The following is a 144179-nucleotide window of genomic DNA, read 5'->3' as shown; positions in this document are numbered from 1 at the left end:
GAAAAAAAATCACGTTTTTTATTCTCCCATATAGCAATATTCTTATGAGAAAATAACTTGTCATGATGTGCTATACCCCGTCGTGTGAACATACAATTGGATAAGGAAAGAAGTATACCCGTCTTCAATTTTTTTCCAAAAAATTACCATTGTAGATCTAACCCCTTTTGCAAGCAAACAGAAATAGATCCAATCCCTTTTGAATAAAAAATGATTTCTCCTCTCCTACTTTTATTCACGTTTTAATTGGAATTTCAAATTTTCTTTGATATAACATTTTAGGAAAGATGGATCTAACCCCTTTTGAAAAAAAAAAAATTCCTGTGTCATTTTGGTTAACTTTTTTAATGGGAAATTTAAATTTTCCTTGGTATCATCTTTAGAGCTTCTAAAAGTCTATACATTGGGACACAAAATAACATTTGATGAAAAAATGGATCTAATCCTGTTTGCAATTGAGCAAACGTATGTACGATAATGGACAAGTAATTTCCCCATGCCAGATGTCTATTCTGCAATATGATAGGCCCGCCTGATGCAAAGACAACAATATTTTACACTATGTCCTAGAGGGTGTGCCAAAGTGTATAACAATATGTGAATAATACTAATAATGCTCAATTCTTGTATAGCGCATCACACATAGCATAGCATGTCCCTAATAATTCTCCAAATAATTCTCCAAACTGTCAATTTGAACAATTTAATAGCTTGATTCACCTTTGCACACTGGCCCGTATTCTGATAGCAGGTTTAAAGTTGTGGTTTAAGTATGGATAGCAATTTGTTACATAAATCACTATACTTTTGGCTTCCCATACTTAAACCACAACTTTAAACCTGAGTTTAAGTTAAACCTGCTATTCACTAGCGATTTAGCGTACCTATACGGAGGGGGGGGGGGGGGTCAGTCTCTCCCCTGACGAGTCACAACCCATGCAAAGGACGTATCCCTGCCCCCTGACGAGCTTGAAAACTTTTTTGACCCCCCTGACGATTTTTTTTCTGGTACTATTGAAGAACTTTTTCACTCGAAGACCTTTTTTTTTGCTTGTCAATTTTTCGGCGGGCGGTTTTGCCCCCAACCCCTGTGGAAAATCCTAGGAACGCCACTGGTGACATATTAAGACTGAAGTGGGAGAAGTAGGATGATGGAATAAGGATCAACAGAACATTTAGCCCCCCCCCCCTCCCTCTCTTCAACCCTCCCCTCATGTTAAGAGACTGATTGATATTATCATGTACGCGTTAAGTCCAGAGCAGGATTTTGATTTAATGAGAAATTCTGAATTGGGGCATCAACTTTTTCCCATCAATCATTTAGTCATCAATTTATCAATAAATCGATTCATTCATGTGCAAAGTGATCAATTGAACATTCATTTTTTTAAATAAATTATTTCATGAATCATCATAATCAGTAAATTTCTTGGTAATTAATCAATGAAAAAAATAACTGACCACCATACCCTTTGTTTCAGTGGGCATTGCTCGCTCAAGCACGAATAGTTTTCTAACTTTCAACTTTTTGGTTTCATTTGAAAGTTTACTTTATTGGTTTTCCATATATATATATATATATATATATATCTTTCCCCCAAAAGTGATATATTCTTTTATTTGGCAGCCATTTCAAAAGTGTATAGTTTTTTTTGGGGGGACGCACTGTAGTATAGTAGTAGTAGTAGTAGAAATAGCAGTTATATTATTGTTGTTTTTATCACCGTCATTATTATTATTACTAAGATATATCATTTAACATGTTTAAGTCGTTACACTCTAAATTACAGGGATATAAAATAAGTCCACATGGACTGTAGTTAGGGACCAATCGAATTCCGGATTTAGTTAAGGCTTAAGATTCATTTTTAAATGTCGAAAGATTTAAATTTAAATCATTTGAGATTTAAATTTAAGTCCTAAGGATTAAAACCAAATCCAGAAATCGATTGGTCCCTAACTACAGTCCATGTGGACTTATTTTAAATCCCTGTAATTTACAATAATAATGGTGATAAAACAGCAATAATAACATAACTACTATTGCTGCTACGACTACGACTACTACAACAACTACTATTATAGTAGTTGTTGTAGTAGCTGTAGTAGTCGTAGTCGTAGCAGTAATAGTAGTTATGTTATTATTGCTGTTTTATCACCATTATTATTGTTATTACTATCATAATAAGCAGGGACCTGGGAACGATTTTTTTCAGTGGGGGTGCTGAAAGCTCTCCTCGACGGTGGGGGGGGGGGCACAATTGAGTTTTCCATAACTACACACACACACACACCCATATATATATATAGATTGAATAGATTGAATACTATATATATGTATATGACAATGACAGTTACTTCTTAGCTTTCTACTAATAAAAGAACATAGATATATAATTAGAGAACTCGAGCGCGAAGCGCGAGCTTTTTTTTTTTTGGGGGGGGGATTTATGTATTTTATTGTATTGTATTTTATTTAGGTGTTATAAGGACTGTTTGCAGTTACCCATTAAGAAGATACATATATCAACGATCAAATAATGCAAGCGCGAGCTGAAAATTTTGACATTCCGTCCTAAATACTGGACATTTTAAGCACTTTTTGTAATCATGATCAGGATAGGTATATAACTATGCATTTGATGCGAGCGCGAAGCACAAGCGGAAACAAAATTGAGATTTCAGACCAAAAAACCTCGAGACATTCTAAGCACTTTTCTAATAATGAAGAGGATAGGTATATGACTATACAACTGATGCGAGCGCGAAGCGTGAGCAGAAATAAAAATGAGATTTCAGACCTATGAAAGGGACATCTTAAGCACGTTTCTAATCATGAACAGGATAGGTATACAAGTATACAATTGATGCGAAGTGCGAGCGGAAACAAAATTTAGATTTCTGACCAAAAAAGAGACATTCTAAGCACTTTCCTAATCATTAAGAAGATAGGAATATAACTATACAATTGATGCGAGCGTGAAGCGCGAGCGGAAACAAAATTGAGATTTCAGACCAAAATCGAGACATTCTAAGCACTTTTCTATTATTTTTTTTTTGCAGGAGTTTCTGCATTTTATTCATAAATCAACAAATGAAAATAGAATGATACAATAACAATGACATAAATGAGTACATTTTTGTGTGACAATCGAAAATATAAATAACGATTAAGGTTGAAAAATACATAAATGAAGCACGTAGAATAGTAAAGTGGGTAAAAAATGCAGGGGCAGCTATAATAAGCAGGTAACTGCTTGAAACAATAGCAGCCATTAGATGAAGAGGATAGGTACATAACTATACAATTGATGCGAGCGCGAAGCGCGAGCGGAAATAAAATGGGATTTCAAACCTAAAAACAGGACATCTTAAGCACTTTTCTAATCATGAACACAGTGGCGTACCGTGGGTCACGGCATTGGGGGGCACCAGCAAAAATTTTGAGTCACTTAGTGAGCGCGCGAAACGCCTCAATTGTCAGGTATACTTACCTAATAGAGACATTTTAAGGAAGTCATTGTAATCATAAATAAAAATACGCATCTCAGCATTCAAATAATGCGAGCGCGAAGCGCGAGCTTAAAAATTTGTGATATTCAGACCTAAAAGGGACATTATAATCGATTTTGTAATCATAATACGTACCTGTTTGCTAAACAATGCGAGCGCGAAGCGCGAGCCGAAATTTTTGTATATATTGACCCCAAACTTAAGGACTATATTTTAGGAATCACTATAGTCATCTAATGCGAGTGCCAAGCGCTTGCTAATTTTGTTAGAATTACATCTGAACACATGAAGCACTTTGTGTAGTCATTGTAATCATGATTACCATACGCATCTCACAAATCAAATATTGCGAGCGCGAAGCGCGAGCTGAAAATTTAGATAATTCAGACCTGAAGCGGGACGCGTATTTTTTTTTTACACCACTGCTCCGCCAAAATCCCCAGAAATACGAAAGAAACGACTCGCGGGCAAGTCTAATGTGTGCGCTCTATGAAAACAAAGCTCTCGGAATTCCCGCGTGAGATGTGTATAAACCCGGTGTATTAAGTTGAATAAATTATCCAAAACCACCTGAAATCATCCCGTTACCACATTAAGGTTATGTTGATATTACGGAAAAAGGTGATCTAAAAACCATTTTAGTTTGTAACTGAGCTGATTTTGTATTGAAAATGAAGATGATGTAAAAGATATCGTCTATTTAAAGTCTTGTGGCGAATTGAATTTACTGAAAGAAAGTGTGAGGGCACTTTATAGTATTTTTCCTACTAGTATATAGGCCTCACTAGCGCCCTACGGGGGGGGGGCAGACTGCCCCCTGCCCCCCCCCCCCTGACGAGTCACAACCCATGCAAGGGACGTATCCCTGCCCCCCCCCCCCTGACGAGCTTGAAGCGCCGTTTTTTTTTTGCTTGTCAATATTTCTCTGGTACGAAATCCTATATTATTTTGTGGTTGAAGACCTTTTTATTTTTTTTATTTTTGCTTGTCAAATTTTGTGGCGGACGAATTTGCCCCCCCCCCATGTGAAAAATCCAAGTTACGCCACTGATATAGGCCTTCTAGTATTGACTTGTTCTGAGGTTTTCCCAACCTTAAATACTTTTCAGAATGACGTACAGAATATTCATTTGCAGCAATTTGTATACGTAGTGCACCTGTTGGACAAAGTTCAGTAGTAGCTGTGATCTGAAAGAGATGAAAAGAGCCCGAAAAGAGAGAAGAAGCTATAGGGGTGGGGAGTGCGATATAAATATATAAATAAAGAGTGAGAGCTAGGAGATTTGGAAAAAAATTATATCGTGAAAAAAAATCAAAAGAAATGGGCCTTAAGCAAGAGGGATGGGGAAATAAAAGAAGAGTCTACCCAAGCAGACTAAAATCAGATGAACAAAACTAAAACGTTCATTGGACAACTAAATAATTTTTGAAATTTTAATCACATGAAAATATGGGGAAATCACATCGGACAAATTGCCGATTTCATGAAGTCATCCATGGATGCACCACTTTTTTCAGAACTCAAATCAAGCCTTACATAAATGTTATGTAGGCCTTCTTAAAATATAAAGAACTCAAAATATTGAGCTTGACTATATTTTTATACCTTTAATCACTCAATTATTATAAATATTAAATCATAAATTCATATTTTCAAGGTTGTTATATAGAACTATAAAGTCTGTAATAATGGAAACATGAAAAGCATATCTATCATCTAGATATCCTTGAAATGTATTGAGGAAATCAAAATTTCGGAAAAAATAAATTTTGTAGTAATGATTAATGAACTATGGTTAGTCGTGCACCGTAGATGTCAGCAAGTTGGTAATCGCCAAAGTGATATTCATTTCATTAAAATTCATAACATTCTTATTAGTTGTCAGATTTCTCTCAAATTTTTATGTCTTTTCTGTCAATCTGATTTTTCTTGTCCCGTCGAAAAAAAAGTTATTTTGGCGTAGACTTTCCTTTAAAAAAATTGAGAAAGAAAGAATTAACAGGTAGATAGAGAGAAGATCTTATCTGCCAAATAAAAATAATAATAATAATGATTATAATAAGTAATGATCAAAATAATAATATAAAATCATATTTCTAGAGCGCATATCACTGCAGAAGCAGTCCCTATGTGCTTTGTAATTAACTAGAGAAAAGTATCAATGTGGACCAAATTCATCGACAAAGTGATTGTGCCTAATTTAATGACAACAAAATAAAATGTGCAAAAAGCAAGAGGGCAATGCAGAGACCACTGTCGCCCAAATACAGAACGGAGAATGCTGGAGAGAGAGAGGGTGGGTGCTGAAGATAAGAGAGGTGAAAATTTTAGTCGACGAAGAAAAGAAATCTAGTCTATCTGCAGCTAAGAACCCTCGCTAGTCCTTTGTTTCATGCATCTGAATGTCTGGAGGTGCCATAACTGCGATTAGGTCCCTACAAACTAAACGCTTTTAAAAAGCTTTATATCTATATTGAAATCATAAGGGTTGTTTTGTATGCCGGTTTGTATATGACTATTGAACGAAATCAAGATGTGCACGAAGAATTGTGTGGTCAACGTGTTAGACTCTCGCGCGAGCCGTTTCTGTGGGGTTTTTCAATATTTTGGCGGAGCAGTGGTGTAAAAAAAAAATACGCTAGCGGGGCGCGCGTTTCCGTTTTACACCCTGGCGAAGGCATTTTCCGGAAAAGTAGCCAAAAAGCGACTAGTGAAGAGTCTACGTCTACGTTTGTTTACATTATCAGCTGGGCGCGCGATCCAAAGTCCGCACCGAAGTTATCCGCAGAACATACCGTACTTGCAAATGCAGCTGAGCTTATACTTTCCAGGTTCAATACGAATGTTTGCCTTGATCATTTGCCTTGCCGATTTGCTGATGTCTGTCTTTCTCTCTATCTGTCTATATATCTATCTCTCAAATTCTATCTCTATCTATCTATGTAACTGCAGTATCTATCTATCTAATAATCTTCTCTGTCTCTCTCATTCTTTATCTAACATCTATCTATCTCAAATTCTCTATCTATCCATCCATCTGTCTGTCTTTCTCTATTTCTCTCTCTCTCTCTACCTACCTATGTAACTACAGTATCTATCTGTTAATTTGTCGCTCTTCTCTCTCATTCTTGATCTATCTGACATCTATCTATCTCTCAAATTCTCCAGCTCTCTCTCTCTATCCATCTGTCTGTCTTTCTTCCATCTATTTATCTATCTATCTATGAAACTACAGTATCGGTTAATTTCTTCTGTTTCTCTCATTCTTTATCTATCTAACATCTATTTATCTCTCAAATTCTCTATCTCCCTCCCTCTATCTTTCCATCTGTCTGTCTTTCTATATTTCTCTCTATCTATGTATCTATCTGTTAATTTGTCTATATCCTGTCTCTCTCATTCTTTATCTTTCTATCTATCTAACATCTATCTATCTGTCTCTCAAATTCTCTATCTCCATCTCTCCCTCTTTCTCTCTCTTTCTATCTATCTATCCACCTCTCTCTCTCTCTCTATTTCTATCTATCTGTATATCTTGTCTCTATCTATTTATCAGTCTTCTATATCTATCTTTCGGCAGCTTCTAAGACGTGTATCAATCCATCAAACTTCACTTTGTCTTTCCATTATAAGTATCTGTTTATTTTGATTTTGTCTGTCATTCTATTTAGTTTAATTTATTTTTAGAAAAAAAAACTATCATAAACAACGCGACTGCAAAAGCATGTTCGGATTTCACTCATAGAGATGTATATTGATTTCACTCCTGACTGCCGCTCTCTCTGTACATGAAGTGCCGAGGAACTCTGTGCTCTGATCAGTAACTGTGCAAATTGCATGCGGTGGTGGACTCGCCTGTGTCGCACGCTGCATGCAACCAGCGACGTGTGTAGACTCTTCACTAGTCGCTTTTTGGCTACTTTTCCGGAAAATGCCTTCGCCAGGGTGTAAAACGGAAACGCGCGAGCGGGGAGGGGGGGGGGTTAGAGTCCTAGCTCTATGCTCGTACAAATTGTCGTTAGTCCATGCGCCTGCGCACTTCAGATTTTTAGCTCAATTTATGAATAATTCATGCGCCATCGCGATTTTTTCCATATACCGGTACGGTACGGTATACAGAAAAATATGGACTAGTAATAATGGTGCTTGAACTTCGTGACAGTGGGGGAAACTTTTCGACAGCAAATTCAGGTAATCAGAACTGTTATTATTAAAAACAAAGTGATAGTTTTTAAATGAAATTTCATGTGCTTTATTTTGATATGATTGATTTGCAATAATTTATAATGTTAACATGCTCTTTTACTAATTTACAATAGTCTCAAAATGAATTTCGATCCGTAAAACATGACAGTAAAAATACGGTATGGGACTGGCAACCGTAGACGGCAATAAATTGCGGTCGGCTCAGAAGCTCGGCCCGATGACGATGTACCGGTACCCAGTTTGGATACCCTGTGGCAAGTATGGTAGTAGTCTAGTAGACAGGAATAACCGTCGTTTCTGGGGATTTATTCAACAATTTCTGACATTTTACTATCATCCCCATTCACCGACGGTAAATTGTCTGTGTGGGCTCCCATTTGTTATATGATGGTGGGCCCCAAGCCCACTCCTAGTAGTAGTACCAATGAGGTCCAAACATTACATGTATGGACCTCATAGGCGACATCAGTGCTAAAATTGGGTTAGAGATTTATGTGGATCTAAATTTATTGTAATTTTAACAAAAGTACTAGCTAAATTTGAGGCTTTTGTTGAAATTTTGCTTTAATGAGACATTTATTTTCTAATAAGTAACAAAAAATTGAAAGAAATGAAGGGGAACTTACATTTTGACGACTTTTTCCTGATTTTCTTGGCAGTTGCCCTTCACTTCTGACTCGCGATCGGACCTGATATGCAGATCACGTAGTACGCGTTCTCGTCAGGTGATCGGTCGGTTATTCTTTTCGCCAGATGTTGATAATTATATATTTCATAACGCAGCGTTCATCGCAAATTTAGCTGAAAGAGATTGAAGTTGAACAGCGCAAGCTTTAATTTATTTCAGAAATAACGTTTGATTGCACAAGTTTCGCCTCGGACATGTAGGATCATTTGGTCCCATATTGGCGTAACTACGGGGGGGAGGGGGTGTCCCTACCACCGTCCACACCGGGCGTCCACAAGCCAGCAATTATCTTTTTTCTCTCTCTTTTTTTAACCAAAATGCTTCCCCCCAGAAAAAAAAAGAACCAGGGTTAAAGAGAAAGACAATTATGATAGAGGAACACAAAATACTTTATTTTTTCAGCTTTTACTGCATCGACTTATAATCAAATATTAAATGGGGCTTAGAACATTTTTTTAAAAAGTCAATTAATAAAAATATTCCGCTCCTCGGGATTTGAGCTTTCATGAAATATCAATCTTTTTCATGATTACCGAAAATACTTCAAATGTCCAAAAAAAAATTATCGGTGTATTAGCTGATACCTTGCGCCCGCCTTAATTATTTTAATGTTGAGATACTTTGCTTTAATTTAATAAATTCCTAAAAACATTAATTCTCAGATCATTTGTCGCAATCGAATGATTCGATTGGTAAGCTAATTGTATAATTATTATGATTCATGAATTGTTTAAAATGTGTCTCTCTATCAGTTTTGAATATTTAAAAAATGTCAGCTCGTGCTTTTTGCTCGCAATATTTTGATTAGTAAGAAATTCTTGTGTATGCGAGTTTGATACATAAATAACTAGAGAGAGAGAGGGGGGGGGGGGGGGTGTCCCTCAGCTACTTGTCCTTGCTTATTCCATATTTTTTTATTATGCTCGTGTTGTGAGTATTTCAAAGTCTTTTCTTTTTCTCACCCTTTTTATTGTCTCGGAGCTTCCCTCTATTTCTTTGCTACTATGTATAGCCCATCTTACTTGTTTCAATTTTTTTATGTTCTCATTTCATTGAAAACATAATTATTAAACTGACGTAGAAGACTTTACAACAAAATTTTGATATTGTTTTTTCTTGTTTAATTGTTTGGCTTTCTTTTTTCTTCTCCTCAGTCCTTTTTCTAATTAGTTTCCCTTTCCTTATTTTATCTTATTTAATTTCATTTCATGAGGCATCCGCCAACTTATATACAACAACAAAGGTTAGAGGCGGATATCCAGTGAGGGGGCGTGGTGGTGTGCCCCTCTAAAAAGAGGAAAATAGGAAGGAAAAAAAGCAGGAAGGAGAAAAAATAAGAAAAAAAGACGATGATGGCAATGATGATAATGATGATGAAAATTATCTTGGTGAAGATGATAGTGGTGGTGATGGTGGCGGTGATGATGATGATGATGATGATAATGATGGTGGTAGTGGTGATAAAGATGAGAATTAAGTTGGTGACGATGATATGATGATGATGACTAGATGTAATTTTGTTATTTTGTCTTTAAAATAATAATAGTGCAAAGGCGAAATCATTTAAAGTTTATTATGAAAATAGCAGAAAAAAATAATTTGAAAAATTGTACGTATGCGTATGGAAAATCCATCCCCCACCAAAAAAGAAAAAAGTGAGATTTTGTTTTGTTATTTGTGACGGCGTATATGCGAGCAGCTATGTGATATAATTATGGTAAAAAAGTAAATGAAATGCCAAGAAATACATGATAATGACTTTTATTGTACATTCAGTATATCAGTAGATAAATTCATACTCGTTCCAAAAAAGAAAAAAGTGGGTATATTATGGACCATTAAAAATGGGCAGTTGCTCTATATATTATATTACATAGAATATATAGAGCAACTGCTCGTGTGTAGCGGTAAGTTATTCACCTGATCTACATAATTCATGCGGCGCACGGCGCGTGCGCAATGTTTAATAATTATTGCTGTGAATACAATGAATGTCATCAAAAACATAATCTCACAGATCAAATAGTGCCAGCTCGACGCGCAAAATCAGAAAAAAAATGTTTCTGCCCTGATAATTTGATAACCCTAACCTAACCCAATTTCTAAGTATTTTTATCATAAACAGGATAACTATAGACAATGATTGAAATTAACTTTATATTCTTTTGCGAACAAAATGAATATGAAAGACAGCTTTTTGATAAAGAACACAGTTTTAGAGCGTTAGAGCGCGATTTATACCTACAACAGCTAACATAGGCGGATCCAGGGGGGCCGAGGGGCCCGGGCCCCCCTATTGGCGGAGCAAAAAAAGAAAAAAAAAGAAAGGAAAAAAGAAAAGGAAGGGAAAAGAGAGGAAAAAAGAAGAAAGGCAAACATAAGAGGAGGAACATGATTAAATGAAATAACATTAGGGGAAGACTTTGAAAATAATTTTTTTTTTTAATCTATTTGTTAGGATACAAAATTTTCGCTCGCGCTTCGCGCCTTATTGTCTTTTAGGGTATTTGCATATCTTGCTCAATATGGAGCTTGAAATATCAAACTTTAAAGTCATTATACAAAACATATTTCAGCTGGGAAATTGAAATTTCATTATTTTGTTTCATTTACAAATTGATTTTAAAAAAGTGCTCTGTAAAAATGTCCGTGTTATGGTCTGAACATTATCATTTTCTGCTTGCGCTGCGCGCTCGCAAAATTTGAATTTTCAGGTACCTATTATTTTCCTGTATTCCATAAAGTTCTCAAAAAGTTCCCTATTCAAGTCAGATTGTTAAAACGTATCAGCTAGCGCCGCACGCTATAGCATTTGGATTAGTCGGTTATGTATATCCCAATATTAATTCTAAATCAAACTAATTTGATGACAGTTTATCAAAAAATTCGACTCGCGATTTCTGCTCGCATTGATAGATATAATGCCTCTTATGCATAATTACAAAGTGCTTTAAATGTCCAGTTTTCAGGCCATAATATTAACACATTTCGCGCTCCCATGCTTAGAAAGAGAAATAGGAAGATGGTCATCATTTTCATATGATGACATAATGCCCTCATAGAATGTTCCGGTCCTATGTAAAAACTCAAAGTAATAAAAATAAAATACATCAGCTCTTTTTTAACTGTGATCCATCACAATTCACAATTTTCCCACAAAGTGTTTGCATTACAGAGCTTAAATTCACCCTTTGTTATATCATATATTTTTAGCTCGCGCTTTGCGCTCTCTTTATTGATTTTCATGATAAGAAAGTTACTTAGAATACCCAAATTCTAGGTCGAAATCTAAAACACACGTTAATTCAGATACGCAGATTGTTCTCTATTTAAATCATTATCCAGTTTCAGATCACAATATCAAAAAGTGTCTGCTCGCGGATAAATAACTTATCCTTTTCATGATAAAACATGAATAGTGTGTCCAGAATTTTTCCGCTCGCGCTTCGCGCTCACATCAATAAAATACTTAGAGTCATTCCAAGATTACAAAAAGTGCTTAGCATTTCATTATTCAGGTAAAAAAGGTCAAAATTTTTCAGCTCGCGCTTCGCGCTCGCAATATTTGAATGTTGAAATATGTAAATTCTTCATGGCTAAATGCAAGCAGTCCATAACAGGTACAATTTTGAGCAGTTCAAAACGTATACACAAAATTTCTGCTCACGCTCTGCGCTCGCATTATTAATGTAAGGAAGATCCCCACTTACTCATCCTTTTCATGATTTACAATACTACCGGTAATTTAATAGAGTGTCTTGTTCAGCAGGTCTAAATATCGATTTTTTTGCTTACGCTTCGTGCTCGCATGTTTAATTATATACCTATTCAGTTAAGTTACAAAACGTCTAAGAATTTCCATTCCTTAGGTAAAAATGTCAAAAAATTTCGGCTCGCGCTTCGCGCTCGCATTATTTGATTTTTTAAAATGTGTAACGTCTTCATGGCTAACTGCAAGCAAGTATCTAACAATACTTTTTCCATCACTTCATTTCTGCTCACTCTTTACGTTCGTAGTAATTATTAACTTGCATACACATCTTTTTTTTCAGGAAAACAAACATTTCCCAGAATGTTCAAAATTTTAGGAAAAAGTACATAAAATTTCCAAAAAAATTTAGCTCTCGCTTTCCGCTCGCATTATACAAATAAGGGTTATGGTATTATACATTTATGTTTCATAAGAATAAATCTAAAAAGTGACCATTTAGGACTACCCCTTCAAAGAAACAAAAAATCCCGGCAAAAATCATATTCGAGCGGCCGATCGGGGGAAATATGGCTGAAAAAATTTCCGCCCCCCCCCCCCTATTGGCGAAGGCTGGATCCGCCCCTGGCTAAATCCTGTCACTGTCGGTATACATGAAGCAGTGATTCCATCAGCTTACGGTAATAATTTTTGCAACACGAGCGCCAGTCCGAGAAATAGACAGGCATTTGCCCAAACGGACAACATGTCAACCTCTGCTCATTTCTTTTTGCACGGGCACATGAAATCTCGACGTAACCCATCACATTTCTCCCTATTTTCTCCTCCCTTTTATTTTCCATTAATTTTTCTTTCGTTCACTTTTTTTCTGTCCTCTTTTCCCATAATTTATTTTACCCATCACATTTCTCCCTATTTTCTCTTCCCTTTTATTTTCCATTAATTTTTCTTTCGTTCACTTTTTTCTGTTGCCTTTTCCCTTCTATTTTTTTTTCTCGTCTCACCGCTTTTCCTCATCCCCAGCCCTCGACGCCCGTGCAGATTCGCAAACAATATCAAGAGTAGTGGGAGGCAAGGGTGGAAATCTAAGGTAGGGGACCAGGGGCTGGAAAACAGGCAAAAAAAAACAAAAACAAACTAACAAAAAAAAACAAAAAGGAAGGTTTATCACCCCCAAAAGAAGGTCGTCTCGTCCAAAATACATGTTTTACTTCGATTTAAATGATGTAGGCCTATTTCTTTCCATCATATATAAAAGAACAAAAATAGTAGGGGGACATTTGATAATGTGCCCCTACTATTTTGGGTTAGGGGGAAGTGTCCCCCTGGGATTTGCGCCCATGTGGGTGGGGGGTGTTGCACCTCCTTTCGGAATCATTATGGAACAGTGTGAATAGTCGCTGTGATTTCGATCTCATACCTATAAAAAAAATAGAACAGAAGAACGCCTTGACCACAGGCCAAAATGCCTAACAATTTTTCCGCGGCATTAGCGACTCTCGTAAGGGGCGCTCCATTTATAAATAAAGTTGCATGTGTAGCTGTCTATGGCGACAGAATTTATAGCAGAATTGAAGCCAGAAGCGTGGGAATTTTCAAGAAAATTCAAGAAAAGAACCGGTGAGTACCGATTTAACAGTACTAATCTAATTAGTTACATGTATTGAATTATAAGAATATTCAATTTTTCGTGAAACAAAGCTTAGTTCTAAGCTAGGGCGGCCCAAATGCGCGTGAGTGGAGTCCCAGTTTCTTAACACAGGTAAGTATTGCGTTGTCGCCTAGAGTGCCCAAGCCCAAGTCTGCGCACCTTTTAAAGGGGAATCCAACCCAAATAAAATCTTGTTTTTATAAGAAAAAGAAAAATCAGACAAGTTGATAGGTGAAAGTATGAACAATATTGGAGAAATAACAAGAAAGTTATGAATTTTTAAAAATTGTAAATATTGGTAATCACTATACCTATGGAGACTTCAAATTGGCCACTTATGTGATGTCATAGTGATGTAAGGCAAGGACTACTCTTCCATGTACTTCAATACATATTATGGCTAAAATGTCATTTTCCCCAAAAGTTTTATTTCAAATTGTATTTTTCTTTCATGAGGACATTTAACAATATACTACCTGGGTTATATTTAGATTACTGTCCCAGGGGAATGGGTAATTAGGAGAAAACCACAAATCCCTGATAATAAAGTACATGGCCTATGGGAAAGTTGTCCTTGCCCCTTGTCATAATTTACTTACCCAGTTGCCAATTTGATATCTACATGGTATTAGTGATCTCAATTTTAAAGCAGCTATAACTTTCTTATTGCTTGTCCGATTTCTTTCAAACTTTCACCATTCTGTTTAATTCATTTTTCTCCTTCCCAACACAACATTCTATGGCCAAGGCTGGATTCCCCTTTAAGGTTTAAGTATGAATTTCTTCTTATTTCACGAAATCTTTCAGTTAATAATGTTCCTTATATTATTATGAGTAAGTGTACCAAATTTCTCATTAAAAAGTGAAAGAAAATGTAGGATTTTCTTGAAAAAGCCTCGGGCAGTCATTTTCAGATTGAAAAAAAAATTGGTAGGCCTACCCCATTACTGCGCACTCATTCACTTTGCACACGATTCGGGGATTTTGTTGAGAAAGACAGCATTTTGAGGCCGTTACATGAAATGCCCTGAATTCATTATTTTCCTTCATTTTGAGTCGGATTTTTTTATGAATACCTGTCTTTGTATTGCATGGTAAAGTTTGTGCTCGTTGCGTATCTTCTTTTACTAGAATCGCGCAGATACGCGGGTGCGCAGACTTGGGAGACCGCGCAGACATGGGGGAACTGACCACCAGCACTTTATTTGTCAATCCAGAGTCCAAACTTAGTTTGAGGCTAGGGGCTAGCACTCATTCAATGAACAAGGTTATAATATAACCTTGTTCTCAGTTATATCTCCATGTGTGGCAAAAGAAGGGTGGCAATGTTTGGCTTATTTTCTCTTTTTCTTTGGGGCAAATGCTTGATTTTTTTACACTGACAGTTTTCATTACACCTATTATTCATACTACTTGGCTCTTATTTCAATTTGATTCTTTAAATCATTTTTTTCTTAATTAAAAATAGAGATCAAAAAATGAAAATTTTCTTGCCATATTACTTTCCACCAATAGAGGGCGTACACAAAAATATGCCCAAAATTCAAGTTTTTGAGCGCTCTGGTGAATACAAAAATTATTCCCAAGTTACTAATGAAAAATAAATTGCAACTGTATGAAAATTAGTAATTTTGGTCACAAAAGTGATATTTTAATGATTTTTTGAAGTGTGTGCTCTGTACAACATTGGCATACCATAGTCCTACCTGTAGATTCACCACAGGCAGGGTGGTAGCAGACTAGCAGTGAACAAGTGGGGGCTAGGCTAGGCCACTCCTACTACCAATGAGGTCCAAACATTACATGTATGGACCTCATAGGCGACATCAGTACTATTTTGGGGTTAGAAAAGTTTGAGCACAGGATATTTCTATATTTATATCACAAGTACAAGTTATATATTTTTTTTTTTAATGCTTGATTTTCGAGTGTAAAAGCATTGTTAGCAACAACAAAAAATGAAAGAAAATAAAGGAAACTTACATTTTGACGACTTTTTTCCTGATTTTCTTGGCAGTTGCCCTTCACTTCTGACTCGCGATCGAAGCTGATCACGTGATACGCGTTCTCGTCAGGTGATCGGATGGTTATTCTTTTCGCCAGATGTTGATAATTATATATTTCATAACGCAGCGTTCATCGCAAATTTAGGTGAAAGAGATTAAAGTTAAACAGCGCAAGCTTTAATTTTTTTCAATAATAACGTTTAATTGCTTGCACAAGTTTCGCCTCGGACATGTAGGATCATTTGGTCCCATATTGGCGTAACTACGGGGGGGGGGGGGTGTCCCTACCACTACCGTCCACAAGCCAGCAATTATCTTTTTTCTCTCTTTTTTAACCAAAATGCTCCCCCCCAGAAAAAAGGAACCAGGGTTAAAGAGAAAGAGAATTATGATAGAGGAACACAAAATACTTTATTTTTTCAGCTTTTACTGCATCAACTTATAATCAAATATTAAATGGGGCTTAGAACATTTTTTTTTAATGTCAATTAATAAAAATATTCCTCCTTGAAATCGCGCTGGTGTTGGGATTGACCTCTGAAAATATGACGTATTTCCGGCAGTTTGTGTTGAGCTCTGGTGTTGAATGTCGTCTGCTGAACAGAGCATTACAGCTGGTGTTGACGATCTATGTGCACTTTCCCTATTTACCAACACCAACCCCCAGGGATTCGGGAAATCGTGATTTCAAGTTCGGTGTTGGTGTTGTTGATGAACTCTAGTTCACAAACAGGAGGCAAACACGATGAAAAATCCCCGTAAAATTATCCATCACAGTTAAGATGAGCGCAAATCATTAGAGTTTTACATATTTTAATGAAAAATAATATTTATGCTTTCTGATTATTGTAGTGATTTTAACCTGTGCATTCTGTACGATAAGATTTTACTGCAATTCCTTCCCGATTTCACTTTCGTCGTTGAGAATTTCATGCGTAAAGTTGAGATGATCAGCGGCCCACCGCAGAGGCGTGACGTCATAGGATATCGATAACGCGATCGGTATCGCTCCTTTGATGTTCATCAATATATATTCATTTTGATGTTCGGCAATATATATCATATATATTCATGGTAGTAAAGTCTTCACTTTTATCATCAAAATATATACATGTATATATATGTATATGATATATATTGCTGAATCATAAAAGGCCTAAACAGATACCTATTCATGAGCATAAAGGTTTAATCTTTTATTTGTAAACTGATTAAGCTTAATTTCTTTTCATGTGTTTGCATGCTGTAACTTAAGATTGGAAGAAATCATGTAACTGGTGAACACTGTCTTTACTAACATGAATATCAGTGTGTGGGACTAGAGTGAAATTTCATGGTATCTTTGGAAGAGTTTTTAAAGGTGAAGAAATAAAATATCATCATTGATTTTAACACATTTTGTCAATATCATACCAATAATTAACATACACGAAAATCAAGTTAAAAAATTATTTGTCCGGGGGTCAAGCTCAAGGTCAAAGTTAAGGTCAAAGGTCATGACCTTATAAATTGCTCCAATACATTATTCGATGCATGTTTTGGATTCCTCTCTGAATTTCCTATCAAATGGTACCAGTTTCATGAAAATTGGTCAACACGTAACAATGCAGTGGCCATTGAAACTTGAAGGTCACACCCATTTTTGTCAAAACAAGGAGAAAAGGACGGGCCGTAGCGCGAGAACCGACGGATTGGACTAATTTTTTGTCTCACCTGCGAAGCAAAGTGAGACTATAGGCGCCGCTTTTCCGACGGCGACGGCGACGGCGGCGGCGGCGGCGTCAACATCAAATCTTAACCTGAGGTTAAGTTTTTGAAATGACATCATAACTTAGAAAGTATATGGACCTAGTTAATAAAACTTGGCCATAAGGTTAATCAAGTATTACTGAACATCCTATTAGAGTTTCATGTCACATGACCAAGGTCAAAGGTCATTTAGGGTCAATGAACTTAGACCATGTTGGAGGAATCAACATCGAAATCTTAACCTGAGGTTAAGTTTTTGAAATGTCATCATAACTTAGAAAATATATGGACCTAGTTCATGAAACTTGGACATAAGGTTAATCAAGTATCAATGAACATCCTGCATGAGTTTCACGTCACATGACCAAGGTCAAAGGTCATTTAGGGTCAATGAACTTTGGACGAATTGGGGATATCTGTTGAATTCCCATCATAACTTTGAAAGTTTATGGATCTGATTCATGAAACTTGGACATAATAGTAATCAAGCATGACTGAACATTTTGTGCAAGTTTCAGGTCACATGATCAAGGTCAAAGGTCATTTAGGGTCAATGAACTTTGGCCGAATTGGGGATATCTGTTGAATTCCCATCATAACTTTGAAAGTTTATGGATCTGATTCATGAAACTTGGACATAATAGTAATCAAGCATCACTGAACATTTTGTGCAAGTTTCAGGTCTCATGATTAAGGTCAAAGGTCATTTAGGGTCAATGAACTTTGGCCGAATCGGGGGTATCTGTTGAATTACCATCATAACTTTGAAAGTTTATTGGTCTAGTTCGTTAAACTTGGACATTAGAGTAACCAAGTATCACTGAACATCCTGTGCGTGTTTCAGGTCACATGTCCAAGGTCAAAGGTCAATGAACTTTAGCCGAATTGGGTGTATCTGTTGAATTACCATCATAACTTTGAAAGTTTATGGATCTGATTCATGAAACTTGTACATAAGAGTAATCAAGTATCACTGAACATCCTGTTCCAGTTTCAGGTCACATGATCAAGGTCAAAGGTCATGTATGGTCAATGAACTTTGGCCATGTTGGGGTTTTTTGTTGAATAACCATCATATCTCTGTAAGTTTATTGGTCTAGTTCATAAAAAGAGGACATAAGAGTAACCATGTATCACTGAACATCTTGTGCGAGTTAGAGTAGTATGCAAAGTCAGCACTGCTGCTATATTGAACCGTGTGATGCAGGTGAGACGGCCAGAGGCATTCCACTTGTTTTGTTTTGTGCTTGGGCCATGGTGAATTTTATGTATACCAAATTACAACGAATTCTGAGACGGTCGGGTGCAAAATTGCACATTCATTGGGTGAATTGGCATGGAATGACCCTCTTATGACAAGTGTTATTCCGTTATACTGTTACACTACGCTCCACCTACCTGAACTTCGAGACCATGAACTTGATCTGGTATTCTGAGTCACAAAGGTGGGATTTTATGGGGGGAAAATATAAAATTCATGCAACATCATGATCTTTGAAGATAAATTCCAGTTTTGGTAACAATCTCAAAATGACTTTTTACAGAATCTAATATAATGACCACCCAAGTGTCTGTATGTATGAATAAAAAATATGTGCCAAAGGATTCTGGGAGAAATTGTGTAATTGCTGAGAAATAAGCAAAATAAGCGCGGATTCGGTCATTTCCGTCGGGTCTTTTTTCCATCATTAATGATACACTGTCCCATGTGTGCCTATCTATGTTATTGATCTTCAATGTGAACGTTTTCAGCGAAGATTTCAAGATTTCACAAAGTTCAGTTTATGTAACTGTACCAGATCTAAAAAAAGTAGTATTGTAATTAATCATCATCAGTCATCACCACTAACAGCATTATTATAATTATTGTTATTATTTGCTATATTTTTCATGTTTTAGAATCCCACATTTATTGATGAGCCTGATTAACATCACCCTCTGAATTTGAGTGTAGCTGGCAACACTCATCATGGATACAGACAGGCGGTATTCCAGCAATGGGTTACTCTTATCAGTGCGGACAGTAGGTCGTGTCACAGCTGGGATAATGTGTGTGGGATTTTTACTAAGTGTTGCCTGTGCTATCATCTTCAACTTTGAAATCACAACAAGGACACATTGTGGGGTAAGTAGAATGATAGAGTATTCAGAAAGTATTCTATCCCAATAGTGTGCTCAAATCAATTGTGATATTCCGGTTGGAGGAATGTTGAGAGCTTTTAAATTTGTTTCTCAATATGTCAAAAGAGTACAGATAATGTCCACTGCAAAGGATTCTCATGAAATTCTGAATAATAGGCAAAATGTATTTATTGCCTAAAGAGCTGAGGGATACAAATTGAAAATGTGATTCTTTAGGTGGAATGGATGATGATATAAAATCAAATTCCTGTATGTTGAATATCGGCCTGGCAACTTAGTGATTTAAAGTAACGAACATATGTTTCTTGGGAACTTCGTAATGATCATTTGTCCTGTTAGTGTTAGTAATAAAGAAACTACAATCCTTAAAATCAAATTTGCAAACATCATTTTTTGCTATACCTGGTAACCTCTGGCACATTTCTTGTTAAGAACAACTTTTGCATAAAATTTCAATATGTTAGTAAATAGGCCTGTCATGCACCTGTTTGTGTCAAAGGATTCCATTTTTTGTCCAATAAGCTTTTTTGAACAGTCCATGATGAATAGTATACAATTAATTAATGTTTACGTGTGATGCGTGCAATGGACGAAATACTTTAGGAGGTGAAAGATAGATCATTCATTTCATCTTTCACCTCATGAAGTATAGGCCTATTAATTCCATGGCACGAATGAAAGAAACATTCATTATTTTAATTATATGACACCTAAAAATAGATCATTGTCATTTGACATTTACGAATTTGAACAAAAGTGCATTGTTGCATAGATTCAACATGCACACTTCGGAGAGCTGGTGGTCTTGGTGTAAAATGGGCTGAAAGAATCATATGACGAGAATCTACATGTATCTAGGTGTTATATATATTTCAATCACTCAAAAAATATTTTAACAAGAAGAAATAATGTTTATGTTCACCCAGGTCTCCAACTATCTACCCTCCATCAGCGCTGCCATTGCCGAGCCACCATCTTGTTATTTGTGGAGATTAGCGGTTACACTCTGCTCTGCTCAACGTGTGTTTTTCACTTTAGTCCATTACAACATGTACTCATCTATCTTGGTCAATAAGGCCCAGTATCAATGGCTGTGCAAGCTTTGTTTCTTCTTGGAGCTGACAGAGAATCTGGGTCTTATTGGGTTGACATGTGTCTCCTCTGTTGAGAATCATAGTAAGTAACTGGAGGTCACTGTGCCAAGGTCAAACTTCATTTGGGTCAATATGCTATGATTTTTTTTGTTCCATGTTCTGGCAATAATTGCTCCACTCTAAATTCCACACAGAAATTGATTGACCAATTTCCACCCCGGTTTTAACACTATATCCTACCCTAAACCTAACATATATCAAATTGCAACCCTAACCTTACATCCTAGACGAAATTAGGCCCGGAGCAATTGTCGTGTCACCCTTTTTTAAAATCAGAATTAGAAATGTATGTAATCAAATTCAATGAAACTTGCATGGTAGTTTTCAAATATTACAAATCTCATGACATGAATAACATGGGACAGAGTTAAGGTTGAAGATAATTTGAGGTGATTAAACATACATGTGCAAGTAATGGCACAGTCATATTTACCCCATGGCTGCTGTACGGCGAGTGGAAAACAGCCATCTAAACTTTTTTTGTACCAGCTCCATATAGGTGGCTTGAATGAAAATGAATAAAATGGCTGGTTCAGCTGCTGCAGGGGAAATGTGACTGTGCCATAACACTTCCAGGGGCATACCACCCTGGGTGTCCGGCATACCACAAATGATAAATGGTGATATGCTTTAAACTTGTTAATTTTAATAGTGGATTCACCAACATCACTCTGAAATACCGGTGTATTTTTTTTTTTCTCATTTTATGTGATTGTTTTACATGATTCATAAATTGTTTGGAATAATTGTAATATATACTGTATGTCTTTCTTTTTACTTTTCATTTTATAGAGGCCCATGAGTATTTCTTCATAGTGTTTCAGACTTGTGCTTTGTTGTATATGATGATCCTGTGTATGATTCATAGACTGGCTATCACTCAAGGACCTGTACCAACCAGTCAGGTATGTAAAACAATTCTTTTTCTTCTGGAGTAAGTGCTGCACTTCAAGAAGATGAAGGTAAATGCCTAAATGCATTTGTAAGCCAATTCATTTATAAGAATTCTCCTCTGGTATTAGCTATTGGCAGAAAGATGAAATGAATTATGACTGTTTGTATACCATAGACCTATAAAGAGATGGACGATTGCCTTCCTTTGATGCAATGATGGTCACCTTCACCTGATTATGTGCATCTTAATGACAACATAAAGGTGTTTGACAATAACCAAGGTGTATCTGATCATTTACAATGAACAGTTCTTGACTTTTGTTGGCTGATATCCTGTTTCAGAATATGTCTTAAAATCAATATACTTCAGCTCTGGAGCAGCAAAATTGAGAAGCAGAGGATTTTTGCGATATACAATGTGTATCATTTGAAACGCAAACTTCTGCATACACACAACGACCTTAATAACACTGAGAAACACATCTAACAAATCTGTGCATTCTATGTGCCATGTATCTCAGGAATGTTAGGAGGAAACTTGGAAAATATCGGATTATAAATGATGAAAAATAAATCGCAAAGGATCACACAAAAACACTCAGATTGAACAACCCATCCCATTTAGCTGTAGCAGAACATGCCCTTAATTATACAGGCTACGATATTGGATGAAATGATGCCAACTTTGAAAGTGACTTCTCAAAAGAAAGGTGAAAGAATCACTGTGGATCAAAAGGATTAACCCAGTACTTAATAGAGACTCTGTTTATATACAATGTCACCCATCTTTGTTCCAGTGATTAACAGACACAGAATCTCAGACCTCAGGCAGGAGTTGATGAAAGCTTGTGAAAAATATTATGGTTGGTAGAAGCTTAAAGTTTAGATATTATTTTATTTGATCGTCCCAAACCGATGAAAGTTTTTTTTTATCAATCACATCACAGGCTCTGTCTTGATATATGCATACATTTTCCCAAATAAAACACATGAAACTAAGATGACTAATTGTAAACCAGAACTGCAGATTGATATTCCAGGATTTAAGTGATGATTATTATTATCTTCTGCTTATAATCAATTTCTTATGAGGGGCTACTTCTTTCAACCCATGTCCTTATTGATGGTGACCATCATAGAATCAAAGTAGACAAATATGAAGAGAATGTTCAGATGTCAATGAGAGTCACAGGATAGTGAATTCATCACTAACCGATGAATGTCCATTTCTTTGTAGGTCCATGATATGATGGAGAAAGCTGCAAATGTATCCTGAATATCTTTACAGTACTGTCATGCATTTACATAAAACAAGCAAATTTTATCAAATCCTTTATTTGATTGTGACAACAAGGGTTTTGCCTGTCTATTATGTATGTACTGTATATGCTTTCTTTTGAGAGCATATTTTGAATCTGCCAGTTGATAGATTTTAAAAAACTTTATATGAAGGTAGAACAATAAAGCAACATTATCTAGTGTCCAGATGATTTCTTATATTGTCAAATCTGTTTGGTATCTAGTTTTAAGATTTTTGCAATCTTTCACTTGCTAAATATTAAAAACAGTACATTAATTTTTAGGATGAATGAAGAAGCATTTTGTTTGTTGGTTTATTTTATCTGTACAGTATCATGTTGTCTTTAAATGTTTGTTATTTCTCTTTCTTCAGGAGTATAAGACTTTCATGAGGAAATTCACTCTGTTCATCACAAATCTTGTTGCCTTTATATCAGCCTTGTATTTTTTCTACCGTCATAACCGTTACTGTGAGCCTGGTGGTGAGTATTCACTCTGGCAGAGGGTCCATAGGTTTATTATTGTGAACTTAAAAGCTTTTGAAGCAGAGCTCTAAGAGATAATAAATACATGAGCAGAAAAAACAATTTATTCTAAAATACTGGGCCCTTTTTATTAAAAGTGAATGTCATTTGTGTTGCAAAGGTCAAAATCATGCATTCCCCATGCAATTCGGCAACATTTGAACTTTTTAACAAACTTTCTATCTATTCATATTTGTTCAAGATTGACCTTTCAAAAACTCAGCTTTGAAATAGATAAACTGGTGTTGAAAATTTTAAGAAGCTGAATGAATAAAGCCAAAGCACAAAACCAATTTTCATTTTGAATGGGTTAAAGTTGATTTTTTAAAGAAGCAGAAATGTGACAGGAAGAGATCAGTGGAAGTACCTACTGGGACTAGACAGTGAAGGATATAGAATAGAATAGAAATTTAGAATAGAATAGAACAGTAATAGTTTATTGGCAATACATGATTGGCAGCCAGTGGCTGAAATATAAATGTTTACTAAGTATAAGAACATACAAAGATATACAAATTGTAGATAAATAAAAAAAAATGCATTCAATATATAAATTACACAGAAAGAAAGATTACTCAAAGATATTTATTATGATAGATTACATTACAAAATAAAATCATTATAACGGATCTTAAGGAGTTCTGAGTGTAAGTGAAAATATAAATCGCATTAAATCAAATATTGCATAAATAGACATGAAGAACGCATAATGAAATCAACTGGTGAAACAAAATTCAGGAGGTCAACAAAAATCTAATTATAGATCAAGTATTAGATGATTCATTTATGATCAATGAGTACGGCTATTTGATGTTGCATTGTATCAAATAAATAAAAAGAAATCAATGTAATGGTAAATACAAAGGAAATACGTAAATAAGGAAATCCTCTGGTGAAATGGCCATTGAATTCCATGCTGCATTACAATTGTGGTACAAGACTTTACAAATTTTAAAAAGCAGAAAAGTGAAAAGTATGCACGTACAGTAAATCAAGGGCTCGTACTCCACGAAACCAAGAGTCAGTTATTTTCCCTGGCTATTGTCATTAGCTACTGAAATCCTTGCATCTGGTTGGCTCAGAGCAACTTAGTCGGTGAAAATCACATTTTGTTTTGTGAAACTGTCCCCTATTTGAATTTTACCAGAAGCTTACAATTTTTATATAATATGTGTTTTCCTCCACAGTGTATACCATCTTTGCCTTCTTGGAGTATGTAGTTGTGATGAGTAACATTCTCTTTCATTTTATGGTGACAAATAACTTCAAAGAGAGAGAGATGAAGGTGGGCTCTCGTGCTGGGAGTAGACTAAAAATGGTAAGTTCAATAAGTGATGATTTCTTTCATGAGCTTAGCTGCTAAAGTGCGATTCTGTGTCAAGTTGAGCTATTTGCAATATTTCATCTAAAAAAAGCTTTAAGGAAAAGCGTACTAAACCCTTTAACTTGCTCACAGCTTCTTTTGATTGAGACATTTTTCTATTAATGTTGGTTAAAAATTTTCAGCTTTACAAGCAACTTATGTTGACTGAGAGAGATAGTGCGCACCTTTGTACTAATTTGGTGACTTTCCCTTAATACTGGCTTGTATAATTATCTTCTGATTGTCAGCCAGAGCAATAGGTTTTTCTCTTACTTCCTTTTATTTCTATTTCATTTTCGTTTACTTCCGCCTTTCTGGTCATTCTTGTATTTTACTCTGATGAGAGCAAATAAAATAAGATGCATATATTTACTCATAGTTATTATAGTTCGTAGTACAGAACATCTTTCCAAATTCTCATGCTTGAAAAACCAAATCTAGTTATGAATCCACCCATTGATCATACATGTACATATATTTCCGAATGCCAAATGAATGAAATGATATTAGAAGTCCTTGAATGTGATATCTGGAAATGCTGTTTAAGTACGTGTATGAGGCTGAACTCTTCTACAGCAAGTGGCTTTAGTGTTATATTTTCCATGAAATTTTCCGGTCCTTTATGGTATTTATTATTTGAGACTTGTTGAGGAGTGTGAATTACCTCCATTAGATTCCAGTTACAATCATGCCTTGATAGTCTGGCTTATGTTAACATCTTTTAAGTATTAACCCTATCTAGGCCGGGGTATTTTGGGAGTTCATATGGCCGGGGGGGTCCTCCCAGGCCCCCCCCTAAGATCTCGGTCGTCGACCGCGCGATCGCGCCGAAAATTGGGACATAATCTACAAGATTGTATAGTAATTTATTTCATGCGAATCGCTATTAAGTGATTATGCTAATTTATGCGTAATTAGTATGCGAAATCATACTTTTTCCTCTAACTCCCTAAATAAAGCTCCAAATGTACAAATTTTTGGTATAGAAACTCTTTGTGGTGTCCTTAGCAAGTGTACATGAAAAAAATTGTGATATCAAATCATTTTCTTATGTATTATATTGTTTTTCGCAATTTCTTATGTATTTCTTTGTTTTTTGACCTTTCATTTTTCATTGTTTTTTCAATGAAATTTGTTGGGGACTCTTCTGTGATCATAAAAAGCATAAAATGAATACATTTAGACTAGCAAAACTAAAAATAATCATGCATTTATGAATTTTGGTTGAAAACACAATTTGCATTGACTTTGTACACGAAATCACGTTTTTGAGCCATTTTCGGTCTGACATGCACTTACTCAATGTTGCGTAATTTCGGAACCACGTACCCGGGTGACGCAAAATTGGTCTCAAAAGGTCAGCGAGCGGCGCGGTCAAAAAATTTCGCGCGGCGAAAATATTGCGCGATTCGTTGAGGGGGGGGCCCTAGATAGGGTTAATTTATGTTTCTTTTGTGATAATTTATGTTTCTTTTGTGATCTTACAAAGAATTTGAGATGATTTATTATCAGACCACCCCCCCTAAAAAAATGTTACCTCTAAAACCTGACATTTTAATGATGATGATGTGCTACAAAAATGTATGGTTATCATGTTTGCTTTCTTTCCCTCTCCTCCTTTAGTATTTCAATATAGCATGCAAATATTTGCAACTGGCAATCAAGTGGATAAATTTGGATGAAGCTCTGATCATGTGGGATTCCTTCAGTAGCAAGTTGTAAATGGAATTGTCTTCTGCTATTTATTTCACGTGTATTCATTCCTTTAATAATTGGGAGCCTATTGGTTTTACTAGTAGTGTGATTCTTATTGATGTCAAAGCACATGTCACTTGGTGGTAACTAACCTTGAAACTGCTTAAAAATAGTGTCAAATTATGTTTGAAACTGCAAGATTATATAATCATGATTACCAGAGACTTTCGTCTATCTGTATTAAACTGCCACTTTTGTAACTGCAAATTTTGACATCCACTTGGAAAATATTCCCTGGCTCAACGGAGGTGAAATGATAGCAAGTCCTAAATGTGAAGATGCAGCATATATTCATCTCTCACTTTTTATTCATCTTGCTTTGGGGAAAAAAACGCAGAATCTTGGGATTTCTTTTTGCTTTGTTAAGGTATTGGCATGCTAAATTAGAAAGTAACGAATCAGGGAGATTATAATTTGACTTGATGATTTAGGGTGTAGGTTCTGTAATGTGCTAAGGGTTTGTAGTACTGTGACGATTATTGAATTTGTCTGATTGTTGCTTGATGTGATTTTATGAAATGTTTGCAATATTTGGTGTGGTTTGAAGCACTTTTCGAGTATATTCAGGGTTTACTGTATGTACAGTATTTCCTTGTTTTGTTATTATGCTGTTTTGTTTTGTTGACGAAAAATACTTATGGTTGTTATTTGTTTTGATCTTCGTTATTCTCATTTCATTCACCTTTTCTTCATATTTTTTTTTTCTTTCTTCCATGCTTTATTCTTTCTCCTTTATTTAGTATCATATTCTTTATCTTTTTTTTGTGCTTTAAATTTGTATTTACAGAAATAAGACTGCACAATAAGATATACAGGATGAGCACTAGAGTGTAGATGTATGCTCACAATAAATATGCAAGACTTTCTGTCAATGGGTCTTTTCACTGAGGTATAATGTAACACCGGTGCTTTATCATGATGGCGATTTTCAGTGTTTTTTCAGTATTCCTTTTTTAAAAAGCTATGTTATATTATTGCACAGTGTTTTGCTTACTTCAACCCAGAACTTCAAATAACTGTCACCTACGTATCAAATACTTCCTTGCTCTTATGATTAGTTGAATTTGGCTTGGAGGTTTCTTTTTAAAACAAAGAAACTTTCCTTCATGTGATAATGGTTGTCATGAATCGTGTTCTACACTTTTCATTTTAAGTACTTAGCTATATTATTATTCTTTGCTGTTAGCTGATAGGATGATGTGAGGAGTTAAGGTAAGTGTGGTGATAGGAGTTTATGACTAAGATAGTAGGCGCGTGAGCAAGCAATATTAAAATAAAATCTGTAGCGGAAATTTCATCTCCTTGCAGTTGCCAATAGCGATGTAGGAAGTGGTAGGAATTTCTGGTCAGATTTGTTGCATCTTCATTGGATTTTACCTGTAGAATAGTCATAGATATTATGGACTATCTCATCCTCCATTTTCGACGCAAATATTGCATGCATGTAAAGGTGAAGTTCACTGTGGCATGAAGTTTTAATACAATAAGAAAATTTAAAAAAGTTTAAATTACAAAAAAAAAATCTGATGAGAGTTCCCAAATAATCCCAGTACAGCAAGGACAAAATATGATTATTTGATTTATTTCAAATGCTATGTACATTGTACATATATACTTCTCTTTGCAAATGATATTAAGTTGAAGTTAAAGAAATATGAAATTGATGAATAAGTACATAAAATGAGTAACGATATCAGATGTATATATTAATGAATTTGTCAGTTTTAGAAAGCATCACATGGGTTGATATGCTACAAAATCCTAACTAGAAAATTTTAGAACTTATATGGTAGTCACTACTTTGTCTATTTCCCCCCTAAGTTTGAAAGAAGATCTTTTTTGTTCAATTTGACCTTCTTTAATGCAAAAATAAAATCATACTGTTATCACTGGAAGGAAAATTTTACATTATTGAAGGACGTTCCTTAGTTATTTTTGTGCTCATCCCTGTCAGAGCATATTTTATGCCATATGTGCTGACGTCACAACAAGGAAACCGTTGGGTGATCAGCTACCCTAACAGCAAATCTTGATTTGTTATATCAAACATATATTACCTAAAGATCATATGTAAACCAAATTTTCGAATGCCTCTACCTCTTCAGAATACTTTCCTATGGAGTGCTGCGAAGTATGACGAATATGACCTTGAGTTTGATTAAATGGGATAGTGGTATAGAATTTTCCTGTATAGATATAAGCCTTGGCTTTTGACACATTTTTTTGTGTTTTTAAAAGCACATTTGCTCCAACAAAATCACCGATAGTTTGAAACAGCACATGAACCCCCAATTTTTAATGTTCACACCTCTTTAGTATACCTTTCTCTACAACCATGCAAATTTGGGGAAAATGACATGGATTTTTAATAAAGCGCAGCATTTATTATACTTTTCATTATTTGTCATGTAAAGTTTGATGTCGTCCTTCACACCTTATTTCCAAACTTAAAGGTGAAGATACTCGTTAAAGAGCTATAGAATAGCAATATAAGTGGATAATGTAAAATTTGGTGAAATTTTGATGGATCGTGACAGAGTTAGAGGTATAAACTCAACATTGTGATCTCGTGTTGGGTTTAAAAATGTAAAATTATTTTTATTGTGTATTTCACTAGACCTTTCAAATGGGTGAACTTCAAAGCTTGATAGCAAAAAAATCAAGCACATGAACCCATGTTAATCTTTGCACATTGGGAATATTTAGCTGCTAAAGTAAGTCTGTGCAAAGTTTGGTGAAAACGACATGGATTTCATTTTAACTGTGGAATGTCCTTTATTGATTGTTGAGGCATCTCTATTTTTTAATTTCATTTACAAATAACCTGCATTGTACTAACATTCATGTTCAGGTAACTAATCCAAATCCTCAAAATTGTAAATTTGTAAGTATGTTAAAAGAAATTTGTACCCAATGTTGTTTAATGTTAGTTTACATCTCAAGTATTCTCCTAAGCTTTATTTCTTGAGTAAGAAATACTTAAAAACTTCAAATTAAATGGCTTTGATTTTAATTACTTTAATAAGTCATTTAATGTAATTGTAGATATTACCTTTACTCATGCAATCTGACTATTTATTTAAGATGTTGAGAAGATAAATTATATCAAATCTATACAATAGTTGTCTAATTATATTTTTATTTTTCCATGATTGTATTATTTCTTATATATTGTATATAATGGGAGGTTGGTTTCAAGTGCCATACATACAGTATTTATGTGTAATACATGTATGAAATATATGTACAGGTGTATTTATGTTTTATTCATGCTAGTGTGAACAGAATGAGTTTGATTTTTTTTTTCATTATGAAAAAAAAAACCTTTGTTGGTACTGATTTTTTTTAATCACAATGAAATCATATTTGTACTATTTTATAGGCATATCATCTGTGTACTATTTGGAAGGGTATCATATTTGTTTATTTTAGAGGTGTATGTATATAATTGCTCAAATGGAAAATGAACTTTGCTATCAACAAGATAGAGTTGATATGTAATAATCTTGAAATTAATTTTTGTACCAGGATATTAAAGGGGAATCCAGCCTTGGCCATAGATTGTTGTGTTGGGAAGGAGAATAATGAATTAAACAGAATGGTGAAAGTTTGAAAGAAATCAGACAAGCAATAAGAAAGTTATAGCTGCTTTAAAATTTAGATCACTAGTACCATGTAGATTTCAAATTGGCAACTGGGTGAGTAAATTATGACAAGAGGCAAGGACAACTCTCCCATAGGCCATGTACTTTATTATCAGGGATTTGTGGTTTTCTCCTAGAAGTACCCATTCCCCAGGGGCAGTAATCTAATTATAACTCAGATAGTAGTTGTTTAATGTCCTCATGAAAGAAAAATATCATTTGAAATAAAACTTTTGGGGAAAATGACATTTTAGCCAGAATATGTATTGGAGTACATAGGAGAGTAGTCCTTGCCTTACATCACTATGACATCACATAAGCGGCCAATTTGAAGTCTCCATGGGTATAGTGATTACCAATATTTACAACTTTTAAAAATTCATAACTTTCTTGTTATTTGTCCAATATATTTCAAACTTTCACCTATCAACTTGTCTGATTCAAGTTTTTATTTGGGTGGGATTCCCCTTTAACCATAAAAGGACTGGGCTATTGAGGAAGGGAGGGGGGGCATGATGGCTCCCCTCCTTTCTGATCTCGGCCGCCATTTGCACGATTGCTCTGAAATTTGGCACGCACATTCTTTACCACTTAAACTGCAATCTAATATAAAAAAGAATTTTGAAAACAATTATGTATGCAAATTTATTTTTGAAAAAACATTATTTGCATATTTAACACCCATTTTCACTTCAAATTTTCTTTTTTTCCAGATGTCATATTTGTAATCTAATGTAAAGGTTTCCACAAAGAAAAATTTCTTTGTTTTTAGAATTTTTTGTGTTTCTTTGTTTTTACATCTTTTGTTTTTCTATGGAAATTATAACAGACCATTTAACATCAAGATTAAACATTAAATGAATTCAGCAGATCAATTAGAACAAAAAATATTCACCATTTTATGAATTTCATCTCCCATAGACTTTGTACACAAAGTATAAAAATGAGCCATTTTCGGCATGACATTGTCTCGTAAAAATATATGTAGTGTTGCGATGCTATGCCCGTATGTCACAAGTTTGGTCTCAAAATTTGCGTGAGGCTTCAAAGAAATGTCATAAAATTTTGCGGCACCATCTTGTATTTAGAAAACATCATGCAAAGCGTCAAGGGGGGAGGGGCATCATGGCCCCCAGTCTTTTTAGGATTATTTGAGACATTTGTGACTTTGTATAAGATTTTTAAAATTAATTAAGTTTGACATAAGTACTTTATGAATAGAAAATAAAAGTTATACAAATAGCGAATGGGCATGAGTGCGATGGTGCGAGATTTCGCTTGAGGTGAAAGAAAGATGCTCTATTCAACGAGGTGTTAGCCGAGTTGAATAGAGCGTTTCTTTCACCGAATGCGAAATCTCACACCATTGCACGAATAAGAATATTCGCTATTTGTGTTGTACAACGCCTCGGAATCTAGCGAAAATATGAAAGAAAAAAAAGAGTTTTTCCCTCCAGTAATTTATGAAAAGGGAGCAAAAATATTGAAAGCGAAAAGCAAAATCCCACAAGCACCAAGCCTAGGGTTACCATTTTTGCATTTGTTGTTCATTTCAGCTTCCTTTTTGCTTTGTTTAATTAAGTCTTCCATTTATTAATGTGTTCACCCTTGATAAATGCAAGACAAAAATTTAGAGCATGTTTATTCAGCATTATTTACAAATTAGGTGTTTTCAAGCAGCTGTCACTTATTTAATTTATTTCATTTCATTTTTGTCATCAGTTGTAAATCAGATTTATTTTTATAATTGCTATTGCACTTCAGGGTCTTTGCTATACTGTATATTATATATATCACATTCCAGTTCATTAATGCATTTGTATTTAGTAGCCTTGCCTAAGTTTCTGAAGATAAGTGCCATAATTACATGTACCTTAGTACTTTATAAATGTGGATGTATTGAACATTCAAGACTTGTATATCATGTTGTTGGTATCATGTTGGTATCATGTCACCATGTTGTATCTCTTGGTGTCATGTTGTTTCTCTATGTCCATAAGACTGATATTGTAGGGCTACACATTCGGTCTCAAAGGCTGTGCATGTGGCTAATTTCATCCACAGACTAAATGCCCAGCAAAAATTGGAAATGTAATTTTAGGAATTGACAGTAAATGCTAATGATGTTGCTTTATTATTTAAAGTATACTTGTGAGATGAGTAACATACTTCTCTAGAATATCTTTTTGTTTTCTTTACTCTACATTTGTTCTCTACAATGAAAATTTGAATAAATGTTTGTTCTTAAGACCTTCCAATCTTCTCAACTGAAAAATGGGAGCACACTAAGAGAGATGTATTATTTTGATGGTACTTGATTAAAATGGGAGCACACTAAGAGAGATGTATTATTTTGATGGTACTTGATTAAAATGGGAGCACACTAAGAGAGATTTTGATGGTACTTGATTAAAATGATAAATTTCAATTATGGATAGCCATTATAGCCATGAAACAAGTATTGGAAACAAAATGGTACACTTGACAAGTATTCCCTGAATTGACCCCCTGAACAAGTACATTGATATTGTGATGTCATGGACGTCGGCTTACCCTTTAATTACATTGGGTTTAAAGTACAAGCCCACCTCCCAAACCTTGCGCAAATCGCCCTTAACTTGTAATGTTGGGCAAAAAGTACATTGTTTATAAATTTTAGTTTTTTAATACCCTTGCAAATTTGACCGTAAACAGGTAGCTTTCCTAGCGAACTAAATACCCCTTTTTTAAAAAGTATTTTAGTGTTTTTGACACCTTATTACGTTACGTGCACAATTTTGAAGACGAGATCCTTTTAATCCGTTTCTTTGGTTGCGCCTGGTATCCACTTGTCCCTCACCCCTGGGCATTTTAGTTGTGTTCTTTTATGTGTAAACAAATTATGTTTACATATATTTATGATAATTTAAGTTACGTTCATTTAATGAATCTTGCAAAAGTATAGTTAGCATTTGTGTATCTTGACATATACTAATGCAGGCTTCATCTTTATCTCTACATTAAAGAAGAGATCTGTTAACTATATTCTTCTAATGCATTGAATGTGTGAAAGTTGTCCAAAATAAATTGTCTTGTAAATCAGAGTATGGCTTTTTTGTCTAGAAAGTTTGGGAAAGGTTTTTTTCTTACAGGTATCTAGAGTTCCTTTTGATTTCATAAAACATTCAGAGTCAAATATGATTCACAGTATAATGAAACATTTGATTATTGTCAATATGCCTTGAATCCATACTATACCAATCTTTCATCATGTATATGCATCTGTGTGTATACAGTGCGATAGCAGTTCCATGGAAAATTGTATTTTTCATACATTTTATTGTGCCTTTGATATTGTACTTTTTTACAAATCGCCAATTCCACCGCTTGAATTAAGAAAAAGAGTCATTCCGTCTTTTCATTGTTGATGTATGTACATGGATTTACTATTCTATGAAGAGGAGACTATAGGAAACTTAAGAATATTTTATAAATCATGTTGACTTTCTGAAAATATATAGCCATTGTGATGTTTATAACATTGCAATGTAAATGTACAGGTATTCAAAAGTGAGAATTTTGCACTGATATTTTGTGCACATATCGCAATCTGCAATCAATATATGCAATGTATGCATTTTTAAATATCTTCATTAGCTTCAAATACTTGATGTCATAGCCCTGATGGTCTCATTTTAGGGTGGATCATGTAAATGGTGTATGTACATGTAAAAGATGGTGTCAGATGTATAATGATTTCCACTTTCATTGTGAATATTGTGTTGATTAAATAAAACAAATGTATGTGAACAAGTATTAAAGTTTTTTCTTGTTTTTGTAGCATATGTTGCAGCAAGTGTAAAATATGTGCCAAAGGCTGGGAATCTAGAAATGGATGAATCTAAATCACTCCCCCATTTATTAAAAATCCAGGCCATATTGATCATACTTTATGGAAATTGCAAAGAAAGTTAGAAAATATACTAAAACTAGAGAAACATCTACAAGTGGATCCATACATCTATTTTTACTCATCAAGAAATTATTATCTAGACTGGTGATAACAATTCCACCCCAAACAAAAATTTGATTTTAATTAAAAAAAAAAATCAAACAAGCATAACAGTGAAAAGTTCATGAAAGTCGGATGACTTTTTAAAGTTTCGCTTAATTTCACAAAACAGTCAAATTCACATCCTGGTCAGTATGCAAAATGAGGGGACTAATGGCATCACTCACTATTTCTTATGTATTTTATTATATGAAATATTCAAATTTTCTGTGTTGTCTTGTGAAAAAGTTTTATTCCTCCCTGAACATGCAGTATTACCATTGTTTTAACATTTATGGTTCAGTCAAGTGTGTCCTTATTGTCATATCTGTAAAAATTAATAATTGTATAAATCAAACAATAACAGACAAAAGAAATAGTGAGTGAAGGACATCATCAACTCTCTCATTTGCATGTCACTGAGTTGTGCTTAGTTCTGTTTTGTGAAAAATAAGCCGCAACTTTAAAATGTCGTAACTTTCTTATTTAAATACAATTTTGTGAAATTTTCATTGTTATGCTTGTTTGTTTTTTCCCTATTTATCCAAGTCAACATTTTTGTGGAGTGGACTTGACCTTTAGATTAGAATCAATAAATAATAAAATTGGGTATTCATTCTGATCAAGAAGCAGCGACTTTGAATTCAGTTCTATAAACCCCTCAAAATAAGTTTGGAAATCTTGTGTTTGGCAATTAATCTCCCAGTTTTACACAATGCATATTTTACATCATTCAAAAGATCATTTAATTCTCTTTAAAATGATACTATACTTGTTATGATCATGCCATCACAAAAAGAGCAGGATTCAAAAGTGTTGGATGAGGTCTGAACTGAAAAGCTGCAAAAGTTTTGCAGCTTTTCTTGCTCGACACGAGCAAGAAAAGTTTGGAAATCTGAGTTGGCCATTAATTTCTCCTAACTCCCAATTTTATGCGATGCATATGAGATCATTCAAAAGATAATTTAATTTTCTTTAAAATGATACCATGCATGATATAATCATGCTATCACGAAAAGAGCAGGATTCAAATGTTGGATGAGGTCTGAATTGAAAAGCGGCAAAATGAGCAGAAATAGTCATGAAGGGTCAATACAGATCATGATTCTTTTGTCTGTGTCAATAGACATGAAAATCCATTGAAATCAAGCCCCTGCTTCTGGTGATGGTTCTGTGAGAAAACATGGTTTGAGTCGTGGTTTGATTCATTTTAAAGAATATTAAATGCTCTATTCATTGATATTAATTACACATTGATATTTACTTAAGGTGAGGAGGGATTGTCAAAGTCAGATTTCCAAACCTTTTTTTTTGTTGAGTTTAGTTTTCTTTGGCTTTATAGAACATAGTTTAATATATCCTGTATCAAGAATTGTGCCATAAGATGGAGAGATCATAACACTGCCCCTATTAGAAATTGAATACTTCAAAAGCAAGGCCACTTTTGTGTATGCAAAAGAGCAATTATATCCCAAGGCTAATGGGACGAGAGTTTAGGCCAGTAAAATGGGTAAATTGCTAATTGGTTCTGAATATAACCACTGCCTGTTTGTGCTCCTCCCACATGGTCTTATCCCATATGATCGTCTACCAATTTGTCTAATAACCTTTCCAATTAGGCTCTACCATGTGGTCTACTCTCCATTTGGTCTACTATCCATTTGGTCTACTATCCGCTTGGTCTACTGTCCATTTGGTATAATATCCATTTGGTCTAACATCCATCTGGTCTACTGTCCATTAGGTCTAGTATCCATTTGGTCTATTATCCCTATGGTCTAACATCCATTTGGTCTACTATCCATTTGGTCACTTAGTATGTATGGTTAGATGAACTGTAAATAAATCAAACTTCATTTGACAAAAGTGAACATTAATAAACAAACAAAATGGATATTAGACCAACTGGGCACTGGACTAAATGAGATCTAGACGAAGTGCAGATCAAGTTGTAGTGTAAACCATACATTACATGTAGACCAAATTTATATTAGACATGTGCCGGACCCATTTGGTATTAGACGAACTGCTTGTATACCAAGTGAAGATAAACCATAAAAGGGCATCCACTACCAATGCCTTGACTCATATCACTGTGACAGGATTTCAGGTTTGTTCAAATAAAACTCACTTTCCACAAAAGTTCCTTTAGACAAAGATTTATTTGCTTTGCATTGCAACTGACATAGAAATGCCCATGGCATGAATAATATTCATATTCATCATCATGTAGATCATAGTCATCATTTGCTTGGAATATATAGATTTGAAATTTCATCATTCCACCATCATCATCATCACATGCAAGAAATATCAATCTTAACCAAGCATCAATTCTTCACATCTCTTTTCTTTCTCTTCATTCAAAGATATCATGACTCTGTTCCACCAACCCTTGACTAAACTTAGACCAATGACCTATCAGTGTTAATCTACCTGGGCCCAGTAACACAAAATGTTAGCAATTAATCAACATACCATGAAACGGAAACAGAAACCAATCACATATGTTCTTTCATATTAATAATGATTAATTGCTAATTTTTGTGTTACAGAGCTCTGGACCATGAAGTGATAACATCAATTGTAATTTTTGCTCAGTGTTGTAAATGACTTACAGTTACAATCAACTCTACCATTAAATATTATCTTTTATGTTTGTGAAAGGCCCCTGATTTTCTACAAGTTTCCAGAGTCAAAGTGGGTGTGAGTACAGACCAGAGTTGGTAAATATGCAACATTGGAGTCTGTTTCACAAAGATGGAAATCAACCGAAATCCAACCAACTGTAGAAGCCAATCATGCCACCGCTTGTTTTCACTATCTGTCATAACAAAATGTGAACATCTGCCTATGAGCCTGATTGTGAAAGCAAACTGGCCTGTCATAGTTGGTTGCAATTTCTTTGCAAAAACACATCACTGGAGCATGTTTATGTCTACAACGAAAACATAAATTAATTCATATACCCGATTCTCATAAACATAGTATACTCACAGAATGAGAAGAATTAAGAAAATATCTCTCTTTTGACAAAAGTCATTATCCCTTGAAGATATTTGTGTAAGTAACATTTTTGAAATGTAATCTTCAAGTTTTTGTAGTGAAAGGAAGTTTAAATTATAGTCTACTTAGTATAATTGCCACTATCTCTAATTATAATGCAATAATCTCTTTAGTTAAACTAAAAGTTTGTCATTTTAATATACACATTCATGCACAATAACAAATGAGAGAATTAAAGGGAGAAAAATAAATAAATTTGATAGGAGAAAAAGTCTAAATTGAAAATAGACATTCGTACTACTACTTATTAATATTTTGAACCTTCAGGAATGACATGTCAACATAACAATGCACACAAAAATTGCCATCTTTAGTCTCTCATATCAGACTCATAAATTGGAGATCTTATAAGCTAGTACAACACGTAGCTCATAATGAAACAATAATAATAAATTTGATACAGAAAAAAAGTCCAAATCAAATACACAAATATGGCAATCATGTCATTAAAACTTCCATTCAATCAATGATTCATTAAAATAGATTTTCCACACAACCAGAATAGTCTACTCGGAAGGTGCCAATCTGGATTTACTGAAACCGGTTGGAGGGACTGGAAAATAAAGAGAAATCTGATTGTCAATCTAAGCAGAAACAGAATATGTGTGTACATGTATATTTGGGTTTTCATAATCTACAAATCTCATACCTTCTCAACTGATGGAATTTACAAAGATTGAGAATTTGATAGTACCCAAGTACAAGATCTAGCCATGAGTACAGTTATGAGTAAAGCTTTTAAGATAAATGCCAGTTGTGGTAACGATCTCAAAATAACTTTTTACAGAATCCAATATAATGACCACCCAAGTGTCTGTTTGTATGAATAAAAAATATGTGCCAAAGGATTCTGGAAGAAATTGTGTTATTGTTGAGAAATAAGCGGCGGATTCGGGCACTTCCGTCGGGTCTTTATTCCAGCAATAATAATACACTGTCTCACATGTGCCTATCTGTGTTGGCGATCTTCAGTGTGATCGTTTTTCAGCTAAGATTTATGATTTCACAAAGTTCAGTTTATGTAACTGTACCAGATCTAGATCCACGATGATATAGTAATACTTGACCTTGGTTTTACAGACTTTCTCACGAAATCAGTGTTTTACTGCAACTACTTTGATTTAGCTTTATTGATCAATCCCTATGACCGTATTGTAAGAGTTTACTGACCACTCATTTGAACATATTTCCCCATACAACATCAATCTGGATTGTCATAGCCATTTTGAGATTGATGACAAACCTTTGTGTAACTTTGCCATGGTCTCTTATAAGCACTAAGTCACGAGCTTCCATGGAAGTTGTGAATTTTCATTAGCAAACACCAGACCTTGTGAAAATCACGATGGAGCTACATCTCTGGGACAAAGCTCAAGAAGAAGCTTTGCCACAGCAGAAATTGGTGATGCATTTTGGGCCAGGGAAATTGAGATTACAATGAGGCAATGGGGGGGGAATATAGAGAACATCTGTCAGTCATAAGACTAGGTACCTCTCTAGATGATGGACAAACTGGGTAAACACCAAGGACAGTATCATAAAAACTTTTCATAATAAAAAGATTTGAATGACAGTTTAGGGTTACTGAAACCATTTGATATGATTGGCTGAGAGTGAAATTTCTATAGAAATTGTGCATTTGTTATTTATTTTGTCTTCATGAAGCAAATCTAGAATGGTGTCGAATTCCCATGAAGGCGGACGCTCGAGTCTTTCAGGAAATGGAATTTCAATTTGCTTTTTTATTTCTCGACTGTTACTGATTTATTTTTCTTACTGTTACTGATTTCACAAGATGGTAGCATACATCCCAATGTAGAGTCTTGGCATCCAAGATGTTTGATAATAGATCCATGGTCAAGAAATTAATTGATCCAATACCTCATTGATCCCACATGATTATCTTTCATTCAAATTAGAATAGCAAACTTACTGTCTTGCACGCAACAGACAGAAGGGCTTCACTATTCTTTTTTTCAGTGCTAGTCTAAGGCTTGGTAGCACACAACATCTTTTCATCCACAATGTTCCATATCTCTCACGGCAACAAACCCGTTCTGATGTATCTCAATGAATCATGCACAGCCTTTCCATTCAACCAATGCTGTTAGGAGGTCCTGTCGAAGGACTTGTAGTAGAGTTCTGAACTGTCAAAGGTTTGTAGTGATCTCACAATATTCCTAGCATCTTCTTGAGTTCAATCATCACATGCCAATCAGGTTTTTCTAATTCATCCCTGAAGTAGGTCTTGACAGCGTCTATCGATTCTCTGCTGATCTGTAGAGGACAATAAGAAACATCCATGAAGCAAATGCAATTATCACCTACAGACCTTATGCATTGACATCATCATGCTGCCGTCTTAGAGGCTGAAGTCATTGCCTTACATGCGTTTGATGATCTGCAGCCGACACATCTCTGACAACTCTGTTACACTTCTACCTATATCCTCTGAGGGAGGGCGCTTTGAAATTATGACTTCATGTGCATAAGGTCTATACAAGGCAAACTTACCTGTACACCAATGTATATGGCATGGTATTCTTAAGGCTTTACAGGAAGTGAGCCTTATTGCAGTATTACCTATCAAATGTTTCCATACACACAACTGAACTAAGAAAGAGGGCATCATTCATATACTCCCCTGTACCATACATTCATATTCATGTTTGTTTTTTTCAAATCAAACTACTTTGCAGTGAAGTATTTACATGATATTTCTCACAGATTTTAACTGAATTTTTTTAAAGGAGGTTCAATCAGCCACAACTATAAATGAAATCAAATACATGTACAAATTTCTTAAACAAAAATACAGTAAACTATACCGTCCAAACTAGTTCACCATATACTGACAATTATACTTAACAAAATATAAAATTACTGTGGAAAAATTGATGCTGAACATATTCTCCTTATTTCAACTTGGATCGAATGAATTTTTATCAGGGCAGCCTGATTCTGCCCTGATAAAAAAGTGTGAATATGAATATGACTTTGACTTTTTTACATGTAGGTCCTCGTAATCCATCCTATGTGCAAATAAAAAAACACTTATGAGAATATATGTTATTACCTTGCTAACGAGGAGATCGTTGTGATCAAAGTGTCTTCCGTACATCTTTGGGGCGTCACCAGAAACATTTTCTATCTTAACGCAGACCTCTTGTCCCTTGCGAGCTGTATCAACCATCTTATGATTCAGTTCCAGGCTGCTTATAACACCAATGTCACAGTTCTACAAATAAAAATTTAATAATGTAAGAAGCATTGATAATAACCAGGGAGACCCAATTTGCTTGTTTTGACATTGCAACAGATGACATGAGAAAACATTGCAGTTACAATCAAGTAACTTTACCCTTTCAACTGAATAAATTTAAGCAACAAAGTTCAGTAGTAGACTTCAGCAACATTTTGAGGACCAAGTTAAAGTGATATGAGGGAATAAAAGTATTTAAGTTGCAAAAGTTGCCTTCATTTTCTCCAAAGATAATGATTACCTTCTTTTTAAAATAAAAGTGCAATAATATGTCCAGAGTTGAGCAGACAAACTCACATGACATCACAACAGAATCAATGTAACTGCATGATTCATCCTATCACAATGAAACCATGTTCATGTTCTTCCACTTAACTTGAATATTTTTTCAAGACTAAAAGTGTACAATGTTAACTGAGCCGATTTGTTTCACCATTTTTCATAATGAAGCTATTACATTGCAGATCAATTGGTCCAAATAATAGATGATGGCTGGATTAATTATTGACATCCATTCTATATTCCAGCTCTGCAGAGCCAGAGATCTTTCTAACATTGTCCTGAATCATTTCAATTAACCAATTCTATCCAAACAAATTTCGAATATGAAATTCATTTTTTTTTATTCAATCATTATACATGTATACAAAATCATACAAGAATGCACGATATAGTTTAAATCATTCGGGTGCCCCTAAAAGTAAATACCTGATGAGTGGGACACCCAATACATATATATAAACGTACATATAAGTGAAAAGTGAAATCCAAAAGCTACTTCATACAAAATTTTCATGAAATTTATCGGATATATATTACAATTTTTTTTTCTTTACTGATAAGTAGGTGGCAAAGGATAACACAGACTTTGTCAAATAAAGCATCTGACAAGTCCTTTCACGAAACGCTCCCCAGAGTATCCATCTGATCAATACTTACTTCTCTTGAAGGAACAATGATCGGAGTGCCTTGCTTGACAATACCGCCCTCAACAGACACACCAATGACAATGGGATTCCTTGCATTGAAGATGTGTTGAGGAAGGACTCGCAACTTGCAGGGGAAGACGGCTATATGTTTGTATTGCTCCTTATTCCTCTTCTTTATTTCTTCACGGTAAGCCATGAATCGATCAAAGAGATGGTAGATGATATCGGCTTGGAAGATTTTGATGTTCTCGCGGTCGGCCAGCTCCTGGGCATCGCGTTCTACTTTGATGTCAAAGGCCAGGATGACGGCGTACCTGGAGGGAGTGTCAGATATAGAAGATTGCATTCACAATTATGAAAAGCAAGTAAAGTTGACATTACTCAGTTTTTAGCAGCACTTATCATATCCATTGTATGACTCATGTCCTTGACAAGACATTTATCTATTTTCCACTTTCCACCTAGATGTAGTATGAATGGGTAAACAGAAGGAAGGAATCCCTTGAATGCTCAAGCACACCATCAGGGTAGCCATGCTAAAGCCGGGGTAATAGCATACACACTTTAATAGAAATACTGTATTTAAAGTGCTATGTAAATGTTGCATATTATCAACATTATATTTTAGCAGCAAATATCAAATGGTAACCAATATCTTTTTCAGAGCATAGCAAACTGGAGGCATCTAGAGCACAATAGGTTCACAACATTCAAAGTGAAGAATCTTATATTAATATTGCCTCTGATTAATGACCCATATGTCCAAAGGACAGAATGTTTTCCACTCAATACAGTCTGTGTCTATGAAATAGGGGAAGATAAAACATTAACAATACACCTTAGGTTTTGGTAATTCAGCTTGGGGAGATTCTTAAGACTGTTTTCAACATTGCTTGTGAGCAACAGTGAAGAAGCAAATGCTAATTAAATGATGGTAGTGTTGTATGCAATCAAATTGACAAATTTTCAAGTGACTCATAAAATTATTACAATGCAGACATGACTCTTGATTGAATTTTGAAACATAACTTCACTGCCACATTCAAGTTCAATTGCATAGATGTTACTATTATGGTATATTAACAATGAGAAAACAGCCAGTCAAAATCAAGGATTTTGTGAAAGTTAACTTTTATGCATCAGGGCCCTGACGTAGTGCACTTACTGACTGTCATGTTCCAGCATGACCGATGCCTTCATGACGTCTTTCTTGTGAACTGGACCAATGTTGATACCAGAGTACTGAAAAAGAACACAGTCAAGAGGTGAAAATAAGAGACTAATCATCTTTTATCGGGTAGGATTTCAACTTATTAACAACAGCTCTTGTGAAAACAGGGCAAAGGCATGTACAAGAACTACATCTCTGAGAACAGTTAGTTTTCCCAGCATAGACACCATCCTTGTGCTGGCTTTGGGCATTGTGGCTATGGAAATAAAGTTGACTTTACCATGTATTAAGGCAATGACGGGAATACAATCAGAATTACATAGGGTCTGATGGAAAAATTACATTGCATTCATCAGTGTGCACCAGATATAAACTACATGTAATGGATGCCAATGTGATCAAAGTTAAACATAATTTCACAGAAGACTTAAATATGGCAATATAAAAGAAGCTAATACCATGCTTCATTCCAGAATATTCCTTATCATAATTTTATAGGTTATATACGAAATACAGTTAACCTTTGGGAAAATAACCTTTAAATGGCATACTACAAGGGGGTATGTATTCCATTGTATAGTAATTCTTCATGAAAAAACTCCCAACTCTACATAAAATGGTCGATCAGTGTATGGTACTTGAGCAATGACCCAGTAGGGACATGGTAAAATAAACTTACTGGAATTTTGGAAGTCCTGAGGAATTCAAGAAGAGCTTCAAGGGAGCCAAGTGTTGAAGCTTGAACATAGACTCCCCTCTCAGAGAGCTTGATGCTTGTCAGTGCAGCTTTCAGGAGACGTGATACTTCTTCCTGTAAGGTAAAGATATATTAACATCGTTCCATGGTGTCGTCTGTGACAAACTGGGAGGTGAAAGCAAGAGTCGCTAAGGTCTCTTCTTCCAGTAATAATGGTGATAACAGCAATTTCCCCCTATACTTATAACAATAAATGCAGTGGGCTATAAAGAACAAAAAAATTCTAAAAACACTTACCATAAGTTTTTTGAAAAGATTCTGCATCAATACATTGTATTACATGGAATAAGCATTGAAAATTAGAAAACATAAATCTTAATTTAACTTATCATAATAATTAAAGAAAGATTTGGGTTGCAATAGCCCTCCGTAATGAGCTTTTCATCCAACAAATTTGAGTCAACTTGTCAACTTGACCTTATAAGACTAAGATCTGAAAGGGATAGGTACAAGTTGTGTAAAGCTAGCCTAGTCTATTACACTGGTAACAAACTTACTGGTCATTCAATCGAGGGGGGGGGCAATTGACCATTAAACAAGTTAGAATAAGAGCCCAGTAATGTTACACCATCTGAAAAGGAGGCAGAATGGCTATTAAGTATTAAACAATTACAATAGAGTTTAGAAAGAAATGCATAGCTTCATATCCTAGCCTGCACTCAGTCTTCAGTCACAGTATAGATTCTATGATAACATTACCTTATGGATCTCTATTTCATCTGGTTGTTGAGCTACTAACATAGGAAGTCCAGCCAAAGCTTTCTCTAGATCCTTGGCTAATACCTTCACTCCTTGGGCTCCCTTGATCTCTTTGTGTTTCACATACTGATTCTAAAAATACAAAATTAATGATGTTAAGCAAGATAATAATAATAATAATAGCCAATTTTTATTATTAAGCACTTTTCCCAGAATGGCCCAAAGCACATTACAGCATATTATTACCCCGGTCATTGGATTCATTTCAATCAAGCACGAAAAGTGCACAATTTCCACTCCCTGGGGAGCATTCCTTGCATTCGTCGCAGCCACATTGTGGCGCTGGCAAAATCAAACATACAATATCTTTCGCATCCTAGCGGGTACCCATTTAGCACCTGGGTCGAGAGTGGCAAAGTGTGCATTAACGCCTTGCCAAAGGACGCCAGACCGCGGTGGGATTCGAACACACGACCCTCTGATTACAAGGCGAGAGTCAGAACCACTACACCACGGCTTTACAATTGTATCTTAATTGTACTTTTACTGGGCTTCATTCAGCCCCATCCTGGCTAGAGGCAGCCCATCCCCTGCCCTTGCACCATGATCTATTTCATGGACATGCATAATGCATTGGTGTGTGTTACAATTGTATTGATTCTTTGTTAAAAAATAAAAATGATGTATCTGTATCTGTCCGTTGATGTACAATCACCAACATCTGGTTGTCGCGTACGTTTGGGTTTAGGGAGTCAAGCGCTAAACACAGTTAATTTTGGTAGTGTGCTTTGGAGACAAGGGTGTTAAAGTCCAAACTTTCAAGTTTGAGTTTGAATACTCCTACGTCTTTAGAATTTCTGACATCCTCAGAGAGAAGGTTCCATTCTGGGATGGTCAATTCGTAATGCATTGGCTTGCATTACGAATTGCACTTTTGATTAAAAAAAAAAAAATTTTGTTGAATATTTTGTATCAATAATTATCAAATAAAGCTATAATCATGCAACCTTTAGTCCATTGTACTCTTTGCAATGCTCTCTGTACATGTAGGTCCTTCTACATTTAATGAAAAAAAAATATATTGTTCTTTATGCAGCCATATCTACTGTAAACATTTAACTACATCAACATGAGTTGTAAATTTTGTAATGATTGATTGTGGAAAACTAAATGAGAGGAAATAACATGAAAACGCTTTTGGCAAATACACTAAAAAAGCTTCCAAAGAAACTTGAGAATATTTACCTTGACTCTGAGTTCCTTGAGAGGCTGAGGCATTAACAACCCTCTGACCTGGGATACAATAGGACCTTCCTGACCAGCTACTACTATCGTATCTCCTTCTCTTAGTGTTCCATTCACCAGAACTACATCTATCGTTGTACCAAGACCCGGTAATGATTTCACCTAGCAAATAATAAATACATACTAAATGTAATCAAAATAACTATGAGGATCATTTTTTTCTAGAGTTACAGGTTTGAGAGTTCAAAATTGAATCTAGTAATCAACCATGAGTTTAGATACCTACTGCAAAATTCATAAATCGGTTTGTGGTGATTTACCAGGGAAAAAAAATCACTTCGCAGAAAGGAAACTTGGTTGAATGTACAAAAAGGCTGATATTTAATGAAATTGAACAGATAGAGTTGAATTAAAAAAAATTCATATACAATGGAATTATCAAGGACAGCTGGAGCATTGGTAGACTAGCATGATATACAATACCAAGAAGGACACTCACCTCTAATGTAGTAACTTGCAGCATCTCTGAGAAGGCTAGTCTCTTTGCTAGTAACGTCTGGCTGAGAGTGACGATGAGTGAGATAAGGTTTCCCATACCGTCTCCAGAATGAGCAGATGTAGGAACGAGGGAGATGTACGTCTTAGGATCTGGGTTGTCATTGAAGAGGGCAGCATTCAAACCCTGGAATAAACAAAATCATTTCATTTATCTTTAATCAATTACTGAATTTACTTAGATATTGGAGAATCAGCTTATGAATAAGCCCATTGTGACAATCACCATACTATACTTTTGTTGATAAGAGGTATATTTGACAGGATTGTGATGCCAAGGCAATTCAAATTCAGATTCAAAATTATCAACACGTGGATGGGCTTAGACTGCTAATGGGCAGCCTATTCCACTTGTTAATGGACCTTAAAGCATGGGACCTCTTCCAGATGCCTGGTGCCTTTTTTTAAATATTTTCCATAAAACCAATTTAATGTCAAATTGTGAAGAAGTTCTTTCAATGAAAACACTAACACCAAACAAATTGCAAGGGTGAAAACAACACCAACACCTTGCTGCTCAACACTCTGCATCTTCTGACCCACAGTACACAGCGAACACTGTAATGAAATTATTTCACAAAAAATACCAACACCATGTTATCAATCACTTGACATCATCTCACCCACAAGGCAATCACAGATGACATTCTTTAAAAAAAAAACACACCACCAAACAGATAACACCAACATCACTTTACATCTTACCTGCTCAGCAAATTCTGTGATGATATTTCTAGTTCTTTCTTCAAACTCATCCCTAGTTGCAGGACAGTCTATTTCTCTTCTGTTTCTTGATGGTGTTAGTCACATCTGTATGGGGGCTGGTCTTCCATTCAAATAACCTATCAATCTGTATTAGTTTTAAGCAAAGGGTAAGTCATGAGCTGGGCTAATTTCAATGAAGGTGAATCAACGTTTCAGCTGAGATAAATGTCTGATTGGCATTCTCATTGCATTGGTTATGACCTAGGTCAACTTCATGGGGCACAAAATGCCATCTCATTCACTTTGAGAACAAAATATTTCAATTCTGCTGTGAAAAGTTGTCAAAATATCAATTTTGTAAAATTATGAGGAAAGGACAGTATATGGGTATAAAATGAATGTCTATAAATTATTTTGGTACATTATTTCTGTCATAATCATTATTAATATGATTACAATATATCAACCCTAACTCAGCTGGGCTTTTTTGTTTGTTCTGTGGCAGGGGAGGGGTTGATTAAACCTCCCCGAGATATCGGCCGCCGATCGCGCGAGCGCCGCAAAAATTTGCACGCTGGTAGTGTGCTATGTAATCTACAAGGCTGTATGGTAAAATTTTCCAAAATAATGAGATTTTATTTTATATGAATTAATTATGCTAATTTATGCATAAATCATACTTTTTGCTCTAATACACTAAATAAAGCTCATAGAATGCTAATTTTTGGTGAAAATATTCTTTGTAGCATTCTTAACAATCAAAATTGAAAAAAACTTTGTTTTGGAAATCAATTTCTTATATATTTTATTGTTAAATGAATTTCTCATGTATTTCTTTGTTTTTCAACCTTTTGTTTTTCTTTGTTTTTTTCACCAGATTTATTGCACAACCTTTTTGAAGCATAATTATGCTAAAATCAATTGATTTCAGCTGTTTAAAGTAAAAATAATCATATCTTTATGAATAAGATGAGAAAACTCAACAAATTTTGGTCTCAAAAAGATGCGCGAGACTTAAAAGTATAAACTCTGTGAGTGGCGCGGTCAAAAAATTTTGCGCGGCGGAATGATCGCAGAAAATGTTGAGGGGGGGGGGTTTGATTCAACCCCCCCCCCGGTCATTTTAGGGTTAAGAAGTATGGGCTATTTTTAGACATGAGTTGTAGCCAAATTTAAATACCAGAATACCACTTACTGGTAATAAATAACCCAAGAGAAGTGGAGAATAGACTAAGGCATTGGAACACAAAAATATATGATTGATTGCAAATGTAAAACAAAGGCCAAACCTTTGACAAATAATAAACTTTACATTCAGTAAAATTAAAATCACTTGACAAAGACAACATAGCAGCTATAGCTGATGAAAGTAAGAAAGGGTTTATGAAATATCCCAAGATCATTTCATGATTCTAATAAATGCCAAGCCCAAAATGTGAAATGACTCACTTTATTAAGGGCTACTATGAAAGGTGTCTTGCGTTGCTTCAAGAGGTTTATTGATTCTATCGTCTGAGGTTCCAGACCGTGCATGATATCAACGACTAGGATAGCGATGTCACATAGCGATGACCCCCTCGATCTGAGATTGCTGAAGGACTCGTGACCAGGTGTGTCGATGATAAGAAGACCAGGAATCTTCATTTCTTCTTTGGCAAACTACATTGGAATAAAGAATTAATTCTCAATCTAGTGTAGAGTCTCAGATATAATAAAATTATGCATTCTTCACTGTGGAAACTGAAAAAAAGAGCGTGCATCAAGAGTCATTTCGTTTCTCTTGTTAGCTGGCTAATTAAAGAGCCTGATCTGATGAACATTTCATCAACATTTCTGTCTCATAAGTTATAAGATCTGACAACTTTCCTTAATTTTGATTGGCTGAGAAGCCTGTGTCTGACTGTCTTTACAGATACTGATGGATAAAATTTACAAAAGTCCTTTCATGACATGTTCCCCAGTTTATCATGGACAACTGAAATATTTGAGCATGAAAGTCTGTATTGAAAGAAGCAATGCAATACATTTAATAAGCTTTAATGTCCAGATTCCGAACATGCCTATGGGGCCTCACCTCTCTACACATCTTAGTCTGATCTTGTATAGCCTGTTGAGGGACCATGGTAGCACCTATCTGTTGAGTAATACCTCCAGCCTCTCCGTCTTGTACATTACTATGACGGATCTAGAAGAGAAAAACACAAGGATAATCAAACTAGATGAGACATACCTGGAAATGTACCAAAAACCCCTTTCACAATTGGTGGTGGAACTGCTTACAACCGTTGCGATTCTGTGCAACATATATTGTGACCAAATGATCACAAACGATCGGACGAGCAATTGTGAAAGCCCCTTTAGCACAAGAATTTTAGCACAACTGACATGAGATATTGTCTAGTGTGCATAGAAAGATAGATAAAGAGTTCTTTTGATACTGCTTGAATAGTTTTAATTGGATATCAGAGAAAAATCTAATTGATGCAATAACAAAACCTACACTCTACCATTTGGTCTGGCATATTTAGAGGGAAATAGACACTTAGTTTATAGTGCACTGTTTGGTTTAAACATGGTGCAATATACAGACAATCTAGTTTTAAAAATCTCACTAGTTGCAATCCATTTCTGCCCCAATTAATTCTTTATGATAGAAGAATACAATAAGCATGGATTATGATTATTGAGGTGTGGTTCAAAGAATTTGTGTATAAACTATCTTGAAAGAGCTTGATTTTGTGCAAACAAAGTTTGTCACAATGCTAGGGCAGTGGCTGACTCTCTGAGTGACCGTCTGTGGGTAGAAATAAAATCACTATGTCAGGACATTTACTGTACGTTGCCATTTCCTACTCTTTTCATATTCACACAAAACTTAACGGACAAGAGAAATACCACACAAAAAAGAATTAAATGTTCATGTACATGTTGCAAGCTTAACAACAGGATCATTGATGTGCCCTGGTGCAGTATAAGGAAGACCTTGTACAATCCAATCACTCACCTTGTCTAAGATCTTGGTTTTACCAGTATCTACGTGACCTAAGACACACACCACAGGAGACCTCAGATGATCCGTTGTCCTTCGCTTTTCAGCCTCTTCCCGACGTTTCTGTATTAAAACACAAACAAAAACAGAATGTGATCTAGGAAAATGTGGCGCACGAATGATAGAAAATGGAAGCATGTATTTCATATTGGTCAGATTCATTCTCCTTTGAATAGGACATTATCTTATATTTTGATGAAACATGTGTCAAAGAGGCTTCGAGTTCAAAGTGTGCAAGAAGGAAATTTGTAACATACCAAAAGAAATTTAACTCCACAGAATATTTATTAACTCTTATGTAATTATTCTTCTCTCACTTACAAATACCCATCACGTAGCTTATAAAAAATGAAATCGTTCATACATCTGCAACAGGGCTTGAATTAATCCAATGTTATCAAGACGATGATGACCTTGGATACCATTTTGATTGGCCTTAATGCACCTTTTCATTGACTTTGATATTTTTTGTGTCCATTTAATTTTTCCCATTAATACTGCAATATAGAAATGTGGTCAACAGAGAAATGGCCTTGCCCTATAAAACATATTGAAATTTAAGGCTTGCTGCAAATTTTTTAATTTCAAATTAATTAATGTATTCATTTTTTGAGGGGAGTATGGACTTTTATCAGAATATCATAATTACTATTTGATCTGCAGTTTTGAATTTTATTGATACTTACCTCTATCCTCTGCATAGCTCTATGTCTTATCTTCTCTTCTTTGCTCATCTCATCATCGCTTGAGACATCACTCTCAGATTCTTCCTCCTCCTCCTCCTCATCTTCTTCACTGCTTTCTTCCTCTTCTTCACTTTCTTCTTCACTCTCCTCTTCATCCTCTTTGCTCTCTTGTGATTTGATGGTGATATTGGCTTTGGGCATTTTATCTGTAAATGCAAATTGTGCATGAATATTAAAGGTCAAGTCCAGCTCAGCGAAAAAGCGGACTGAATAAACTAAGAAAATTGAAACATGACAATACTGTAAATTTCATCAAATTAGGACAATAAATACAAAAATTGTTGATTTGTCTGTAAATGCATTGTATATCAGAGTATTAAAGGGCATGTCCATCCTAACAAAAAGCTGAATGAATTAAGGGAGAAAAGAAGATAAACATGATAACAGTAAAATTCCATCAACATAGGACAGAAAATAAGAAAATTGATGGTAAATTTTGTGAAACTCCATGTAAAAATCTTGGAAGTCATAAGAACTTGACCATGTGGCAACCCAAAATTTTCAGATCAATGCCCCCCCCCCCTGAAATGCATACATGTGCTGTTTGAAGTCATTGGTTAAACATTTCTTAATTTATCATGAGAACAAAAACTGGAAGGGAGAGTGCACAGAAAACCCCTAAATCATAATATATCCAGCACATACCTACAATGGGTAGAGGTATAAAAACAAGACATCTATCATCTTACCGGCTTCTTCCTCTGCTTCGTCTTCCTTTTTCTCCTCCTCATCACTCTCTTCATCCCAGTTATCAGCTACATCATCCTCTGCATCCCAAGATTCTTTGACCTCATTATCAGTCTTCTCTTCCTCTTCCTTCTCTCCTTTCTCATTCTCAGCAGACGTAGAATCAGTCAATTGTTCTTCAGATTTCTCCTCTTCCGCTTGTTCTAATTCATGTGAAAATGCAGAAAACACTTAGTCGTGATAATGAATTTGAACAGAATCCAACAAAATGACCGGCAACGATTTGTAATTATTTGTTGCCCAAATGATATAGCCGATTGATTCAAGTTAAGTAACATTTGACTGTACATTCATTATACTTAATATGACTCACAAAAACAACTTAGACAGCATAACATCCAATCATCTTTGTACATATTAACAATTCTTGTTGATACATGTATCATTATGAAATCAAGAATAATCAATATGTAATAAGATGTGAATTATCCTACATATTCACTGTGATAGGGACATTAAAACATTGTCTACATGACTGAATAGGTTCATCTGACTGGTGCGATAACATGAGAAAACATTATTTTTTGACAATCATGAAATTTCACCTGTTTTACCAGGGGGGGAGGGCAGTTTTATTGATTATGGAAAATTGAAAGTGTTCACCTTATTATTTACATGCAATAACTTTGTGTTAATAATAAATACTCCACCTGTCCAGCATCGGTATTCATTTATTTAGTACCTTCATTTTGTTAGCCTATACCATTTTTAAAGAAAAATCCTTAACAAAATAATTATCTTTAAAAGTAATCAGTAACTTTACACTGATTCATTCTATTAGAATTTAGAAAAAAAATCACAATCTTACCTTGATTATTGTTTTCTTTTGAAGATTGGACTGTACAAGAATAAAATGAAAAACAATTTAAGAAACAAATAAAACAAGGCACTGATATAAAATACAATCAGGGGTAAAACATTGTGAGATTTAATATCTATTGCAACTTTTTAAACATGATTTGCCTGGAGTTTACACTCAATTGTAAAATTGATGGCAACTTCTATGTTACAGGGCACCAATATCGTTTTTCATATCATTAAAAAAAAAATCACCATCTAATGTTTACTACAAAGTATTACATGTAGTTTGGTGTTGTTTAATGACTAGATAACCTTGTTCAAATCCCAGTCCTACATCTTTAGAAAATCAAGTCTTGAAGTTAACACTATCCCCATTTGAAAACAATGTTATTGCAGCCATGTTTACCCTCAATAGTGATTATTTCACACTTATGAGAATCAAGGTTTCGTCGTGCCAACAAGCTCTGCTTTTTACTTAGGGTCCCCACATTTGTTACATACTGAAGTGTACCTTATTATTAAATACTTATTAATGTTAATCTTTAAGTACTATGCTTAAGAATATATTTGTTATTTATATTGCTGTAAAAGTGGAATAATAAATTCAATTCAATTCAACAAGTGGTCACATATCAACATACAGAGGAAAGAGGATCTTAGATCAAGACACTAAGTTTACCCTGACTTTATTCAAGTCAGATGAATCTTATTGCACATTTTACTGAAAATGGATAATATATGATATATACTGCAGTAAATACCACAAAGCTTTGTGTCAAGAAACAAGAATCCAAAACATAACATATTTGTGAATAATATCTACCAACACATTAGCACGTAACTTTTCAATAGCTTGTTTTTTTTGGTTTTCTTTAATAGTTTTAATAGGCAATGTCTACCAAAACAGTTCTATGTGAATTCAATGTTGTTTATTTCTCTTTTTATTGAGCAACTATCTCTACATTTCTTTCTGCAGAAGAGAGTAACCGAGTGGGTGTGTCATAAAGCTGTTCATACAGTTACGAACGACTTACGCACGACTGGAACATGTTCTTAGGTCATAACTCAATTACATAGGGATATCAAATAGCACAAGAAAGGATCACCAGTCGTGTGTAAAGTCATTCGTATCTTACAAATAGCTTTATGAAACACCCACCGGGCGTGTTCCAAATGCAAATAAGCATAACTGCCACAATTGCTACAAAGAGTCGAAAACAATTCTTGGAGCAACAGGTCCCTGTCTAGAGGGAAGCAGACTATATTAAAACAAGTAGAACGCCTCTGGCCGTCTCACCTGCATCATGCGATTCAACATAGCAGCAGTGCTGACTTTGAAAACTACTATCACTCACACAAGATGTTCAGTGATACTTGGTTACTCTTATTTCCACGTTTAATGAATTAGACAAATACACTTACAGAGATAGGATGGTAATTCAACAAATACCCCCAATGCGGCCAAAGTTCATTGATCTCACATGACCTTTGACCTTGATCATGTGACCTGAAACTTGCACAGGATATTCAGTGATACTTGACTACTCTTATGTCCAAGTTTCAAAAGTCAGATCAATAAACTTGCAAAGTTATGATGGTAATTTTACAGATACCCCATTATGGCCAAAGTTCATTGACCTTTGAACTTGGTCATGTGACCTAAAATGCACACAGGATGTTCAGTGATACATGTCCAAGTTTTATGAACTAGACCAACATACTTTCAAAGTTATGATGGTAATTCAACAAATACCCCCAATTCGGCCAAAGTTCATTGACCTTAAATGACCTTTGACCTTGATCATGTGACCTGAAACTTGCACAGAATGTTCAGTGAAACTTGATTACTATTATGTCCAAGTTTCATGAATCAGATCCAAAAACTTTTAGGCCCGTATTCTGAAGTCGGGTTTAACTTAAACTCAGGTTTAAAGTTGTGGTTTAAGTATGGAAAGCCAAAAGTATCAACATTTGTATTAAGTTGTATGTTTCTTTTGTCTACTGTGCTCTTTCCTGATTCATCGATGGTGAAGACAATCATTTATGTATACTTCCTACACAATTATAAATGATTTGAGAGCCGGCTGAGCTGAAGTATGATGTCTTTACTGTGAGTGAATTATGTAACAATTGGCTGTCCATACTTAAACCACAACTTTAAACCTGAGTTTAAGTTAAACCCGACTTCAGAATACGGGCCTTAAAGCCTGTGTATAGCTTTGGTAAAGGGTCAATAATGTGATTGATAATCGAATATCATCTAATATGACAGTCTTACTGAAGCGTAGAGACCGTTAGATATTTTTCCAACTGCACTTCTCTGAGAAAATTTCAAATATTCAAATCTTGGATATATAGCGCCCTCTCTCGGCGATGTTTGTTTTAAATTAAAAAAATGGGCATTCAAGCACTTATCTTATAAATTTAGTGATTAGATATCCAAAAGTTACAGACAAAGAACATATCTTGAAAGTTTCAGCCCATTCCATGATTTGGAATAGGATTTAATTGAAAGACAAAAACACACAGATATTTTAATTTGATCGGGTGACCCGATAAAGTTAAATTTCCATGTAAAATCGCAAAATTTATCATGTAAAACACATTTTCATTTCATATCCTCCACATCATAACTGTTATAGGGCATATCCATTCATATTAGCTAGCAATGAATTGGAATAGTGATAGGTGCATTTTGGTGGATTTACCAAAACTATACACAAGCTTTAAAGTTTTGATTGTAATTCAACAGATACCCCCAAATCGGCCAAAGTTCACTGACCCTAAATGACCTTTGACCTTGGTCATGTGACGTGAAACTCATGCAGGATGTTTGGTGATACTTGATTAACCTTATGTCCAAGTTTAATGAACTAGGTCTATATATTTTCTAAGTTATGATGACATTTCAAAAACTTAACCTCAGGTTAAGATTTTGATGTTGATTCCCCCAACATGGTCTAAGTTCATTGACCCAAAATGACCTTTGACCTTGGTCATGTGACGTGAAACTCATGCAGGATGTTTGGTGATACTTGATTAACCTTATGGCCAAGTTTCATGAACTAGGTCCATATACTTTCTAAGTTATGATGTCATTTCAAAAACTTAACCTCAGGTTAAGATTTGATGTTGACGCCGCCGTCGGAAAAGCGGCGCCTATAGTCTCACTCTGCTATGCAGGTGAGACAAAAATAAATAATATGATCATAGAGACTTACCATCTTGCTTCTTTTTCCTTCTGTCTCGCTTGCCATAGATAACCCTAGTTTCTTCACTGCCTTTGGTAGGAATGGCCAAACCCTGTTCTTTCATAGCCCTCAACATCTCCTCAGCTCGACGTTTCTTCTCTTTTTCTTTTGGAGTCAGGTAAGTACCGTCCAATTTCATCTGCTCTATTCTCTCCTGTAAAAGTGAAAATAAACAATGTTATTCACTATTGCTATACAATTCAATTTTGGAAAATACAGAATACAACCATGAACTTATTAAACCCAAGGGCTAAATTGTTGGTGTTTTTTTTTTTCCAATATCCATCTAATCTGAAACTTTATCAAATTACATCTATATTTCTTCATTTCCATTAATCAATTAATTTCTAAATTCAATTACATATCAGCTCCTTTCTATTATTACTTATTACTCATACTGCACTTTTCGTTTAAGAAATATTTTTTATTTTCTAATCTTTTAATTTTCATTTTTATCTTACATATCATATCTATTCATTATCTTATTATACGACTATTATAATCATTATTTCATTTATCTATATATATTTACTTTTAATATTCATGTTTGGAAAGGAAATATAGTTATTACACACCTTTTTCTTTTGTTTCTGCCTCTCTTTCCTCTCCTTTTCTAACCTAATTTTCTCAAGTCTCTGATTTTCTGCTTCTTCCGCAGCTTTCTGTTTAGCTTCCTCTTCTGCTTTTAATCTCTCCTCTTCTTCTTTCATCTTCTTGAGAGCTTCCTGCATCAGTTTCAGTTGTCCTCTGCCAGGCTTCTTCTTTTTCTCATCTTCCTCACCCTTCTTTCCCTTCTTCTTCTTTTTCTTCTTTCCACTCTCTTCCTCCGCTTCATCTCCGTCATCTTCTTGAGGCTCCCCTTCCCCTACGAAAAGCAAACACGTTCATGTCATGTTGTATCTCATAGGCCAGCATTTTGAATTCAGGTTTAATAGAAACTCTGGTGTAAAGATGTACATGTATTTTAAATATGGATTGCCAAATGTGACAGGTATCTCTGACAGTTCAAGTTCAATTACACAGCTAAATCGACACTCAAATCATTCATTACTGACTGAGAATAATTACTGAAATGATTCTCCTCATCATTAAAGTATGAGAAATGGTCCAAGTAAGATATGAACAAAAAATACATACACAATTTTGAAATTTATGACTTCCCATGATTTAAAAAAAAAGTTAGACTATGCATATTAAACTGAATTCACAAAACAAGCCATACACTTAACTTTCTAAAACACTTTGTGCAATATGTGACCTCATTCAGTGTTATGACACACTCATTATTATACAGTTTATCATCATGTTTGGCCTGGAAGCTTCTTCATGCACCAATTACAAATACCAACATCAAACACTATACATCAAATCCTTTCACTTCAAATGAACTTAAACCTGAAAGCCACCCTGGTTTCTGAATCTGATGTGGACATCACACAGTAGTCATTCTGCATCCCCCCATCAGATGCTCAGGGTTTCTAATCCCACATTACAATATAACAAATTTTCTTAAGTAACACATTATACTGCTCCAAATCACAAAATTTATCATTCACTTGGTCTAAATAATGAAGTAGACTTCGCCAGCAAATTGATGTGGCAAAGTTTTGATGGGATACACCCATCATCATCATCAGGTGGTTGGATAAAACTAAGGCAAGTTTGGAAACAACCCCGAGAGTTTGTCTATCTACCACTGATGATGATGGGCAAATCCCGTCAAAAACATGAAGCCATCAACTTTCACATTAAGTTCAGATACTTAACTCATAAATTATTATCAACACAGTAGGGGAAGGCGGGGTAAGTTGAGCATAGGGGCAAGTTGAGCCACCAGCCCCAGGCCAATAATGAATGAGTCAGACATTGTGGTGGTGTCATGTATTGATGACCCATAGCATAACCCTTAACCCAACCACTTTATTTCCAACTTTAAACGAAAAGTACTTTTTCAGAGGGAAAAATACAACTTTCAGCCAAAAAAGTAAAAAAGGGTGTGAAATAGATAAGTGCTTTTTACCCACACACCTCTTTAAATATATATAGAAAAATGAACAATATTGTTAGTCCAGGCATGGATTCTCATTCTTGTCATAGTTTTTTACATGATGAATGCATAAGAAATGTGTGGATGTGAAAATATCGCAATAAGTTTGGACTGGGGTAATTTAAGCCAAATCAACATGGGGCAAGTTGAGCCATGTTAATTCTTATGGTGATGTATAATAAAAAAATTAAAAAAAAATGTAAAAGCCATTGATATGCAGGCAGAAAGGAGCAAATTCACATGACAGTTCTTTTAATTTTAGAAGATGTTAGAATTTATAGAGAATTAGCAAGTGAAAAGACTTTAAATGAAAAATTGACATCCTGGTTCTTCCCGCATACATTTTGTACATAGTTTTTTTGGCTCAACTTACCCCAGACGGTGGCACAACTTACCCCATATATGGGGCAAGTTGAGCCATTTGACATCAGTTTTTTCAAAGGTCACGATGACTTTCAGTGTGGGGGTAGAAAGTTATATGTAGGTGAAAAACATTTCCCAAGAATCAAATTTAAAGGCAAGGTACTTCTTTCTACAATAGTACTAGTCATATCAATTCTAACATGCAAAATGCAAAAAGTGTCACAACTTACCCCGCCTTCCCCCACTGTTCTTTACATGGAATAACTTAATGGGTGCTGAGGTCCCATTAGTTGGCAACAATATCTAGTATTTTTTATAGTAAAGAGACATATCTCACTATGATACACATTATCCAAGAAAATGGACAATACTAGATCAGCCTTGATTTTACCTTCTTTATGTTTAGCACCTTCATCATCTTCGTTGACTGATTTCTCTGATTCTTTGGCTTGTTCTTTCTGCTTTTTCCTCCTTGCTTCTTCTCGCTGTGCCTCCTTCTTCTTCTTCTCTCGTTCTTTCTTCTCAGCTTTCTTCTGAGCAGCAGTCTTCATGACTGGGCCGGAATCCTCCTCATCATCTTGGCCATCTACAGCCTATATCGGACACATCAGGGGAAAAAAATTACACAGTGCTGGGGGCGATTCAGCCCCTGTAATGCTCAGAAAGAGCCCTGGAAATTAAAGGACAAGTCCACCCCAACAGAAAGTTGATTGGAATAAAAAGAGAAAAATCCAACAAGCATAACACTGACAATTCATCAAAATCGGATGTAAAATAAGAAAGTTAAGACATTTCAAAGTTTCGCTTAATTTCACAAAACAGTTATATGCACATCCCAGTCATTATGTAAATGAGGGAACTGATGACATCACTCACTATTTCTTTTGTATTTTATTATATGAAATATTCTAATTTTCTCCTCTTTGTCTTGTGAAACAAAAATTTATTTCTCCCTGAACATGTGGAATTACCATTGTTTAACATTTTATGGTTCAGTCAAGTTGGTCCTTATTGTCAAATCTGGAAATAATGAAATATAGTATAATTCAAAAAAAAAAAAAAAGTGAGTGAGGGACATCATCGATTCTTTCATTTGCATGTGACTAAACTGTGCATATAATTTTTTTTTGAAAAATAAGCGAAAAATTTGAAATGTCATAACTTTCTTATTTTACATCCAATATTGATGAAATTTTCAGCATGGTGCTTGTCTGATTTTTCACTATTTATTCAAATCAAAAATTTTCTGTGGACTTGACCTTTATACAAGTGGAGCACCTCTGGCAGTCTGGCTTGCATTACGGAATTCAATATAGCAAAAGTGATGACTTTGAAAACAACTATTGAATAATCATTTACAAAAAACATCATTCATATGATGATAAAATACTATGCTCATTGATACTTGATTACTCTCATGCCAAAGTTTCATGAAACAGACCCATAAACTTTCAAAGTTTATGATGGAAATAATAAAACACCCCCAACATGGCCTAAGTTCATTGACCCTAAATGACAATTGACCTTAGTCATGTGACCTGAAACTCAGCCAGTACATTCATCAAAATACTTGATTACCCTTATGTCCAAGTTTTATGAACTATGTCCCTATACTTTCTAAGTTTTAGTGACATTTAAAAAACTTTGGTTAAGATTTTAATGTTGATTCCCCAATCATGGTCTAAGTTCTTTGACCCTAAATGACCTTTGTCCTTGGTCATGTGACCTCAAGCTCAGGAAGGATGTTCAGTAACACTTGGTAACCATAAGGCCAAGTGTAATGAACTAGGCCCATATATATATTCTAAGTTATGATGACATTTAAAAACTTCACCTTTGGTTTAGATTTGTCGTTGATGACGCAGCCGCAGCCATCGGAAAAGCAGAGCCTATATGGTCTCACTCTGCTGTGCAGGCGAGACAAAAAGGATCCCTAGAAATCCCCATTTATTGCAATGTTAAAGCTTATCCAATGTTGCACATTTAGGCAGTAAGCTGTGAAAATGAGCCCCCGAAAAAAATGCCTGAGACAAATACATATGTTTATTACAAAAATTTCATCAAGTTCATGACATAAAGCCTTGTATTTTACAAGACTTATAATACATCATTCTTCTGAGACATATTTCACATAGGATAACAATAGATTTAAATCAATCTTTCATGAAAAATCAGTCCTAACCCTGTACAGAGATTAACTTCAGAATAATCTCACGATTTATGACAAAGACCCATTGTTCTCACATATTTGAGCATAGAAGAAACTGTCTGAAAATTATTGGAAATATTAATACTTTACCAAACACATTGTTGGAGGGCACTAAATTATCATCATACATGAAAAAAATAAACTGGTCCTGCCAAGGCCTTATGATGCAAAAACACCTATGTTATTGTAGAAAACTTTGCTGCTGAATATACAACATCTAATGTATCTTTTTAATCATGAACTTGGAATCATACATGTATGAACATGCATGATTTCCTTCAATGAAAACAAAAATCATGTATCCTGAAAGTATACATGTATTACTCTTCTAGTACCCCAGAAATCAAAACAATCTAAGACATTAATTTATCATTATTATTCTAGATTAGATTGGATTCCATTTTCTATCAAACCCTTTTCTCTTTAACTAACCTCTTTCTTTGGAACTTCTTGGGTTTTGGTTTCACTAGGAAGGGGTTTTCCCTCCTCCAATGCAGCCATGTCTTCTAGAAGTTCATCTTCATTCCTATTGGAATAGACAGAGAATAAATCATCATCATTATCACTCATCAGTATCACCATCATAATCATCGTCACCACCATCACCACCACCATCATCATCATCTTTGCCATCTTCTTCTTCATCGTCATCATCATCATCATCATCATCATATTCACCACCATCACCATCATCATCATCTTCACCACCATCACCATCATCATCATCATCTTCACCACCATCACCACCATCATCATCACCTTTAATCATCACCTTTATTCATCATCCATATAATCCAAGTTAAATGTATTTTTTTTTCCAAATGACATTTTATTTGATATTTCTCACATATTCTAGAAATACTATCTTCATTCAAATTTATGATAACGTTTTGTAGTAAGCTGATATTTATGTCTATTATGCTATAGATACAAAATCCAGGTTGTGCAGAAAGCCAATGGCAGGGCTCGACATTAGCAGTGGCCCGGGGCAACCAAAAATGAGAGTCGGGCCACCAAAATTCTGTAAAAGCCAACACTTGGTGGCCCGGTTGGGCTACCAAAGTTTTGATAAATTGTAATGTTTTCTATTGTTTTAGGGCCACCAAAAATATGAAATTTATGATTTTGGTAGATTGTTTGGGCCACCAAGAAAAAAAGTTAGTGTGGAGCCTTGCCAATGGGCTTCAGAAATTTGTTTACCTTTTCCTTTCCCAGGCAACCTGACTGGTATAATAAATATCCTGTAATCATTTGCTTTATGTGTATTCTCTTGTAAATTGCTTTTGTTGAAATGCTGAATATAATAATGAGGTATCAAAGTTAAAAGAAATAACCAGAATACATGCATATAGATTGGGTAAAGTAGAGAAAGAGAATACATTAGATAACTTACCAATCTTTTGCCTTTCCTTTCTTTTTCTGGAAAATAAAATAGAAAGGTAATATTCATGAAGTTCAAGTTGCATATGAAGTCAAAATCTAACTGTAACTTTTCAACAGCTTTATTAAGAAACACCTATCACTGAAATGATAGCATTACAGTTTGAGATTTAAGAATTGTGTTAAAATACAAAATTAATTGTAAACATTTTCTTCCATCAATTTCAATTATGGTTTATAATCTTGTTAATATGAGCCCCTTTTTTCATATAATGATGGTAACACAAGGTCCACAGGATCACATTGAAAAAGGATTACCGATACTGTTTCAACACCATATTCAATTTCTATCAAGTGCGAAGGTTGAGAATAAGTTCTGTTTGCATAGTGTACAGATTTAAAGGGGTATTGTGGGCTGAAAAAAGTTACATCTAAATAAATAAAGTAAAATTCACTGAGCAAAATGCTGAAAATTTTATTGATATCAGATAACAAATAACAAATTTATTGAATTTTAAAGTTTATCAATGTTTTGTGAAAACAGCTACTTGCACGTCATGAATATTCATGAAGTGGGCTGATGATGTCACATCCCCACTTTCCTTTTTTTTAATGTTATTAAATTAAATCATAATTATTTCATTTTTTTTTAATATATGAGTGAGTGATATGTTTCCCTTTTAATAAAATAAGTTGCAGCAATGAATGTCTATTGCATTAAATCAGTTTTTAATCCTTATTTTTTAGTTCTTGGAGGGGGAATAATTGAATTAACATAATTTCATGTAATATAATACAAAAGAAAAAGTGGGGATATGACGTCATCAGTTTATTCAATGAATAATGATGTAGGAATGCAAATGTTTAAAATGTCATAGCTTTGTTACTGCAAGTTCCTTGTCCAAATTTTGTCAAATTTTCACTGTTTTGTTTGTCTGATCTCTCTTTATCTGTTCAAATCATATTATTTTCAGCCTGGAGTATCCCTTTAAGATGGGAGTAGTTGTGACTGGGGCAAAGGTCCTGGAGTCACATACCTTTCCTTTCTTGCCAGTGGGCTGGCTCTGCTCAGGAACCGTATCATTAGTTTCCATGGAAATCTCTGTTTCGTTTTGGTTTTCCACAGCTTCCTTTTCTTTCTTCTTTCCTGATCCTTTACCAGCTGATTCAATGGCAGCAACTTCAGCCATTAGCTCATCCTCATCCCTAGCAATCAACAAATAAGATTAAAATGAAATGGGTAAACTGCAAAGAACAGTACTTCCAATCAAAATAAAAATGCAAGCACCTCTCTAATATAGAGTTACCTTCAAATATAACAGAAACCCAAGAAATAAAATAAGCAAGCCAATGCTTTATCAAATTGAAATTATAACTATTGATATTTTTCATTAAGTCATATACACTGCACCTTTCTACATTCATCCAGTACTTGTTTAATTGTATTTAAAAAAAAAATCGAATCTTGTTTAATTGTAAAATTATCTAAAAATTCAATCTTGTATGATTATTTAAAAATCCAATCTTTATATACAACTGTATAAAAATCAAATCTTAATTATTTTTTACAGGTACACATTCTTATTCCAAACACATGGGGGGGGGTAAGAGAAATTTTTTCCATTGTGTGATCTACACAGAATACAGGAATCATAAATTATCCCTTTGATTTCGATTGTAAGTCTTGCTGGCTTTTGTCTAAAATATATTTATTTTAGTTCCTACATCAGGAAACTTGTAGAGAGAAATGGATGGAATAATTGTGTGCGTGAGCTAAGGAATGGACGAGAAACTTTGTTCAGATTAAAAAAAATCATTACACCTAGTTTCCACTGTCTTACGATCTATTACAATTGGCCTTTCGTAGCTGATCACAAATTTTTTCTACAATCAAAACGATTGCCACGACGACCGACCTCAAGATCTGATACAAATCACTACTATTACTCCACGATTAAGACCAGTTTCAATCGTGGCCCGAATCGTGACAGTAAGAACTAAGTATTATCAGTAAGTTATCTATACATCATTATGTTATCTAGACAGATACTTACCAGCCCTTCTTTCCTTTCTTACCACCTCTCTGTAGAAAAAATAATATCAATATAGAATATTGTTAAGCTATAATTTCTCAAATATATTTTACAATTGGTTTAATTCTCCCCCCCCCTTTAAATAGGAATAAAATAAAACAAAATATATGTTAAGAAACAATGATAGAAATACATACATTCCTCAGAAACAAAGCCTGGATTTAATAAGATATCAACAACTTGGTCGGATATATATATATAATAATTGAGGATAGAAGTGTTAAAGTGCAAAATTTATGCATAGAGAAGCTCACTGTTCTCACATGGGCATGAAACTCTGGAATCTACAGAGTACGCAACACCCAAAGCAGATAATGGGTTAAAATTGCCTTAGCTTGAATCCAGCACAAGGTTTACTAGAGTTTCCCGTAAATCTCTCTTCGGAGTCACCCACGGCCACCTAGTCCCTATTTTATCATCAATGGTTGATGAATCAATGTTGAGGATGTATACAATGTCTCCAGTGTGATCTATAGTGACTACAAGACAAATTTGGACATCTATAGGTCTGCCTTAGCTCGAATCCAGCACAAGGTTTACTAGAGTTTCCCTTAAATCTCTCTTCGGAGTCACCCACGGCCACCTAGTCCCTATTTTATCATCAATGGTTGATGAATCAATGTTGAGGATGTATACAATGTCTCCAGTGTGATCTATAGTGACTACAAAACAAATTTGGACATCTACAAGTCTGGCATGCAAAGTTGTAGGGTTTGTGATACTGTTACCCCTCTTGCTTTCTTTCTGCACAATTGACTTATCAAGCTCGGCATGTATTGGCTTTGAAGCTATCTGAAGTTGGAAAGTTTTCATTCCAAAGTGACATCTGATAATTTGGTAGTTATCTAAGGTGATTTTGGAACAAAATCTGTCCAACTTCAGCTAGCTTTAATGCTTTGATAGAAGTATAATACACAAATTCTATAGACCATAGCCAGAGTTATCCTATGTACAGGGCTCATTTGGGTTAACTACTACTCACAGTTTTCTTTTTGCCTGCTGGTTGTGGGTCTGGTGCTGGTGTATCAGTTGTCTCTTCAGACGGTTGCCCACCTCCTGATTCAACCTGTAGAGCTGCCATTTCCTCAAGTAAATCATCTTCATTACTATTCATAAAAACAATAGATAACGGTCATTTAATTTTTCCTGAACAGCTAATTGAGTTAAGAAAAGTAGACATTGAAATGAATGGTTGTAATTGCAATAAGAATACTGAAAAGGTAAAGCTTGACCATGTACCTAATGAATCAAAATTTCATTACAGTTTAAAGTTTATTTACCAGAACAGAATATTATGCATTGGGAATGGAATACATTATACAATATATTGAAAAATAATTTTTACTTTGCTGGCATTTAAGGTCTAAACTTACTGGAAAATTGTCACTATAAGTTTGGGTTAATTAATGTACCCTTTGACCTTCATAAGAAAAGACACAATCAAAGTCATCCTAATGAATACTATGCAAGCTGCTCACTTATGTACATCACTAAATTCTTTTTTTTAATAAAAAGTGTGGCAATATGAAAAGCCAACTATATGGAATGCAATGACCTTAAATTTTGTTAAAGCATGCACAGGCTATCTCCATGTGGTTGATTGTGATACAACTGGCACGTTTGTAAATACACAAAGCATCCTCTGAAGTGGCTGAAAAAGCGTATGGCAGGAGTCCTTTGCAGAAGGTTGCATAGACATCAGCAAATTTGGATGGGAAAGTGACGAGTGTCAAAAACAAAAGAGACTTTTTGTGGAAAGGACAACCTTCATATACTTGTTCCTGCTTGTGCTGAGTGAATTTGCGGCAGTTGACAGTCGGTCTTATCTGCCAAGATTAAATGGATATATTTCAGTTACCCACCCGCAAATTAACAATGGTACCCAGGCACAAAACAACCATGGCATACGCTTATATCATACCTAAACAAAAAAATATAAAATAAAAATAGTAAAAAAAAATCAAAGAGGAAATAACTAAGCTCACATAAAAATACTTATATAGTAATATAACATTATTACTCACAATGCATTTCTCTTCTTTTTCTTCTCCTTTCCCTGAAAATACAACAACAAAGAAACATGGTTTTGCTTCAATCAAACATAAAGATACACTGAAAGGGTACATAAGTAGCATATCCAATGTAAAATATCATTGAACAACAAAAACGTAATATTGGAAATGCATATTTTATATTCTAAAATTCATATTTGTCATAATTTCATATTTCAATCTTTTGTCTATCTCATGCCATTATAATTTTTTAGTCATGAGGGAGGGGGGTATTGAATTTGTACACAATTGTTAAGGCATATATCAGTAGAACAAAATAATTTTTTTTGCATGATTGTAATAACACGGTGAGAGCAAGTTTCATACAACTCAACAAGGTCGAAGCAAAAGAGCCAAAGAGTTTCCACAAATGATTATGATGTTAGATTTATTAAGAGCATAGTAATACATTTTATTCTCCAAACACAATATTGCATGTATTAATAAATGTTACTTCTTGTTGTTCTTTTTGATACAGAAGTATTATTTACCTTCTTTGGTTGATTAGAAAGTTCTTCTCCTTGATCTCCTGTCATCTCATTCTTTAAACCACCTTCTTCATCCCTACAATTAAAAACAGAAAAGACATCAAATAATAATAATATAGGGTATTTATATTGCGCACATATCCACCTTGTTAGGTGCTCAAGGCGCTCCTATATTACCCGGCTAAGCTTGGCGTTCATAGTGCACACAGCTTTTTAAGGAATTACTTCCTACCGATGCTTGTAAAGTTCCTGCAAAAGTGTTAGGCAAGAAAGTTAATTTTGCTTTTTTGAAGGGGGGGGGGAGGTGGCAGGATCGATACTTTGGCAATTTAATGTCCCTCATTTTTGTACGAAATGAATGAGGACCTGTACATCTGATTGGAAAAAAGATGCACAATTGATGGTCATGATTATCCACATGACCAGAGCATGCGACCTGGCCATGCATGCATGGTAAGCAAACATTTCAACAATATTTCACAATAACTTTAGAGTTACAGTTGACAGCAAATTTCCAATTTCTAAATTCTAGCGAGCTCATTCATCACTCAGTTAGCAGTCCAACATAAAGAATACAAGGCTTAACTTTGTATGGCATCATGCTCCAACTTCCGAAGACAAGTCTTTCACTCTTTGCATTTCTGTGGGATTCTTCAAGTTTAAAGAAGACACACGTAATTTTGCTCAATTTAATGAGATATTTGGCATCTGGGCACACTTTGATATAACTCTCCTAATTTAGACCTAGACATTATTCAATTCAATTCAACATTTATTCCAAAGGTAGACAATAGACTATAATCTGGACTACATTGTAGTTCAACACCCAATTGCATATTCATGGAATACCCCTGGTGGAGACTGATAAGGCAAAATACCTTGGTGTAAGCTTTCAGGAAAACATGAAGTTGAATCACCATGTGGACATAAAAACTAATTCTGCCAACTTGGTCAACAGCTTCCTGCAGAAAAATATCAGGGATTGCCCTCTCAAGACAAAAGTGTTGTGCTACAAAGCACTTGTCCTTCCAGTACTGGAGTATATATGCTGTGGTATGGGACCCATTTACCCAGTCCAGTGGAACAATTTACCCAGAGGAACATCTCAAAGCTAGAAATGGTATGACGTTATGCCCACTTTGCTTTAGGAGACTTTCGCTGTACCAGCAGCATATCAGAAATGCTAAAGCATCTCCAGTGGGCTACACTTCAGGAAAGAAGGGCACAACAGCGGGCTACATGTAGCATGGTCTACTGCATATCAACATGCTCATTGATATCCCGGATGACCAGTTTATTCCAACTGGATCATGTACACGTGGAAATTCTGACAAGTTCCAAATCCCATATGCCAGAACACAAATATATCAAATGACATTCTTTCCTAATAGGAGGTGCAGCAAAGGAGGCTTCAGTAAGGCCTCTACTGTTCTTAGCTGCATGCAGTTTTGTAGATATTTTTACTTGCCCTATTCATCTGGGCACTTGACAAGCACAACTAGTACGATAATATGCCAACGGCAGTCTGTACTTTACAGGAAGATACATTCTAAAACATATTAATACAATGGAGGTATCACCAATGACAAGCAAAGCTTGTGACAAGTGCACCACGCTATTTTTGACGAATAGTGTATTGGTTTTAACGTGCATAGGTTGTGACTCTCCTATACACGGGACCAACATTTGCGTCCTTTCCGAAGGACGGAGTGTTTTCCAACTGCATTCACACCTGCACTGAATACAGTGGTGAGGCATGCTAACACACAACGCTATATAGCATTAGATTAGATTTTTTGTTAGACGCGTTTCGGCATGGAACCCCTCACGTTGAGATCTACGATCTTATCCGAAACAAGCACTCTAACCGACTGAGCTACGCTGCCTCAAAGACAAAGTCAAAGACAATGATGACATAAATACTTGAACAAGTGGAGCGCCTACATTACGCCATTCAATATATAGCAGAAATGCTGACTTTGAAAAACAACTATTGAATAGTTATTTAAAAATACCCCACACAATTCATATATGATACAAATTGATAGTAAAATATGTTCATTGACCCTAAATGACATGGTCATGCGAGACACGGATACTTCATTGCTCTTATATCAAAGTTTTATGAACTAGACCAATACATTTTCAGAGTTATGATGGTAATTCAACAAATTCCCCCAACATGGTCAAAGTTCATTGACCTTATATGACCTTTGACCTGGGTCATGTGGCCTAAAACTCGCACAGGATATTCGGTGATACTTGATTGCTCTTATGTCCAGGTTTCAGGTTGACCCAAGATGACCTTTGACCTTGGTCATGTGACTTGACACTCAGACAGGATGTTGAGTGTTATACCATTACGGTATGATGGTGGGCCCCAAGTCTGCGCACCTAACAATAGACCAGTTCGTAGTTACTTCATGGACAATTTTGGTCAAATGACCTTTCATTTCTTTTATTATGATAGGCAGATTTCAAAGCAAGATATTACATAAGCTTGCCTAAAATAGCAGGATGAAGAAATTGAATAGACCAGGTGTAGGGACAGTGATTTTCCGTTTCAAAAAATGGCCTTTTCCATTTCAGAAAATCTCAAATTCCGTTTCAGCATGTCAGAAAACGGAAATTCCGTTTCCCCATAGACTTTGTACACACGGAAAAGTGACAATTCCGTTTACACATTGAATAGCAAAATCACAGCGAGTACACTCGCACTGGCCAAAATTTGTATCTGCTACTGTACCGACAACACAATAAAATCCGTTCTAATCGGATCTATGCGGGTGCATTTAATAATTTTTTGATCACATTTAGCATGCATACATCCTCACCTTTCACATAATTAGCATTATTTTGCAGTGAAATTAAATTTCATCGATAATTTTGGGGTTTTTTGGACATCGTTATCGTCCGAGAACGACTTTCGCCAATCCGCCATCTTGGATTTTAAGACCACGATATCGTGCTGTTACATCTTCAAACGTAGAGGGCAGCAACACACGACCGTGCAGTTGAGCGATATGAAGCTCAAGCAACCTGGCCGGCCGGGTACGGCCGCGGGGTACAATCGAGTGTGCTGATGTCGCGAGCAGTTACGATGTGTGAATTGTCATGATTGTAGCGAAGTGAGATCGTGTTTTCTGGGGTTTTCTGGCCATCTAATACTCTCATTTTGTTGTTATTTTGGAGTAATTTCTGTTGCTATTCTGTGTATTTTGAGGGAAAATACGTTTTCCGTGATTTTCCGTTTGAAATGCCACTTTCCGTTTCAAAAGGCCTTTTCCGTGAATTCCGTCCGTTTTCCGCGATCGCGGAAAATCACTGTCCCTACAGGTGACTAGAATAACACACCAGTGTACACTTTATGAAGGTATTTGTTGCATTTCTACTTTGAATGCATATCATAGCATGTTGCACAATGTACTTGGCAAACTGTGAAATACCAATCGTTCGTGGACGCACTGTTGTTTTTTTGTGGATGTAAATGAAAACCACAATTCAAAAGAATATATGAATAATCAAGACATTAAAGTTGGTGCTTAACTCATTAGATTTTAAACCACCATGTCACTTTAGTACAAATGACCTTTCTCTGATCATGCGCAGAAAGGAACTACGAACTGGCTTATTTGAGTTAAGATTTAACATGAATTTCTTCTTATTTCACAAAATCTTTTGGTTAATAGTGTTCCTTATATTATTACAAGTAAGTGTACCAAATTTCTCATTAAAAAAATGAAAGAAAATATAAGATTTTATTGAAAAAACCTCGGGCAGTCATTTTCAGATTGAAAAAAAATGGTTTCCCATGTCTGCACACCCACTCACTTTGCAAACATTTTGGGGATTTGACGACAAGGGCTGCATTTTGAGGCCGTCACATGAAATGCCCTGAATTCATTATTTTTCCACCATTTTGAGTTAGATTTTTTTTTATGAATACCTGTCTTATTGCATGTGTAAAGTTCGTGCTCGTTGCGTATCTTCTTTTACTATAATCGAGCAAATACGGGGGTACGCAGACTTGGGAGACCGCGCAGACATGGGGGAACTGACCATACCTGTACGTCTAACTCTAAGTTTCAATAACTAAATCAATAAGCTTTCAAAGGTATGACATTTCAAAAACTTAACCTTGGTTATGATTTCGATGTTGATTCCCCGACATGGTCTAACATGGTCTAAGTTCATTGACCCTAAATGACCTTTCACCTTGGTCATGTGACCTGAAACTCCAGCAGGATGTTCAGAAATATGGTAGTGGATCGTATTATCGACCACTTTTCATGAATTCAATCATATCAAACACATTATTCTCATAAAATTCATCAAACTTTCACCATAAATAGACAATTACCTACAAAATATAAATTTGTAAAAATTTTGCCAAAATCGATTCTTTTTTACGATATTAGCTTCCAATCGGATCCCTCTTCGCATGTGAAATATTTTGGTCACTTGAAAAAGATACCGCATTACCGAACCTGTGTTTTCTATGGGAAAAATTGAGAAAACAACAAAATCACTGATGAGCTATTTTGACCATATTTTATTATTTTTAGAATATTAAAACTTTGAAAATGTGTTTTTGACGATTTTTCATCATCTTTCTATTCAAGTTCCCTTTGGAAGGATGTTGCAAAGTTTTGAGTGTATGAAATCATTTTCTGACGTGTACGATGTGCGCGTTCGGTAATACAAGGCCGGTCGGTAATACAATCACTCACTATACTTCATTAAGCTTTCAGTTTCATCAACTGGGTCCATATGACATTTCAAAAACAGAACCTTGGTTAAGATTTCAATGTTACTTAAGGCTGCCGCTGTCGGAAAAGCGGCGTATATATGCAGGTGAGACAAAAACTTATAAAGACCCCCCCATGAAAGACGTTAGATCTATGTTCAAGTTAAACAAAGACAAAATTACAGATTTATGATTTAAAACAGAAGAAACTTTAATTTTTAACTTAGGTCTATACACCGTCATGACCGTCACTACATCTGTCCGGTAGCCTAGCCCTAGACTTATCAAAATCAAATGAAATAGTCTAGTTATAGGCCTAGTTAATTTAGTTAATTAATCACCAACTTTTTATGGTTTAAATGACATTAAGGTGCGCAGACTTATGCAGATTTCCCCCTTCATATAGAGCCACTGTCACTGAGTGATGACTGACTGGCTGCTCGCTTCATTTCCCGCGAGTATAGTTAGTAGATGATAGCGGCCCCTCACATTTCGCGCACTAAACGACATGCACAATCCCCATAAAATAGCATTGCCATTCAATCAGGCCTGGCGCTGGCTACAATGAATGAATGGCATGGCCATTGCCGGTAAAAAGGCGACTGAAAGTCAGGTAACATAATGAAAAATAATCATCATTTAAGTATACTTACGAACTCAAATTGACTTCCTGCTTATTTTTCCCTTTCTTTGATTTCCCCATTTTAGTTCAATTGCATCAGAGGGCATCAGACACGAAAATAATAACTTTTGACTGTGGACAGCTGTGTCTGCAGACAGACGTGGGATTGCTAGTATGTATCTAGCTAGCGACCAATAAGAATTTCAGAGTCGAGGGCCGTTCGCGAATTAGGATATCCCTCGCTTCGCTCGGGAAGCAGCCAGGGCCTTGTCAAGAGGCTAGGGACTTCAGAGTCTACCGGTAGAGACGAGATAAAAAATCCGAAAAACTTTCGGAGAATTCGACCTTTAAAAAAATATTCAAGAAATTAATTGTATCACTATGAGGATCTGTAGATAGGGGTCGCGCCACTGGGAGAAGGGGCTAATTCGCACACTTTATCCCAAAACAGTGTAGATCTACAGAAACGTAAAATTTCCCACCTGATTACAGCTAGGCGAAATTGATCTAGATTATTTTTTTTTTGGGGGGGGGGGGGCATTTTGGGCCTTGAAAAATTTCGACGTTGGTTTATTCAATACAGAAATGGCCTATTGTGGGTAGCCTTATACAGACCAAGCAGCTAGTCCCCATCTCCCTCCTGATTTTTCTTTCTAATATCATGCAAGAGAGCCGATAGTATAGCGATCGAGCCTCGAGAAAAAAAATCACATTTTCAGAATGCTTGAGAATTTTTCTTATGCATCAAGTGGTAGGGGTGTGCCGCGGGCGAGACAAAACTCGGGGGCCTTGGAGCAGGCTTATTGTAAAAAGGAGGGTCCTCGGAAGGGGCTTCGGAACTAGAAATGCTTGTGAAAACGGAGGTCCTTAATTGGAACGGATCGCCAGCGTGTGAGTGCGTATGCATTCCTATGGAGGTAACGGGGTCTGATTGGTGTTATATGTAGATGAGGGCATAAACCGTAAGGGGGGGGGGAGGGGGGAGGGGGTAGGTAGGACTGGTTATCAGGAAATGGATTTGTGTTGTTAATCTCTCCAGACGTTTTTCTTTTAAAGTAAGCTCACTTTGAACGTAAAAAGGTATAATGGCAGGAGCTGGCCAAGGTTAACGTCAATGACACCCCCTTTAAAATATTACGAGTGGTGACTATAGGGAGAAAATTATTGCTTAGCATTTCGATCACTCTATACACTGGTGCACAAAAGAATGGGATATACTTCCATGGGCGGAAATCCCAGGGGGGACGTGTCCCCCTACTCAAAATAGTAGGGGGACACAATATCAAATGCCCCCCTACTATTTTGGGTCTTTGATGATGCTAAGAAATATATCACTCAAAATGTGAATAAAACGTGCGTTTTCGGACGAGATGACCTTTTTTTTTTTTTTTTTGCTTGTCAAATATATTTTCGTGGAAATGACCTTAAATTTTAGGTAATAGCCCTTTTCCAGACCCTTGTCCCCCCTACCTTTTGGGAGAGATTTCCGCCCCTGTATACTCCACATTAATTAAGGCTGTAAAAGAATCGACCCAGTGATCACTGCCCTGCCGAGAATAGAGTAAAATTATTGAACATGTTGCTTTAAGTTCCATTGGGCGGGGGCAGGGGGCGATCGCCGTAAATATATTGGGTATGCGGCAATATACTCACATCGATTTGCCCTGCCCAAAAATGTTAACCAAAAAAATTAAGAATCCATTGCAAAATATGGTTTGACAAAACATCCGAAATATCGCTATCATCTCTAAATCAGTTAAACGAGCATGTCTCCGAAACAATTAAAGCACTTCTAAACACGGCATTACTTATTTTCACCCCCATTGGCGGCGGAAGCCAAAAATTTTAGGAGGGGACAAGCATAAAATTTTTGACAAGCCCAAAAAAAAGAAAAAAAAAAGGTTCTCAACCCAAAAATTTTAGGGGGACGTAGGACAATAAATTGACAAGCAAAAAAAAAAAAAAAAAAAAGGTCTTCAACAACAAATTTAGGGGGGGGGGGGACCGTCCCCCCTCCTCAAATTTAGGGGGGACACGTCCCCCCCGCTTCCGCCGCCTATGTTCACCCCCTCTCGATCTCTCTCTCTTCTCTCTATTTTCTTCGACTTATTTGTAAATTGTATTATGATTATGATTATTGTTCATTTTACATGTATCAACATGATTACAATGGGGGCCAATTTCTACAAGCAGTTGTGTTTTCTTTGACCCCTCCACATATACGGTCCCCGAAGCCCCCCCCCCCCGGCCTAAAACCGCGCCTGTCTGATGAATTTACACTGGTCAGCTCCGCCCCCTCCTTGTAGGCAGTAGGAACAGCTCATTGGCGTCTTACAGTATATTTAATTCAATTTTGAATGAATTTCCTCTATTTTTTTATAGCTAGGCCTACATATCAAGTGAGTGAGGGATATATATCGCGACTATTATTTGCATACCACTGAGCGATAGTGAAACTTTAAAATGTCATCACTCATAACATTATAGTCTTATATCCGATTTTGATGAAATTTTCAGCGTTTTGCTTGATTCTCTCTATTGATATAGTTTCTGGGTTGGGCTCACGTACTATGCAATTCCAGAGTATTTAAAAAAAGATCTATTTTGCATATTAACTGTGAAGAGATTTTAGTCTTTATCTTATTTCATTTATTCATCTATTTCTATTTATTCTCCACTCGTAGGCTTGATGGCCCCCTTCAACCACAGGCTGTTCTTCTGAGTGCTAAACTTACAATTGTAAAAACAAATACATATATAAAAGAAAACATATATCAAAATAAAAAGTAGTACATAATCCTTGGCTGTTTGATCGTTTTAACAGTTGAAAAAAAAACGGTACTGAAAGAAACAATACATAAAAAAATAAAATTTCCGGGGGCCAGTCAAATATAGTGCTCACACATGCGTGACCCCCCCCCCAAAAAAAATGCGTTTAAAGGTGTGTGTGTTTTCTCAATTTTAGACGAGGGCCGCGCGTGCACTCGTTAAGGGTAAACAAAAAAAAACACTGATTTTCAAGAAAAAGCGTAATATTGAAAGAATGGTCAATTTTCAATTGTGGGGTCAAACGTATTTAGGGTATTTTTTTCCAAAGCTTTTTTTTAAGACTATAGGCAAACGTGTTAATAAACTAAATAAAAGAGAATCAAATAGTATGATCAAATTTTATTATATGCAAAAATTGCAAAATAGATGGGGCAACTGTATCCCCCTTAAATAGAATCCCCAAAAATGTAGCAGGAACTTTTAAATGTTCCTTGAACCACAAGAATAGTGAATCCATTTTGCACTGTCTAATAATGGATAATATAGGATTAAACCAAAACCTATTTTCAAAATACACCTATCTGGATTATGCGATGTTTGTGGAGTGCCTGAAACAACAAGACATTTCCTAACTGAATGCACAAATGTTATAGAAAGAGTATTAGTGGAGGCAGCAGATCTCGAAGGATCATTATCTTCATCTGGGGAGCGTTTCATCAATATTTTCATCCGACAAGTTGTCAGATCTGACATCTTTCTTTGATTCTGATTGGCTGAGAGGCACTGTTCCTATGGTAACTGTCGGATAAACTGGTACTTGTCGGATAAAATGTCCGACAAGTCCTTTCATGAAACACAGCTTCACACCAGAGAGCACCAAGTGTCTTTTGTAAGAAGGACACATATAGACTCTGATCTCTGCATATTAACATATTACAAGATATAGCAAGCTGTGTGTATATAATTGTATATATAATATGTTTTATTTTGTTTTTGTTAATTTGTATTTTTATTCATTTGTATTTTTTTTATTAATCAATTAATTTAATTTAATTTTTTTAATTTTTTTCCCTCTCTCTAAATTTACTTGTATTTTGGCTACTTTTTGGCTAACAGAGCTGATCCATAATGCAAAAAAACCGACAAATACATAAATATTCATATCTGAATGATACGCGCCTTAAAACCCAACAACAACAACAACAACAACGGGTATGTTTTTTCCCCAAACTTCCCCCGCATATCAATTTGTTTGCGCTCCTTTTTTGCAGTGCGTAGCGTGTTAAATTATTTCCCTATGGAGAATAATAGAAAATACGCAGTTTTTGAGGGATTTGCTAAGATATCTCCCAAACGCGTCAACAAGGTGATCTATCAAAACAGAATAGAATAGAGCAGATTCTCACCTTGAACATGATATGATTTTCAGTCAATTTTAGTCAAATTAAGTTCTGTGCACTTTTGAGGTTTTTGGAACCTTTCTTGATGATTTTGGAAATCCATTTGTACATGAGCCAATGGGCAAGTGCGGGAAATGAAACGTTTGGTGCGACTTCACATTGTTGTAAAAAAATATATACGTCACAATAGACCCTATCAAAAAAAGACATTTTGCAGAAAATGCTGTAGATTGCGAATACCTAAGAATGATTTTGATTGGATAAAAAAAACCTCTGTCACTTTTCACATTTGCAAAAGCTTTTGCAATTTTGGTCACTATAGTTTGGCGGCCGGTTCAGCCGATGGCATTGTGTGTACACAGTAAACACGCATAGCTAGGCAACGCAGCGCGTGAAGAATTTCACTATTCGTACAGCGACGACTTGAGTGTATGTTGGATAGAACCGTACCATTTTTGACCGGGGGTGTGCCAATGAATGCAAGTGATCAAGAAGAGTTACAAAACTGAAGGGAGTGAGAAAACAAGGAAAGTGAGAGGGAAATTTATGAAAACAAGTAATGCGAGGAAAAATTACAAGAAAAGGAGAGAAAGGAGAAGAAGTGAAAACACGCAGCTGAGTGCGCTCACGATATGTAAGTTGAACACCCCTGCACCGCAATGTAGCAGCCCGCCACTATACACGTATAGACTGCCTGCACGATGCGAAGACGGCGTCGCGTATTAGTGACTGTGCGTTAAACGTCCCATTTCTATGCCTTATAAAAGGAGCGTTTTTTGTACACAACAAATTGATATGGGTCATATATTCTGGCGACAACTCGTGTGTAGGGGCCAAAAATTGTTTTGGGGCCGGGTTATTTGCACACAGAGAAAAAAACTTGTTTAGGGGGTGTTTGGAAATAATTTGGTCACGCATGTGTACAGAAATACATTTTGATTCGCCCCCGGGATAGAATTACGGCTTTTCTTGATTTAACTTTGGGGCCGGACATCATCGAATATCGGAGGATATTATGAACCATAAAACAGGATATAATTATAAAGTTGACGCAATGGCTGGTAATAGCAGCTTATTAGTCGCCAATTGCCACCGTGAACCACGTGAACGTCGTCAGCTGCTGAGCAATAAAAATGAGCGAAAAGAACAGGAATCAACTCCCCAATAATCTGCCCCAGTTGCAGAATGTCATAAAGCGGGATCCAGAGTCATATACAGAAGAAGTAAGTATTTTTATTACTCACTAATTCGATTATGATTTGTAAAAAAAGTCACTGTCTATACGTGGGAACATATTACTGTAGCACCACGCGTGTAGTTTTATGTTGTGGTATGGCAGTGTATCCTATTGCCGGACACCTTGGCATGCTCACTCTAGGCGACACCGCAATACTTACCCGTGTTAAGAAACTGAGACTCCACTCACGCGCATTTGGGCCGCCCTTACTGCGGCAGCCCGAACACGTACTGTGTTCGGGCTGCGAATAGCTTCACCCAAGTTCACCGGATCCGGACCGGATCGGCCAAAAGAGATTCGGGAATTTAATGATTATTAATAATATGGTAAGAAATTGAAATGAAGGAATCAATACATACTTACAACTTAAGCCGGAATATTCACAATCCTCAAAACGAAGAAGTAATGTCCCAAAACTAGGCAAAAATGGAGGGATGTTTTTCCGACGTGCATTAAAAGTCGTTTGTACAGGAACCAATGGAGGATCGATATAGCCTTTTGACGAGGCAACGGGATAAATTTGATTTTTGTCAGCAAACAGGCGAAAAAACAAAAACAAACAATAAAAGAAAAATATACTAAAAAATAAAATAATAATTGAATATGCGTAATATGTGTGAATTTCAGTAAGTTCGTATGTTCATCAGATTTGCCAATAGCACTAAAGTCCATATAGAAAATATAACTTAAGGCCCCGACAAAAGGCTATCATTCGATACGTCGGAGAAAGATTACATGAATATTCATGAGTCTAGTTCCGTAAATTCTTGCTTTTCCCTTTGCCTGATAACCAGTCAACATACGGCCTTGGTTTTTTCTTTGAAAGAAATATATTTTCTTTTGAATTATTTGTTTTTTCTTTCTTTCTCCTTCATTTTTTTTCTTTTCTTCTGTTCTATTTTATTTTGCTTCGCCCTTTTTTTTATTCTCGTTATTTTGTTCCCCTACCTTCTCTTCATTTTTGGGTCGGTTTTTTTTTCTTCCCTTTTTTTTAGTTTTTGCCTTTTGTTTTTCTTTTTTATTCTTCGCTTTTTTTGTCTCTAATTTTCTTCTTGTCTTCTTTGTTTTCGAGAGATAATACTCATGGTGTCGTACTACAATTTTTTTATCATTATTATTATTATAGAAATCTACAGATAGAGGTAAATAAACAAGCGAAGAAATAAATTATTTAAGAAATATTTTCAGGGGCGTACCCAGAATTTTCCGTGGGGGGGGGGCAAATTCGTCTGCCCAAAAATTTGACAAGCAAAAAAAAGAAAACTTGTCTCAACCAGAAATAAATGATTTCGTACCAGAAAAAAAATTGACAAGCAAATAAGAAAAAAAAGGTCTACAAGTTCAAAAGAGGGGGCACTTGTGGCTCGTCGGGATCAGTTGTGATTCGTCATGGGGGCAGGGGTACGTCCATTGCATGAGTTATGACTCGTCAGAGGGGGGGGGGCTGTCTACCCCCCCCCCCTCTTAGGTACGCTTGTGAAAATATTCGTTGATCAAAATTATTGAGTGATCAGCAAATCATCTCTTTAAGATATTGATGCCCATTTTCTGGAACCCAGCAACTGAAAGGTCTGCGCTGACTTAGCCTAGAATCTAGAGGACTCCGTGATGTGAAATGATTTTAAAGACATCACGGAATCCAATGCTGGCTCTCACATATTTTAATTTTGTTCTTTCTCTCTTGTTTTTCATTTTATTTATTTTGTATACTGTGCATGCATGAATCGTTCTGTTAGTTTGAATTGTATGTTGTATGTTTTAAATAGAATTTAAAATAAATAAATGAAATGAAAATATATGCTAATCTCATTATCATCCAACAATTTTCATATACTATTGATGCTTATATCAATATCGATTTGTAATTTGTTTGAACGGAGAATATAAGATGATCATGAAATATGATTAAAATTCATGTTTGTTTCTAGATTACTATGTAATCTTTCATCTTGTTGGCATTCTTTAAGCCTCAATCATTGAGTATATAAAGCTCTGAGGGATATAGGCCTGTAATTGCAAAGAATTGAATTTGGTCATTACATATAGGATGCATAAATTCGCCGGGAATCTTGCTTATCTGATTGTTTTCCTGGCATCCAAGAGGCGCTTTTCTCGAATACGTCCCGTTCTTTATCTTAATTGTTTTGCTTATAAGAATTAATGAATAATAATGATGACACTAAATCAGCTTATCTATATTTCTACTGCAGTACCACTGAAGTATTGATGCAGAAATCAAATTTTGTGATAGATTTTGTCATAACATCCCAATAAAAGTCAGGCCTTTGTCATGTTCCTTTTCCATTTTTCTATAACAAGTGCGTCGCAAGGAGGCGGTGGGGTGGCCTTCCCCATCCTAACGCCCCCCCCCCAGAAAAGAACATGAGAAATGGTGAGAGCGAAGGGGAAAGCAATGGCGAAAAAGATAGCTTTGCGGGATTTTCTTTCTCTATAAACATTTGCTTCCGCGCAAGTTTGCGAGGAAATCATGAAAATTTAGTTTTCTCCTTTGTTTACCTTTCCCCGTTTTCCCATCTCGGCTTAATGCTATTTTGTTTCGTTGCGGCATCAAGTTTTTAAATATAATATTTGGGAACGGAACTTGTATTAAGATTACAGGTCAAAGTAATATATTTCTTCAAATTGATCAATACCAACTTTTCCGATCCCTAGGTAAGGGCGGTAAACTATATAATAACAATGATGTCAATTACCCACAAAGGCTACTTCTTCCGCTTTTCAGCTCTTTACTATAGTGCATTTATTTGGGGCCGCAGACGGCCTTATCATGAGCATGTAAAGGGGCAGTTATAAAGATTGTGAAAAAAATACAATATTACTAGATGATGGAAGTTCATATGTCATCAATCTCCTGTCGCCTATTTTGCGCCATTAATTTGATATTTTGCTTGTCACTTTTTGTTCCTAATCATTTAAATACACTGTTAAAAATGATTGAAAAAACGCTGTTTACGACACGAATCACACAATTGTTTAAACAAGTATTTAAAATCTTAAACAACAACACAGTTAAATTCAAAATTTGATTATCAATAATTAAATTCAAATATCAAATCAATAATTAAAGATTGATTGTTTAAGATTTTAAACACTTATTTAAAATGTTTAAACAACTACTGCACAATTCACACAATAAATAATTTTGTTTAAATTATTTTTTGACAGTGTAAGCACTTCATATAAATGAGCTCAATTAGGGGCGGAACCATGATTTTCAAAAGGGGGGCAAATTTTTCCAATGAAAAAATTTGACGAGCAAAAAAAAAAGAAGAAAGGTTTTCCAACCAAAATTAAGGAAATTTCGTCCAGGAAAAAAAATTGCTAAGCCAAATAAAACAAAATGAAAGAAATCTTTTTAACAAAAAAAAAAATTATTTGGCCCGAAAAAAATTTGACAAGAAAAAAAGGGGGAGGGGGCACAGTACGGTTTTAACACCATTTTCACAAATTTTCATTATGCTTCTCAAGGGGGGAGGACGAGCCGGCTTTGCCCCCCCCCCGGATCCGGCAGTGAGTTGGATGTTTTTAATGTGAATTTGACAAGCACAAAAGGGTCTTCAACATAAAATTGGAGGTCGTTTCGTATCAATTTTCTTTAGAAGGGGGGTGATTAAAAAAACCTATGCTACTGCCATGGTGATTAGAGATTATCAAAGCGGCAGAATTTTTTTTTAATCATAATTATTTATTCTTTACAATATCTTGATATTTATTTTAAAAGGAGGCAAAGTTGTTTTTCAGTATGTCCTTTCATTTAAAATCATATTCATTCCTTCCTAATTGCTATTACAAGTGAAAAAGACGAATAACATCAATAAAATCAGGATTCATATTTAAGAAAATCGTTATTCTAAATGTAAAATTAGAATCTGTAACTATTTCTTTAATATCTCATAATCACAAAGGGAATAATCATAATACAGACTAAAAGTTTCTACATGATCTAGATATCTCTTAATATAATTATAAAAAAAAAATCATGCTATTCGTAAATTTTATTTGTTCAGTATATAAAACACACACACACCAAGAGAACAGTCATGCTCCCCCCCCCCCTTCCCATAAACAAAGCATAAAAAGAATGAAAAGGAGAAAGAAATATAAGTTTATAACAAATGACAAATAAAAAAATATATATTATAAAACACAGAATGTAACAAAATAGCAATATATATGAAATAAATTATTTTTTTCATTAATACAGATTTTTTTTTTCAAATTAAAATGAAAAAATGGTATTGAATTACATGCCTAAATCACGAGGCGACTTGCCGAAAGTTTTGACACATGCATATTCATTAAACTGTTTTGTAAAGGTAGAGACGTCATCTTATGAATATTTATATACGCATGCGCAGAAACTATTTTCACTTTCTTCAAACATGGCGATCTCGCGATTGGAACAAAAGTCAGAAAATTGACGTTCTTTCGAAGGATTTCTTGGAATTGTATACATCAGTTTTAATTGAAAGTTAAGCTGATTTAGGAACAGTTTGTTTAGGTAAGATTGATATTCATCGTTAGATTTTTAATTCATTATTATCACCGGTTTTCTAATGCCAAACATCGCGAAGTTTTGTACTCCGGTGAGAATACATGGTGGAACTCAGGACCCCGACACTGTCTGAAGACGTGTCGGGGTCCCCGGGGCAAGGGCAGCCCTAGCTTAGAACTAAGCTTTCTTTCCGTAAAAAATCTTTATTCTTATGATTCAATAAATGTTAATGAATATATAATTACTCTTAAATCGGTACTCACCGGTTCTTTTCTTGAATTTTCTGCCAAATTCCCACGCTTCTGGCTTCAATTCTGCGATGGATTCTGTTGCCATAGACAGCTACACATGCAACTCTATTTATAAATGGAGCGCCCCTTACGAGAGTTGTTAATGCCGCGGAAAAATTGTTAGGCATTTTGGCCTGTGGTCAAGGCGTTCTTTTGTTCTATTTTTTTTATAGGTATGAGATCGAAATCACAGCGACTATTCACACTGTTCCATAATGATTCCGAAAGGAGGTGCAGCACCCCCCACCCACATGGGCGCAAATCCCAGGGGGACACTTCCCCCTAACCCAAAATAGTAGGGGCACATTATCAAATGTCCCCCTACTATTTTTGTTCTTTTATATATGATGGAAAGAAATAGGCCTACATCATTTAAATCGAAGTAAAACATGTATTTTGGACGAGACGACCTTCTTTTGGGGGTGATAAACCTTCCTTTTTGTTTTTTTTTTGTTAGTTTGTTTTTGTTTTTTTTTGCCTGTTTTCCAGCCCCTGGTCCCCTACCTTAGATTTCCACCCTTGCCTCCCACTACTCTTGATATTGTTTGCGAATCTGTTTTGTAAATTAAAGGGGAATTTCACCCTGATAAAAAGATGATGAAAATATGAGAAAAATCATTTCAAAATATCGATGAAGGTGTTATTTGACAAAAAATGGAGTTGATAGAATTTAGAATGCTTGATTTATTGTGACGTCTATAACGAGCAGTTGCTCTATCCTAAATATAAAATGCCCAAATTTCCCATTTTTAATGGTCCGTAACGACCCACTTTTTTCTTTTTGATAACAAGTATGAATTGATATAGGCCTACTAAAATGTACCATAAAAATCATTATCATGTATTTCTTGACATTTCATTTACTTTTTTACCATAATAATAGCTGCTTGCAAAGGCCTACGCCGTCACAAAAAAACCCGGGGGGCCGGGGGGGGGCACTTACATTGACGAGTGGATACCATGCGCGACCAAAAAAAACGTAAAAAGGATGTCCTTTTCACGATAGGGCACGTTACCTACGTAACGTGATAAGGGTGTCAAAAACACAAAAATAACGAAAAAAGGGTATCTATTAATTCGCTAGGAAAACCGTCGTGTTTAGGGTCTAATTTGCGGGGATGATAAAACAAAATCAAAATGTTTTATAAAGGATGTCCTTTTTGCTCCAACACTTCGTGTTTAGAGTCCGATTTGCGCGAGGTGTAGAAGGTGGGGTCGTACTAAACCAAATAAGGTAAAGCCGACGACCGAAGGACCCGTAACAATAAAACATTCCTGTACTTGTTTAGGGGTTCATTTCAGGGAATATTTGCCAAGAGTATCGTTTTGTTTCCAATACTTGTTAAGGGTAGGGTTTCACACGCCAATACTTGTTACGGGGTGCATTTTCAGAATATGGAAATTACGTGTTTAGGGTGCTTTTCGAGACCCCATGGTCGCGCATGGTATCCACTCGTGAATGGAAGTGGCCCCCCCCCCGGGCAAAAAAAAAATCTTACCTTTGAAAAAGATTGGTGGGGGATGGATTTTCCTCGAACGCATACCAATTTTTTTTCTGCTATTTTCATAATAAACTTTAAATGAATTCAACTTTGCACTACTTAATTTTTTCAAAGACAAAATAACAAAATTACATCTCGTCATCATCATCATCACCACTATCATTAGCATCACCATCATCATCACCACAACCGTCACCACAACCATCATCATCACCAAGATAATTTTCATCATCGTCATTGCCATCATCATCTTTTTTTTTTCTTTATTTTTTCCCCATCCCTTCTTCTTTTTTTTCTTCCAATATTCCTCCTTTTTTTTTAGAGCGGCACACCGTCATGCTCCCTCACTGATTATCCGCCTCTATATGCTTGGTGTTGTATAAATTGGCGGATACCTGAATGAAATACTGAAGAGAAAATAAGGAAAGGGAAAAAGTAAGAAGAAAAACAAGATGAGGAGAAGAAAAAAAGAAAGCCAAACAAATGAAACAAAACAATGTCAAAATTTCGTAATAAAGTCTTCTACATGTACGTCAGTTTAATAATGATGTTTTCATTGAAATGAGAACAAAAAAAGAATTGAAACCATAGGCGGCGGAAGCGGGGACGTTCCCCCCTAAATTTGTTGTTGACCTTTTTTTTTTTGCTTGTCAATTTATTTTCCTACGTCCCCCTAAAATGTTTGGGTTGAGAGCCTTTTTTTTTGCTTGTCAAAATTTTTTAGGTTGTCCCCTCCTAAAATTTGGGGCTTCCGCCGCCAATGATTGAAACAGGACTACATTATAATATAGTGTAAAGAAATAGAGGGAAGCTCCGAGACAATAAAAAGGTTGAAAAAGAAAAAAATGTGAAAACACAAAGCTCTCACAACATGAGCATAATAACAAATAATAACAAATAAGCGAGGACAAGTAGCTGAGGGACCCCCCCCCCAACTCTCTCTCTCTAGTTATCTATCTATCTATCCGACTCGATTATATAAGAGAAGAATTTACTAATCAAAATATTATGAGCAAAAAGCACGAGCTGATATTTTTTATGAATATTCAAAACTGATAGAGAGACGCAATCGAATTATTCGATTGCGACAAAATTGATGATCTGAGAATTTATTGTTTTTAGGAATTCATTAAAAGCATAAAGTTGATCAGCATTAAAATATGGCAGGCGCAACGCATGAGCTAAAGCTTTATAGGCATACACCGATAAAAAATTTTAAGTATTTTTGGTAATCATGAAAAAAATTGATATTTCATGAAAGAAAGCTCAAATCCCGAGGAGGAATATTCTTATGAATTGACTTTAAAAAAAACTGTGGTAAGCCCCATTTAATATTTGATTATAAGTCGAATAAAACAGTAAAAGCTGACAAACGTTCGCGTGATATTTGGCAACCTCCCCCCCCCAAAAAAAAATAAATAAATAAATAAAAAATAAAAAAAAGTTTTTAACTATAATAATGATCGAAGGTAATTTTGTCTCGCGTAGAACTGGACAAATGAAAAAAAGATTGTCACTAAAAAAATGAAGGTAATTTTGACCCACGTAAAATTTGGCGAGCCCCCCCCCCAAAAAAAAAAGGAAAAAAGGTTTTAACAAGCAAAAAAAGGCTAAAAAGGAGAAAGAAGAGACAAGAATAATTATGAACGAAATATCCCCATTACAAATAATGCTGTGATCATCATAAGGGAGCTAGGGGTCTCATAACTAGTATGAACAACGTATTTAATTCCAAAATATTTACTACAAATCTCAATAGGGGGATCGGGCAGAAATGCTCACCCCCACCCCCACCACCCCCGATCCGCCACTGATTCCAATCAATAATGACATTTATCTGCAATACTGATACTTTCAATCAAGATACTGATTGATACGCTTTACATAAATTATGAACGTCTGACAAAAAGATAATCTACCGATCACCTGACCGATCAGCTGACCAGTTCGCGTATCACTTCGGAGTTGATCACTCGTCGCAGCTGTGTGGAACGCTCACCGAAAATCAACAAAAAGGGCCTGAAATGTAAGTTTAATGATAATATATTTTAATTTGAACTACTTAATTAATACTTTTAATGTCTCCCCAACAAATGAAAGTCATATCACGTAACTCCAATTTGTATTAAGGCGTACATTTACCAAAGTCTTGGGTTGGAAATCAGAACAGCATTGTCTAACCCATATTTTTGGGTAATGTCGCCTATGAGGTCCATACATGTTAATGTTTGGACCTCATTGGTACTAGGAGTGGGCATGCTTGGCTTTATTTCAGTGCTTTAGAAATGACAACTATAGGAAAAACAATGAAGGAAAATTATCACTTGTTATTCTAAATATTCTAAAAATTATGAATATGATGAAATTATTTTATATTTTCCAACCATTTTCTTTGCACTGCACTTGCCACATACGAGCTCTGCGAAAAACTTTTTTTTACTTTTTGTGCGTGACAAATTTAATTTGTCACGCTCAAATTTCATAATTCCGGATGCGCGCCGGACAGGTAAAAATATTCTTGATTATAATGATGTAAAAAAGAATTGGTGTGATTTTTCATGATATATCATGTCATGAGTAAATTTAAGTTTTTGTTTGCTTTCTTCTATTGTCGATTCTGAGCAAATCTTTGTAATAAATTTGTGTTTGCTAACTAATTTCATTTTTTTTTAAATTGCGTGTTCGATATGGCACTTTCCAGTATTAATGTTCGTTCATATCGTGACCCTCGGTCATCAAGTTCTATCGATGCGCTGTCGATCGTTGACGGCTCTCTATCACAGTAAACCTCCCGCATGGACGGCCAGGGTACCTTGAGAACTAGCCGTCAACGATCTGATCGATGGAGCGGACGAGATTGAAATTCGGCAAATCAGGCCCAAAATCAGGTCCGTATCGCCATCAGAAAATAGATCAATTGGGATCAATTGTTAATGCAAAACTATGTTATGATATTTTAAGCATATTCAGTCATTTTAGAGAAAAATAAGGTAAAAGTTGGATTTTTTCGCCTTGTTTTTGCAATCTTGTTCTTTGAATTAATCTGTGAAATTGAACTGCGAAAGTCTTACGGTACGAAATTGATTTCGTATGCAGTACAGGGTGCTACATAACTTTGCCCAGTCAGGCAAGTGAATTTCTAAATGGTTGGAAAATACTTGCCCGAAAATACATTTCACTTGCCCGAAAAAAGTCCTTCAAAATAATGTTTTACCGCTTCAAAAGTAATTGCCCCTTTCCTCTCTTTTAAACGTGAACTAGTAAGTAAGTATTGCACCTTAATAATATTTTTTCAGTTATTTTAGTTCCTATTACCGAACTTGGTGTCAATACGCCATTTGATTAATATTCTCTTTTATAGTTTCCAAGGGCTTAAATATGACCTTGACACAAAATAAAAAGTGGAATCACTGAAAATAACTAAAGAAGGAAGAAGGAAGGAAGGAAGGAAGGAAGGAAGGAAAAAAAGAAAGAAGGAAGGACGAAAGAAAGGAAGGAAGAAAGGAAGGAAGGAAGGAAGGAAGGAAGGAAGAAAGAAAGAAAGAAAGAAAAAGAATTAAAGGAAGAAGGGAAGGAAGAAAGGAAGGAAGAAAGGAAGGAAGGAAGAATTAAAAAAAAATGAAAAGAGGAAGAAAACTCAAACTTGAAACAAAACAAAAATGCACAATCATCTAAAAAAAAATCTTGCTGATATTTGTTTAAAATATATTTTAAAAATTGTTTTGAAAAATATATGTTTTTATTTCTCTGTGAAATAAAATTTCAAAGAGAAACATTGACAAACTTCAAAATCAATTGAATCATCATGGCATCGTGGACATTTTTCTTCCCACACTGATCACAACAACACTCAAAACAACGGCTAAAACTAGTTATGAAAACTCAATAACTTGCTCCTCCGACCACATCACCAATTCAGTAGTCTGAGAATCCAAATAAGTATAAAAAATTTCCCGCCGATTTTGTGAGTATTTTGTGGGAAAAACTATTTTTCATGTGAATTTGATGCACAAGTACATGAAATTGCGGATATTACACTTAATTGCATGTAAAATCAAACGCACCCAAATATGTGGAATTCTCCTACACAGTCTGCTTGCATGAGTGGCTGTATAATAGAAAACATAAAGTTCAACGAATCTGCACTTTAATATTTTGAACTTGAATAAAATAAAGCAAATAGGCTAAAACCATGTAATATTACAGTTGTAAGTAGTTTTAGTATAATTCTTAATTGACAATGCAGTGTTCCAACTTACCCCGTATATGGGGTAAGTTGGAACGTTTGCGATGATGTTGTTCAAGGTGGATTTTTTCAGTAACCATAATCGAGTTAAAAATTTTATGGGGTACATTTGAAGTCCTTAGATATATGTTTCAAGTTGATATATTGATTGTTTCACGAATAAAATCCATTTGGATTTTACAGCCATTTTTGTCAAAAATGTTCCAACTAACCCCGGTCGCGGTCTCCCCTACATGTGAAAAAAGTACTAAACAGATACAGATGACAATAAAAAGATCCAGCCTTTCCTTGCTTTTCAATACTGCACTTTTACTTTTGCTTTCCTTGTTATAACTAAAAAAATCCTGCTTATTCTAAGCTGTCAAAAAATATTCAAATTTTGAGGTACAAAGTTTTATCTGCAGGACCACGATGTGTATAGGTCCAAAGCAATTTGTTTAAGCCAAAAATCATTTTTGTTTCCTACACAGTTTCTTCAGCAGTATCGCCACTACCAATCCAATGTACAGGTTTTTCAGCTGAAGCCCTCTGAATACTCCAAGAGTCTTGAAGAACTGATAATGTTCTTGAGTCAGGTAACAACAAATTTACCAACTTCATGTGTTTCTTTAATCTCCTAGATTAGTTTGACTTAAGGCAACCGCACACCTTACGATTGGTCTGCGACCCGATTTCAGAATAAAATGTAGTAGAATGTGATGTTAATATTGAGACTTGGAATATCTTACTGTGTAATGTTTGAAATCATTGTACAAATACCTATGTTCAATTCTGTGACTCTGCTATTATCCTTCTTAGAGTAAAAGCGAATTTAATATCTAGTCGTAATGACATCATAGCAGTCGTATGATTGGCTACGATTTGAAATAAATTTGGCCTTTACTCCAATATAAAGGCTTGCAATCTTTCAAAATTGTTATAACTCTTTCGTTTAATTTCAACCTCAAATAAAATGATATGTTCCATTCACATTTTCAGAAAATGAGCAAAATGCAATTTGTTCCAAAATCGGATCGCGAACAGTTGTAAGGTGTGCAGTGGCCTTTAGAATACAAGGACTTTTCTGAATGGTATTCATAATGTAAAATATATATCTATATTTTTGTTGAATATTGAATACCAGCTATTTTTATGTAAACTTCTAAATAGGTGATCGAGCAATTATATTACGAAAATAAGTAGACAAAAAGTAAAAACAATACAATGCGTACAAATGAAGAAATATGAAACAACCAACAAGCACAGTATTATCTGCATATACAGTCCGACCGCTCTTATCCGGCCTCCCCTTATCCGGATCTCTCTCTATTATCTGCACGCACACTTCCCGAGATTTTTTTTTCAATTCAATCTAGTACCTGAGAAAATGAGATTTCAATCTAAACTATATCCTACGCAAACTCACTCTGATTACATATGTTTTCTGATATATTCTACCTACAAGTACAACCAAATTATTTTTATGGAAACATCTCACCCAAATCACTGACAGAACTTAGATAGGAGAATTTTCCAGTAATTCAAGGCACAGCGCAACCGTTTCATAACATTCTTTTTTCGGGGGAAAACAACACCTCTCGCTAGCTAGCGCTAGGCCTCAACATGATCAGTGGCATCTATCATGTTTGAGCCTACAGTATAATAATGGCTGACTTTGCAAAGCTATGATGCCTGCCTCGATAATTCAATTGTAAAAACTTAGTTTCATCGAGTCATTCTATTTCTTTCGAGGTGTGATCGATGTATGCCTCAATAATTTCAGCAGGTAGATTATCCAAGAGTTTTGGCCCCCAATCGATTTCATTTCCATAAAAATAACGACAATAATTTACACTGACTCTGCAGTGAATAATGTCTGTACGCCCACTACAATAAATTATGTGTACCGTACGTGTAGCTACCCTTGGGGAGGCATCTGTGGGTATTTAATATTGGGTCTCCCAGGTCCGGATAAATCCCTTATCCGGATTGCTGCTGGCCCCAACGTGTCCGGATAAGAGAGGTCGGAATGTACATGAAAAAGTGCTTCCTGTATTATTTTTTTATTATTTTTTTTAATTATTATTTTTTCTTATAAATGTATGTGTGGATCAAATGTAATTTTTTTCAATTGTGCTTGAGATATAAAAGAACCCAGAATAGCTATCAGACAATCCTATTTCAAAGAGGTCCTACAGACAGAGTTCTTGAAATGTTGTTCTGATTATTTGTCTTTGATCATTGCAGATAGCCCACTGTTACCCAGAACATGTACATGTATCAGACTATCCTCAGCAGCTATAGCACAGTTCTTGACTCATTGTCCTTTCTCTATGAATTTAATTTGATTAGTATTCTTTTGATCTCTGCAGATAGCCCACTGTTACCCAGAGCATTTATCAGACTATCCTCAGCAGCTCAAAGATATACTTCAGACATACAGCACAGTTCTTGATCCTGATATGAGAATGGTAAAGTATTTTGATTATGATAAATAAAGTACTATGATAAAGATGATGATGATAATGATGATGATGACAATGATGATGGTAACGATGGTCATAATGTAATAATGATATTGATAATGTTGATGATGATGATGATGAGGAGGATGATTATGATAATGATGATAATGATGATGAGGATACTGAGGATGATGAGGATGACGAGGATGATGATGATGAGGATGATGATGATGATGATGAGGATGACGAGGATGATGATAAACGACACTTGCAATAAACTGTGTGTGTGTGTGGGGGGGATGGTGGGTGGGTAATGGTAAACTGAATAGCTCTGACAAATTGTTTGACTTGAGATAGCAATTGTCACTGTTTCATATAAAGTTCTTATATTACCCTTTTGGTTTTGTGTCTTTGCTTTTGGAAATCAATGACTTATGCAACATTGTTCACATTGTACTTTGTAATTTTTGTCTGTCTATACTATAATATTAAATTTAATTCAATTTTATTTCATTTTCAACAGAACAAAGTAAAATGGTAATATATAATTACAATGACATTTGCAAATGAAACTTATACAAACATTATAAATTGAGGTAGGTACAATATATGATATTTTTCCATAAGAAAATTATGTGTGAGTGTAAAAAATACTTGACAGAATGAAGTGTTTCATAAGGAGCTTCTTATTTATTTGACATTATTTCTGATGACTTTTCTTGTACAGACACTCTGTAAAGGTTTGATCTTACTGAGGAATCGAGGATTAGTCTCACCTACCAGTCTCTTAGGATTATTCTTTGAGCTGTTCCGTTGCCAAGACAAGGTCCTTCGCAAGATGTTGTATGATCACATTGTCAACGACATCAAGCGCACCAATGCAAAACACAAAGACAATAAGCTTAATACAGTGAGTTTTTCACAGATGAAGTCCATATAATTTTCTGTAAATCCAAAGAATAATTATGAAATTCAGATATCTTTGTCTAATGAAATATCTTAAAACTTAATTTGTTTGAAAGAAGCAGTCTGAAAAGCAATATTTGTAAAAGTTACAATTAAAAAAATTACATTATTTTCTGTGATATTAAGATTTGGTCAAAGATAAATTATGATTTGCTTTTTTATCCTTACAGTGTACCTATAGAACCACTTTTAGTATGGAATTGGAAGAAAACTAGGATACAGTCTTTTTAGATAGTTTTATGCTTTTAAAAGTGCTATGGTCAGAGGAAATTAACCTTCCAATAGAGGGCATTAATCCTGATTAAATGGTCTTAAAGTTTTTCAGCTTTACTTATTAAATTCAGGTTGTATGCGTAATTGTTGAATATAGTTTCTTCTTCTTGACAAAGTAGAGTTTGCTTGATTTTGTATGCAGACTGGGCTTCAACTTTTTATTATTCTCTTTTGTTAATTCATTTTCTTGACACAACTTTGCATTTTTTTTTCTTGTATGAACAGACACTTCAAAACTTTATGTATACCATGCTGACGGACAATAGTTCGGTTGCAGCCAAGATGTCACTTGATGTGATGATAGAACTTTATAAGAAAAATATTTGGTAAGTTGGACTAATGATTCAATAAGAATATTCTCTGTGCACATATTTGTTCTATTGTACATTACACCAAGCTCAGTCAAGACATTTTGTCATGAATTGAGCATATACAGCATGTAGGGTCCCGTAACACAAAGGTTAGCGATTGATCGTATGCTTGATTTTCACGATTGATTGTACATTGTAGTCAATGGAATCAATCGTAGAAAAATTGTTCTACGATCATTGCTAAGTTTTGTGTTATGGGCCTCAGGTACCACAAAAGTGGGCATGAATGAATGTTTTGGTTTAAAAGAGTGATTGACCAATTAGATTTTTGTTTGTAATTTACAATAGAACACAAATCCAGGCCAGGGATACATTTTAATTTTGGGATATTATTCCTTCTGTGATTTAGCTACATATCACCAACAGGTGTTTTTTCAATATACATCCTCCTCTGGTCTAGTCTAGATGTGATCCTCTTGAGATTTTCTCATCTTTCTTTCTACATCTCGGTCCCATCTCCTCACGTTTGTGGGTCATCCACCCCCCTTCATTGTCTCCTGCATTTCAATTGAGACAACTGTAGTGATGGAATTGTTTGGTTTTTACAGAGTATCTCATTCTTACACAAAGTATTTTTATTATTTTGCTGTAAATTTTTTCATGTTTGTATTTGATTTTGTTTTGTCAGGAACGATACAAAGACAGTGAATGTAATCGTGACAGCTTGCTTCTCAAAAGTTACCAAGGTATGCTTTCGTGTGAAATCTATGACTAAGTGATTGGCTCATGAAAGATGAAGTCAACTTTGACATTAAGTTGGTTTTAATCAGAGCAGAAAATGAAAGTGAGATAGAATCTATTAAATTATAATAAAGACTTTTTTCAGTTTAAATTTTGATGTCTTGAACAAGTTGCTAAATTCATTATAAGTAACACAAAATGCAGTTTTTACGGCTTAATGAGTAAATGTTCATGCATTTTTTCATTGATTAGAATATGAAATTATTTGTCTGATCTTATATTAAATGCACAGCTAAAAAATCAATAAAGAAATTCAGAAACAGTCTACATGTATATAGCCCATTGTTATTGTTTTGTTATTCATAAAACATAAATCGTGTTTTCTTTAGATTCTTGTCACTGCTTTGAAATTCTTTCTTGGATCTGATGAGGAAGGCAATGATGAAGACAGTGATAGTGAATCAGAAGTAAGTTTTATTTTGATGCATTCTTTTGGGAGAAAACGTGTCATTTTCATATTTGTAACATGTTCATATAATACACATTAGGAAAAAAGGGTAGAGGGGTGGTATAGGAATATGATTGCATGTGATTATTTAGGCTGCTTGTACCATTTTGAATTGGTGATTTATTGTATAGGTGCAAGAAATAGTTTGCAACAGGTAGACCAGTCTATCCTACAGACTTTCGTAGCAATGTTTTCCCACAGATTACTTTAGTATTTGGCTAAGTCTCATACATGTGTATGGATGGGGGCTTGTCACAAAAGATGCCCAACAAACAAGGGCAGTATATATTATTTCATATTCAATTAATTATTTTTTTCAGATATCATAATGCCTTTTTCTGTGTTTGATTATACTATATTTGTTTTGATAGGATGAGGGAACTACTGCCAAGCATATTCTCATTGCTGACAAGGTAAATAAGAAATCTAAGAAGAGACAGAAGAAAACAAAGAAAGCACTCCAAGTACTCAGGGTAAGGATTTTTTTTTACTTCAGCATCCTTTAATGTGTATAAATACAACTCTTCGTGTAAGTATAGATACAAAAGTGTAAGAGCATGTATTGGTATGAGTATTCATTTAAAGTTATCAGAATGAATATAAGTAAAAATAAAAGCTTTTATAAGCCTAATATAGTATTAATATATTGTAAGTATAAATATAGTAATTTATTATACATACAGGAAATTTGGAATCCACTGGTCACAAAGTAATACAATAAACATATATATATCCTTATGAAATATTACAGGATAGTAATGCAGTATGATAGACATAGACAAATAAATGAGGTATTGAATAAGTGAGCCAGTCAAGGTTAATTCCAGTTCCACTATATACAAACACATAATATGATAGGAAAGGTTGACATGTGTAATTTAGTAACAACAAAAATAACACAATTATGCCCTGAGGGATCCAAGTTACATTGATACTGTCTAGGTCTTCTGAAACTAGGGCTGTTATTCAATTTAGTATACCCTGGAAGATACCGTCAGGGGCAAAGTATCATGGGATTGGGTCTTTGGGAGGATAGTGGCATTTACGTTAAGGACATTCAAAAACTCATCTAGCTATAATAGTTTTGTCTAAGTTTATTTCTAAGGATGATTTTGTTGAAATTGCATCATGAATTCAATACTTGATATGTTCATCCCCTTTTCATACAGAAACACAAGAAGAAGCGTAAAAAGAAAGAAGCATTCAACTTCTCAGCATTACATCTTATCCATGATCCACAAGGTAAAACTATTTTAATATTTAAAGGACACCTGCAAACTACAGTAGTCTACTATTAAAGGACACCTGTAATCTAGAGTATAGTAGAAAAATGTCTGCCTGGCTGAAATCCCACAATAACTCTGCTAAAATTGATTTTCCAGTTTACTCTAGTTAAAAAAAGCAGTTGCTATGCTTTGAAATGATATTTAACTTATGAATAATTGATGAATTATGACCCATTTAACTACATGATTCAGTGATGAACAATTGAAGCATCTCACCATCTTTAAGCCCGTATCGAGACATTACTTTTTCGCATTAATCCTGTGAGATTGGTCTACGATAGAGCATCTTACATCCTGCATTAGTTGCCACATTTTTGTCTCACCTGCGAAGCAAAGTGAGACTATAGGCGCCGCTTTTCCGACGGCGACGGCGGCGGCGGCGGCGGCGGCGGCGGCGGCGGCGGCGTCAACATCAAATCTTAACCTGAGGTTAAGTTTTTGAAATGACATCATAACTTAGAAAGTATATGGACCTAGTTAATAAAACTTGGCCATAAGGTTAATCAAGTATTACTGAACATCCTATTAGAGTTTCATGTCACATGACCAAGGTCAAAGGTCATTTAGGGTCAATGAACTTAGACCATGTTGGAGGAATCAACATCGAAATCTTAACCTGAGGTTAAGTTTTTGAAATGTCATCATAACTTAGAAAATATATGGACCTAGTTCATGAAACTTAGACATAAGGTTAATCAAGTATCACTGAACATCCTGCGTGAGTTTCACGTCACATGACCAAGGTCAAAGGTCATTTAGGGTCAATGAACTTTGGCCGAATTGGGGATATCTGTTGAATTCCCATCATAACTTTGAAAGTTTATGGATCTGATTCATGAAACTTGGACACAATAGTAATCAAGCATCACTGAACATTTTGTGCAAGTTTCAGGTCACATGATCAAGGTCAAAGGTCATTTAGGGTCAATGAACTTTGGCCGAATCGGGGGTATCTGTTGAATTCCCATCATAACTTTGAAAGTTTATGGATCTGATTCATGAAACTTGGACATAATAGTAATCAAGCATCACTGAACATTTTGTGCAAGTTTCAGGTCTCATGATCAAGGTCAAAGGTCATTTAGGGTCAATGAACTTTGGCCGAATCGGGGGTATCTGTTGAATTACCATCATAACTTTGAAAGTTTATTGGTCTAGTTCATTAAACTTGGACATTAGAGTAATCAAGTATCACTGAACATCCTGTGCGTGTTTCAGGTCACATGTCCAAGGTCAAAGGTCAATGAACTTTAGCCGAATTGGGTGTATCTGTTGAATTACCATCATAACTTTGAAAGTTTATGGATCTGATTCATGAAACTTGTACATAAGAGTAATCAAGTATCACTGAACATCCTGTTCCAGTTTCAGGTCACATGATCAAGGTCAAAAGTCATGTAAGGTCAATGAACTTTGGCCATATTGGGGTATTTTGTTGAATAACCATCATATCTCTAAGTTTATTGGTCTAGTTCATAAAAAGAGGACATAAGAGTAACCATGTATCACTGAACATCTTGTGCGAGTTAGAGTAGTGTGCAAAGTCAGCACTGCTGCTATATTTAACCGCGTGATGCAGGTGAGACGGCCAGAGGCATTCCACTTGTTTAGGTGATTACAGGCTATTCAACATGACAGTTTTCTAGGAATCTCATTGCTCATTCTACAAAGTAATCTTTGCTCTTCCCTACAAATCCTTTTTCTCCAATTTCACTCATTGCATATGCTATCTAGGAAAAATATGTCAACTCCCAAGTGAAAAGTGGGCCGCTCATGAAAATGAACATTGAACATCTTTGAATTGAACTGGATTTTGTAGTATGTATATGTCTTTCCTAATCCTGATTATGATCCAATCTTCCTAAAACTATGTGTTAAGCGTGATATTCATGATGTAAAGAATAAGTGGATGAGTCTTGGCCACAAAATCCACGATCATGATCTTCGGAATGAGTACTGGTTGTGTAATACTCATGAACAAGTGGCGGGGTGAGTGGAGGATTCGACGAAGACGATGACGGAAAAGCAAAGTTCTGGTAAGGTTGGATCAACTTGCTACCTTGATGGGAGTCAGATCCATGCTGCCAAGATTTTTCATCTGGGAATTCTTCGTAACCATCTTCGCCATGTTCCATATCTCTATAAAACCGAGAAGCAACTGTAAAGGCGAAATGTTCAACCTCATTCTGATCATTCATTGTAGTCTGCATTTGAAATCCTGGATAGGCATATTCTTCCAAGGAATCACTTGAGACAGGTTTAGTTTCTTTTTTGTTCATAGTAAGGTTCATTTCAGTATTATCGGAGGGGAGTTTGGATTTTACCTTGAATGTTTTGGCTGTGGAATTATCGACAGGGCCCCAGTATCTACTCCCTCGTAATAAACTGAAAGTAATCCAGACAAAGACCAGAACTGCCAATGAAGCACAGATACTGTTGATTATAACAAGCTTTATGGAGATTATAGGAAGGCTGAGAGACCTTGTTAGGGCTGGTATCGGAGATAAAGTCAAGACAGAATCATTGGTTGTGAAGCTGATCGTATCACTGGTAGTACCTATCACCTCACTGAAAGTGCTCCAGACACGAATAATGTTGCCATCATAGAGAACGTCACATACCACTGATAGGAAAGTGTGGCCAACGCGATAGGTCGAGTGTACTTCTTGATGATTTGGCATAGTTTCGTTGCTGGCTGAGATTCCTTGCTTGATACCATCAACGTACCAAGCAAAAATGGGTTTATTGTTCTTTATGTAGTTTGCTGAACATCTAAGGAAATTGTCATCACTCTCTGGCACAGGATGTGATTGGAGTGATAATGCGATTCCAGCTCCTTCAGCAGAAACCATTGAATTTAGGGTTGATGATTCATAAAGGATAGTTAAGGTTGCGTGAGCTTCTCCAAGGAAATCTTGGACACACTTTACCTGACAGGTAACGTCGATCTCATCCCCTAAACTTGTTGATTCATCAGTAGTGAAGAGTATAGTGTCATTATCACTATGGCAACCTGGAACTTGTGGTTGGCACTTCCATGTGTAAGAGCAGGATTGATGATAGACGCCTCTCATGTCGCACCAAAATTCGACCTCATTTACAAAACCAAAGCCCAGGCTGGTGTTTCTTGGAATGATTTGTGGCTGCTGGATGACTTTAATGAGACCAATGACGCAAGGACTTGTCAAGATTGTATTCTCAATTTCTATTGCTTTACAATAGAGAATAAGGTCATGCCTGTTTGTGTCCCACTCTAGAGTGGAGTTGATGAATCGATAGATGCCTGTAGTGAAGACAGAAAACATTTCAAGCAATTTAATTTGATGGGGGGGGGGGGGGGCTGGGGGAGTTATATATCAATTTCCTGATAAACATTTATTTCATACATGTACCCTTTCCCTGAGAGCAAAAACAATTGATGGCATTACTTTGATAGAATTGGGGTTAGTTGCTATCACAAAACTTGCTCTTTTATATCTGTGAGTGAAAAAAATAGCCGTATTTTATTTTATTATGGTATGAATAAGACCCACTTCTATTTCATTACCATCAACTAGCTTCCAGATGTGACTATTTTGGTATATGATTTGTTGATAGTTGCTTACTTTCTAAACTGCAATCTGGTCTTGATTTTATAAATAAGTGAAACCCAACATTCTTTTTATGACAATAGAACTCTTTGCTAATCATTCATTTTCAAAATAGAGTACAGTCCATAATAATAAAATTATTTTGTAAATTTGGTCATATCGCTTATCTAATTCGATTTCTATCCAAAACAATTAGACTGACAATACAATATTCTGAATATACACATGAGTGGTGCAAGTGCAAAACCCAAAAAGAACACTTGCATAGTGATAGAAGTTTAATTTCTTAATTGAAATGCTATATAGTTTTATGAGACATCCCAATTACATATGTTGTTGCCTTCTTGCAACATACAACTGCCATAGAGTATGAATAAATAGAGAGAAAAATAAGAGGGGGTGGGGGAGAAAAGGGAGGAGAGAGAGAGAGAGAAAGAGGAAAATATAGCAAGAGAATAATTATGAACAGGACAAACCAAAATGACCAAATCAAAACAAAAACAGATGAAAATAATGACAAACATGTTGGGCTAATTGACTGTTCTACAGTGATGTAAAGAAAACCGATCCTGCTTTTAATAGTGCAGCCATAAATAACCAATTGAGTAATCAAAACTAAAGTTGGAAAACAATCCTCAAGTGCATCTGACATGATTGGTATATCAGAAAATAATAGGCACATTATCCCTATATGAGGAAATGATAGAAAAAAATGGATTATATAGATGAAAATGGAGAGGACACAAATTATCCATGAAGATGATTATTTTGGTATGAAATCGAAAGAAATTATTTAGATATGAATTATGCTAATTTATGCATAAATTGTACTTTTTGCTCTAGTTCACAATTAAAAACTCATAGAATGCTAATTTTTGGTATTAATATTCTTTTTACCATTGCGAACAATTACAAATGAAAAATCACGGTTTGAAAAAGAATGTCTCATGTATTTCTTTGCTTTTTGACCTTTTGTTTTCCTTTGTTTTTTTCACCCAATTTATAGCAGAATCTTTTTTTAAGCATAATTATGCTAAAATCAATTAATTTCAGCTGATGAAAGTAAAGATAATCATAGCTTTATGAATAAGATGAGAAAACTCAATTTACATTGACTTTGTACACAGAATCTCATTTTGGAGCAAGTTTGGGGTCTGACATGCACTTACGTAATGTTTTGTAAATTTTCAACTGCATACCCAGGCATAGTAAATTTGGAATCAAAAGATATGCAAGACTTAAAATCAAAGTCAGCGAGCAGCACAGTTGAAAAGTTTTACGCAGCGGAATGGTCGTGGAAAATGTTTTAGGGTTAAAATTCCCATAAATGTTTTTCCAATGAAACCATTATCCGGGGGGGGGGGGCACTTACATTGACGAGTGGATACCATGTGCGACCAAAAACATTTAAAAAGGATGTCTTTTTCAAGATAGGGCATGTTATATACTTAATGTAATAAGGGTGTATAAAATACTAAAATAATGAAAAAGGGGTATCTATTTCGCTAGGAAAGCTACGTGTTTAGGGCCAAAATTGCGAGGGTATAAAAAGGACTAAAATGTTTTATAAAGGATGTACTTTTTGCCCCAATAGTCAGCACGTGTTTAGAGTCTGATTTGCGCCAGGTGTGGGAGGTGGGGCCTTACTAAACCCAATGATGTACATGTAGGTAATGGTAAAACTGATGTCAGTGACATATTAAAACAATTAAAATATTTTCCAAGGGTATCGTTTTGTTTCCAATATGTAAGGGTAGAGTTTCACATGCCAATACTTGTTAAGGGGTGCATTTTCAGAATATGGAAATTACTTGTTTAGGGTGCTTTTCGAGACCCCATATCCACTCGTCAATGGAAGGGCCTCCCCCCCTGGGCCATTGTCATACCCTATTTTGGTTTGGCTGATTTGTTGCTTTGGAAATCTAGCCTTGATGATTGCCCTCTCCCTCCCCCTTCAATCACAAACACAATTCATAACCAATGAGTGAGACATTTACTAACCATCATCATCACGGCTGAACTCAATACCGGTATGCGTTGTGCCTGTTCTTTGAAGAAACCTCCATCTTAACTCGGGAACACTGGGTTCTTTGATCGCCTTACAAGAGATGTCAACTGATGGGCCTCTCTCAGACAGGTGTATCACTTTACCTCCACCGGAGGACTTATGACACTCTGATATCCTTGCGCTGTGGTTCCCGGAGACCAAGGACGTGGCAAACGATACCAAGTTCCCCCCTCGACCTGTGTAGTGTACCTCACAGAAATATAAACCTGTGAAGTTAACACCTGGATTAGACAAGGTCAGTGAAGACTTCAATGTGAGAGTTTCCTGGACTAACGTTGCGTTGCTTTGAAGAGGACCGGGACCATTGTGTGGAGTGTGACTCCACCTGATTGCATAGAAATGGTGGTCCACATTGTTTACTTGACATCGAAGGGTTACGTTTTCTCCTGTAGAAACGTTGGCGCTCTCCGGTGTAAGGAGAATGTCCACCCTCCCATGAGCTTTACTGAATAAAATCAAAGGAATCAGTAAAACATAGATCATCATCACTTCTGTTTTCCACATGTTGACTTTAATAATAGTTCACAAGAACTTTATCCTTTTGAATCAGAGTCGCATGGCTAAATGATGGCTTATGATAATGCTATAAATGAGCAAACTTAAACTTTAATTCCTCATGGCTGGGATAGAAAGCAAAACTTATTATTAACAGTGAACAACTTAATCATAAAGAAAACAGAGTGTACTATCGAGACATGAAGGTTGCATATAAACATGGTATTATATGGAAGATGAAGGGTGTTCATATATTGCTGTGCAAAGGAAGGATTAAACAATATTCTTTGTTCAGCTTGCCTAGTGAAAGTGAAATAATATTGTGATATAAGAGCCACTTAAGTCTCATAATTAAACCAATCATTTCTTGTTTTTAAAAGTACCTACGTGTCTAATTGTATCTCCGAACAGAGTTCGGAGGATACTATGGATTTGGCCTCGACAAGCCGCGTCCGCCGCCATGTCCGCCGCCGCAGAGATTTCCTTGTGAGCGCTCTATCAGCCGCATTTCTTCTCCGATCATCTTCAAATTTGGCATGAAGGCCGAGTATGGTATAGCGAAGCCGCCTATTGATTTTGGTGTGGGTGGAGGTCACATGGTAAGGTCAAAGGTCATTTTCAGGTCAACATTAAAGTTTACATGCAAGACTCTTATGACACCTAACTCCGCAACCGTAAGTCACTTTTCAACCAAACTTGGTTGGTAGATGGACTTGGGGTACCTGGATGTTATGCTGCAGTCGGAGGTCACATGGTAAGGTCAAAGGTCATTTTCAGGTCAACGTTAAAGTTTACATGCAATACTCTCTTATGACACCTAACTCTGCAACCATAAGTAGCTTTTCAACCAAACTTCCATTCTTTCTGTATTCTTTCTCTTTCAGACTTTGCTGAGCGTCTATTTAAACAGCTTGAGAAGACTACGGAGAGGTTTGAGGTGAAGCTTATGATGATTAATCTCATCTCTCGTTTGGTTGGAGTTCATCAACTGATCCTATTCAACTTATATCCTTTCCTTCAGAGATTTATGCAGCCACATCAGAAAGGTAAGATGCTATCTCAGAATCCTCATTTTATTGGGCAATCCAACATGATAAAAATATTCAATAGAAATGATAATAATATTGATTGATTGAATTCATTTATTTTCCATTAAAAATTTACAAAGTTAAGAATGTACAAACAAACATTACAAAGTATAAAAATGAGACATTAGACATATGATGTATCATACACATACTTTAAAAAATGCACAACAGGAAAATGGGATCCCAATGAAAGCAGTATGCTGTTAAGCTGGGTCACCCCCAAAAAATATTAATCGGTAAATGATAGAATACAAAATACAGTTATTTGAAATACTGAACAGATAAAACTTCTATCAATGATTAAGATATATTGTATTAATATGATACTTACAACTAATAACCCCCCCACCCCCCACCATGCATGTAATTGTATGTATGTAAGTATTTTAAGAACAGTTATGTACATATTGATAAGCGTCAAGGAGTTGCCTTTTTAACTGTTGTTTGAATGAAGATAATAAAGAAGAGTTTCTAACATTCATTGGTAAATATAGGATAGGATAGGTAAATATAGGATTGATGCCACCCACATATCCACCTTGTTAGGTGCTCAAGGCGCTCCTATATTACCCGCAAAGGAAGTCTACTGATTCCGATGCTCACAGCTTTTCTAGGTACCCATTTACCTCATCTAGGTTGAGTGCACTTGGAAACCATCACAGTCGTGCGCTTGGAATTCAAAGGTAGATTCTTTTATTTTATTAGAAAAGGATAGCAGAGCCAGTTTGGACCCCAGTGTGGTGTTTCTATTAAAACTAAACTAAATTCAAGAATCTGTAAACCAATCAAATCTCACGAAATCAAGTTTATCACCCTAAGAACTTGGTTGTAGCTATCAGTCAATCACTAAGCCGACAATAATAATAATATAGGTATATTTACCCTGGGAACCCACTTCAGTTCTGAAAACTATTCTCCCAGTGGGCCTTGTTATTATTATTACCCCGGCTATAGCTGGGCTGCCTAGGTGTTCAAGCATTCAAAGAATTTCTTCCTACAGGCTACCCATTCACCTCACCTGGGTTGAGTGCAGCACAATGTGGATAAATATCTTGCTGAAGGAAATTTCGCCGTGGCTGGGATTTGAACCCACGACCCTCTGTTTCAAAGTCAGAAGACTAATCCACTGGGCTAATGAAGGTCAAGAAAGGATAACTATATAACTTAATCATAAAAACTCCAATTATATGCCATTTCTATTTTCAGAGGTAACCAAGATACTACTGTATACAGCCCAAGCTACACATGATCTGGTACCACCAGATATCATAGAATCTGTCCTTAGGACATTGGTCAATAACTTTGTGACTGAGAGGAATTCAAATGAAGTCATGGCAGTTGGGTAAGTACCATTGGATATTATAGGATATGTTCTTGGTCAATAACTTGACTGAGAGAAATTCAAATGAAGTCATAGCAGTTGGGTAAGTGCCATTGGATTTTATAGAATCTGTTCTTTTATAGGACACTGGTCAATTATTGTCTGAAATCATGCTAGATGTCCTTATCAATGGGCGTGGAGCTATTTCAGGAACTCACTTTATAACCGAGACTCCATATGTTATTTCTTTTGAGGTTAAATCATATGCCTTGATTGAGGGCTATGCTAAATATTCTCCAGCAATAGAACAATTTCATAAAAGACTTATGATTATGTTAACTTTGCCATTACGGTAACTACCATGGTGACACTGCCCAGCGACCAATCAATAATCAAGGTTTGTATGTGAGTTACCATGAATGCAAAGTTACCATCTTTGTTAGTCTTATGAAACAGGCTCCAGGGCCTCGTAACACAAAGATAAGTGATCAATCGTCAAATGAACTGACCAATCAATGTAAACATTACAAGCACATTTGGTTTGAAATACTGACCAGGGACCAATCAGTGTGGTTCCTTCATATTTGCAATTCATCGCAAACCTTTGTGTTACGGAGCCCAGGGCCCGTAACACAAAGATTAGCGATTAATCGCTAAATGAATTGACCAATCAAGATCAATGTTACACGTGCATTTGTCGCAAAATACTGACTAGGAACCAATGAGAAGTGTTTTTTCATTTTTGCTATTCATCGCAAACCTTTGTGTTACGGCGCCCAGGTCCGTTTCATGAACTTTCTTTATGAAAGCACCATGGTATACCTGTTCTCTCCTTTCTGTCTAAATGCAGTGAGGGAGATGTGTGATATATTTCCACTGGCAGTAACTTCTGAGGGTGTTTCACAAAAGTACGTCTTAGATTGGCACTTAAATGCCAACCTGTATATGGTATGCAATGCGCAATCTCATTGCACGTTTATGCAATAGTGTGCGTTCCCTTGGCATGATCTGACCAGTGCGATCATGCCTATAACCCATGCAACTAGGCATTTAATTGCAACTCTTAACAAATACTTAAATCTTTGTGAGACACAACCCTGGTCCATCTCGGTAACTTAATACCATACAATAATACTGTCCTTGTTCTTTCCTTTCAGACTGAATGCAGTGAGGGAAGTGTGTGCGAGGTGCCCTCTAGCGATGGGTCCAGATCTTCTCCAGGACCTGACTCAGTATAAGACGTACCGTAGCAAGTCAGTCATGGCTGCATCAAGGTCTCTTATCCATCTCTTCAGGAAAACCAATCCAGAACTTCTTCACAGAAAAGACAAGGTTAGTACTGTCAAGGAGGGTCTAATCTTATGCTCATTTACAGGTTGCTACATGTACATGTGCAAGATCAATTGCCACTCAAGTTTTCATGCAAATTTTTAATATACTTTTGAAATGAGCTCAGTAATGTAACAGGTATTTTTAACCTTCACTTGGACAATCGACCAGATTTAAATATAATCACTTTTGCATGACATCCTATCCGTATATTAAAATAAGCACATTACATTCATGACTGTATCGTGGTTGCAAAGAGGGTAATAACGAGGCTATATTTTTAGATGGACTGAGCGTTTGGATATATGCTGTTATGGAAAATTTTCGAGTGAATAATGAAAGCTATTCCCCCAAATTAACCATTTTGAAATTAATAATTAAAATTGAATTGAATTAGTTTGTGATGTAAAATGGTCTAATTGGTAAAGTATTAAATAAAAACTGTCATGGTCAAAAGTGCAAGACAGGATTTAATGATAAAATATGTTGTCTTCACGGGGCAGCAGCACCATCAACCCCCGCCAGTACATGCATGGTTTCAAGAAATCTATTCAACACTGGAGCTTTAGCAGAAAGAGATTTGGGGTCCTGTTGGTCATTCTGTCAGTGTGAAGTAAATTGTTACCATTCTTTGTTATATTTATTTCATTTCAGGGTAAACCTACAGAGCAATCAATAGAGGTTAAAGCAAGGGAATATGGAGAACTAGTAGCATCAGACTTCATTCCAGGAGCTGAGGTGTTAGCTGAAGAAAGAGAAGAAAAGGAGGGCGATAAAGGTATACATCTGCTTTTATCTTTACCGTGAACAAATCTACATTTATCATTCTTAATTGGGAAATCCACTTTGAGAAAATGGAAGAAAGAGTGAAATATTGTTCAGTAATGAGAAAAACATTCATTCCACAATCACAGAAATTGTCTGTTCTTTCTGTGATTACATTATAAAAGAACATTTTTGTCATGTCTACACACCAATAAGATGAACCTTTTTAGTGATTGTTCAGTTCTTTATTTTTGTGTGAGGCAATTGGCAATGCATTTAAAGTATGCTTTATCAGAGTGTTTCAAGCTCTTTTCAGTTAAAAATGATTTAATTTAATCAAACTTAATCGTTCACACTTATCAATAAGAAAAACAGAACAACTTTATAAAGAATACAAAAGAAATGCTAATGCAACATAAATTGCTTATACTAGGTCAGACACATGGTCATTGTATCTTTCACAAAAAATAATACTGACCAATTGTTCTGCGCAACTTGATTAACCATTGAGATTTTACCTCTTCTCGCTCATATATGTGGGAGCTGTTCATATCATCAGGTATCAGAAATAGAAGAAAATGAAATACTTTGAATCATTTTCCTATGTGAGAACGGATAATTGGAAATCCAAGTTTCCTTATTTCTAGGATGCACTGGTTAATAACCAATTGTTATTATTATTTCTATCACTATGTTATATAAGATGGATGGGAGTCAGCAAGCAGTGATTCCAGTGATAGCGATGGTAGTTGGCATGATGTATGTCATTCTTCTGATGATGAGGTGGAGATGAAAGACGGAACAGAGAATCCGGCTAGTAACCTCACCTCAGAGGAGAAAGTCACTAGAGCTACGGTCATCAGTCAGAATAGAATACTTACTCAAGAAGACTTTCAGGTTGGTTCACCTCTTGAGCTTTGAACCCAAAGTGGCCTTTGCATGTAGATGATGTTATGATTATCATTTGTATATTATTGATTTATAAGCTTTGTATATGTATTCTATTTGAGTTTTACACCAAATGGAATTGTAATCTTTTATCCTGAATGTTGTTATAAGGTTGTCAGAGCTAATGATGTGAAATAAACAGCAAGAAAAAAAATTTGATAAAAAAGGGTGGACTAAATGCATTGCTTTTGTAAATGTCAAACTTCCAATTTGATTGAAGCAGAAATAAAAATAAAAATGGCAACAATGAGAACTTTGATCTAAATATTTGACTTGTGATAGTTAAAAGATTTCTTCCCACCAGATACTTGTAATTATTTCTAGCCCGTTAATTATTGTTATCCAATTTGTCAACTAATATTGTTTTTTTATAGAGTGCCTTGTTATTTTTAAACCATCAAGGAAATAATTGGTTTCGTTTTTTTTGCAGGCGATACGTACAGAGCAGGTACGGAAAGAGCTTGCATCTGCTCCAAAGACTGGACGTAAGAGAAAGAACGTTGAGATAAGTTCTTACAAGAATGAAGGTGGAGAGCTTCTTTCTTTAAATCAGATTGAATCCATTCAGTACAAACCAAAGCACGACAAAGAAACAAGAATGGCTACCATCATGGTGAGTTCACTTAGGTTGGATAAATATTCTTGAAATAAAATCTGAACTCAATTATATTATTAAATGAATATCATCGTATACTTGTTATATCTGAATCTATTGGCTGTTGGAGCGTGGGAGGGGAAGGGACGGATTGGGGCGAAGGGAGGGAGGTCCAAACCCTGATCAACAACTCAGTCTTGAGACAAACTAGCTTGAATACAACTTACAAAAGGGACCTTCAATGCTCAAGTCCATGTTAGGAATTTCAGGCTGCATATTTAGACCAATTTTCTTGAGCAAAAAGTTCACATAACAAACTGAGCTGGGGGGGGGGGGGGGGAAGCATCTACATCGTTTGCTATGGTTATGAATAATTTTACAAACAGCTAGATTCTGGTAAACAAAGTTGATTTTGTTTTTGTAATAAAATGAGCATTAATGAATTTCATGCATGAATGGAATTATGATTTCTGGGGAGAAAGCTTGTCTGCAAACAGAATGCCATGCTAGGCAAAGTGACCATGACATTCTGTCGGAGAAGTCTTTTCCAAGCTGTTATTAAAGGATAAGCCCACACCAGAAAAATGTTGATTTGAATCAATAGAGAAAAATTAGCCAAGCATAGTGCTGAAAATTTCATCAAATTCGGATGTAAAATAAGAAAATTATGACAATTTGAAGTTGCTTTTTTCACCAATCAGTTATATGCACAACTCAGTGATATGCAAATGAGAGAATCATTGATATCCCTCACTCGCTAATTCTTTTCTTTATTGTTTGAAAAATACAATATTTCAGTTTTTACAGACTAGACAATAATTACCAACTTGACTAAACCACATAATGATAAAACAATGGTAATTCCTCATGTTAGGGGAGGAATATTTTTTTTTCACATGACAAAGAGGAGAGAATGAAAATATTTGATATTTCATATAAATAATTTCAAAAGAAATAGTGGGTGATGTCATCATCCCCCCCCCCCCATTTGCATACCAACCAGGATGTGCATATAACTGTTGTGTGAAATCAAGCTAAAATTTAGAATGTTACAACTTTCTTATTTTTACATCCCATTTCGATAAAATTTTCAGTGTTATGCTTGTTGGATTTTTTTCCTTTTATTCAAGTCAACATTTTGTTGGGGTGGACTGTGGACTTGTCCTCATTGTGTCTGCTGAGCTGTCTTGGTTGTTTTCAATGTATTTGTTCATCAGCTAGTTTTCATTATTGCACAATGTTCAGATAGCCTAAACTATGTCAGAATTAGATCTATGATGACTTTCTCCTCCCAAAATGTTCTAACTGTCAAATCAAGTTCAGCCTTAAGTCACTTACTGGGCGGTACTATTTTTCCAACTCTCATTTTGGATGTGAAAAATGTGTCAAACTTTTCTTTTCATGATATAAGCCATATTTTCTCATTTTCCTTTTTCAGGCTGGACGTGAAGGAAGAGAGAAGTTTGGGAGTAAGAAACAGAAGATGAATCCTCATGCTAGTACTACAAACAAACAGAAGAGAAAGAACAAACCATTCATGATGATGAAACAGAAGTTTAATATCAAGTCTAAACACAAACGATCCTTCAGAGAAAAACAGGTAAGTAACATATTGATATGGATATACATATTCAGAATGTAAACCCTCTATTATGATGAGAGTACTGATAAATCTCGCAGTTGCTAGATAAAATTTGTTATTATGATGATGGTAATAACAGGGATATTATCATCTTAATTATATGACTATTATCATTAGATATTTTTTATCACATTCTCAATAGTTTTGATGCAACAATATCATGAGAAAAAAAAAATATTAATGACTAAATATAGAAGAAAATGCAACATAAAATGAATTGAAAACTGTGTTAAATGTTTGTCATTTTATTATATTTCAAATTTAGTTTTGAATTCGAGGAAGAATGACAAGTTTGCTTTCAAAGGATACAATATCAGTAGTTAATAACAGTAGATTATTTCTTACTATTGATATTACATCTATGAACCAAACCGCGAGAGTTTAAGTGATCTATTCTAGTAATAATGAAACAGTTTGGGGATACATAAAGAGTTAAGTTGTATTTAGAAGTGTCTTCCCATTGATAATGACTGACAGATTTGCTCCCAGCCTATCCACTGCAGGATTTCAGTAGGATATGACAGTTTTTGTCTCACCTGCATAGCAGAGTGAGACTATAGGCGCCGCTTTTCCGACGGCGGCAGCGTCAACATCAAATCTTAACCCGAGGTTAAGTTTTTGAAATGACATCATAACTTTGAAAGTATGTTGGTCTAGTTCATAAAAGTTGGACATAAGAGTAATCAAGTATCACTGAACATCCTGTGCGCATTTTAGGTCACATGACCAGGGTCAAAGGTCAATGAACTTTGGCCATAATGGGGTATGTGTTGAATTACTATCATAACTTTGCAAGTTTATTGATCTGACTTGAAACTTTGACCTAAGAGTAATCAAGTATCACTGAATATCTTGTGCATGTTTCAGGTCACATGATCAAGGTCAAAGGTCATGTGAGATCAATGAACTTTGGCTGCATTCGGGGTATTTGTTGAATTACCATCCTATCTCTGTAAGTGTATTGGTCTAATTCATGAAACATGGAAATAAGAGTAACCAAGTATCACTGAACATCTTGTGTGAGTTATACATGTAGTAGTTTTCAAAGCCAGCACTGCTGCTATGTTGAATCGCGTGATGCAGGTGAGACGGCCAGAGGCATTCCACTTGTTTATCAATAAAAATAGAAGACATTAATTCCTAGGAACAAATCCACACTTGCTTGCAGAAAGCCATCAATTAACCACCTCCCTCATGCCATCCCTTGTAATTCCTCCCTACTGAGGAATATGGAGAGATGTCTTTATATCTGTACCAATATATTTTTTTTCCATTTTCAGGTTGCACTCCGAGACTCCCTCTTGAAGAAAGCCAAGAAACGATGATGATAATGAAAATAAGGTGTGGTGAAATGACACTTGAGATTGGATGGTATATATCATTCAAAGACTTACTACATCTCACCTCCACATTACAACTTTGTAACTTTACAACCAAACGACATGACCTCTCCAGTATCAGATTTAATAGCAAGGGTTGAATGGAAGGCATGTTCATTGGAGGTAGTATGTCTATTTCAGCTGCCCAGGATATCTACAATGGACCATCTTAGTATCGCTTCATGAGTGAGCTTTTTAAGAGATCAATTCATGAGTGTCAAGTACATTGCAGCAGTGTTTGATTGTAAGACATTTCGCTGCTCGGGTGACCTCATGTCTCAAGATTTGAAACGCTCATAAGAGGTGAGGAAACATCTGTAACGTAAGATGGTATCCAATAGAATAGTCTTCTTTCATATGTCATAGTGACTTCATTTTTGAGAGAGAGCTGTTGGACTGTGACAGGATATCACTTGATATACCATTTCATAGACAAAGAATGTGAAAAAGTGATTTTCAAAAAATGATTTGAGATTCACAGTTTTAACTCACTAGTGATGATGTATTGGTCTAGGTTTTGTTGTAATGTGTATGGGATTTTCCTTTAACTTCTCATTTACCACCCTCTAAATATCACTTTAATGAGGCACATGACCTCATATAAATGTAGTATCAAGAATATGACAACATTGTTTGATTTCTGGATGTAAGAAAATAACGAGATGTGGTCATTGTAATTATTGTAATTGTCAACTTACCTAACCTCTACAATTTGAACTGCTCATGGAAATTACCTCCTTATAAGTTTCAAAGTGCAACTCTTGATATCTAACTGAAGTACTTGTGAAACTGCATAGTGTGATCCTTGAGCTAAGTACTTCTCAGTAGAGATTCTTGACCAATCTCCTATGATTTTCCATGACATGTCCATGGCAACTTTGCCCTTGTTAAACTGAGGGGGGGGGGGGGAGGTTGGGTCATCATGCGAAACTTTTTGACTATGCCGCTTGCTGACTTTTTACTTTCAAATTATGCAACATTTTGTATGTGCATGTCAGACCCAAAATTGCTCAAAAACATGATTCCATGTACAAAGTCAATGCAAATTGTGTTTTTCAACCAAAAGTCATAAATGTATAATTAACTTAATTTTTGTTGGTTTGAATGGATTAATTTTATGCTATTTATGATCGCAAACGTGTCCCTGACAAAGTTCACTGGAAAAGCAATAAAAACAAAGGTTTGAAAAAACAAACCAAAAAATACATAAGAATTTAAAAACAAATCAAAATAAATAAGACATTAATTATATTTGTTAGAAATGTAGAAATTGGTATTCTACTTGCTATATAATAGAGTTAAAGGCAAAAACATACACAAATAAACACATGTAGGGCAAATTTCATATGCTTGTTTGCATAAGTAATTAGATATATAAACAAATGATTTTTTGAAAATTTTATTATACAATCTCGTAGTTTATATAAAGCTCTATGCCTGTGCAAATTTTTGCAGCGATCGCGCAATCAGAGGGAGGGGGTCAAATTGACCCCCCCATATATCCTGGGGGGCGTTTCATGAAAGGACTTGTCAGATGTTTTATCCGACAAGTCCCATTTTATCCGACAGTTACCATAGGAACAGTGCCTCTCAGCCAATCAGAATCATGGAAAGATGTCAGATCTGACAACTTGTCGGATGAAAATATTGATGAAACGCTCCCCGGGCTGAAATAGCCCAGTTAAAATATGGTTAATCATGTTACAGTTATTTTGTACGGTAACACATACAGGAACCATCATGCTCAGATATCTAAATAGGTACACTGTCGTTTGGTCTGTAAAAAAAAAATTAAGAGCTAGTCAAACTCCTCATGTTGTTGACCTCATTTTGCCTACAAACTTTTCATTTTCTTACAATATTGTCTAATTTCCACTTGGTTTGATTACTTCCTTGTTTTGATATCAAGTATGACTAACTCAGGTTATTATCAGACCTTTGCACAGTCAATAGACCAAGTACCAATCAGATAAAATGAAATGTGGGCCAATCGGATTTAGCCCGGAAGAATACAGCCCATTTGTAAGTTAGACCAATGGTTTTAGGCTAAGTTTTTGTACTAACCTTCAAGCCTGCTGCACAAAATGTGATTCATCTGTTGGCATAGTTTTTGAACAAATCAGATTTTGCAGTAATTATGAAAGTTCAAAAATTAAAATCACCTTATTAAAAGTTCTTGATAATGCTAGGAATTAATGAATTAAAAATCCTGCTTTACTGCATTCCATGTGGTTGTTGTAAAGTCTACATTGGCTTCAAGTCGTAGCCGATGGAAAAAATTGCTATGATATCACTGCAGTTTGGAATCAAATTTGAATTTATTCCTGTAGCAATGCTCGCTAAAGACTAGACTGTCAAATTTACGTATTTTAATAATAATAATAATAACATGTTTTACCCAGGGAAGCCATTTCAGTTCTGAAAACTGTTCTACCAGTGGGCCCTGCTGATGATGTAATAACATGATGATGTTATTACATAAGAATGATTTTACAGTTTGGAATGTTCATATCAAATGATGTAACAATTTTGTCCAATATCGGACTGCAAGCAGAACATGTAATGTGCAGCAAGCTTTTCTGAAGTCTCTCTCAAGTATCAAAGCATTTTAAAACATTTTTAAATCTTCCCTACAGAGGAGCAAAGGAGTACCTAACCTATTTAATTTAAACCGTTATTTAGTGCTATTGTGAATAGCTTTTTCTTCAAATTGGCAGCAGTAGTAATTTTCATATATCTCTACATCCTCAATCTAATAGATAATGTTCTTCAATATTTTCTTTCTAAAGCAAATAATTTGCTCATTTCTGATGAAACAACAGTATTAATGTTTTTGTCACATTGCTAATCAAAGGATATCGTCTTTCTTAATTTGTTTTTTCTCTGAAATCAAACAAAAGATGCTACAAAAGTAGCACTTCACCCTTCCGTTTGCATGAATTGTATAAGCCGTGAGTTTTGTCATGGGGTAAAGATTTTTATGATTTATTTACTTGCAACTTACAAGTGATGATGCAGTGTGATATTAACTTTAGATAAAGGGTATCATGAACTCTTGCTTGTGATTTGTATAAGTACATTTCATATTCAAATTTATTCAATAAATTGATTTTATATTCAATATGCATATTTGACACTTTTTATGATATTGCTATAAAAAGTATTTCAGGAGATTATAATTTTAAGTTTGATTGGAGCATTGGTAATGACCACATGGAGATATTGGATATCGATGACATGACACAATGTATATTGGTGAATGTGATGACGATGATGAGGATGATGGAAGTGACGATGAGAGTGGTGAAGTTGGTGATGGAAAAGGCTGGTAGAAATGATGGTGATTGTGTTCAATGTTGGTAATGATCGGGGGTGATGATGAATAGAGTGAAGGTGTTGATGATTATTGTGGTAGTGATGATGGTGATGATAAAGGGAATGATGGAACTGATGATGGTGGAAGTTTTGATAACGGCGGTAGGGGGTGATGGGGAAAAAACGTTGGTACCAAAGATGGTGGTGTCATGTTGAAGTATGATGGTATTTATGATGTAATGGTGGTTATGATGATAATGGTAATGTGGTGGGCATGAACATAGTGACAAGTGATGTCAGTGGTGATAAAGGTTATGTCAATGAGAAAGGTGATGGAAAGAATGCTATTGGTCATGATAATGGTGAAAGTAGCGGTGGTGTTGGTAATGATGATGAAGATGATGACGAATGTAAATGTAATGATAGTGTGAGAGAGAGAGAAAGGGGGAGAGAGAGAGATTCCCACACGCACTCACACCCATACACAGAGGCAGAGGACAAGTGAGGAAGAATAAGATAAACTACACAATAATACCCAAATGAATTAAAATGCTCAAGACACCCAATGTCCCGAAAATACCTCTGGCACCCCGTCCGGCTGCTATACCATGATGTATTTATTTCCCTTTTAATGATGTGGATAGTGTTCTCGATTGGCTAATTGTAAGAGAAATTAACTGGATTTGTCACTTGGTAAGAAATATCGACAACTACACACAGAATGGTCATTTAGTTTGTAGCAAGAAAGAAGAAACATTGCTACGAATAATTCATGTGTCAAAAAGGTCAATTGAGATGGCACGTCGTTATATTATTATTGCTAGTGTTAACCAGTAAGTGGTACAATTTGTTTAATTGCAATCGGTCAGACGAACTGCTGTTAGTCTATCCAGATTGGCCATGGAATTGTCAATCTGTACCTGTTAAGATCTTCTCTATGTGAAAACGAATCATACAAAATTCATGTAAATGTTATAAATTTATTTTAATTGGACAAATAAGACTCTGTTTTCTTAAGACTAAAATTATCATTAAAAAAAAGAAAAGAAAACGGTGCATCCGATATCAAATAATGATTTGAAATAATGGTCTTTACTGATTGAATAAAAATAAGGAATCATTGTAATCATCTGACAAATATAAGGAATCGATCAATCCTCTTTGGGTAGGCAATACAGAGAGATGTAATAAGACAACAGAATGATACATTTTTAGAACGATAGAAAAAGAAATATATGTAGAGGGGAACATGATTTTACCCGCGATGGGGCAGTTTCAATCTTTCATTCCACCGCCCCCGCTTTCGGCATTCGTGGGGGTATTGAATGTGTCAGATAAGGGAAAGTTTACTCGAGAAACGAGTGCTAGTCAAAAGTGCTACCATTCTGCAGCCATATGTCTTCTATTCATCCGATACTGTGATCGCGATTGGTTACACTGATCGTTAGTTGTCTGCCTTGTAAGTTGTAACGCAGTCTGCAATTTTCCCATTGTAACTTTTGCGCTAAAATCGACTTCACTGGAAGGAGTACAACTGAGGTTTGTGCGTTGCCATGGTGAATGACGTATCATGAGATATTAAGCGGATCGAGTCGAAACGAGGATCAATGATTATATCTTGGCTTGGATGAGTGGCCAATGTATGAATGAGTTTTTGGTCCACTTCTGATCTACAGTATCCATGATATCAGAATTGGGATTACGAAGAACGATTTCTAAGAAGTTCCGATATTGGATTGATTCGCTGGTCAGTTTATTTTCTGCATGTGATAGCCAGAGGACTATGCTGATAAGGTTCGTATTTTTCTTTGATTTTTATCAAACCGTTTTACAAATTGACCCGAGAGGCCGTAATCAATAATAGTGTGTCGAATATCTCTAATCTCACAAAATTTCAGTCTCTAGAGGTCTTACTTTATTCTTTACATGTTTTACTTTCGTGTTATCAAAATTAAAATTTCGTCATGTATGCCTATTTTAGCTCTCTAAATAGATTGGAAAAAGCACACACATGAAAATAGAAACTAAAATTTGAAATATCTTTTATCTACCAAAAACTATTTGTCCTGAAACGCTCTCAGAGTAGATCTTAAACAAAGATGACCAACTATTGAAATATCTTGGGGGAATTTTTTGGGAAATGGATAATAGTTTTTTTTCTTTTTCAGTTTTTCAGCTCATCTTGCAAGGAATAATCAAATACCAATGAGAGAAAGCCCTATACATGATAGAGATCTAAATAAATATAGGTAGAACAAAGCCGGGGAAGAATTCACAATTAGTTTTGCAATATAACACTTTAACCCTTTGAAATTCGTCCTAAATCACTTTCCGTTTTATATTTGTATTAAAGTGGACGGGAGTGAATAAATTTCCATCAAGAAGGTAGAAAAGAGGACATGGTCATGATGAATAGTGTTGTTATTTGTTTTCATTTCATATCCTTTTATTTAATTCATTATAAATTTGAAAATACGTTAGATATAAAGTAACCGTGATGTAAAAATTCACGAAAAGGACCATCGGTTTTTCAATAATGATAAGTCAGTGCAAATAAGTTTTAATCCATGAGGCTCCAATATAGTATATTTTGTTACAGTATACATGGCCCGCTGGTAGTGCAGTTTCCTAACTGAAGTGACTACGCTGGGTAAATAAAACATTATTATTATTACTTCCGACTAAACACTAATATAATATAATTATATTATCTTGAAAAATACGATTATGAGCACGTAGATAATTCACAGGGCGGAAGGGGACACCACCCCTATGACAATTAAAGTATTTAAAAAAAAATGAAAAGGAAAAAGAGGATGAAAATGAAGGAAGAACGAGAAAAATTAGAGGGTAAAAATAATAATAATTCAAATGAGAAAAATGGTCTTCCCCTTTTAAAGTATCCTGTCGAGGCCCTTGGACAATCCATGATTATGAATGTTTATTTAAAAAGAAATGTCATGGGGGGGGGGGGGCTTAAAACACTCACCGTTCTGGTGGTTAGGGAGAACATAGAACATGAAAAGAGACTGAAAATGTGCTTTGGGATTATAAGTGGTGATGATATTCAGATTGAAAAAAAATAACATAAAACGAAATGAATGTGTTCAATCGACTATTGAAGTAAACATCAATGGGGGATGATGAAACTGACAATTGTATTGAATAAAAGTATTGATATCATTGCATTATTATTGTAGTTCACCTTTTACACAATTTTACAATTAAGAAGAACCTTACGCCTAACAAAAGGTGTCCTCCTTCACTTGTTTGTTCTTACCAGAATATTTTGAAGCCATTATGTCAGTGTCAAATGCTCTGGTTCTTAACCTAAAATCATTCTCCATTAGTGATAATCATGATCATCAATATTTTCATAATCAGCATCACGGCCATCATCTCGACCATCATCATCATCGCCCAAATCTTCATCACTGTTTCTGTCATCTTCATCATCCTATTTTTTGAATGAGTCTTTTTTTGGTTTTCTTTAAAGAATTCTGATCTATAAATGAATTCTTGAATTTCATGAGTTCTCTTAAAGTTTTTTTTTTGAAGTAATTTACTTCTGATGGAAATCCTCCTCCTTGATATTGGAATTGTTCAAATAATTTGACTGTAAATCATTATTTGAAATGTATTGTATACATTGTCAATGAATCATTAAAAAAAACATAATCATCATATTCTGGTTTGTTATGTATATCTTCAACAAATATAGATCTATGTTTTATACAAACTTTATTTATGTAGCAAAATAATCCAATAAAAATAATCAAAATTATCTTCATCATCATAATCATCATCATCATCATCATCATCGTCATCATCGTCATCATCATCATCATCATCATCATCATCATCATCATCAACAACAACGATAACTATTCTTATCTTAAGTTAGAAGCCTGCCATTTTAATGACTACAGGGGTACAAATGTGACGTCACGCTATATCAAGGGGGGGGGGGGGCGACACGCAAGGCCATCCTCTGAACTGAACAAAAGGTTCGCTGCTCGAATCTATATACAGCAGTGATTTATAAATATTAATAGGGCTTATATATTCGTCAAATTGTTATATGATTTAACATACAAATTCATAAAGGCAGATGATTATTTCAAATTCAAATTTTTATTCATATTCAAATTCAAATACATATTCTACAGAAAATAAGGCAAAATGATTACATGTAGCATGCTTTCAATACCATAACTGTGAATAAACAAGATGTCCAGAACATAAATCATTATTTTATTATTTTTGTTATTCATAATATGCCAAAATTGTACAATAAATCTTCATATAAAATAATATTCAGAACATCATTCATAATATAGTGATCATGGCAGTTGTAATATCTACCTTCCCTGTCAATGCCTATAATACCATGATCACTGCATGTCGATCATCTGCTCTGCTGCTCTTCGTTTCCCTACATCTTCAATTATCCGTGAATCAGATTTTTCCATCTCAGTGATCAGAGAATTTGTGAATTGCTCTCAGGAGCCTTATCCATTCTTTGAAGTGACATTTTGAATATACCTTCATAATGTTTAGAAGCTTGATTTTTATCGAAATCGGGTGCAGGGAGGCATTAACCAGCTGCAGCCATAAATAAATATGTTGTGTTTCTATTATCAGAAGTCCTATAGCATTTAAAGTATGGTTGAATATCTTTTCGTGTTCAGATCAAAATATGTTGTTAAGTAACAGATAGATTTATCTTATAACATTGTACAAAGTCGATTTCTTTTTGAAAAATGAATTATTGTATTGTACTTAGATGTGAAATGAATATCCTTTATGAAAGATATTTATCTTGTTCGAGAAACTAATCTAGTTGAAAGAAAATGATGACTTAAAAATAACATTCAATACACAAATGAAACGCTTACTAGTATCATATCACCGCTCCATTTGTAATTGTAGTTCTGGATAAAATTTTACCTCCATTGATCATGTCCGTCGGTCATAATTTTGAAGGTTACTGAGAAGGACATGCTGTGTTAAAGAAATTCTATCAGTAGTCCTCGTCTTGACTGACCAAAAAAATTTGAAGCATTATTATTATTATTATTTATATGTATATATATTATATTTTTTTGGGGGGATGGGGTGTAAAATCTAATGAACGGGTGCTATATCATATATAATTATGGTCGAACTCTTACCTTTGTATAATCATAACCAGCTCGTTACATCCAGAATTATAAGTATGGACCATGAAAACTTCAGATCTGGGGAAAATATTTCGTGGATTTATTCGCATATAAAATCTTGCTTATGAAATGTGTTTCAATTAATTTCGATTCAATTCAATTCAAATCAATTCAATTCATTATATTATTTCCATCCAAATACGATACAAAGTAATATTAAAAGGGCTTCTTTTTAGAAACTGTTACTTTATGGTTCACACTTACTGACCGATATGTTAGCGCCTGTATTGGGAGAGAAAAGTCCGATGTGAATATGGCGCTCTTCAGGGGTTCTATTTTTTCAATTCATATTCACCTCTTGGTGGCATTTACCGGGAATAAAAAATAATTTCAAATATTGGCTTAAGATGTTTGAAGTGTATGAAAGTTTTGGGCATGTCATGTAGCAGAGTTATATTGATTTTAATGGCACACTTTTAACACTCCGAACTACCTTCATGAATTTCCCTATATATTTTCATTCTCAGATACAACGATCAACCGAACTATAACATAAGCGCCAGCAGTTTTCTTGAGGGGAAATAAGTCTATTTTCTTTTAAAAATACAAAGGAAAATAAACGTGTTATAACAAGTTGCTTCTGACATCTCGTTGGTGAAACTCATCAGCATATTTACTCCTGGTATTTACTCCAGTGAGAGAGTTTCGATTATGGGATCACTTTTTAGAGAATGCAAGTATGGTTGGATCGTGGTCGTCGGTCGGTTCATCAGCGGTTTTATTGAGGTCGGGACGGTGAAGAGCTTTGGCGTTCTCCTGCCCGATGTCGTGACGCATCTTAATGCATCGTCGGGAAAGGTTGGGCTGGCATTTGGACTCTGCCATGGACTTACATTTGGTTTGGGTGAGTGACTTGACTTAAACTATGCAAGGATAAGATTAATAGGTAGGCATTAACAAGGATTCAGAAAATAGGAGGGCAATGGAAGGCAAAATTAGATAGAGGCGGTGGACGAGAAAGATTTTGATTGTATCGGCGCAAAATCTTAAATCGTTTGAGTAGATCATTGGGTCATGTCATGTTTTCTGAACTAATTGAGCCCGAATTATGAGACATGATTTTTTCAGTATACATAAATTTATAAGATACAGCGAGATGTATTACAAAAATCCGCAATAGATGTTTTATTTTTTTATTACACTATTAGGCCTGTGAGTTTGTCGATCGATTACCAATATGCGATAAGTTACAAATATATTCGAAAATAGATAATTATTATGATTAACTACTTTTAAAACTTATTCACAAATTCAGACCATCGCTTGAAACTCTATCGTAGCTAGCTCAGATTAGAGGTCAACTATTGTAACCACAATTTAAATTTGTGTATCGTAGAAAATAATGAATGTACTGTATATACTACAATTCACTTAACTTCAGATTACATGGATCGGGGACCGGCTACACAAAGAGTTGTGATCGAATGCAACTCCGAAAAAAACCGAAACTGAACGAAATTTCAACCAATCAGAATGCTCACTTGTCTTTGGCGGTCGTTTTCACCTTTGAAACCACCACTCTTTCTGCTATCCTGCAACTGGTCAAACTTTGTCAAACATAACTATTGCATAATATAATATATATTGTGTATATGTTCTATAGTATGATAATTCTATAAATGGTTTATTAATATGCCGTACAGGTCCATTGACAAGTGCGTTATACAGATGGACACAGAGCCGTTGGGTGATGGTGATAGGCACCTTAATAGCAGCTCTATCTATAACCCTCGCCTCCTTTGCAACAGATGGCAGTCATCTTCTTGCTGCTCTCATATTTACGGGTCAGTGACAATAATTGGGGGACACTAAAAGAATGATAATGATGGTAATGAAGGTGTTTGCAATACATGGAAATTATGAACAACAACATTCAAGAAATCATCAAGAGACGTAGATTTCTCCAGTGATTTGCCTCAGAAATAAGAACAAAATGGATGGTAAAACACAAATCTGTGAATAATGTAAAGAAAAACTTAAAGAGGAGCCTTCACGAGCAGATGGATTGTTTGCTTTAAGAGTTCGTATCATTCTCAGCTTTACCGTCCTCTAAATTACTAATCGCGATATCAAAAACTCCCCATCTATTACAGGACAGGTCCTTCCAAACAAAAGCTTTAATTTTAAGAAAGGAGAAAAATTAAACAACCATAAACTAAAATCTTATCTTTTCTAACAGTATTAGTTATTGGCACTTTGACACTCATCCAAACTTTCTCATTCTTTCTTTTCTTGTGCGCCTCGGAATAGAATATTTCTAGATAGATGGCGCTATATAAACGCCTATTATTATTATAACACTGAAAATTTCATCAAAATTGGATGTAAACTAAGAAAGTTATGATAATTTAAGAATTCGCTTAATCATGTTAATTTCACAAAATATTTATATTCACATCCTGGTTGGTATGCAAATGAAGAAAGTGATGACATCTCCCACTCACTATTTCTTTTGTATTTCATTACATGCAATATGAAATATTTTTATTTTCTTCACATTTTCACGTGAAACAAAGTTTTATTCCTCCTTGAACACTGAAACTATCACTGTTTTATCATTCTGTGGTTCAGTCAAATTGGTCATTATTGTCAAATCTGAAAAAATTAAAATATTGCATAATTCAAACAATAAAAAAGAATTGTGAATGAGGAACATCATCAACTCTCTCATTTGCCATTCACTAAGTTGTGCATATTTGTGAAAAATAAGCGAAAAATTTTAAAGCGAATACGAACCAATAGCTCTGTCTCGAGTCCTCAACTACTCATACCTGGTCAGTTTCCTGACCCATAATGCTAGTGTGGTCTAGTAATATAGACCCACTTGAATGACAACAGGCTAATTCAATTCAATTCAATTCAATTCGATTCATTTATTTTCTCTTAATTTATTTATTTCAATTCATTTATTTTCTCTTAATTAACTACTCAATAAATTTATAACGTTACCGTTACCAAGTAGCAAAACAATTACTTTTCCTCTCAAAACATTTTAGTTGTTTCTCTATACAAATACAATTATAGGTCAATTTATTCTCTGTAGTATTAGTAGATATCTGAAAACGTATATTTCAAGACTATGTATTTATAACCCACAGTCAATGAGAGACCATACACAGTTCACTCCCACTTTAAAATGTCATGACTTTCGTATTTTACATCCGATTTTGATGAAATTTTCAGGTTTTATATTTGATAGTTCTCTATCGAATAAAGTCAGCATTTAGCTGGGCTGGGCTTAACCTTTAAGTTAAGCATGGTTGCAAAGTGTTCTCTGTACTACGAACACCTTAAACACCATCTACCATAATGATGATGATACCCTAAACGTGATATTTATTCCAAGCAATCATTTATATAATATAATATTTTATATGAAGTTCTAGATGATGCTTCTTTATGGCTATAATTAATATTTAATACAAATTGTTGGAAGCTAGCCTTTACTCATGTATAATTTCATGAATCATGATATGGGTTTCTCATGTTCAGCCCAATGTGGTTTTCAATTATCTACTATACCTTGTTTTTTGAATTTTTTTCCTCCATAATTTTGGTCGCAGGACTTGGATACTCATTGATGTGTCTACCTACCATCATGGCCCTTAACAAGCATTTCGTCGAGCGATTTGCATTGGCTTATGGTGTTGCCCAGACCGGTCCCGCCGTTGGTATGATTGTACTACCAGTCGTCACGGAGAACCTTGCCCATACTTACGGTTGGAAAGGCGCCCTCTTCCTGTTGGGTGCCATCAACTTCCACATGATGATTACGGCTGTGGTCACTCGGGAACCGGAACATGTGTATGGACACTGGCGGAGAAAGAAAACGACTGGTCCAGATGACATTCAGAGCAAGAAAGCACAATTCAAGAAGGACGCCTGTAACATAAAGGAAGTCAAGCCTTTGGGCTCTTCAGTATGGCCAAACGGTAAATCAGAGGAACTTCCGTACCAGCAATCCAATGTGGCTAAGTATGGAAGCTGCATGAATCTGTCTTCGAACGCTCCCAAAGCTGCGATCAGGAATTCTTTTCTGATGAGAAAGTTCAAATCTTGTGACGAGGAAGACACTGCGATACTGTCCGATGGTGAGTTCATTAAGCCTCAGCTCTCGAGTTACAGATCTCTTGTTGGGAATGAGAAAAATCTCCGCGGCGAACATGAGAAGCGTAAATCGTATCATGGGTACGGGAACGATGCGGTCAACTGTAATGACAAACAACCTCTCTGTTCTGATAGTCGCGGTAAATACTACGGCAATGAACACTGGGCATACGATTTCAGAAAGCTAAGTTACGTCTCAGAAGAGTCAGAGCACGTTAGCAGCCATGAGAGACTGAAAGAAAGAGATGGACTTACCGATCGATCTTGCTGCAGTAGGTTCTTGAGCTCTTGCAAATCTGCCGCCATGTGTGTCGTCCGGTTCTTGGACCTCGAACTCATGAGGGACGCACCGGCTTTGATTATCCTGCAGCTTTCGTTCATCCTTCTGACTTCCGTCCATGTTGGTTGGATGATCTTCCTAGTACCCCACGCTGTCGGGAAAGGCATCCCAATAGAGAGTGCGGTCTTCCTATCCTCAGTAGGAGGGGTTGGAAACCTAATCGGTCGAATTGTCCAAGGGCCCATTGTAGACAAACGACTCTTGACTGGTGTCCAGCTCTCCATTCTGCTGTCTATTGTCAATGCCATCACGTTCGCGATAGATCCATTGCTGCAGACCTTACCAGTACTCTGTGTTGATGCGTTCTTCAGTGGACTCTGCAGCGGCGCTTTGATACCTCTTGTAGCTATATGTGTCAAGGAAGTTGTTCCAAGGGACAGATTCGCTAACGCAATAGGCCTCGTGTCACTCTCATACGGCGTTGGAGAGCCACTTGGAGGTTATTTAGCAGGTAAATATAAATTTAACTGTTTTAAATCAGCTCTTAATTCTGTAAAAATAACATAAAATCTACAAAATATGTTTTCCTAAGAAGATGGTGTTAACACTCTGTTTTCAAATATCTGCCCATGTATAGTTACAAAAATTAGTAATGTTGCCAATAGGCCTACAATTCAGCGTCTATACTAATTGTCACCCTTTTAAATCTCATAATTATCCTTTACGATATGAAATCAAGAGGTTTGATAGAGTTCTAGGAAATTGGTTTCAACCAAAGATAAACTAGGTAATTCAAAAAGAAGGCAACCTATACTGTATATATATATATTTTTTTCCAAATATCTTCATCTATTTTTATTGATTTTATCTTCTCGTTACATCAATATAATGAGTCCAGTTATCTTTATGTTTCTATATACTTCCATCCTGTTGATATTTCTGTTTCACAGCAAACATAAAAACAAAATTGTCAAAATTCAGTGTGCCATTTTCTTTACTTTCATGACTTGCAGGAAAGCTCTCTGACGTCGCAGATTCTTACGAGAAGGTGTTTCTAGTATTTGGTGGCCTGGAAATCATCAAGGCTCTTCTATTAGTTGTGGTTGCTTTCATGGTCTGGAGGGAGAGTCGAGCAGCACCGAGTTGATAGTTCCTATTATTTGTCTTCAAATCAAAACCTTTAGAGATTCTCAGGGGTAATATAATAATGGTGCGATCATCTGAGCTATCTACCTGTAAATAATTGATAAACTATTAAATTTATTTGTTTATTATCTATCTAATCATTAATTTACCTATTTTACTTTTTGGAAGGGGTCATTATGAGAGCTTTGTTTATACTTTATGATATCTACATTAAAACTGGAGGAAATCTCACCCAGAACGAATGATTGATTCCTAATCTGTTTAGAGCATCGAGTCTATTTCTACTAATCCAATTCTAGTCAAATTGATCATGACTGTGATCCAGAATCTGATCGAATTACAACAATGAATACAATAATGGTAATAAAAATCCCTGAAATTAAGATAATATTGTGGTGGAAAGATCCACTAAAAATACTTTAAGAAGTTTTTTTTAGAGTTTGTTAAATATCGAATGCTTTTATTAGCTAATGACCATGTAAATGATGGGATTCGACGATGTGATATCTCACTAACTACATCGTCTATTTTGAGAAAATTACATTTCCACATTTGTTTAAAGTTGAAAATGAGTAACATCTTCGAAGAACTAAGACATCAGTAACGGAATTCGTGTTAATAAAAAGCCATTGTGTATATCATATATTTCATATTGTTGTTTTGTAAATCTTCATGAATATGGTAAAATTTTACCAAAGCCGTTGGTCCATTAAAAACCATCAGAACCAACGTATATCTTCTATTGGTATTTATAATGGACCCGGTTGGAATTCAGACCTGTGATACTGACTGTTTATATTACGAGACAATTATCCATGTTCAGTTTTGGTACCGACCGATGAACAATTCCCTTTAATACGATAATCAACAAAGAATCAAAGACACTTAGTTGCAGCATGGACCTATGGTTGCAGCCATTGTTGACTAATTGTTATTTTGCAGTTAATGTGAATTGATTGTATGGGCCTTTTTGGGCTTTTACTAATAGGTTGACTAAATTGTTTCGGAAAAGCATGCATGCATTTTTATGTAGAACCGGAAATCTGTCCCCTAAACAAGACTAGTTCTCGCCAGAATATATGACCCATAAAAAAAAGCCTTTTTCAATATACAATCGGGAAGAACCCGAACACTTTTCAGAAACAAGTAGGAAAAATCCCCGGGGAAAAAGCTTTGGGGGAAAGCCCCCCCCGGAAGACATCTCACCCGGAGGACGGGTCCCCTCTACCGGCGCGGTTCTACAATGATCTTGAAATGTGTAATTTGGCTCAAAATTTGTAACAAAGGGTTTTCATGAATTATTAGCAATTAAGCTGCAAATTAGAGTGTAACCTATGGGGATAAACCATTAGTAAACAATTTCACTCCCCACCCCCCTTGGGAGCTGTCCTCGGGGTACCTGTCCGATGGGAAACCTTCGTCCGAGGGAGAATGTCCTGAGGAGGAGTGGTCCTCCAGGGATGCTGTCCTCTGGGGGAGAGTTACCTTCCAGGGAGACTGTCCATCATGGGAGATGTCAGAAGGGATTTCTCCCTGGAGGAGTTGTCGTCAGGGGGGGGGGGTGAGATTTTCAGGAACCATTTATAAGATCGTATGCCTACTCACACATAATGTATCTCATTATTTTCTCTTACTTTTCCTAAATGTTCACCCAATCACAAAAGTGTAAAACAGAGAAAGGAAAGAAAAGGATTTCAGTACACGGTTCAATTCTGTGGAATAATATACCATCTACAGTAAGAAGGGCGACAACCTTGCAATATTTCATCTTATTGGAGAAACCGAAGATCTTATTCTAGAATTTAAGACACAATTTGCTAAACTTTATTCTGTTTGTATCGTTCTAATTTGTTGTCTTCTGTTTTTTCTTTTGTATGTGTTTAAATGTAGCAGGGCCCTCTGGGAGAACAGTGTACGTCACTGATGAGGCTACCCTGGATAAAAAAGACTTTATAATAATAATAATATTAAAATTGTGTTCTCTGGTGATTTATGTATGTCCTATGTGTGTACTTCTTTGGTCACCATTCATGGGAGCAAATCAATCTCTCATAGTGTTTCCTGTAGGAGAAAATTTAGAAAATATATTGGTTTGGCACAATGAGGAAGAACTTAGAAGAAAAGACACCATGACTGATGTTTAGTTTATATAATGAAGTGCATTTTTTTATTTGAGATATTGTGCTTCTGATTCCAATTTTCCGGATGCCATGATAATAATACCATGGCTTTAATGACTATACTTTCCCTTTTACTTGTTAAATTTATGTCACAGTAATAACACCACAATTCAGGAGAATATAACTGAATTATTGTAGACAGGGGGGGGGGGGGTTGTTATTTCGTTTGTTTTATACTTTGTTATATCCTACCGTATTTTCATTTTTCATTACTCTTTGATTTTCTATAACGTTTTAATGAGATAAAACTTCTAGTCAATTCTTTATTTTGAAAGATGCTTATTTTGAACCTATCGCGTCTCAACTCAGATGCATGTGTTGGTCCATGGTTATATTTCAAGTGATGCGTCTAATGACGCAATTACTGACCTTTTATACCGTTACTACTCTCCTCTGAAAGTTTTATATTAGTTAGAAAGTGGAACTTTGTTGTGTCATTATACACCTTGCGCCCACTCATAGTAGTTATTATTTCGTACCCATTTTCTTTAAAGATATAGAATAAGTTACAGTTCAAGATTTTGTTCATAAAATACACTATGGGTTGTGACCTTATGAAGGCGCGAAGAAGTTTTTCTAATAAATCGAGACACCTTATACGGTGTCAAGTTGGTTAAAGATATGATGCAAGCGACACTCGAGATTTGTTATCGAAATTGGATCATTCATTTCGCAGTGGGAATATTGTTTCGAAATGCAAATAAACAGGAGACTTCATGGAGAAAAATAATATTGAAATGGAAATAGTCATCTCTAGCAACGGGAAGGGGTTGAATATAATTATGATTATGCTTGTGTTTAAATGCTTTATAGTGTTTCTTTACACGTTTATTTTCTATTTTCCTTTTTCTTTCACAGTACACAAAAATCTTTCCAATTCTAAATTGGCGCACGTCTCCCACGATATCCACAATAGAAAAATAAACGCCAAAAAATAAATATGCGAATTCTCTTCCTTTTCTTTACACAACGTGCAAGCAACCGGATATATGAATATATATTTTATTTTGTCGCGACACCACAAACATACTAAACGTTTAAATTTCAACAAAGTCAAACTCATTTGGGGGCGCTTGCCCCTCTCCAATTTGTTTACGACCAAGAAAAAAAGAGAAAAGGGTAAAATGTGAAATTATTTTTTAGAATATTATGCTAAAATCTTTGACAAAAAAGTTGGATTTTCGTTTTAAAAATGTCGAAATTTTCTATCGCTCGCTACTTTTTAAGAATTTTTTGGGGCTCATTACGCCAATGATTACATGCTCAGATACAGACCTTTAACTCCACATTCCTCTTGATGTTATGGTCAGCTATTATCTGCTTTTCTTCTTGAAATGTGCTCGTTTTCATCATATCTTAATTTTAAAATTCGATAGGTGTTCAGACGTGAAAATGTGCTGATAAAGGGGAAACATAAAACGGTATAAATATTGGAGATGCGTCTGGAAAGTATGGGAAAGTGAGGCGCAAAAAGGCGACAATTTATCGCGGCGGCGTTCGAGTACGGTCGGGTGAGAAAACAGGCAGGTGTATGGGTTTCCTCGCCCTAACGCTGATAAAGTAATTGGACTCCAACATATCATGAAGGCGGAGCCTATCCCCTCCCCATCTATCCCTGTACACACGGGGGATGTCTCAGGGTAAAAACCATATCTTATTCAACCGGTGTTGATGACATCGTATCAATCATGTCAGCATTGTCGTAAAACCATCGCGTCTTTTGCTTAAAATAATGATCATCTCATTTTGCTTCAAGAGAACGGGTCTGTGAAAGCGCTTCATTATTTTTCAATAAAGGGTACTTCATCTTTTATTACTAAATCTCAATGAATGATACGTGACGGTGCTATCATCCATCCAAATCGACAGTTTCCGATTAAAATTCTCTGGATGCCAATGATTCACCACCCCCTTCCAAATTATGATCTTCTTCCTTTTAGGAGAAGGCGAAGCAAAATAAGCTTGTATTTTGTGGAAATTTCTACTGCAAGTTAATAAGAACAATTTTATGGCTATTTCATGTGAATTTGGTGCCAAAGAAAGTTATGAGCACGAAACGTATTCTCATTTTAAGCGGCAATGTATATAATTCTCATTTGATATATCGTTGTTGACACTAAACAAACTGCATTATTTTCAATAATTCGATAAGATAGAATTGAGAAGCATTTGGGCAAAAAGTCTTCCCAAATAACAAAGGAGTAATAACTATTAGTTCAATTATAAATCTTAAGAATGATATATTTGCCCATCTTTTCCCATTTGGGTTCTCCTTGTCTTTCTCTCAATACGTAATTAGTTATTTGCTGTGTTTCTTTTTTCTAAGTAACAATGATTTATGGTTAATTGATTTTCATTTGTAGAATGTGAAATCACACTTGTAAGATAAAATGTATGTGCAGAAAGGAAGACGAATAAATATCTTATCTACGTTCCCCTCGAGAAGTTCTTACTGATATTTTCGCTTTAAAACATTTATATCGACAGCAAATGTGGGGTAAGCAAATTCGATATATAAGATGCAAAATTACAGAGTTGTTATTTTTCTCCTGAAAGTATTTACTTGGAAACATCAGAATCAGCTCAGCTCAAAACTAAATTCGTATACGGTATTGCAATTCTGACGAAATTTGCTTATAATTTACTGGAGGAGAAAATTATATTTTTTTTAACATCAGAATTATAGAGACTCTGGTGTCATAACATTGTTGTAAATACCCATGGGTCTGTTTTTTAAGTGTTGTTTTAACTTCCATCTTCTACATGAATTCAAATAGATTTCAGTGCAGGATGCTCATATGAAAAATATTCAAATGTTTATTTTCATCAAATAGAAAGTGGATGCACAATTCCTCAAACTAACCAGGTGAGCATTTTACCTTTATTTATATTCTATAAATTTCATCTGCTTAAAAGGGATATTTATTTCCAATAGTAATTTGTGCGTATAGCCGTTCGTAATCATGATTTAAAGGTCATTAAACTTGATGTGATTAAGAGAGAGAGAGGGGGATAGAGAGTGTCGAGGTGGGGCTGGGGAAAATGTGTGGGGGTGTTTGGGGGTTTGTGTGTGTGTGAGAGAGAGGGAGAAAAAAAGTGAGAGAGAGAGTGAGAGTCGAGGTGAGGCTGGAGAAAATATGTGGGGATGTTAGGGTTGTGTGTGTGAGAGAGAGAGAGAGAAAGTGAGAAGTGAGAGAGAGTGGAGAGGAGAGTGACGGTACATAGACAATAAGAAGCCTAGAAACAATAAACATAAAATGTGATTTTTTAATCATATGAATATATTTTTATTGAACTATCAAAAGATCGAAAGCACACATTGATCATATACATGTACATCCTGTACTTGAAGACATACTTTATCTTTATATCTTTTAAACATAGGCAACAAAAATGTATATATATTCAACACTCTTTATGAGCTTGGTTGAGTTTAAGCTCATTATAAAAAAAATCATGATACAACTCACCATTTATATAAAATTATGAAAAGGAAAACGAGAAGGATTTACAAGTGAGGGTTATGAAGAAAACCGGTAAGAAAAATAAAGAGAAACATAGAAAGAGGAAGAGAGGGAGAAAGAGAACGAGAAAATAAGATATAATATATATGCAGTAGAGGGAGAGAGAGAGGGATTGAGAGAAAAAAATCTTTATGATTTAAGAAGAAGGCACATGACAGTGCAGACATTGCAATTATCCTGATCAATTAATTCAATGCAAGTGATATACAATATTTCAGTGTACCATACTTAAATAAGTTAACCATGTATGAAGATGTCATAATGTTACACCTGAATGTTGCACAGTAATTCCGTCTGAAAGTATTTGATTAAGGCCCCATTAAACCACTCCTCACTTCATATTAGATCTAGATAAAGTACAACCCAACAAGTATCAAGATTACAGGTAAATGATATTATGATGGATATTTTATTTGTGAACTTGCGAGAGCAATATATAGAGGAGAAGAGAAAAACACACACTTCTCATATTTTGGTGGCTCAAATAGGAATAGATTCCACTTGAATCCGCTCGTACCAACCTCATGAGAGAAATGAGACTTACGTGGAGGTTAAACGATGAATTTAAAGTTTGAGGAAGATTAATCCACATCGAATGGAAATATTTGTTTATTTAAACAAAATAACAGAAGAGAAAAAAGTGAAAATTGAAAACCAATAAATAAACAAAAATCTGTTGTGTACCAGTCCATATTCTCCTTACATTGCTTCAATATCACACTTTCATAATTTGACAAATAATTTCATACATTCGTAGACTCGTCAATGTTTTAAAATGCATTGACCAAAGGTAGAAAATGGAACATATAAAAGACTAAATTCGTATCAATATAAAATAGGTTAATTTTTAAATATACGTATATATTGAAGTTGCTGAAAATACACCCCTTAAAAAACAATGTTCATCAAATCATGATTGAGAAGTGACAGAAATACAAAGAATGCCCAAGGATGTAAGAATTACTTTCGATTTCATGAAACACTTCTTCACCCCGTATTTGCTAGGTTCTGCATGAAATATCACCATAATATAAACCATGGTTTGGATTCAAGTTATAAATAATATTAATAAGATGACATCAGAACATGTTTCATAAAGACGTAAGTTTGTGGTGATTTTGTCATTACCTACCATGGTAACATTGTCTTTCATTGGCCGAGTCCTGTTTCTATGGAATCTATCATAACGGCAAAATTAACATAATCGTAGGTTCTTAAAACAACGGCTTCCTGATTGTTTTACTGCCATTTTTCGTATCCACAGAATGTAATAAATTAATGTTCAATAAGTCGGAAACAATTTATCAAAACAGATTTGGCTACTTTAGTTCAAACGAGACAATAGTCTGTTAGAATAAAACCCATCTAAGTTCATATATCTACCAACCTGAGGAAGGTTATAACATAACTTAAAAGAAAGGGATGATAAATAATTTCAGCCATTAAAATGAACTATGAGAGGTAGAGAAATGTACTATTTGAAGGTGTTCTCAGTTCTACAAATAACTGGAAATTTCACATTAATCGAATCGCGTTAAAATTATCATCAGATTATATCATCACCATGTAATGGATCAAAATTGTATTTCACTGCATGCAGAGAAAGATTAAATAAATAGCGCTTAGTGAAAGAGTGAGAAAGGGGGATGGAGGGAAATGAAGATAATTTATGGCAAGTAAAAGGGAGAGAGAGGGGGGGGGGTACAAAAAGTGGAGAGATTGAGGTAGGGAAAGTGGTTTAGGTGGAAGAGACTCCAGTGTCGGTGATGATATACATTTAAATTCAATACGATATATAATTATCACAAGTATTACTTCCACGGAATGGAATATCGGTACCTTCGGAAGCAGTTGTGAAAGATACGTGTCAAAAAAGTGTACACATAAATGCTTACTATTTGATCGTAATAGATAAGCAGTGGATTAATATACATCATAATGAGAAAGAGCTTTATCAAATATGATTTACAAATTTGCCTTTGTGATTTTTTAAAAAACTTGGATGAACAGAAAACGCCGTTTCTTAAAGCACAACCTGCATCAAAGTAATGCTGATTGAATGGTTTCATTCGTCCACGTTCCCGTTGCATATAGATTACTACTATGGTAATTTTGTCATCTAATGATAACTACAATGGTTACGATGCTCAACATCCAATAAAATTCAAGAATTCCATGGAAGATATCATTGGACGACAAAGTTGCTATTAAAGTAACTTTTTGCAACGGGGCTTAGAGCCAGAAGGGCCGATCGCCCATTATTCCCCTACTCTGTGGTGTCTCTAGATTGTGATATTTTTTGTCTTTAATCAATAAAGCCGAGTTATCACTATACCCATTAAACTTCGAATATTTCTTAAAAATTATATTTCAAATAATGTTAAATCGGAATCTAATTCGATCGATCATATGAAAGAAACGATCAATCGGGATGTTCGATGTATTGTGCATTTACAAAGGAATAATTGTATTTAATAAATCAGCACAATGATGATGACAGAAATATAGAATTGTCAATTTTTGTCCCGAAGAATTGCAACATCCAGTATTGCATTAGGCCCAAGTAGGCGCAAGGCATTTTCCAGTCTCTTGAAACATGGATTCGAAGGTGAAAACGAATAGATAACCAATGATTTTGGGTTAAACACTCTTTCAAACGATTCATAAGATTTTGTTTAAATTGAAAAATATTTAGTTGCAAACATTTTTATCAAATCAGTATAATTGAATTATTGAATACAGAATAAAAAAGGACAGGGTGAGAATCTTTCTCTCTATTTCTGTTTTTGGTGGGGGTGGGGCTACGTAGGAATAAGCCAGTTCGTAGTTCAACTCTGCGCATGATCAGAGGAAGGTCATTGGTTCTAAAGTGACATGATGGTTTAAAATATAATGAGATAAGCACCAACTTTGATGTCTTGATTATTATTCTTTTGAATTGTGTTTTTCATTTACATCCACAAAAATCAACAACAATGCGTCGACGAACGACTGGTATTTCACAGTTTGTCAATTACATTGTACAGCACAATATAATACGCATTTAAATTAGAAATGCAATAAATACCTTCATAGAATGTTCATTGGTGTGCTATAATTCTAGTCATCTAATTCAATTTCTTTATCCTGCTATATAATGCATGACTACATAGTATCTTGCTTTGAAGTGTGCAAATTGCCGGTTTTGAACCACGAGCCGATACAAATTAATCGCGTTTACACGCTATGAAAAAGCCGATGCAAAAGCCGATTAAGTGTAAACACGGTAAATGATGAAAGAAATGAAAGGTCATTTGACCAAAATTGTCCATGAAGTAACTACGAACTGGTCTATTAGGCAATGTTAGGCGGAATTGTAGCGTAAGTTTACAGTTTAACTGTTATATACTGTAGAAATTGTTCAAAACAAACTATTCTTTTCATGTTAATAACATATATTAGTAGCCACATCGATGTTTTGATTTTTACACTCCGTCTAGAATGCAATTGTCATTTAAACATAGCAGGCATTGTCCTACGAGGCATAAATACAAATAGCACTGAAAGGTGTCACGTCGGTCCGATGCAATAAACGATTTTATTACATTCCACGCGTCAAATTCTCTTTGCTCGCACAAACGCTGGGTTGTGTAACAAGTCCAAATTGGCTGCTTTGGACCTCGTATTGCACATATATCTTCAAAATACATTGAAATTCACCTGGAAACGATGAGTGAAAATGTCAGGTGATCTTACACAGATGATGTGAAGACTATCAGATTACATTTGTTTTGTTGCTGCCGACGAGGGACATTAATTTTGAGGAGGGAATGAAACATTAAGTACATCAACGATCAATGTATCTTTAAAACAAATGCACGGCCATGTTGATTTCGTCGCGACAAAATGACCCCAATCCGGGGCTTCCTCATCATTCCTATTCTGATACACACAACGACTCAATTTGGTTTCCAAGATTAAATCTACGTGATTTGAAATCAATGTTTTGATCCAACCTGAGCAGTACGCGACTGCAGTGTTCAATAATTTCTTCATCGGCTACTTCCTTATATTCAATCTAATGACCAGTTGACACGGAACAATGGATGACTAGTATACCTTGAGGAAGGTTTGTTGTGCGTTCCTGCATGCTTCCTCTGCTTCTTGATCATCAGGTAGATAGCCCGCTGCCACCCTGTCAGAGTAGTCGTAATAAAGACAAAAATAATGCTGATGAAGATGACAAAGGAGCTGATAAAAGCATAGCAACAATAAGGCAGAAATGACAGAAGAAACTCTCAAACCCATTGTTCAACCATATTCTTGATTTTGGTGTACAAAACATTAGTAACCTTCATTCATGAAAAACCCCACAAGATGTAAAAAATGTACAACCCTTTTCAGATTTCAAATATTTCAGAACATCGGCTATGAAATTGGAATGGTTTCTGCATAGCGTATAATTTCATCGTGTACAAAACAATAATTTAATTAGAAACAATGAATAGCTTAAATTCCAATTATTTCAACAGTCCGCTTAACTATCCATGATGACAGATAAAGTGACTCCAGCCTAATTCTGCAGATCTCAGACCTGCTTGCAAGAACTTCCCAAATAAGATGATGTCTCATATATGAACATATAAATAAACTATTTATGTGATAAAATTATTCTTGTAGTTCTTTTGTAAACGATCGACATACCTGAACTCCTGGAGCGTTTCCATCCTGCTTAGCGCATCGAGCAGTCCAACTAGACCTCTAGCGCACAAACGAACCTTGAACAGTTCAAGAACCTGAAGCTTGGGAAGGGCGGTTATGGCTCTTGTGAAAGACTGTGTAGTGCTCAATCGGACCGAAAGTAAGTCTTCAGCTACATGGAAAAGGAAAAACCAAGATATATCAACATTTCTTGACTGTGAGCAATTGAAATTGAAGAAAGTAATGACTGATGACCCTTGGAGTTGCGAGCAAAGAATTAAAATTGCACCTGTTGAGCTTATCTTCTACTTCCTACTTGTTTAGGACGAACATTTGATATTATTAGATTTGTAATATGTATACACCTGTAGCAACATTTTCAAGTGTGCAAATACTTCATCATAAATGTCATAGTCATTACTTATTGTTTCCACTGTTGACCCATAGGGAAAAAAAATCATTAATGATTATCAAGGATCTTGATGCTTTGTTCTACGAGGAAATGGATTAACAAAACTTAGAGGTTTCATAGACAATTAATATACGACAATATTATTTTGTTTCTCTGTCAATATCGATCTATATGAACTAAAGTCAAACGAATAAGGAAGAGAAGAAGAAGTAGTAGAAGTAGTACTATAGAAGAAAGGGAAGAAGAAGAAAAAAAAGAATGGAATACCAATATAATGCACTTACGAAGTTCATCATCCTCTCTGCACGTCAATGACAGCGACATGATTTTTGGTAGCTTGTTCAATGATGACGTCACACTTTTCACGAGTGCATCTGCGTTATGATGTTTGTAGAGTCCAATGTGGGTAAGGGATGGAACGAACTTGATCTTTGCAACCATTCTACTGATACCACCCTCACTGACTTTACTTACATCCAGACGGAGTCGTTGTAGTTTCGTGCACCCCTGCAGAGCGTCCCCAACTTCAGCTGCGGCTGTATCGTCTAGAGGGTTGTCGTTTAGGTCAATCACCTCGATGTTTGGCAAGCCAGCCAGCTTCCCTCCAAACTCTGCCAAGGTCTGAGGCTCCATGTGCTCAGAGTTCAGGTAGATCCGACGCAAACTAGGCAAACTAGGAATCAAGGAGACAAAACTCTTCTTTATTTCGTTCCCGCTCACGTCGAAATGTTGGAGGTTTGGCTTGTCAACAAGTGCCCTACCGAGTAAAGACATCAGTACTGAGGAGAGATTGTTCCGACTGAGATCGAGTTTGACGAGTCTCCTCCACTCTGGTGATGAGAGTGCGTCAAAGAGAGCCCGCCATTTCTGACTCCGCCTTGCTATCCCTGTTATCACTAGGGTTTCTACTGGGCAGTACCTGAGACCATTGAGGATCCCGTCGAGATAGATCTCGTTTACCTGCCATTTCTTCATTTCTTCTTTGACAGGTAGAAAAGCTACAAATTGATTGTCTGAAAGATGGTCTATATCCTCGAAATCAGCAGGGCTTTTCGTTGTCAATCTATTTCGGATTGATGACCAAGTGTTCGTCTCCATCATGGCAAGGTTGTTGACATTCTGGAAGAAGTCTTTCTTTACTTTGGGCAAGAAATCTCTAATCTGTCTGAATTGATCGTCAAACATTTCGTTGACATGAATTATTTCCAGACTACGGACAGCTAGAATTCCATCCCTGGCATTGCTGCTGTCATCCACATGCTCCTTTTCATCTGATTTATTAGAGCCTTGATCTACGTCAGAACTCTTATTATGGCATCTGCTGGAATCATCATTGGTACTGACCAAATAATCACATTCGCTTCTCCTTCCGTTCTTTGTTGGGGAAGCGACTACTTGGGATGGGACAGAGTGTTGCAGCATATACCCAAGGGTCCTTGCTGTCCTTTGGGGAGGTGAAAATAGTCGAATCATGTGGAATATTGGTTGCAAATGCTTGTTGAATTGTCCTCGGCATTGACTCTCGTAGTTCAAGTTTAGACACAGTTCAATCTTTTCTTGAACTCTTCTGCATTCATTGATTGGCAGTTGTCCACTCCAAAATCTCTGTATAGATTCTCTGTCCTCTTCGACAATATGATCTACAACGTGAACGATGATTTCCTCTGCTACCTCAAGTGATTGACCACATGCAAACATGAGAACATTTGTCAGATCTAGAATTCTCTGAACGGAGTCCACAAGATGAAGATAATGTCTAAACAATTCACTCTCTCCCAGTGCAAACAGTCGTGCCAAGTACCTACCGGCAAACATCTCTTGAACTGTCTTCAAGACAAATGAGATGTTACGAATACAGGACTGCTCCTCCCAAGGATCAGCCGATACATCATCGTCTCTCGTAATGAGGCCAGCAGTACATCCCTGATCAATAACTTCGCTCGGAGACTTGGTGCACTTATCAAAGTCTTCTTCGCTAAACAACAACTCACCATCCTTATCTCTGAAGAATCCTAAAAGGGCTACTTTTCCGAGCTGATCAAAGAGGAACTCCTGTGTCATTATCGGGATTGGTTTCTCCTCTATTTTGTCTGGGGAAGACGCTGGACTTACAACAGCCTTTGGTTTAGCAAGCTGATGTTCGAAGAAACATCGTACAAGAGTCTGAAATAAGGCCGTATAGGTGGATAACTTTCCAAACTCAATCCCATCGGTCCATCTGGCTACTTGGCAAAAGGCACATAGGAGTAAGGGTACGGAGGACACTTCAGCCAGGAGATTGTTTCCATCTAGATATGCATAGAGGTTAGTGCCAATTTGTTGCCTCGCACCAGTGAATGTTTTACTAATGTACTCCTGAACATGTTCCTGTGTGAAACCTGTGACTTCTAGATGCTTGAACTCTCCATATTCTAGAAAATCCTCCAATCTTCCAGGACGAGTGGTGATTATGACATGTATATCAATAAACTCATCGTTCCGGAGCATGGAGACAATGTTTCCAGCTCCTTCTCCAGTGAGACCTTTCCCAGGAAACTCGTCATATCCATCCAGGAGAACACACACATCTTTTGAGTTCTCTCTGCATATCTGTTCCACCGTTCCAGCGCTGATACTGGCATCTCGAGGCAAACAATGCTGAAGAATGGCTTCACCAAGGTTACTCTGGAATGTCAGCTTACGCATTGGCAAAAAGAACACAAGCTTGAATTTGGCAAGGAGGGCACCAGCGACCTCTTTGCACCAGTCTGAGAGTAACTTGATGAGGAGAGTTGTCTTTCCACTTCCGGCTTTGCCACGTACAATAAACCGCTTGCTTGGCAAATCCGATGACTCTTCGGCAATGTTCTCGGTGAGAATGTCATTGTAAGAATCCAGTGGACATCGGACAGGGATATCCGGACCAACGATGTGAAGAATGAGTTGTACACAGATGAAGATGGAATCAACTTGAATGTAACGCTTCTTAGCCCATGGAATGAGAGGTATCCTTAAAAGCTTCGTCTTGGCATAGGATATCAACTTGTCTCTGATTGGAATGATCTCAGGTCCATATAGGCCTCTTGGAGCTGTGAAAAAAATAACAAAGCAAATCACGAATATCTCTCATCACTTTATGAACAAAAATATAATTATAGAAATCAAGTAAATAACCACGAAACGTATTTGATCCATCTCTATCCTATGTGTTTTGAAAAACACTATTGACGGGCAACGCCTTATGATGATTCGCACAGGATAGTGTAACTGCATGGACTCTCATTTATTTAAACTTGGCTTGTTATCTTCGCTCCTGAATTTGTGAGGGTGTGATAAGTTGCCAAAGTAAGATTCAAGTTATATTTGCGAGTCGTACGTGATTTCAGCAAATCAGTTTCACGGTGACTCGCGGATAGATAAGTCCTTTTTACAGTAAATATCGATTCTGTACATAAAAAAATACTTTTTCATTGACCATTCAAATTTTTTGTACCAGCCATATTCACTGTAAATAAAATATGTTATAATTCATTTCGTGCAATGGCTAAGGCAACATGCCTTACCAGAAGAGTGGTAAACCAACAAGTGTTCTACGAATTGCTGATGATAGCTAAACACGAATGATACTTACACTGCTTTAAGACTTCTTTGGCAAGATGTCCAATCTCGCATCTCTGCAGTGCTTCGGTGAGTTTGTCTCTTTGCTGTATCTCAAGGCAATTCTTTCTCCAGTCACACAACATCTTGTATGTTCCGATGCTGGCAGCACCCGAAAACCAGTTCTCCCTTTCATATTTGGAAAGAGCCGCTTCCCGAATGTCCAACCAGAGTCCAAGCTTTCTCCAGGTATTGACGTCGATCTTCTCGGCAAGGTTCATCAATTCGAGCTCGGTGACGCCACTGCCTCTGTCTGACGCCATCCCGAGGACGTCCCGGAGAGTCTGAGGGTCAAAATAAAGCTGACATCAGGTTGGCATCTATTGGGGAATTCTGAAACGAAAATATTTAAGTGGTTGATTAGTTATTATTGACTTTGTAAAATTTACATTATCAGTGGAATAACATGAATCTAGGTACACATTGAATTACCCATTATACCACTATCTATACCCCAAAACGCAGAATAGGGGAAAATCTATATGAATATCGCAGGTTGCGATTATAAGACATGTAGTACTAAGTAAAATCACTCGGTATTTCGGTACGCTATCTTCCATATCAGGGACAATACATGCTTTTGACGGTTGACCACATGAGAAATTTGTGATTGAATTGAATTGATTTTCATACTTCACAAGATAACAAAATAATAACATAATGCAAGAAATACATTTGGTTACGACCATAACACGCTAGTCGGAACGTCGATAAGAGCTATCAAACAACCAAGAAAGATAAACAAACATCCCTTTTCAGGACTATTTTGAAGTCGGGTTTAACTTAAACTTAGGTTTAAAGTTATGGTTAAGAATGGATTGTTACATTGTTAATTGTTACATAAGTCACTAACAGTAAATATATAATATTTAAGCACATTTGATTCTTAAATCATGTATAATTGTGTAGGAAGTATAAATAAATGATTGTCTTCACCATCGTTAATCAGGAAAGAGCACAGTAACCATAAGAAACATACAACTTCATAAAAATTTTGACACCTTTGGCTTCCCATAATTTTAGCACATAGTTAGACCGTGGTCTAAGTTAAACCTGACTTCAGAATACGGGCCGCGCGTTTCCGTTTTACACCCTGGCGAAGGCATTTTCCGGAAAAGTAGCCAAAAAGCGACTAGTGAAGAGTCTACACACGTCGCTAGATGCATGCAGCGTGCGACACAGGCGAGTCCACCACCGCATGCAATTTGCGCAGTAACTGAGTTCCTCGGCACTTCATGTACAGAGAGAGCGGCAGTCAGGAGTGAAGTCCGAACATGCTTTTGCAGTCGCGTTGTTTATGATAGTTTTTTTTTCTAAAAATAAATTATTAACTAAATGAATAGAATGACAGACAAAATCAAAATAAACAGATACTTATATTAATGGAAAGACAAATTGAAGTTTGATGGATTGATACACTTAGAAGCTGCCGAAAGATAGATATAGAAGACTGATAAATAGAGACAAGAAAGACAGGTAAGACAGATAGATAGATAGAAATAGAGAGAGAGACAGAGAGAGGTGGATAGATAGATAGATAGAAAGAGAGAGAAAGAGGGAGAGATGGATGGATAGATAGATAAATAGAGAGAGGGGGAGAGACAGAGAGGTCGATATATAGAGGGAGAGGGGGAGAGAGAGAAAGAGAGAGATGTTATAGATAGAAATATGGACGGACAAAGAGAAAGAGAGAAAAAAGACAGACAGATGCTAGAGAAGGAGAGAGATAGAGAATTTGAGAGACAGATAGATAGATGTTAGATAGATAGAAAGATAAAGAATGAGAGAGACAGAGAAGATAGACAAATTAACAGATAGATAGATACATAGATAGATAGATAGATAGATAGAGAGAGAGAAATAGAGAAAGACAGACAGATAGATAGATAGATAGAGGATTTGAGAGATAGATAGATGAGAGATAGATAGATGTTAGATAGATAAAGAGGGAGAGAGACAAAGAATATTAACAAATTAACAGATAGATAGATACTCTAGTTAAAAAAATAGATAGATAAATAGATAGATAGACAGAATGAGAGAAAGACAGACAGATGGATAGATAGATAGATAGAGAGAGAGAGAGATAGATATTAAATAGATAAAGAATGAGAGAGACAGAGAAGATTATTAACAAATTAACAGATAGATGGTTAAAAAAATAGATAGATAGAGAGAAATAGAGAAAGACAGACAGATGGATAGATAGATGGATAGAGAGATAGATAGAGAATTTGAGAGATAGATGTTAAATAGATTTAAAAGTGAGAGAGACAGAGAAGATTATTAACAAATTAACAGATAGATACTGAAGTTATAAAAATAGATAGATAAATAGATAGATAATAGAGAAAGACAGACAGATGGATAGATAGATAGGGAGAGATAGAGAGAATTTGAGAGATAAATAGATGTTAAATAGATAAAGAATGAGACGGAAGATTATCTACAAATTAACAGATAGATAGATACTGTATACAAAAATAGATAGACTATAGATAGATGGATGGGGGAGAGAACTTGAGAGATGGAGATATGTTATAGATATATGGACGGAAAAAGAGAAATAGAGAAAAAGACAGACAGATGGATAGAGGGAGGGAAAGAGATAGAGAATTTGAGAGATAAATAGATGTTAGATAGATAAAGAATGAGAGAAACAGAGAAGATAGACAAATTAACCGATACTGTAGTTTCATAGATAGATAGATAAATAGAAGAAAGACAGACAGATGGAAAGAGAGAGAGAGCTGGAGAATTTGAAAGATAGATAGATGTCAGATAGATCAAGAATGAGAGAGAAGAGCGACAAAACCGGGGCGACAAATTAACAGATAGATACTGTAGTTACATAAGTAGGTAGAGAGAGAGAAAATAGAGAAAGACAGACAGATGGATGGATAGATAGAGATAGAGAATTTGAGATAGATGTTAGATAAAGAATGAGAGAGGCAGAGAAGATCATTAGATAGATAGATACTGCAGTTGCATAGATAGATAGAGATAGAATTTGAGAGATAGATATATAGACAGATAGAGGGAAAGACAGACATCAACTTCGGTGCTACTTCGGTGCGGACTTTGGATCGCGCGCCCAGCTGATAATGTAAACAAACGTAGACGTAGACTCTTCACTAGTCGCTTTTTGGCTACTTTTCCGGAAAATGCCTTCGCCAGGGTGTAAAACGGAAACGCGCATACGGGCCATGGTGTTAACCGCAAAACGTCCATTATGGTCTCCACAATGTAAACATTTAAAAAAAGTTCAAGCTTACAGTTTTTGGTTACGAATAGACCTACAAGGCTACAACATAAAATTGACGATGTTTATAATCGTTTCCCATTTCAGGATATAATCAGTTAATCAAACCGCGAGTTTAGGATGACTAATTGCTACTGTACCTCCGTTTAGGAACATCAAATGGATTGTGACATTTTAGCATGATAAACTATGAAAGATAAATGTATGACGATTTCTTATCGAAATCTGACAGTAATTGTTGCCAGCCTAGTGCTCCTTGTACAGGAGGGGTCATAATATTATGTACCTGACTCTGGAGTCTGAATATTAATATAAAGATTGAATATAACTCAATTATTGTTGTTAAAAGAGTCCGGTTATGACCGGAAATGAAGGCAACATTATGAATTTAGGATATCATTTCAGCAGGTATTAGGAAATCAGGATGTCGGGTGCTTGGTTTCACACTACATTACTATAAAACAAGTTTTTGAATAAAAAGGGTAATTTCTCATTATTGTCTAAGGTGTAAATTTGCGTATAAAATCAATTATCAATTACAGGGATGCCCGTCGTGGAACGAGGTCTCCGATTTCCTCCAGAAATAATGATTTTGTCAATTCATATGACGGTTTGTAGATCAAGAACAAATGGGGTTATTTTTATTCTTAATGTAAAAAAAGAATGGGAAATACTCGTCAAGTTTATTACAAAACGGGTGGGGTGAGCCCCACTGGTGTAAATATGCAATTAAAATAGCTATTTGTGATGATGATCGTTTCAGCCAAAGTTTTGACGCATTTCGAGATCTAGAAATAGATCAGACAACATAGCATTTCAATAAATGCAAATTTTTCATCCTTAACGTACATGCTATTGCCTTCATAGGGCTGATCTCCAAAAGCAGCGGAGGGAGAAAATCAGGAAGGAAGGATCTAAAGGAAACAAATCTTTGTCAATCCTTAGACACTTGCTCTGATGAATAAACCAACGGGCGTACCTGTCGCTAAAAAGAGATTATCCGTAAGCGAGTCATGAAATACTCCATTTCTAAATATTTTCCATTGAGCAAAAAAATTTTCACTTATTTCAACTATCTTTTTATGCATTTACACTCTAAAAAGAATTTTCGGTCTTGGCCGGGGAGGTAGGGGTGGGTCTAGATCAGCCCCTAGAACCTATCCCGGAACAAATCCATTTTACTATCCGGTAGTCGCCAGGGAAAAATAAAAACACATCCGTTTCGTGGGCCTTGGCTTTATCCGGGAGGTTTTAACAGACAAACTGATTCATGTTATTTTTTACCAAATAAAGTTCAGCGATCTGAATACATGTAGCGTGGAGCCGTGAAATTCACAGATAGCTAAACGATAACAAACATGCTATCAAGGAAACAAAAACCCAAGAAGAGAAGTAATCTTATTGGAAAGAGTAAAATGAGAGAAACAATTTAAAAAAAGTTTCATCAAAATCGGTTATGAAATAAGCAAGTTATGGACGATTAAAGAGTCTTGTTGTACTTACTATGTGGATCCTCAAATTGGCAAACATGCTTCAAAATGGCTGCTTTTGTGGACAACTCTCCATTTGTTTTGTACACATATTTTCAGATTTCCCCCTTTATTTTACATATTTCACATTATCTCCTCCTGACCTTGACATATATGGTGTGGATTATATTTTCCCATGACATATGTTGTGCTCAGGAGGCAAGAGGCAATTTGAAAGATAATAAGGAAAATCTGAAAATTTGTGTACAAAACAAAATGGAGAGTTGTCCACAAAATCAGCCATTTTGAAGCAAAGAAAACAGAACTTTGCATGGGTTGTGACTCGTCGGGGGGGGGGGGGGGGGCAGTCTGTCCCCTGCCTCCCATAGATACGCTAGTGCCACTGTAGTTGTACTTCTCAATACAGCAAATACACCAATCCGATCGATCGTTAATCACAAAACATAATCCTCTCTGTTATATTTTTTTATGAATTGATCAAAATAAACGACTATAATGGCATATGACTCATATTTTCAAGTGTTATTTTTTACAATCTGAAGGGGAGTGTGTGGGTGTGTGAGTGGAGGGGGTTGGTAAAAACTGACCAGGTCAAAATCAAATTAAATAGCAATTACACGGATGGGAAATTTCCTCTATATTTCATTGCCAACATTGAGAAAAAATAAAATCTATTGATGCTACTCCGGGCTCCGTGTGTGAGCTGTTTTGTGTTGTCTGTCATATCGGCCATTATAAAATCAAACGTAATTAATGTAAGGATTTTTTTTTAGAATTACAATTATGGCAGCCGTCATTTTTTGGCTGTTCTATGTGCATCGATTCGAAATTCGTCGGAATAAACATAAGTTATAGTGACTTTGTCCTGAGCGAAAGGGGGCTTTTTCACAAATACATCAAGCACGTATAGGCCTATACATAGTAAACCCGTCGATTCATTCTCTTTCAACCGAGACCTGCACGCCTTCGAACACTTTAACAATAGCTCATTATTGCAGGAACTGAAAACGGGACAGCTATTGTAAGAATTCGCATGCAAATATAGTCTATTGATATGGTTCCGTATTACAATAAAGTACTAACCAACGGAGTGCCTTTGCGAATTGAAGGGCAGTCTAATATCCACAGAAGTTGGGAACGGTAGAAAACTGGCTATCCTTTCTGCTATATGTATTTAGTAAACACATGATTAACATGATTAACAAAATGTTCCATATTATTGCATCGGGCATGATATGAACGTTGACTGACCATATACGGCATACATGTGATTGAAAGTAGATCGAGCGCACGCCCATAAAGGACAGTACTCACAGCGATAGCGTGTAGATATGTGTTTTGAAGCAAAGGTTAATCATAAATTGGAAAATACAAATCAGCTCAAATACAAATCAGCTCAAATTCACGACAATTAAGGTTACGTGCTTAAGTATAATCTAGTGTAGAATCTACACATAAATGATACTTACCTATTCTCAATAATATCTTGAACAAACCCAATTCCGATGACAGATGCAGTGCCAGTATAGACCTTCCACACACAGACACAATAGTGACGTCATAAAAACACTACCTGTTGACACGAGGAATGCCTAATGATTAGTCATGCAATGATGACTACTTAACTCTTTCACCACTCTTTGCAAGGGAACTTAACGGGCGATTTTACCCCCCTGCCCCCCCCCCGTGCTTTCCCATTTTCTTCTTTGGCTTCGTCAAAAGGGGGAAGGACAGAAGACTACTGCCCAAATGAGTTTTCAAGCAGCGACCCAAAGGGGAAAGGGAGAAAAAGAGGAAGAAAAAGGTTTCGATTTCAGCATAGCTAGAGTGTCTATTACGATATTATTATCGTAACTATTATAATTATTATTTTCATTATCATTATTATTATCATTATCATTATTA

At 35.6% G+C, this 144179-nt stretch overlaps 6 protein-coding genes across 7 annotated transcripts; 3 read left to right on the top strand and 3 right to left on the bottom strand.

The window, feature by feature from the left end:
• Positions 1-7641: 7641 nt before the first annotated feature.
• On the top strand, positions 7642-27845 carry LOC121411542 (post-GPI attachment to proteins factor 2-like). 2 transcript variants are annotated; one of them, XM_041604339.1, is made up of 7 exons: positions 7642-7705; positions 19423-19648; positions 20592-20841; positions 21612-21724; positions 23386-23494; positions 24724-24854; positions 27442-27845. In XM_041604339.1, the coding sequence occupies exons 2-7, from the start codon at positions 19493-19495 to the stop codon at positions 27445-27447; spliced, it is 765 nt and encodes a 254-aa protein (XP_041460273.1). In that variant the 5' UTR covers positions 7642-7705; positions 19423-19492; the 3' UTR covers positions 27448-27845. The 2 variants fall into 2 exon arrangements, with proteins under 2 accessions (XP_041460273.1, XP_041460265.1); XM_041604331.1 differs by lacking the exon at positions 27442-27845 and adding an exon at positions 26523-26975.
• Positions 27846-38416: 10571 nt separating this feature from the next.
• LOC121411534 (eukaryotic translation initiation factor 5B-like) lies at positions 38417-71524 on the bottom strand. The gene is given in 27 exon segments (XM_041604318.1): positions 38417-39671; positions 40471-40632; positions 41596-41899; positions 42751-42827; positions 43436-43567; positions 44213-44344; positions 45458-45619; positions 45957-46139; positions 46718-46789; positions 46791-46862; positions 48167-48376; positions 48792-48902; positions 49722-49829; positions 50453-50658; positions 51202-51402; positions 52068-52097; positions 55282-55465; positions 55887-56176; positions 58113-58314; positions 60363-60456; positions 61324-61349; positions 62348-62516; positions 63365-63393; positions 64386-64509; positions 65428-65459; positions 65946-66018; positions 71343-71524. Coding segments are annotated over 27 exon segments (3543 nt in total). The 5' UTR covers positions 71393-71524; the 3' UTR covers positions 38417-39563.
• A 4925-nt stretch (positions 71525-76449) lies between these two features.
• LOC121411521 (protein SDA1 homolog) lies at positions 76450-110427 on the top strand. Its single transcript, XM_041604293.1, has 17 exons — positions 76450-76703; positions 87742-87846; positions 89623-89721; positions 90443-90625; positions 91180-91280; positions 91954-92011; positions 92396-92473; positions 92886-92987; positions 93684-93756; positions 100838-100999; positions 102248-102383; positions 103520-103694; positions 104346-104469; positions 105160-105353; positions 105835-106017; positions 107438-107599; positions 108922-110427. Exons 1-17 carry the CDS (start codon positions 76614-76616, stop codon positions 108964-108966), a joined length of 2070 nt encoding a protein of 689 aa, XP_041460227.1. The 5' UTR covers positions 76450-76613; the 3' UTR covers positions 108967-110427.
• LOC121411528 lies at positions 95413-100594 on the bottom strand. The gene is made up of 2 exons (XM_041604306.1): positions 99392-100594; positions 95413-97083 (listed from the first exon to the last, which is right to left on the bottom strand). The coding sequence occupies exons 1-2, from the start codon at positions 99960-99962 to the stop codon at positions 95675-95677; spliced, it is 1980 nt and encodes a 659-aa protein (XP_041460240.1). The 5' UTR covers positions 99963-100594; the 3' UTR covers positions 95413-95674.
• A 3345-nt stretch (positions 110428-113772) lies between the features above and the next one.
• LOC121406416 lies at positions 113773-124124 on the top strand. The gene is made up of 5 exons (XM_041597443.1): positions 113773-114129; positions 118025-118401; positions 119201-119341; positions 121121-122455; positions 122958-124124. Exons 2-5 carry the CDS (start codon positions 118209-118211, stop codon positions 123089-123091), a joined length of 1803 nt encoding a protein of 600 aa, XP_041453377.1. The 5' UTR covers positions 113773-114129; positions 118025-118208; the 3' UTR covers positions 123092-124124.
• Positions 124125-132303: 8179 nt separating this feature from the next.
• LOC121411513 (NLR family CARD domain-containing protein 4-like) lies at positions 132304-143859 on the bottom strand. The gene is made up of 5 exons (XM_041604281.1): positions 143744-143859; positions 137497-137855; positions 134171-136954; positions 133478-133646; positions 132304-132968 (listed from the first exon to the last, which is right to left on the bottom strand). Exons 2-5 carry the CDS (start codon positions 137783-137785, stop codon positions 132884-132886), a joined length of 3327 nt encoding a protein of 1108 aa, XP_041460215.1. The 5' UTR covers positions 137786-137855; positions 143744-143859; the 3' UTR covers positions 132304-132883.
• Between the last annotated feature and the right edge of the window lie 320 nt (positions 143860-144179).

This window comes from Lytechinus variegatus, chromosome 1, assembly GCF_018143015.1.
Source record: "Lytechinus variegatus isolate NC3 chromosome 1, Lvar_3.0, whole genome shotgun sequence".
Lineage (NCBI taxonomy): Eukaryota > Metazoa > Echinodermata > Echinoidea > Temnopleuroida > Toxopneustidae > Lytechinus > Lytechinus variegatus.
Note: the sequence above shows the minus strand (reverse complement) of the source record. Positions and strands in the feature narration are given on the sequence as shown.

Bases quoted from the DNA above. Each gene is read 5' to 3' on its own strand.
- LOC121406416 (XM_041597443.1), top strand. From the start codon at position 118,209: ATGGGATCACTTTTTAGAGAATGCAAGTATGGTTGGATCGTGGTCGTC. The intron at 118,402-119,200 runs GTGAGTGACTTG...TATGCCGTACAG, and splicing joins TGGACTTACATTTGGTTTGG to GTCCATTGACAAGTGCGTTA. The intron at 119,342-121,120 runs GTCAGTGACAAT...TTTTGGTCGCAG, and splicing joins TGCTGCTCTCATATTTACGG to GACTTGGATACTCATTGATG.
- LOC121411521 (XM_041604293.1), top strand. From the start codon at position 76,614: ATGAGCGAAAAGAACAGGAATCAACTCCCCAATAATCTGCCCCAGTTG. The intron at 103,695-104,345 runs GTTAGTACTGTC...ATTTCATTTCAG, and splicing joins TTCTTCACAGAAAAGACAAG to GGTAAACCTACAGAGCAATC. The intron at 106,018-107,437 runs GTGAGTTCACTT...TTCCTTTTTCAG, and splicing joins CAAGAATGGCTACCATCATG to GCTGGACGTGAAGGAAGAGA.
- LOC121411513 (XM_041604281.1), bottom strand. From the start codon at position 137,785: ATGGCGTCAGACAGAGGCAGTGGCGTCACCGAGCTCGAATTGATGAAC. The intron at 133,647-134,170 runs GTAAGTGCATTA...TTTTCCATGTAG, and splicing joins CAGAGAGGATGATGAACTTC to CTGAAGACTTACTTTCGGTC. The intron at 132,969-133,477 runs GTATGTCGATCG...CTACTCTGACAG, and splicing joins GAAACGCTCCAGGAGTTCAG to GGTGGCAGCGGGCTATCTAC.
- LOC121411528 (XM_041604306.1), bottom strand. From the start codon at position 99,962: ATGTGGAAAACAGAAGTGATGATGATCTATGTTTTACTGATTCCTTTG. The intron at 97,084-99,391 runs GTTAGTAAATGT...TCTTCACTACAG, and splicing joins GTTCAGCCGTGATGATGATG to GCATCTATCGATTCATCAAC.
- LOC121411542 (XM_041604331.1), top strand. From the start codon at position 19,493: ATGGATACAGACAGGCGGTATTCCAGCAATGGGTTACTCTTATCAGTG. The intron at 23,495-24,723 runs GTGAGTATTCAC...TTTCCTCCACAG, and splicing joins CCGTTACTGTGAGCCTGGTG to TGTATACCATCTTTGCCTTC. The intron at 24,855-26,522 runs GTAAGTTCAATA...CTCCTCCTTTAG, and splicing joins CTGGGAGTAGACTAAAAATG to TATTTCAATATAGCATGCAA.